The sequence below is a fragment of the Bos grunniens genome, chromosome 28 (genome assembly GCF_055505025.1).
Source record: "Bos grunniens cultivar Pamir isolate PY7600 chromosome 28, Bosgru_T2T1.0, whole genome shotgun sequence".
Taxonomy (NCBI): domain Eukaryota; kingdom Metazoa; phylum Chordata; class Mammalia; order Artiodactyla; family Bovidae; genus Bos; species Bos grunniens.
The window spans coordinates 30,636,739-30,773,600 of record NC_141192.1 but is presented as its reverse complement, the minus strand read 5'-3'; the positions used below and the strand labels follow the sequence as shown (position 1 = coordinate 30,773,600).

Sequence of the window (136,862 nt, the reverse complement as noted above, 5' to 3'; positions counted from 1 at the left end):
TCCATCCATGGGATTTTCCAGGCAAGAGTACTGGAGTGGGGTGCCATCGCCTTCTCTGAAACCTGTCGGAGACCCTTGCAAATCTCTGGCTCCAAGCACTCTATTACAACAGTGCCCCTGCCCCCCATTGCCATAGTCTTTTCAAATAAAATATCTCCATATCTTCCTCTAGAATTTTTTTTTTACTGTAGGAAAGTGCTGAGAGGTGTACCCCGTGTTATAAATATTGAGGACTATGGAAAGTGAAAGTGAAAGTCGCTCAGTCATATCCAACTTTTTGCAACTCCATGGACTATAAAGTCCATGGCATTCTCTAGGCCAGAATCCTGGTGTGGGTAGCCTTTTCCTTCTCCAGGGGATCTTCCCAACCCAGGGATTGAACCCAGGTCTCCAGCATTACAGGTGGATTCTTTACCAGCTGAGTTACAAGGGAAGCCCAAGAATACTGGAGTGGGTAGCCTATCCCTTCTCCAGCAGATCTTCCCAACCCAGGAATAGAACCAGTTGTCTCTTGCATTGCAGGCAGATTCTGTACCAACTAAGCTATCAGGGAAGGCCAGAGGACTATGGGGTATGGTCCAAATACTTAACCAGACAATCATGTCTTAGTCCTATTTTACAGGTAAGGAGATGGAGGTAGCAGAAGTCTAAGAGACTTGCTGACTCACAGCACCGAGCGCAGATTTGGGAATCCAGGTGTTATTTCTTATCTCCTAGGAAACAGTGCTCTTTCCAGCACGTGCTTGCAGGCTAAGTCGCTTCGGTCCTGTCGGACTCTTTGTGACCCTGTGGACAGTAGCCTGCCAGGCTCCTCTGTCCACGGGATTCTCCAGGTAAGAATACTGGAGTAGGTTGCCATGTTCTCCTCCAGGGGATCTTCCTGACCCAGGGGTCGAACTCATGTCTCCTATGTCTCCTACATTGAAGGTGGGTTCTTTACCACTAGCACCACACAGCACAAACATGCTCAGTTCTGGTCAATGTTTAGAGTAGGTTTGGGGAAATTATTGAAAAGCGTTGGTTAAAAACAATCTTGTGTTTAAAGAAAGGGAAGTTGTATCCAAGAGTGAAAAAAATCAATGGAATACCCCGAGCTTCAGGAAACTTCTGATCCGTGGAAGTGAATGAAGACCACCCATATGAGAACAAGCAAAGGCTATTGATTTAGAGCTTGCTCTAGCAAGGGAGTTGACCATCATCACTTGCACGTGACAGAAACTCAGAAGCAGGCAGAAGGGCTTCCCCGGTGGCTCAGTGGTAAAGAATCTGCCTGCTAATGCAGGAGACGTGAGTGCAATCCCTGGTCCGGGAAGATCCCACCTGCCATGGAGCAACTAAGCCGGTGTGCCACAACTACTGAGCCTGTGCTCTAGAGCCCGGGCACTGAGACTACTGAACCCAGTGCTGCAACTACTATGTGCCCAGAGCCCCTGCTCTGCAACAAGAGAAGCCACCACAGTGAGAAGCCCACACACCTCAACGAGGAAGAGCCCCCGCTCACCGAAACTAGAGGAAAGCCTATGCAGCGACACAGGCACAAATAATAAAAATAATTAAAAAAAAAAACAGAGCAGAGGTTAGAGTGTGACAGTTTTCTGGTGGATAAAAAGGGTAGGAAGCCCTGATTGGAGGCTGTTAGCGTGGAGAAGCAGTAGATAGGCCAGTGAGACATGGAGCTTTCCTGTGTAATTGGTTACGGGTGCGTTCTGGCTTTCTCCTGTCTGTCCTATAGCGGAAGTAGGGACAAAAATTAGGGAGGCTGTCAGTTATTAATCAAGTCCTGGCTGTTTGGGATCAATTGCCACAGGGATTAAGATTTGGCTTTCTGGACTGGCTACTGTTGTTAGGAGGATGGCTTCCTGGGCAGATTGCAGCAAGCTGTGGGCCAGGGTTCTATTTTTATTTATAGTCTGGCCAATGTATGTTCAGTCTCTCAGGGCTCTACAGGGACCTTGCATTTAGAAGAGGCTTTCAGATATCTGACCAATCCTGCAGAGGAGTCTATATGCAGGCCAGGGATATTGGCAAGAGGTTTTCCACTTCCAGTCTGGAGAAGGGAAAGTATTGTCGACTTGAAAAGTAGTTACAATTTCCTACCTGACAGAAGGGGGCAAAGGTGGTCACTTGCAACCCAGCCAATCCACCTGCTGGGCATACACAGTGAGGAAACCAGAATTGAAAGAGACACGTGTACCCCAATGTTCATCACAGCACTGTTTACAATAGCCAGGACATAGAAGCAACCTAGATGTCCATCAGCAGATGAATGGATAAGGAAGTTGTGGTACATATACACAATGGAATATTACTCAGCTATTAAAAAGAATGCATTTGAATCAGTTCTAGTGAGGTGGGTGAAACTGGAGCCTATTATACAGAGTGAAGTAAGCCAGAAAGAAAAATACCAATACAGTATACTAACGCATATATATGAAATTTAGAAAGATGGTAACGATGACCCTATATGCAAGACAGCAAAAGAGACACAGATACAAAGAACAGACTTTTGGACTCTGTGGGAGAAGGCAAGGGTGAGATGATTTGAGAGAATAGCTTTGAAACATGTATATTATCATATGTGAAATAGATCACCAGTCCAAGTTTGATGCATGAAACAGGGCACTCAAAGCTGGTGCACTGGGAGAACCCAGAGGGTTGGGATGGGGAGGGAGGTGAGAGGGGGGCTCGGGATGGGGGACACATGTACACCCGTGGCTGATTCATGTCAATGTATGGCAAAAATCACCACAATATTGTAAAGTTATTAGCCTCCAATTAAAATAAATAAATAAATTTTTTTTAAAAAGTAGTTACAACCTTGAAGTTGAGAGTTATATTTTATTTGGTGGGAATTTTTAGGACGTCAAGCCCAGGAGACAGCATCTCAGGGGACTCTGAGAGAACTGTTCCAAGGAGGTGGGGAGAGGGGTCAGGTTATATATAAGTTTGCAGCAAGGGGCAGGTCCACTGAGATCTCTGTGAGTCATGCAGAAGGGACTTGATATCCTCAAGGAGCTCAGCCAACTGGGGGAAACAAGCAAATAGATGAATGCACTCAATTATTTCCCAAGGCCTACTACGAGCTGTCTTGGCTCTGAGCTTGCAAATGGCCATTCCTTCTGTCTAGATGGCCTTTCCTTGCCCCAGTTCTTCACTGTGAATTTCTTTCTAGTTTCCCCAAGCCCCAGGCTAGAGACCTCTGAGTGACCTGTGCTCACCTTTCCAGGATTGCTTATGCTATTCTCCTCCGGGGTTTTTGCCTCTTTTCCCTAAATGATTCTGAAATCCCGAAGACCACCTCCCAATCTGGGTTTCCATCATCTGTCTCATTCCTAATACAAGGCAGCCCCTCAGATATTTGAAGGTGTGCACAGAGCACAAGGGCGACCCAGATGGGAAGACTGAATGATGGGGGAGGTGATGCCAGGGTCAAGTCTGAAAGTGATGCCAAAAGCTCAGCTTCTCTGTATACTGGTGCTGAATAAAATCTCAGAGATAGAGTGTTTGGGGGCGAAGTAGAAAAGGATAGCTTTATTGCTTTGCCAGGCAAAGGGGAACCCAGCAGGCTCATGTCCTCAAAGGCATATGTCCCCACTTGGGAAAGACTGTGAGAAGTTTCAGAGTAATTGTTCAAAGAGGGAGTGATTGATTCTCATGGACATTCTTCTGATGGGGTGGTGGTGAGGTAAGAAGGAGTCTGCATCACCAATCTTCAGGTCCAACTGGTCTGGGGTCTACATCCCTGTGGGCAGCATACCATTGTTAATTGTTAACTTCTCCCACCTGGAGGAGTTTCAATATCTGCAACATAGCTCAAAGATACTGTGTGTATCACTTGATGGGGAAACAGGACCCTGTTTCAAGGCTGCTCTTAGCTGTTTGTTTCTCTTTGGTCTCGCCTCCTTTCCCTTCCCTAATTAACAACTGCTTGAATCTGCCCATGGGAACTCAGGGAAGGTCATGGAGGCTGAATGAAGGCTATTTCCTATAATCAAAGAAACTTTGAGAGACTCTGTGCCCAGGAACCCTACAGGACCCTGCTCAGTATCAAAAGGATAAGTAGGAACTTGCCAAGGAGTTAACAGGAAAAGCATTCCAAGCAGAGCTATTAACGGAAGCAATAATATGGGAAGAGTGGAATGGATATGGGTGGGATGAGAACATCATGGGGCTTACACACCTGAAGGCTTAGCAGGGACAAGGCAGGGACTTCCCTGGTGGTCCAGTGGTTAAGAATCTGCCTGCCAATGCAGGGGACACAGGCTCAATCCCTGGTCCGGGAAAATACCACATGCTTTGGAGCAACTATGCCCATGTACATCTACTGATGAGTCCACGTGCTGCAACTGCTGAAGCCCACGTGCCCTAGAGCCTGTGCTCCGCAACGAGAGGCTATCGCAATGAGAAGCCCATGCACCTTAACAAAGAGTAGCCCTTGCTTGCCACAACTAGAAAAAACCTGTGCACAGACGCAACGTGGCAAAAAAAAACAAAAAAAAACAAAAAAAAAGAGAACAAGGCAGAAGTGGCCAGAGACAAGACAGACTGAGAAGAGACATATAAAATTTTAATATTCTGCTTCCTCACTTCCTAGCAGTTTAACTCCAACCAAGTTATTCAACCTCTCTACACCTCAGTTTTTTAATCTGTCGACTAAAAATCAGAACAGTCATCCTCACATAAAAATATTGCAAGGATTGAGTTAACATACACGAAACCTTTATCAATAGAAGAGCACAGAGTAAGAATGAAAAGATTGCTTGCTATTTTTATTCTTTTATAGGCAAGATCTGGTTAATTCTCCTATTCTTAGCAGGAGTGAGAGATGGTTATCGGAGCGGGACCTGTGGCCAGCACAGAGGAATGATTTCCTACAAGAGTCCAGTGAACAATAAGGGCTGAACTGACCTGGGGCAGGGGTGGGGAGGATAAGCAGGATTCAGCAGCATTTAGCAGGTAAAACTGGTCAGACTTTCTGCCTGGCTGGAACTGGGTGGGAAGGACTATAAGAAGCCCAGGAGGCATCAGATGTGCGGTTTAGGCAATTTGAGTGGGTAAGATATAGAAAGATAAGGAGCTTGTAAGTGCTTCCTATGTGCTAGGCACACAGCTAGATGCTTGATGCCAAGAGATGCTGAGGAACTGATCCAGGGCCAGAGCAAGCAAGTGGCCAAAGAAGACCCAAAACTCTGTCTCCTGAAACCCAGTTTATGCTCTTTCCAACACACCCCACTCTAGTCAGAGAATTGGGTCCTTCCCAGGGATAAGATTTCTGCCTTGCATATCACCGCTCTTAACCCTTAGGAACCAACAAGGAAAATTCAACACTGGGGGAGATGAGAAGGGGTATTTTTGAATTGTCAGGGCTTTCTATACCAAAATAAATATATAACAGAAGTGTACCTCAAGCCACCTTCCCTTCACAAATTCCTTTATTTTATTTATTTTAGCGTAACCCAAGTCATATAAACTTAAATACCTCTAACACCCATTTCTTATTTCTGGTTCAGTTCTCCACATCAGGTGGCCAAAGTATTGCAATTTCAGCTTCATATCAGTCCTTTCAATGAATATGCAAGACTGATTTCTTTAGGATTGACTGGTTTGATCCCCTTGCCATCCAAGGGACTCTCAAGAATCTTCTCCAACACCACAGTTCAAAAGCATCAGTTCTTCGGTGCTCAGCTTTCTTTATGGTCCAACTCTCACATCCATATATGACTACTGGAAAACTATAGCTTTGACTAAGCTAAGCTAAGCTAAGCTAAGCTAAGTCACTTTAGTCGTGTCCGACTCTGTGAGACCCCATAGACGGCAGCCCACCAGGCTCCCCCGCCCCTGGGATTCTCCAGGCAAGAACACTGGAGTGGGTTGCCATTTCCTTCTCCAATGCATGAAAGTGAAAAGTCAAAGTGAAGTCGCTCAGTCGTGTCCCACTCTTAGCGACCCCATGGACTGCAACCTACCAGGCTCCTCCATCCATGGGATTTTCCAGGCAAGAGTACTGGAGTGGGGTGCCATTGCCTTCTCCGATAGCTTTGACTAGATGGGCCTTTGTTGGCAAAGTAGTGTCTCTGCTTTTTAACATGCTGTCTAGGTTGGTCATAACTTTTCTTTCAAAGAGCAAGTGTCTTTTAATTTCATGGCTGCAGTCACCATCTGCAGTGATTTTGGAGCCCAGAAAAATAAAGGCAGCCACTGTTTCCCCATCTATTTGCCATGAAGTGATGGGACCAGATGCCATAATCTTAGTTTTCTGAATGCTGAGTTTTAAGCCAGCTTTTTCAGTCTCCTCTCTCACTTTCACCAAGAAGATCTTGAGTTCTTCGCTTTCTGCCATAAGGGTGGTGTCATCTGCATATCTGAGGTTATTGATATTTCTCCCGGCAATCTTGATTCCAGCTTGTGCTTCATCCAGTCCAGCATTTCTTATGATGTACACTGCATATAAGTTAAATAAGCAGGGTGACAATATACAGCCTTGGCGTACTCCTTTCCCAATTTGGAACCAGTCTGTTGTTCCATGTCCAGTTCAAACTGTTGCTTCTTGACCTGCATACAGATTTCTCAGGAGGCAGGTCAGGTGGTCTGGTATTCCCATCTCTTTCAGAATTTTCCACAGTTTATTGTGATCCACACAGTCAAAGCCTTTGGCATAGTCAATAAAGCAGTAGTAGATGTTTTTCTGGAACTCTCTTGCTTTCTTGATGATCCGATGGATGTTGGCAATTTGATCTCTGGTTCCTCTGCCTTTTTTAAATCCAACTTGAACATCTGGAAGTTCTCAGTTCACGTACTGTTGATGCCTCACTTGAAGAATTTTGAGCATTACTTTGCTAGTGTGTGAGATGAGTGCAATTGTGCAGTAGTTTGAACATTCTTTGGCATTGCCTATCTTTGGGATTGGGAATGAAAACTGACCTTTTCCAGTCCTGAGGCCACTGCTGAGTTTTCCGGATTTGCTGGCTTATTGAGTGCAGCACTTTTACAGCAGCATCATTTAGGATGAAACAGCTCAGCTGGAATTCCATCACCTCCACTAGCTTTGTTCATAGTGATGCTTCCTAAGGCCCACTGACTTCACCTTCCAGGATGTCTGGCTCTAGGTGAGTGATCCCACCATCGTGGTTATCTGGGTCATGAAGATCTTTTTTGTATAGCTCTTCTGTGTATTCTTGCCACCTCTTCTTAATATCTTCTGCTTCTGTTAGGTCCATACCATTTCTGTCCTTTATTGTACCCATCTTTGCATGAAATGTTCCCTTGGTATCTCTGATTTTCTTGAAGAGATCTCTAGTCTTTCCCATTCTATTGCTTTCCTCTATTTTTTTTGCCTTGATCACCGAGGAAGGCTTTCTCAGAGGAAGGCTTTCTTATCTCTCTTTGTTGTTCTTTGGAACTCTGCATTCTGATGGGTATATCTTTCCTTTTCTCCTTTGCCTTTAGCTTCTCTTCTTTTTTCAGCTATTTGTAAGGCCTTCTCAGACAACCATTTTGCCTTTTTGCATTCCTTTTTCTTGGGGATGGTCTTGATCACTGCCTCCTGTACAATGTCACGAACCTCCATCCATAGTTCTTCAGGCACTCTATCAGATCTAATCCCTTGAATCTATTTGTCACTTCCACTGTAGAATCGTAAGGGATTTGATTTATGTCATACCTAAATGGTCTAATGGTCTTCCCTATTTTCTTCAATTTAAGTCTGAATTTGGCAATAAGGAGTTCATGATCTGAGCCACAGTCAGCTCCTGATCTTGATTTTTGCTGATTGTAAAGAGCTTTAAATTGCATTTTCAGAAAGTAAACATTAAAAAAGAAAAACTTGGAGCTATGAGAAGTTAAGTTGATGTCTATCATTAGAATTTAATATGATTGACAATATTAGAGTGGTAAAGTCATGGAATGCAGAAATGTTTAATACCCGTTCTCACATACTGAGGGTTTAACTGGTCCTAAGTTCTAAGTTCCTGACCTAAGAGTTTCATCTACAGTAAGATATTTTTTCCACCCAGCTCTATGTAGATGAGAAAATGGCCTCTGGTTGATTATGCAAACTGTCCAAGGATCTAAATATCAGATCCAATATCTAATCAGGCACTCAGGTACGAATGCCTAATCTCTCACCTTTGCTTCCAAAATATACAAGGGTAGCTACAACAGTGGGCTTTCCTTGTGGCTCAGCTGGTAAAGAATTCACCTGCAATGCGGTAGATCTGGGTTCGATCCCTGGGTTGGGAAGATCCCCTGGAGAAGGGAGTAGTCTGGCCTAGAGAATTCCACGAACTGTATATAGTCCATGGGGTCTCAAAGAGTCAGACACAACTGAGAGGTTTTTTAAAATTTGGCTACGCCATGCCAATTGTGGTACCTTAGTTCCCAACCAGAGATTGAACCCACGCCCTCTGTGGTGAAAGTATGGAGTCCTGATCACTGGACTGCTAGGGAATTCCCACAAAGCATATGTTTTGATGCAAAGAAAAAAGGAGAGAAAAGAGCCATACCTCACACCAGCTGATCAGAGAGATCAATCAGATGAGCACCAGCTGCCGCCACTGCTGCTGCTGCTGAGTCGCTTCAGTCGTGTCCGACTCTGTGCGACCCCATAGACGGCAGCCCACCAGGCTCCCCCGTCCCTGGGATTTTCCAGGCAAGAACACTGGAGTGGGTTGCCATTTCCTTCTCCAATGCATGAAAGTGAAAAGGGAAAGTGAGCACCCTTTTTAAATACCGACTGAACTTTCCGTCAGCGACATAAATAGGCTGATCCGAGCTTATAGATGACCTGGGGCTCAGGTTTGAAGGGCATTTCACACCTAACCTTTGAAGAGACTCTGAATGCAGTTTTAAAAAGCCAATAGCATGAATAATGTGCAGTTCATCTAAACGGTAATAAAGCTTGTTTAACAGCTGAGGATCTTAATGACAATTTAAGGCACTTGTTTTCCTAACACAGAGAGAGTAATTAACATTAAAGAGCACTTGGTTTTTAATTGCTTTACAAATAAAACCATTCCTTTTCCCTTTTAAGCTATTACTATTGCCATCTGGTAAATCAACTCTGGAGATGCGCTAATGTTAAAATACTTTCTTTAGGATCAAGGAAACCAAGGATCTGAAGCCAAATATTTCAGATGAGGGAATGGAATTTGAAGACAGGGTTCCTGAGAAGAGGAAAGTAAAAATGATGGTCACTCAGTCATATACGACTCTTTGTAACCCCCTAGAGTGAAGCCCACCAGGCTCCTCTGTCCATGGAATTCTCCAAGCAAGAATACTGGCGTGGGTAGCCATTCCCTTCTCCAGGGGATCTTCTCAATCCAGGGATCAAACCCAGGTCTCCCGCATTGCAAGCAGATTTTTTTTTACTGTCTGAGCCACTAGGGAGGAAGGTGGCTAGAAATCTGGGGATGTAGAGTCTAACCAAACTTTTGCTGATTCCATGGCTCAGTGTCACTGTCCCAAACTCTCACCCAATCACACGAACAAAATGTACCCTGGGGGAAACTAGGAGCAGAGTAGAGAATTTAAGAGCTTTCTTCCCACCCTAAAATTCTTTACATTTAGTTTTATTAAACCATTTAACAGCCAACACTAAATCTGTGATGATCCCTTCAGAGAAGGAGCTCAGAATATCAGAAATGTGCTATCCACACCCAAGTGGCCATTTAGATTTTTTAAATGATTATTCTTAAGTACTGACCTGGGGCTAGTGGGACAAGACAGAAGCTGCTCCCAAGGTATGAAGCTGGTCAGACTTGATATTAAGATACTTCAGAGCTGGACTCTCAGAGGACTAACCCTTTATTCTGCATCTCACCTGAATTTATGCCCAGCTGTGCCACCCAACCTGGGGTCATATGTTATATAACCTGAAAGGCTTATACAATGAGTCATGAATACCCACCACAGGGAAAGTTTAGCAGCTTAAAAAGCACCTACAGGGGCTTCCCTGGAAGTCCAGGGGTTAAGAGTATGTGCTTCCAATGCAGGGGGCCCAGGTTCAATCCCTGGTCTGGGAACTAAGATCCCACATGCCGCATGGCTCAGTCAAAAAATAAATTAATTAAATAAAAGCAACCAGAAGTTGACACTCACAGTCCCACAAAGAGATTGAAAAGCCAAAGTAAAATGAAGCCCAGTGATTTCCTTCCCCTAATCCAGTCATAAGCTCAGGGGTTCTAATGGGAGTCTCACTCGATACTCAGGTACAGATTGTCCCTTTAGAAACCTTATTACAAATGTGCTTTCTTCAGGACTCCCAAACTACATGAATTTATCCCAACCCTCTTATGGTCCCAAAGTTCCATAAGGCCAACCCCAAATGTAATGACAGCAACCTTACATCTCGACCGAAAAAATGAGAACTCCCCAGGACACCTGCAAGCAGTGGCTTTTCTCAAGCAAAACAGAAGCCCCAGCACACCAGCCAGCCCTGCTTCCTGTGGAAATACAGATACGAGAACAAAATGGGAAAAAAGAAGAGGACATCCTTGTGCGATGAATTTCACTAGGTTATCAGTCACTCCAAGCCAGTTGCCCAGAGTCCACAAGTCCCAAACCCAGAAACTCACACTCAGTTCAGAGCAACTTCCCCCCAGGTTTCTCACATTGGAGGGTGGGGTACAGAATACTCCTGCCTTCCTGCAAAAATTAGAATTTTCTACGGTGGTATCTCTAGCACCGTCTTTCCTGAGATGCCTGCCCTTCCCCCTTTCTATCCTTAAAATCTCTTGATCCCCTCCCTTGTATTTCTGAAAAATTTGCTAAGAAAATCTCAAACATACAAGAGTATAGTGTAACAAACTCTCAGGTGCCCATCACCTAATTCAGTATCCTCCCCATCCTGTTTTCTCTATACACACATCAACCTGCCTAACCCCCGTGAACTGTTTTAAAGAGAACCCCAAATGTCATATCATTGCATCAGTAAGTATTTATAAAACTTCTAAAAGACACAGATCTTTTAGAAATGTTTACAGATAAGAAATATGATGAATGCATCTTATATATAAATAAGAAATAGAAAACAAAAAAAGAAAATTATAGAGAGATTTAGGAACTTCCATGAAGTCATGAGTCAGGCAAGAGTTAGTCTATCTCTAAACTGCATCTTCTGTTGCTTGAAATTCTGTCCTTTTGCAGTTATACTTCGTGACCTCTCAGGCAACCCTATCTCTGATGGCTCTGCTGAGTAAGGCTCTGAACTTAATGTTTAAGGGCAAAACTCCCCCAAGTAATTAACCCACCCAAAACCCCGAGAAAGGTCTCCTGGTGAATCTGGAATCTTTCCTGAATGGAGTTCTGTTTCTGTGGCCCTCTCCAGCACCTTCATTCTAGGGTCCTGATATTTCTCATGGATCTGGGACCCAGGTTCTATGGGAAATAGTCATCGGCTAAAATAAAAAACTTAAAAAAAAAAAGCGGGGGGGGGGGGCGGAAATAGCTATATAATACCATTATCACAGCTGGAAAAGAAATCAACAATATAGGAAGAAAATCCAAAAAAGAGAGGATATATATATATATATATATATATATATACACATGTGGCTGATTCACTTTGCTGATCAGCAGAAACTAATACAACACTGTAAAGCAACTGTACTCTAATAAAAAAATTTTTAAAGGAAAACAAAATTAACAATAATCCTTTAACATCAACTATCCAGGAGGTGTTCGATCCACTTCTGCTTTGATCTAGGCGGCCTTGGTCTCTTGGGTGCTCTCCTGGAAGTGGAGAGAGGAGGCCTCTTTGTTTCTGAGAGCCCAGTTCCCTCTACCCACCCCAGCCCTAAACACAGAGATGAATGGTGTACCAATGTTCACAGGCTTCCCTTCACTCCAATCTGAACCAGCACTCCCAACCCCAACCCCACTTCTCTGCTCTATATTCCCAACATCTCCCCAAGCATTTTTAGCAGCTGCAAACGACCACTGCTCTGGAATTTCTTGTCATTAGGAATGATACACCCACTCAATTGCCACATTTCTTTTCCATCAAGTTGTGAAGATTGCATGCTCTGGAGCCAGACCGTCTGGTCTTGCCACTTACTGTGTGATTCTGGGCAAAAAATTTTATTTATTTTTGGCTGTGCTGAGTCTTCACTGCTTGTCTCTAGTTGCCGTGAGTGGGGGCTACTCTTTGTTGCAATGCTTGGTCTTCTCATGGCGGTGCTTTCTCTTGTTGCAGAGCATGGATCGAACCCAAGTCTCCTGCATTGGCAGGAAGATTCTTTACCACGGAGCCATCAGGGAAGCCCTGGGCAAGTTATTTAAATTTTACGTGTGGTGCTCAGTTTATAGTCTGACCCAGACAGAGAGGAACAAGACAAGGGGAGGCCAGTCTCAAGTACAGCCGACGGACAACCCGTACCCCCTACAGAGCTCCTCAGCCCCTCTGGTAACATCCCTGCTTCTGCAGAATAAAGTTCCAACCTCCTGTCTCTGCTGAAACTTAGGATGGTGGGGAGGGAAGGCAAAGGCAGAACACGGGGACAACTGACTGCAGAGACTGGGCCACCTGAGTGTGACTGAGGCCAGTGTGCCTGGGTCTAATCTTGGGATCTTTCCCACAAGGGCAGCTGCCGCAGCTGCCTTAAGATTCCAAAGGGAATCTCACCCTCAACCTTTTGTCCTCTGCCAAGTCCAGATCCAGCCTTGCTCGGTGCTTGCACCTGTGCTTGGGGTTTGAACGCCCCCAAATAAATCACTTCCTGTCCCATTACTCCTTGCAGTGGGACTTGTAAACACGAGAGGCCTCTGATACAGGAGCCTGCTTCGACCTTTGGCCCAGAGGTATCATAGAGCTAGCTCAAAAGTCTCAAGAGAGTTGACTGTTCAACTGCCAGGAATTTTGTGAGCTGGTTGTTAAACACAGACACTATTAGAATACAATTATTTAAGATAAAAGATTGTATTAAAAACACAGGTTAAGGGCCTTCCCTGTGGTCCAGTAGTTAGGACTCCATGCTTCCACTGCGGGGGCATGGATTCGATCCCTGGTGGGGCAACTAAGGTGCCCTGCTGCTGCTGCTAAGTCGCTTCAGTCGTGTCTGACTCTGTGTGACCCCGGAGATGGCAGCCCACCAGGTTCCCCCGTCCCTGGGATTCTCCAGGCAAGAACACTGGAGTGGGTTGCCATTTCCTTCTCCAACTAAGGTGCCCTATGGCCCCCCAAACCACAAAACTCATAGGTTAAAAAAAAAACACATAGGTAACAAATACTTAAACCATTCCACTTCCTAATTATTTTACTCTATTTCACTATTTGTTGTTGTTCAGTCACTAAGTCATGTCCAACTCTGTAACCCCATGGACTGCAGCATGCCAGGCTTCTGGGTCCTCCATTCTCTCCCAGAGTTTGCTCAAACTCATGTCCCTTGACCTGGTAATGTCATTCAACCCTCTCAGCCTCTGTCGCCCCTTCTCCTCCTCCTGTCCTCAACCTTTCCCAGCATCAGGGTCTTTTCCAAGGAGTCGGCTCTTTGCATCAGGTGGCCAAAGTATTAGAGCTTCAGCTTCAGCATAATTTTACTATTATTATGTATTTAAGGTTAGTTAAAGAATGGATGCTTTTGAACTGTGGTGTTGGAGAAGACTCGGGAGTCCCTTGGACTGCAAGGAGATCCAACCAGTCCATTCTAAAGGAGATCAGCCCTGGGATTTCTTTGGAAGGAATGATGCTAAAGCTGAAATTCCAGTACTTTGGCCACCTCATGAGAAGAGTTGACTCATTGGAAAAGACTCTGATGTTGGGAGGGATTGGGGGCAGGAGGAAAAGGGGACCACAGAGAATGAGATGGCTGGATGACATCACCGACTCAATGGACGTGAGTTTGAGTGAACTCGGGAGATGGTGATGGACAGGGAGGCCTGGCGTGCTGTGATTCATGGGGTCGCAAAGAGTCGGACACGACTGAGCGACTGAACTGAACTGAAATGAACTGAACCCCTAATATATCTGTACAGTAGAAATACCATATAATGGTGTTACTATTATACCTCTCTCTCCAAGTTTAGTGACTTCATGTTGCTGACGTGAAATCAGCCACGGTGGGGAGAATTTACACGGTGACCATTGGTAAGCAATACAAACCAAGGCTTATTCTCCCAGAAGGTAGACAGCTACACTTCTCAACATCCCTTTCTGCCTCTCCTCTACAGCTCTCCATCCATGGGCACATCCTCGTCCTCAGCCTGCTGAAACCATGCTGTCTGTTGTATTTGGAGAGAGCAAGGGGCAAATTAGATGGCAGCACAGCTAAGAGAATCCAGGAATACTTTCATATCTTCTCAAATCCTGTCCAATCTTCCCCATGAGGCTCGCAAGACTGATTTCCTGAGACTTTCTTGTTGGCCCAGTGGTAGAGAATCCACTTTCCAATGCAGGGAACATGGATTTGATCCCTGGTCAGGGAACTAAGATGCCACATATTACAGGGTAACATGCCTGCCTGCTGCAACTACTGAGCCCATGCACTGCAACTAGGGAGCTCGCACACCACAACAAAGATCCAGTGCAGCCAAAATTACACACATACATAAATAAAAGACTAATTTCCCAAAGCCCACTGTGCGTCTACAAACCACCTTATTAGCTGGACTTCTGCTGGGAGCTTCTGGTGTAAGCCTCTCTCCAAACAGGGCTTCAATTTTCACTTCTCATTCACTCTTCTACTCTTCCCCCTCCTTTCTTTCTCATGCACACACAAGCTCTAGCCTTCATTCCTTGAGGACCCTATGCCAGGTGTTCAGAAACTCAAAGCCTGCAGGGCCCACCTGAAAGGGCAGATGTTCTCTGCACCTTGGGCATAGCTTCTGCTCAGCCTGGCTGACTGAGCAATGGAGGGGTGATGCCCTGCTGAGCTCTTATTTTTTTGAGTAATCAGAAATCTGGATTTTTTTAAAAAGAAAAATCTCCCTTATTGTAAATTCAAAGGTATTCCAAATTTCATAAACTGCAAATAACTATGTGAGGTGACAGATGTGTTCACCAACCTTATTGTGGTCATCATTACGCAATATATATTAAACTTACACCATGTGATGGGTCAGTTATTTTTCAATGAAGCTGGGGAAAAAGAGGAAAAAGGAAAATAAAACATATTACTGTTGGCCCAGTGGCTAAGACTCCATGCTCCCAATGCAGGGGTCCTGGGTTTGATGTCTGGTCAGGGCAATGGCACCCCACTCCAGTACTCTTGCCTGGAAAATCCCACGGATGGAGAAGCCTGGTGGGCTGAAGTCCATGGGGTCTCAAAGAGTCATACACGACTGAGTGAGTGACTTCACTTTCACTTTCCACTTTCATGCATTGGAGAAGGAAATGACAACCCACTCCAGTGTTCTTGCCTGGAGAATCCCAGGGATGGGGAGCCTGGTGGGCTGTTGTCTATGGGGTTGCATAGAGTCGGACACGACTGAAGCAACTTAGTAGCAGCAGCAGCAGGGAACTAGATCCCACATGCTGCAACTAAAGATCCTGCTTGCCACAACTAAAACCTGGGGCAACCCAATAAATTAAAAAAAAAAAAAACAAAACACATTACATCTCTCCACTTTGGGGGGAAAATGTTTTTCATGCATACTTGGGCCAAATCAAATGATTTTGGTTGTTCATTCTCTAAGTCATGTCCAACTAACTCTTTGTGGCCCCATGAACTGCAGCACACCAGACTCCTCTGTTCTGTCCTTCATTATCTCCTGGAATTTCCTCAAACTTATGTTTGAGTCAGTGATGCCATCCAACCATATCAGTGGCTACAGTCACTGTCCACAGTGATTTTGGAGCCCAAGAAAATAAAATTGGTCACTGTTTTCACTTTTCCCCCATCTATTTGCCATTGAGTGGTGGGACCAGGTGGTTAGAGGTATTTAGCCCCCAGGCCACCTGTAGCAGACCGGATGCAATACATCACATTCCCTGGCCCACCTCATTTTACTGAGATCCCTCACACACCTTTCCAGCACCCCTCATCAAACACGGGGTGGCCATCATAGGGACACAAAACAGATTAGTAGCTGCCCAGTGGCGGTGGAAGGAGGTGACTAGGGAAGAAGCAAACTTCCAGGTAGATCATGAAAATGATCTGCTGATTAAAGAGAAGACTGCTGCTGGGTCTTGGGAGACGGTGTGAAAAGGGACAAAGGACATTCTAGGAAGGCTATTTCAACACAGATTACAGTTTTGTTGTCTTGAGAAACAGGATCTTCTGCGGAGGCTTCGGCACACGGCACAAATTTCATTCCTATGTTCTTTAGAACATCAGTGAGGAGCTGGAAACATAAGACTCTGTGGAAGACTGAAAGTACCCTATCAGCTGAACCCTAGTTTTATCTTCAAAAGGCCTTAAATGGATTAAATTATGGTTCAACTTTTTTTTTTCCCCTTTGACTGCACCATGCGGCATGCAGGATCTTAGTTTCCAGACCAGGGATTGAAACCCAGGCCCCTCTGCTGTGGAAGTGCAGAGCCCTAACCACTGGACCACCAGAGGACAGGGACGCCTGGCATGCTACAGTCCCTGGGGTTGCAAAGAGTCAGACACCACTGAGCGACCAAACAACTACAAGAATGAATGAAATACTAGAGACAGTTAAGAAGTGACAACATGAAGACTTACATTCTCCCAAGTTTTAACAATGTTCACTGGATCCCAACAATCCCATTTGTAACAGAGAACAAATCTGACTCCACATTGAGTCTATTCCTTTAGCTCGAACCCTTGGGCTCTGTTGCCTATGCTTACTCATGCTGGTTCTCCATCTCCTGTAAAAATAATGTCATCTACAGCCTGAAATATATAGGAAAGCCCATTCTCAAGGCTTTGACCGTTAAAGGTATAACACTTTTCTCATCACATAGAGATGAAAAGTTGCAGAATAGAGAATATTTGTGTTGTCGGAGGTTTACAGGAACAGAGTGACCTGACCTACATGGACAGCTGCAAGAACAAAGGATTCTTGACACCAAATAGTTTGCAACAACCAACCAACCCCCTCTCCCCACAACCATCCCTTTCTATCTCGGGTAACATGGTTGTTTGGGACATGAGTCCACCATCTTCTCAGTTTGTTGGCTTTCCAGATAAAGGTGCTGTTCCTTGCCACAACACCTTGTCTCTTGATTCACTGGCCTGTCATTTGGTAAGAAGTATGAGCTTGGACTTGGTAATACAGTCTCCTTCTTATTTTACAGGTGAAGAAGCCAAAACCCAGAAAACTGAATTGAGACCAGACTGAAATCACAAGACACTTTTTCCTCCACCTAGCTACGGTAAATCTGAGGCTTCGTGCCCAGCATTAAAGTGATGAACAGCAGTAGTCAGGCAGTTCCCAGGGTTAATAATTTCCCAAAAGCATTTAACCAGCACCCAGACAAAGCCATCTCAGGGGAGAGGGGTGGAAGAAAAGTAGGTTAACTGGACTTGAATTTCAGCAGTTGCCTTTCAAAGGAACATTTAAAGAGCACAAATACAACCCCACAAAAGAGTGAAGACAAGTTTTTGTTGCTTTACATTGTTTCAGATATGGTATTTTTTTTCCTCTAGAAGTTCAATTGGGATCTTTTTTATATGTTCCATTTTCTTCATCACGCTCATGTAGTCTGCCTTCCAGAACATGTGAAGAATGATTATAATGGCAGTTTTCACATCCTTGTCTATTAATTCTATCATCTGTTTCACTTCTGAGTCTTGTTTTTTCTTTCTTGATTTTTAATATGAAAAATCTTCAGATTAATGACTCAGACCTCTTTTTGGGATAATTGAAAGTGAAAGTCAATCAGTCATGTTTGACTCTTTGCAACTCCATGGCATTCTCCAGGCCAGAATACTGGAGTGGATAGCCATTTCCTTTTCCAGGGGATCTTCCCAACCCAGGGATAGAACCCAGGTCTCCCGCTTCGTAGCCAGATTCTTTACCAGCTGAGCCACTAGGGAAGCCCAAGAACACTGGAATGGGTAGCCTATCCCTTCTCCAGTGGATCTTCTGGACCCAGGAATTGAACTGGGGTCTCATGCATTGCAGGCAGATTCTTTACCAGCTGAGCTACCAGGGAATCCCTTAGCATAATTAGTAGTTTCTAAAAGTTACACTCAATCATTAGTAGGGTATCAGAAAATAAGATCTTTAGAAAAAGAGCTAATACATTTAGTTCAAAAGAATTCAATGTAATATGGAATTAGAGGAGATATGAAAGACAGAAAAGTTCTAAAGGACAGAAACTCAGTGTCTATGTTGACATAAACATTTGACACAAACCATACCTTCAGAGTCCCTTGGACAGCAAATTAGTCAATCGTAAAGGAAATCAGTCCTGAATATTCACTGGAAGGACTGATGCTGAAGCTGATGATCCAATACTTTGGCCACCTGATGTGAAGAGCTGACTTATTGGAAAAGACCCTGATGCTGGGAAACACTGAGGGCAGGAGGAGAAGGGAGTGGCAGAGGATGAGATGGTTGGATGGCATCACTGATTCAATGGACATGAGTTTGAGCAAATTCCAGGAGAGAGTGAAGGACAGGGAAGCCTGGTATGCTGCAGTCCACGGGGTCATGAAGAGTTGAACACGACTTAGCCACTGAACAATAAATATTTACCAAGTACTGACTTCTCCCTCTATTTCTAGGAAAATGTTTAAAAGTTTGGGTCTGAATTGTATCAATACATTAGTCACTGAAAACAACTGTATTTTCCCCAAGTATTTTTTTTAATTCAAATAGCTTATACATTAAAGCAAGGGCCCAGATTTACCTATAGTTTTACATAAACACCAAAAAAGTTTCTAAACCATTTCGATTTTAGAAGCACCATGTGAAAAAAAAGAAGTGCACATATAGCTTAAACTTTGTAACTTACGTGTTGTTAAAGTACTCTGCTTGAAATCCCATTTTCTTCAAATTCTACCTGAAATAAGAATGGCTATCTCCAACATGCAGATTAGAAAACTGAAGCTGGCAAATGAAGCCAAGTCCTGAACTCAGAGGTCCTGGGTAATTTCTTGGTCAATATTTTCAAGTTACAACTAAAACTTCGCTGCCATGAAAAGATTTTGGTCAACTCATCAAATAACCAATCAAATTGAAAACTCTTATCATTTTTGCTTAGTCACTCAGTCATGTCCGGCTCTTTGCAACCCCATGGACTGTAGGCCCCCAGGCTCCTCTGCCAATGGGATTCCCCAGGCAAGAATACTGGAGTGGGTAGCCATTTCCTTCTTTAGTGGATCTTCCCAACCCAGGATTGCATTTGGGTCTCCTGTATTGCAGGCAGATTCTTTCTCATCTGAGCCAGTGAAGGAACTGGTACTTAAACCTAGAACTGATCCTAAAGCTCTGCTTCCTACAACTAGGAAGCAGAAACCCTACAGATGGATTTAAGAATATATACCAAATGTATTTTCCCAAGCCTGACTATGTATGTGTGTGTACATGTATATGGGATTCCCAGGTGGTGCTAGTGGTAAAGAACCTGCCTGCCAACCTTATATGCAGGAGATGTAAGAGACAGGGGTTCAATCCCTGGACTGGGCATGGCAACTCACTGCAGTATTCTTGCCAGGAAAATACTATGGACAGAGGAGCCTGGAGGGCTATAGTCCATGGGGTTGTATGGGGAGGGAGGTGGGAGGGGGGTGGTTCAGGATTGGGAACACGTGTACACCTGTGGCGGATGCATGTGGATGTATGGCAAAACCAATACAATATTGTAAAGTAAAAAAAAAAAAAAAAAAAATTATAATAATTAAAAAAAAATTTTTTTTACAAAAAAAAAAGTCAGGCACAACTGAAGCGACAGAGTACATATATTTTGTGTGTGTGTGTGTGTGTGTGTGTGTGTGTAATGAAATTACACAACCAGGTTGTGTGCTCACAGTGCTGCAAAGGTTCCCTAACAGAGTAGACTGCTTGGACTCAGGACACCCATCCCTCCACTTACAATGCAGGGAGCCCCACAATGAGGTTCCTCATTCCTCACTCTTGCTGAGACCAGAAATTTTATCTTCTTGAGGAAGAGAAAGGCACTACAGAGCCACACCCACTCAAACCCTTGCTCTCAAGTATACTGATCACCTTTGTAGGCTACAGTCCATAGGGTCGAAAAGAGTCGGACACAACTGAAGCTACTTAGCACGTGTGTGTATATACATGTATCTATTGTTTATAGGTAACATTTTGAGAATGAGTGTGGTTTTTCTTTCCTTTTCATAATCTCCCAGGTTTATGGTTTTCAAGTGAAATGCAAGACATATATATATGGTACACTGCACAGATCATAAACTCACAGTTCAATGTAGTTTCAAAACCTCAGTACATCCAGATAACCAGCATCCTGATTAAGAAACAGAGCAGTACCAGTCTCTTTTGTTTCCTCTTCTTAAGCTCACCTTCTAAGGCAGCCTTCAGTATTCAGAATCCGAGACGAATATCTATCAGGAGCCACAGGGAAACAATATTCATTTTCTGACTCAAAGACCAGAAAGAAAGAGATAGGGTAGAAGGCTCAAGAGGTTCATTTTAAAAAATTATCTTTATTTAGGTTCTGATTCAGCACATGTATCAAAGGCTAATCAACATAAAGAAGTAAATAAGACATTAATTGGAAGTCTTACATCTCTCTAAATTCTGACCAAGAAATGTCAAGATTGCCACTATTAGCAGAACTCCAACCTAGTCAAGTTGTAGACAAGCTATTATGAACGACATACAGTGTGCACAGATACGCAGAGGCCGAAGACATGCTAGCACTTGGCTCTCTCCTCTTCCTCGCTGATGTCTTTCCTCGGGACGGCCCACTTTTGCTTTCCATGCCTAGTTCCCAATAAAGTCCAAAGAAGGCTCAGGGTCAACCTGATCCAACACTCTGCTGGAGGAATGCATTCGCAAACTGTTGTGCCTGCAACTTTGTTTTTGCCAGGATGAAGTTCAGATCGAGATGTACAATACAATCTAGACGACAGTGCAGACTAGGTCAAGAACTAAAGTTGAGCAGTAACCCCAGTTAAGGCATGAATGCACACACACACGCTTGCACACACACATCACCCACACTATCATGAACAGAAGATTCCTTCCATTGCCTAGCAAGAGGCAACCAGGGCTTGGCAGTTAACCGCAACTGCTGAGCACTCTGGAACATGCTCCCTAAAATTTTATCCTAACAGCTGTGTGTGTTTTATCCAAAAAAGAAAAAAAGAGAGAGAGAAAGAAAAAGGAAAGAAACTAAAAAAAAAAACAAAACACCCCTAACAACAAAAAAAGCAAAACCAAAACAAAACCCCAAAACCTAAAAACCCCTTAATCTCTTACAATGGCTCTTGAGCATGGAACTCACGTAGCAGCGTCAATGGCTGGCTCTTTAGTAATTTGGAAATAAAAGGTTGTTTTACTATGCATTTCTTTGGTAGTCATCGCTACAAAGTTATCAGTGTTGGTTACCTATAATACAAGTACTAGATAGAAGAATCAAGTTATGCAGAAATTATTTCTTCTGTATCGATAAGATAAAAATAGTGAGCTCTCCAAGCACAAGTTACTATGCTTTTTCTTGCCTTATTGTAAGGGCATCCTCTATAAGCAAGGCTTCGTGCAGGAAAAGTTCATGTCTACCTAACAAAGGGCGATAACATATTCTATCTTTCTACAATTGGAACAGTTAACAAAAATTCACATTATCCATTATTTCTGGTCAAATCAGTGAGAAGCCAATTACAAAGGGGCGGCAGCAGCACTTGGTGTCAAAGCCACATTCTGGTCACACATTCATTCCATGGTTGTGGTCAGGCTCTCAGGAGCTCAAAATTTCAAACTCCTTTCAAAGAACAAAGGAGTGAGTTAAATCAAATCTTAAATACTTCCACCATCTGCCACATCACTAGAAGTCTGTCTAGAAAGCCAGCATGCTGAATGACAGAGAGCAGTTCAGAGCCCAGAGAGGCATCAGGTGTCAGGGAAAGTAATTTGGTTTTGAATAAAAGGCATGGTCATCTGGCGACAAGTACTTACTCTATTAGCAGCACAGTGATAGCCAAGGGTCTCTGTCAGTGAGACAGGAAAACGAAGCTATTGAACCTGCTGTGCCTCCCACCTGCCTTCCAAGGCCTCTGGGAGTCAGTCCAGGGTTGTGGGTGGGCAACAGGAACAGCAGAAACTGCATTCAGCCCCCCAAAGACATGCTCCAGGTATGTCAGCTTCCTGTGGGCGAGGGGGCTTTTGCCTCTGTGCTCTTGACGTGGAAATCTCTGGGGTCCTTGGGGGCTAAACAACTGCCAAGGAGCTGCCCTAGCAGGTACTCCCCAAGTGTGACAGGCTCCCCATGGGGATACAAAACACTCCAACAGGACCCGGAATGGCATCAGTTCAGAAGAGTAGTGTTTGTTCTATCAATCCAGAATGTCCACTGGGAGAGGCAACAGATTCATAGTGAAAAAGTGTTATTTGAAGGAGCTGTGTATCATTTTGCAATGAAATGACTAGTCTAGGGAAACTGGCGTCACCTTCCTGTAGAAATCTGAATGTTAAGGACTGTCTCTAGAAGGCATTTATCAGAACTGTTTGCTCCTCCAAGTGCTTTTTCAGTCACCATAGGACAATGTGTTAACTTTTGTGCTTTCCGGAGATCGCTAAATTGCTAGCAAGCAGAGGGAAGATCATTACATTTTAGACTCTCTTGTTTGAATGCAAGACCCTCTATCCAACAGCACTGAAACCTACAGTCTTGTAGAAAATTCTTGTAAACATAGATCATATTTCTCCTCTAAGAAAAACTGAGAACTGTACCATGCAGGCAACACATGTTTGCCTGCTCTCAGAATTCCTCAAAATGGCCAGATACCAGGAGGGACAGTGAGCCATTGGTGAAATACTCAGGTTAGACAGGACCCCATCTGATTGAATTAAAAACCTCAAGCCTCAATAATCAAATGCCAAACTTCTTCCCCGTATTTGAGAACTGTACTATGATTATGTATATTACACATTATAAATAAAATTTATATAGACTTATGATTTCTTTCAAACAATTGAGGAGCAATGCTCTCAGTTTGGGGGTGGAAACTGAAAGAGCTAGAAAAAAAAAAATCCTATTGTTGCTTTTACTTTCAAGTTCTTAAGATGCTCGTCAAACACTATTAGCCAACAAGACTTTTTCTCATTCTGTAACTCTTAAATATGCATTTGAAGGCAAAAATGGAGGTTTCTCTACTGTACAATATTAAGTATCTACAATGTTATGGTTCCTTATACTTAGGAGTGTGTTCAGTAAAGAGCTAGCTATGAGAGGTGGTAGTCACAAAACATGGACTCTTAAAAATTATGGATAAATTAATTTTCAGTTCTCCGATTATATCCAACAGATACACATTCTCATCATAAAATATACATTCTCTAGTAAGTTATTTCCGTTCACAGCATATATAAATATGCAAACACAGGTGGTAAAAATCACTTTACTACCAAAGTACAAAACAGTAACTGCTGAAAAGCCAAAATAAAGGTGTTCCAAGTGTTAAGAAAAGAGTGACTCAGTGTTCCACTTTAAAGTGAAACCAAACAATTTATTTGTGCTGAATGAATGAAAATAACGCATTCAGGATATATTTCTTTGAACACTGCACTTGTTTTTACTGGGCAAAATAAGCAGTCCTCAAGGCTAATGTGCTACTTGCCTCTACAGCTCTTTCCTGCTAAGAGATAAAGTATTTTGTGGCCATTATACCAAGGTATTCCTATAATGTTCATTGCAAAGTCTTTTCTAATAGTATTTTTGCACCTTTAAAATATCTGTTCGAAGTCTATTTTAGGGGAACACAAGTAAAGAATGGAAAGGGAAAATAGCTGTTTTTGTTACAATCACACTGCCTTTGGCAGCAGAAATCACACAGCACGTTCTTATCAGCCATCGCAACCACCGGTGGGTAGTTAGCAACTCACAGGAGAGGGGGCTAGTGTGGGTAGGTTAACATCAAGGGTAAAGACAGAATCACACCTAGATATACAATAATTATCCATCCCACGTATATGGAAAAGATACAGCCATGTGAGCCAATACTTTAGGTGACCTCTTTTACAAGAGATGTGGGTGTTGAGATATACTGAACATACCCCATACAAAGTGTATCTGTTAGAAAGCTCTGTTAAACATGATCTTGGGCACTGATCCAGCTAACTTTCTGTTCTATACTGAGAGCTAGATTTTCAAAGGTCTGAACTGTAGTGCTGAATTATTGGTTTGCTTGGTAAACACCATTATAATGGGGGTGGGGGGTAGTCATAACAGCTCAGTAATTTCCTGCAAATTCATGGAAAAAAATATAAAAAAGAGATCCCTTTTTATTTTACAAACCTAAAAGCCAGGAAAATGAAGCTCTGGGGGCCAAGCGAAAAATTGCACACTGCTGCTTAACTACCAAAGAGTCGAAAAGCCGAGGTCCCAGCCAGGGAATGGACGCACATGTAGATTCAAGTAGAACACCGATGGAAAAAAGTCGTCTGTTTAGTGTTGTAGACCCACAACACTGGCTGCGTTTCCGACACACATTTACAACACAATGAATAGTGAAGCCTAGATAACCTCAGTGCAAATAAGTCAGATCCGAATATGCCAGGGAAGGAAGCCTTTGGCGTCGAGTCGACGGCTCCACTGTATGAACGAGTCCCCAGGTGGGGTCTGGACTAAGCACATGCGTTAAGGCTGGGAGGAAGGGTGCACCGAATGTTGCGAGGGGGCAGGCTGCGAGGTGGCTGCCGAGGGGACCGCGGGCTGCATGGGTGGCGGAGGTGGAGGCGGCGGCGGCTGGACGGGGGTCTGTGTGTTGGGAGACGGAGGCGGCGTGGGCCGTTTGAATTTGTCAGGACTGTTGCTTCTCCGCGGTGAAGGCCTCTGTAGAGAGGACAGGAACAGCAGGTCAGACCAGGCATACAGGCTCACCCCTAACCCAGCTTGACTCGGGGCTAAGGCTGCCCAGAAGCGGACCCACGGAGACAAAACACCAGCCATGTCCTTGTCCCTCCCCAGTGGTTTTCAAACTCGTCATGAAAACTTCAACAAGGTAGAGTGTGCACTGACACCTATGAAAAGGCTACACAAAATCACCATGACATGTGATCAAACGACTGGACTTGGGGCCTTCAATGAGACTGTCCAAAAATGAAAAAACAGCTGTCACATCCTCCCCTTAAACTTCTTCTCTCTGTTGTATGCCTCTAGTTCCTTCAATCCCTCAAATAAGTTTTCAATATCCTGAAAGCTATGGCTCAACCAAAAATGCCTGCTTTTATGTAAAGCTCATCAAACCAGCAAAACAGCTTCAGAAATATCTTACACACTCTTTTTTTTGTAGAATAGGGTTCTTCTTTTCAAGATTCCCTCACTGGGAACACCCTCCATTCTACCCTGTTCTCAAATCTCTATTAGAGACATTTCCAACAAGCCTCTTATTCAACTACATAGCCAGCTCTAAAGAAAACACTCCACTGAGTAGGGTCCGAACCAGATACACATAAGGTTCCTTCTAATTTCAGGAAAGAAAATTCTGGATGAAACTAGAAATGAATCTAATTTCAGGAAGAATATTGAGGGTCAGCGAACTGTGAAGATGCAGACAATAAATACTTTTAGATGTGATGGCAACCAACAATAATTCACTATGGCAAGGAGCATAGAATTCAATCACGGCATTGGCCAGAGTTCAAAGTACATTTCATGAAGGGCAATTTTTCAAAGAAAGTGAAGGTCAAGTTTTTGCCTCCTGAGAAGGATTTCAGTTTCAACACCACAATGCGGCATCGGATTGCTGGGAGATATCTAGAAGTTTAGGATGAACTGAAGGAATAAGAAAGGTAAAGTTCCAAGGGCATCAACACCAGCTCCCACGTCGCTATAACAGTCGCTACCACCATCAGGCGTAAAGTGCTGCTTCCTGCATGGATACTTACTGTGATACCATGGGATGCTCCCATATGCTGCACATGAAGACCTGGAGAATTGTAATAAGACATTCCGGCTCGAGTCAGTGAAGTTGGTGGCGTGAAACCAACTGTGTGACTTGCATATGAGAGACCTGAAATATAACAACAACTTGTGAGTACTACTCTGGACTCAACTCTCTGGTGTCTTAAGCATCTAGGAGGCTTAAAAATAGGGAAGTTCTGGAACTTCCCTGGTGGTCTAGTGGTCAAGACTCCAAGCTGCCAATGCAGGGGGCACAGGTTCGATCCCTGGTTAGGGAACTAAGATCCCACATGCCTTGAGGCCAAAAAAAAAATGTAGAAGTTCTTATTCATCCACAAAAATGCAAACGGGTAAGAGGAGTGATGGGCTTACCAAATGGCCTGATGGATGGATAACAAAGGATATAAAAGTCAAGCCCTAGAACAGACTAGACAGTCCAGATATAAGTCCACGCATAAATGGTCAGATGATTTCAATGAAGGTGCCAGGAATATGTGATGGTAAAAGGGTGGTCTCTTCAACAAATGGTGCTGGGAAAACTTGACATTCACATCCATAAAGAATGAAACTGGAGCCCTAACTTACACCACACACAAAAATCAACTCAAAATGAATTAAAGACTTACACATAAAACCTGAAACCATAAAACTCCTATAAGGAAACACAGGGGAAAGCTTTATAACGTTGGTCTTGGCAATGATTTCTTACATATGACACCAAACACACAGCCACAAAAGCAAAGATAGCCAAATGGGACTACAGCATACTGAAAAGTTTCTGCTCAGCAAAGGAAATAATCGACACAAAGGTAACCTATGGAATGGGAGAAAATATTTATAAATCATGTATCAGATAAGGGAATAATATGGAATAATATCCAAAATATGTAAGGAACTCATCCAATGCAAAAGCAAATAAATAACCTGATAAAAAATGGGCAGAGAACCTCAGCAGACACTTTTCCAAAGAAGGCAAACCGATGGCCAATAGATACATGAAAAGATGCTCAACATCATTAATCATCAGTGAAAAGCAAATCCAAACCGCAACAGGATATGATCTTACATCTGTCAGCATAGCTATTAAAAAAAATAAAAATAAACATTTCTAAAGGTCGGCAAGGATGTGGAGAAAAGGGAACCCCGTGCACTGCTGATGGGAATGTAAATGGGTGCGAATGCTACAGAAAGCATTATGGAGCTTCCTCAAAAATTAAAAATAGAACTACCATAAACAATCCAGCAATCCCACTTCAGGGTATTTATCCAAAAGAACTGGAAACAGGATCTTGAAAAGAAATTTGCACCCACAGGTTCATAGCAACACTCTTCACAGTAGCCAAGACATAGACACGACCCAGAAGTTCCATCAACAGATGAATGGATAGGGAAAACATGATGTAAACATGCAGTGGAATATTATTCAGCCTTTAAAAAGAAGAAAACTCTGTTTTGTTTTTTTTTAAAGAACATGATGAACCTGGAGGACATTATGTTAACTAATAGAAGCCAGTCACAGAAGGATGGATACTGCATGACAACAGATACACAAAGGATCTAGGTCAAATTCATAGAAGCAGAGAGCAGGACGGTGGGTGACCGGGGGTGGGGGTAGAGGGAATGGGGGAGTTATTATTTGATGGGTATAACGTTTCAATTTTATAAGAAGAATAAGTTACAGAGATATGCTGCACAACACTGTATCTATTTAACAGTACTGTACAGAACAGTTAAAAAGGTGGTAAGAGGGTGGATCTCATGTGAAGTGCTCTTACCTCCACTAAAAAAAAAAAAAGTCCAGGCTTGAGAGGAGTACAACTGAGACATTACAAAAGTAGAAGACAGACGAAGTAAGAGTAGAGTGGAAAAAACAGAGTGAAGGGGTAAAGACCAGATGCAAGAAAAGGGAAGGTGTCAAAAGATACACCAATAATAACAAGACAAAACTGCCGTGTTTGTTGTAGCCACAAACGCAAACAAAAAGCCACCACGGAAAACTTGGCGACTTCAGGATATTAAACGAAGAAAACGAGAAGCTCTATAGATCCCAATGTTCCTCCCCAAAGAAACAGGTATTTAACCACTTCCCAAATTGATGTTCTCAAATTATGGCGCTGGGCAAGGCTTTTGAGAATCCCCAGGACAGCAAGGAGTTCAGACTAGTCAATCCTAAAGGGAATCAACCCTGAATATTCATTGGAAGGACGGATGCTGAAGCTGAAGCTCCAATACTTTGGCTACCTGCTCTAAAGAGCCGACTCACTGGCAAAATTCTGATGCTGGAAAAGATTGAAGGCAGGAGAAGGGGACGACAGAGGACAAGATGGTTAGAGGGCATCACCGACTCAATGGACATGAGTCTGAGCAAACTCCGGGACATAGTGAAGGACAGGGAAGCCTGGGCTGCATGCAGTCCACAGGGTTACGAAGAGTTGGACACAACTTAGCAACTGAGCAACAACAACCTCTCCTTCAAGGCTCGTCTCAAAAGCTCTCTAAGCTGGTAGCTCTTTCTCCTTTGAATTTTTCTTGAAATTAGTTTTTTTTAATTATACCTTCTAATTTTATCATAAATTTTTATTTAGAAATAGTTCATGATTCATAAGAAGTTGCAAAAATACTCCAGGATCTCTGTCTACCCTTCATCCAGCTTCCCTCAATGATGTCTTACATAACCGCAGCACATTGTCAAAACCAAAACAACTGACTAAGAGACAAACTCATTGTGTGTGTGTGTGTGTGTGTGTGTGTGTGTACACGTACAGGTGTAACTTTATCACCTGTGCTGATCCAAGTAATTGTCACCACAATCAGCACACACAATCATTACAAAACCACAAGCAAACTTCTTTGTGTTGTCCCTTTAACTGTTACGCCCTCTCTCTAATCCTAACCCCTGGCAAGGACTGATCTGTTTTCCATCACTGTAATTTTCTCACTTTGAGCATGCTATATTAATAGATATGAAATTATACAGTATACAATCCTTTGAGATTAGTTTTTCATTCATCACAATGCCCCTATGATCCTTCCAAGTTATTGTATATATCAAGTTAATTCCTTTTTAGTGCTGGGTAATATGTCATTGAGTATGGATGCACCACAACTTAACATTTTAGGGGACATAAAATACATGAAACTCATTATATTTGGCCTTGCATTAACAGTATTTTATTTCTTATGTTTCCTTAGGCCCTGTTGTTGATCATAAGCATTAGAGGCCAGAGACCATGTCTTAAAATTTTCTTTTTCTCCTAAGTTATAATCATCATATATCTGACCCTCAGGCCCAGGAATATAATAAAGGATAAAAATCCCCCCAAAAATCTAAATAGAAAATGCCTCCTAAACAGAATACTGTGGCTTTATGAAGTTATTGTTGGAATAAATTGCTCTTGCTCTACTACAGAAATGCATTGCCTAGAGCAAAAATTTTAAGATTTATACTTCATTGTCCACTAGCTCAAGATTGTGAATTAAAAAAAATGATTCATTAAAAGCAATTCATGACAAAATACCACTAAGCAAAATGAAGATACCAATGTATACATAAACAATAGAAAATCAACTACCGAAAGGGAAGTTGCAAGACATGTGGGAGGGGAGACATGGGGAGAGAAGACACCTGAAAACACTAAAATCTTAACACTTTGGATATAAGGATTCTGGATGGTTTTATGATTATTTCTGCTTCTTCTGACTGCCCCCAAATTCCCTCTAATGCACCTCTGCTAAAGGAAAAAAGATGGGATGGATGTGAGAGTTGGACTGTGAAGAAAGCTGAGTGCCAAAGAATTGATGCTTTTGAACTGTGGTGTTGGAGAACTCTTGAGAGTCCCTTGGACTGCAAGGAGATCCAACCAGTCCATTCTAAAGGAGATCAGTCCTGGGTGTTCATTGGAAGGACTGATGCTGAGGCTGAAACTCGAATACTTTGGCCACCTCATGCGAAGAGTTGACTCATTGGAAAAGACCCTGATGCTGAGAGGGATTGGGGGCAGGAGGAGAAGGGGATGACAGCGGGTGAGATGGCTGGATGGCATCACTGACTCGATGCACATGAGTTTGAGTGAACTCCGGGAGTTGGTGATGGACAGGGAGGCCTGGCGTGCTGCGATTCATGGGGTCACAAAGAACAGGACACGACTGAGCGACTGAACTGAACTGAACTGAAAGGAAAAAAAAAAAAAAAAAAACCAACCACCATACAACCAAACAAAAGGCAGAAGTTTGAAGATTCTGTTCCTTTGGATATTATTTTAGTTCTACAAGTCATTCATGAAAACACTGTCTCTGTGAACATTGACGCACTAGAGATAAGATTTCTCCTTTAGCCCTCCCTGATCTGGCTCTGTCCTCATCACTCCATCAAGGCTGCTCTTGCCAAGGCAGGCAGCGTTCCTGCGCTGCCAGCTGCATTGCTATTCTCCGTTCTTTATTGCAATTGGCCTTTATTGCAATTGGCCTTTATTGCAATTGACCTTGGGGCAATGAGGACAGAGCTGACCCCTCCCTTCTTGCTGAAAGGCTGGTCTTCACCTCAGTGATATCGGATACTGGTTTCCTTCCCCTTCCCTGGGAGCAACTTCCCAATCTCCTTTGCCAGGTTTCCTCCTGTACATGACCTCTAAATATTACAGTCACTTCTGGATCAGACGGAAGGGCTTTTCTCTTCTCCCTGTACCTTCCATGACTAGGTGATCTTCTCTATTTTAGTAGCTTTAAAATAGAGTTTTTATTTTAGAATAGTTTTTGGTTTACAGAAAAGTGGTGAAAATAAGTATAGGGAGAGCTCCTGCACTTCACACACTCAGATTCCGTATTATCATTATTTGATCACACCACATGCTTTGGAGGATCTTAGCTCCCCACCCACTCCAGTACTCTTGCCTGGAAAATCCCATGGACGGAGGAGCCTGGTAGGCTGCAGTCCATGGGGTCGCTAAGAGTCAGACACGACTAAGCAACTTCACTTTCACTTTTCACTTTCATGCATTGGAGAAGGAAATGGCACCCCACTCCAGTACTCTTGCCTGGAAAATCCCACGGACGGAGGAGCCTGGTGGGCTGCAGTCCATGGGGTCTCTATGAGTCGGGCACGACTGAGTGACTTCACTTTCACTTTCATGCACTGGAGAAGGAAATGGCAACCCACTCCAGTGTTCTTGCCTGGAGAATCCCAGGGACAGGGGAGCCTGGTGGGCTGCCGTCTATGGGGTCACACAGAGTCGGACACGACTGAAGCGACTTAGCAGCAGCAGCAGTTCCTCAACCAGGGAGTGAACCCATGACCTTGGAATTGAAAGCGTGCAGTCCTAACCACTGGATTGCTGGGGAATTCCAACAGATTCCCTATTACTAACTTTTTATGCCACTGTGGTACTTCTGTCACAACTAACAAACCAACGTTGATACATTACTACTAACTCAGGTTCATACATTATCTGGATTTCCTGAGGTTTTCCCTATTGTCCTCTTCCTGTTTCAGGAATCCATGTTCTACGCATAGTTGTCATGTCTCATTAGGCACCTCTTGGTTGAGATAGTTCCTCAAACTTCCTTGTTTTTTTATGACCTCGTCAGTTTTCAGGTGTACTGATCAGGTATTTTACAGACAGAGTGTCCGTCTACTGTCTGACATTTTCCACGTGGGGTGATGAGCTTTGGGGAGGAAGACCGCAGAGGTAAAGGGCTCTTCTCATCACGTCATATCAAGGCTGTGTGTGTGCTAAGTCGCTTCAGTTGTGTCTGATTCTCTGTGACCCTATGGACTGTAGCCCACCAGGCTCCTTTGTCCATGGGATTCTCTAGGCAGGAATACTGGAGTGGGTTGCCATGCTCTCCTCCAGGGGATCTTCCTGATCCAACGACCGAACCTGCATCTCTTATGTCTCCTGCATTGGCAGGCGGGTTCTTTACCACTGGTGCCAAATGGGAAGCCCTCATATCAAGGGTACATACTACCAACATGACTGACCACTGTCTATGTTGACCTTGATCTCCTGGCTGAGGCAGTACCTGTGACGTTTCTCCATTATAAAGGTACTCTTTCCCCTTCCTTCTCACACGACATTCTCTGCAAGTCCTCATCTGCAGTCCATATTTAGAGATCAGGGAGCTAGTTCCATTTCCATGAGGACAGACTATCTGCATCAATTATTTGGCATTCTTCTGTAATGAGAGATTTATCTCTTCTCCCTGTCTATTCACTTAGCCATTTATTTAGATCAGTGTGAACTGATGGATATTTGTTTTCTGTTTGGGTTACAACCTACCATTACACTGCTTATCGTTCAAATGTTCCAGCTTTGGCCTCTGGGAGCCCTTTCGGCTAGCTCCTGTGTCTCTTGGAACTATCCTTATCTTTGTGTTTTTTGCGCTTCTCCTTACTATGTTGGCAGAACTGGAATGTCCACATTCATCTCATATATTCCCTGCCCCAGGCCCCAGAAACATACATTTCTCCAAAGAGCCTCAGTTCTTTTACCTGGAGACAGGAATTAGAAACCAAGGCAGGGGCAGCAGCTATGCTTGTTGCTAGTGCAGTATAGATCCTTTTAACAACTTCATTATCCCCCATGCCTACTGTAGGCACATGAAAACATGCTAAGTGGGAATGGCTTTTTCTTAGGCTATATAAAATAGTGAACAACTTCAAAAAAATTGCTGGAAAAAATAATACTCTGTATAATCCACATGTACAAGTCCACATATAAGCGAGAACTTTTCGTCAGTTCTGGGAAACGTTCCTTTCAATCAAGTTGTGAGATAGCCCTCAAAATATTCCAACAAGTTAATGAAAATACAAGACTGCCAATGTTAACCAGAAATGGTAAGGGAAGAAGAGCCAAAATACTTAAAATGGAAATGAAAACTACAAACAGCACAGTTCCACTGAAGCAGTGATTAGATATTCATAATATTGAGAACCACAAATTCTTTCAATAAAAAATAAAGTGAAAAGAAAACTTGAAAATTCAGATGTTGCTCATATATTATGCGTGCAACGGACTAGAGAGAATAGGAGTAATTCCACTGCCAAAAGGAGTTTATAATCTACTTTGATGATATTCTAGAATTTCAAAGATGGTACAAATGTTCTCACTAAAGCTGGCTGAAATTTAAAAAGAAAAAATCTAGTTGTTACTTACTATGATGTAGTATTAATGGATAACCAACTAGCTTGTCTATACAAGGAAGCCTCACATTACAGCAACAGGGACAGCAAAAGCCAAAATTCTGTGCAGGCAATACGTCTTCCTGCAGAGTATTTGTTACCATAGAAGTTAATACTCCCAACCAAGGTCTCACTTTCGTTTCTGGTTTCTTCAGTGACCACAACCCTACATTTAATGAATTAGAAATCACATGCATTTAGGTTTAAATAAAACAAAGAGAACACTAAATTATACTTAATATGAATCAGTATCAGTATGAGCTATAAAAGCCTTCCTCTTTCTTGCTTCTTCCTAACTCACGACTTTCTTCCCCATCAATAAATCAGAAAGCAAAGAAGACCTTTATCTTCCTGGTAGTGAAACCCAAATGCTCTTTGGGGAAACCTGAGAGGCAGCTCAGGAGAGAAGCTTCTGGAGAGATCTCAAGGCCACTGCAGAGCAGAAGAAACAGATTCAGGAACATCCTTTGGGGCAAGAACAAGTGATGATTGTGCTGAAGATCCACAACAGAAAGTCCTTTGGATTTGCAAACAGCCCCTCTTCACCCTGTCAGATGCCCGAGACCGTGCTGGCCCCAAGTGGACAAAAGCTGCCACACTTTGTGTTGGGCTTTTAAAAATAACCCTTCTAGAGATGTCCTTGGTGGGCCAGTGGTTAAGACTCTGCACTTCCACTGCAGGCAGCATGAGTTTGATCTCTAGTCAGGAACTAAGATTCTGCACGCCACATGGCTTGGGCAAAAATAGACAGGCCAACAAAACCAAAAAGTGTGTGACCCCTCTTACAAAAAGTCATAACAGCACAGTGCTGGGCTGGATCCTAAACTCACCAAGCCATTTCTGCCTCCTGCTATCCTCAGCCACCTGCCCGGCTGCGGCACTTCCCCTCTGTCAACCTGAAGGGCATCCATGCTTGGTGTCCCATTATTACAACAGATGAAATGAGATGACACCCTAATGTGAAGCTGTTTCACTGTCCCAGACCACAAAACCTTTATTGCTGCTACCCTTTTGAGCCATCACCTCACTTTATTCTGCTGTGAAACTGTCCCTCCAGCTCCCTTCCCCCACCCCCAACATTTCCCCCCCAACTCTGTTGAAAATCTGTTTACCAGCGAGCACAAGAAGAGCAGCCTGGACACTTCAGTCACAAGACACAAGCCCTTGGCCAGCTACCTTTTCCTTCCTCCCTCCACTCACTGCCCTCCCTCCCCTGCCTTCCTCTTTCTTCCCTGCTGGATCATTAATTTGCCCTCCTGGCCCGAGAATCCCATGCTGTGCGGGTATGGAGCCAGGGACCCCGGGGAGAGAGTTTTTCGGGGTCAGATGAAGACAAGCCTGCCTTTGAGGGGAAGGCTTCTGAGGAGCAAAGCCAGAGACAGAAGCAAAGCCAGTTCCTTCTCGCCCGGTCTGTGTCCCAGGGCCGAGGCCCACTCACCATCACTGCAGAGAGCAGGAGGCAGCCTGTGATTGGAAGGACACAGGCCTTGGAAATACGACACGCCCTGCCTCGCCACTTCCTGGCCATCTGACCAGTAGCTGCGGAACCTCCACATCACTGCTCCCTCAATTTTAATACAACACCTGCATTAATTATTCTGAGGGTAAAACAGAGATGGTGAACCCATAAGAAGAAGAGAGAACCCATAATAAGCTTTGATGCATCTCAGAAAAATCTACCCAAGGTTCTTGTCAATTCATTGGCACCTAAAATTATAGTCAAAGATAGTCTTTTCACAAAGGTTTTGTAGCCTTAAATTACATTTTTTGGTTCCAGAAAAACTGAAGAAAACCACCAGCTGGCATTACAGTATTTGTGCTTAAAAATTTGAAGCAAAGACTCTGTTGTGATGGTATTGATCATTTTTTTTTTTGATGTTTCTGGACAACACATGACCCCTCTCTGTTTACAAGACTTTTATATGCTGGGAGGGAACGTATTCCGGGGTAGCTAATAAATACAGCAGAAATGAGTCGCAGAGGCAGCCGAGAACACATACTCACCAGGTGATATTGGCCGGCTTGAACTGGGAGAAGGTGTGTAAGGGATCGGGCTGGACACAGTGCGAGGTCTTAATCCTTGTGCAGACATCTCGTTAAAATACCTAAGAGGCAGGATGACATGGTTAGCACCCCCTGCATCCCAGCAGTTCCTCAGAACGCTTCCCCGAGAAAATGTCAGACGTTTGCATCATGAGGTAGAACTCATGAGCGTTCAGAAAGTGCCGCTGCAGCGAGGACACGTGTATAATGCAGGCGCCAGAGCCACGCTGCTGCACTGCCTGGCACAGCACTCTCTGCAGGGGTGCGGGCGAGGGAATCCAGGCTGTCTTTACTCAGGATGGAGGCCTGGTGACAGCAGGGTCACAGACAGGACCAGGCTTTTCTCCATCACGGAACAGTTACGTAGGAATTCACTGCCCTGTCCCAAGAATGAGACACAACCATGTAAGTGTGTGTGGTGTCTGTGTATGTTAGTTGCTCAGTCGTGTTGGACTCTTTGTGACTCCATGGACTTACAACACTCCATATGTGAGTGTGTGTTGTGTGTGTGTACGTTAGCTGCTCAGTCGTGTTGGACTCTTTGTGACTCCTGCCAGGCCCCTCTGTCCATGGGATTCTCCAGGCAAGAATACTAGAGTGAGTTGCCATTTCCTTCTCCAGGGGGACCTTCCCGACCCAGGGATCAAATCCAGGTCTCCCACATTGTAGGCAGATTCTTTATGGTCTGAGCTACCAATGGGGCTCAGTGGCTACATGTAAATGCTATAATGGCTACATGTAAATTGTTCCTTGAAAAGCCAACCCAAACAAGCCCTCTGAGATGTATGTCATCAAATTAAAGGTATGTGGTTCCCTGAAGTGGATGTCAATTGTTTACAAGGCAGGCCTTGCTTAACGAACAGTCACATGTTTGAATGGGGGATGTAATAAAAGACACTCGGGTGAGTATCTCAGTAGGTCACACCGTGTGCATCAGACTTCTTCCTGGATTCAGAAATCATATTAGACCTCACTTGGTAAACAAGCACAAAGAGCTGACGAAGGCGAATTTCTGCTTGAGAGACTCTCTAAGAAGTGATCCTTCCCAGGCTTTCCAGCCAAAGGAAGGAACACGTGCAGACATATCTACCCTAGAGGCAATCTCAGCCCTGATGTTTAATCAGCTCACGTGAGGAACTTGAACACAGTTATTTCTATGCCGGTTTAGTCAACTCGAAGAAAACAAGGCTCCCACATTTGGCACGCACCTGTTAGTGAGCTCTCACCACCAGTTCTCCCTGCTCTCCTTAGTGTAGCCCACCATGCTGCTGCTAGACCAGACGCCTTGTAATTCTGCAGCCAGCAAGGCTACTAAGACGACTTCTTGGTCTTTAAGGACTTAAAGATATACAAGTCTCAAGTGCCTATTTTCTTTCTCCCAAATGTGATATTATCCCCAGTAGGGACAGCAGGTGTCTTTATTGGGCAGCTGTACTTGACTCCTGATAATCCAACCTAAAAAAGCTAACGAGGAGCTACGGCACAGCACAGGGAACTACATTCAATATTCCGTATTGACCTACAGGGAAAAGAAGAGACAGATGAATAGGTGTTAGCTGCTCAGTCATGTCTGACTCTCTGCAATCCCATGGACTGTAGCCCACCAGGCTCTGCTGTCCATGAAATTCTCCAGGCAAGAGGACTGGAGTGAATAGCCATTCCCTTCTCCAGGGAAACCTTCCTAATCCAGGGACTGAACCCTGGTCTCCTGCATTGCAGGCAGATCCTTTACATCTGAGGCACCAGGGAAGCCCAGGTATCTGGATTTGTATAACTGAATCACCGTGCTGTATGCCCGAAACAAACGCAATGCTGTAAATCAACTATACTCCAACATTAAAGAAAAAGTGGGAGAGCGGGGCTGGGAGTCAAACCTTGTTTCTGATGCTACCATGCACACTGGACAAGTCAAAAAAAAAGAAAGCAAGAAAGCAAGGCAAAGCTTCTGCAGTAAATACCAATTCTGGGGAAAAAACGATTTTTGTCCAGAAGCCTGAAGTAGCCTTAGTGTTGTCACTGTAGTCAGAGAACTTGTCCCTCAGAATGTGTCATATTCAAAATTCAAAAAGAGGAGATATGTGTATACAAACAGCTGATTCACTTAGCTGTACAGTAGAAACTAACAACAGTATAAAGCAACTATATCCCAATTAAAAAAAAAATCAAGCATAGGGTGCTGTGTATATTAACACATCCTCTGCTCCATGTCTTCAGGTAGTTGCTAAAGTAGTAAGTTAATTAATATTCTAGCTGATGTTTTTAGTCAAAATGGTTTTAAGAGGATAAGAATTTCAGGAAGAATGAGACACTGTCAGAAACAGATCAGTGACATTCAGAGTTAAGGATGAGAGTTTTAGAATATAAACTTCTGAGAAAAAAAGACTCACTTTTATTCTTTTCAAACAAGGAAGATAGTTTTAAAAACAGATTTAAGTCTGTTTTTATTAAACTATTTTAGATGATAAAAGTAGATCTTCATTATAAAAAAATCATACATTTTTTGTGAAATGATAATACTATCACTGCCCACAGTGAATTAATCAGAACGCCTGTTAGCCCCCTGGATCTGTTCAATAAGAGAAATGGAGTGCTGATCTGCTAGAACTGCCCACATGTGTTCAAACAACACACTCTGGTGTCAACAGCAAGTATGAGTCATCACAGCCATTGGCAGACCCTGGTCGGAGACTGGCTGCCCTATCCTGTCGGATGGTGGTTGTCTTAACAATCACCTCTCTTCAAAGTACAGAGCAGGAGGGCGGGTAGGGAAGGAAAGGAAAATCTGACTAGCTGACCAAAGGATGACTCTCTTATTCCAACCCATTTCTCAGTGGGACAATGAGGGGTCTTGATATTGAGGCCTGGTCAGATAAATGTATTTGTTTCCTTTTCAGCAAAAAGGCTGAAAAGTCTCCAAGTGTGTAAAAGCAAAACCTCTGGCTTTCAACAACTTTCGCCCATCTCTGGCAGATTCTTTCACCCCCTGGACACGTCTGCTTTCTCAGGCTGAACCATGCATGGCCTGCTCATTTTTTCTGTGAACTAAGATGCTCCCACCCATATTCTAAGGGCTTCCCCAGTGGCTCAGTGTAGCAAAAGAAGGAGACGTGGGTGCAATTCCTGGGTCAGGAAGGTTCCCTGGAGAAGGAAATGGCAACCCACTCCAGTATCCTTGCCTGGGAAATCCCATGAACAGAGAATCCTGGCAGGCTACAGTCCATGGGGTCGCTAAAGAGTCGGTCGTGACTTAGCAACTAAATAACAATTACCCATGCTCTAAAGAGACATGACATAGGATCAGATGAATTCAACAACACGTTGATGCTGCCTCTCTACCCATGACCTGCCCCATGTCTCTCCTATCAGTAATTTGGGAAAGGCCACTTTCTTGATCTTTCTGTGTTTAAGGAGGATGGTCAATCGTCTTCATTTATCCCATTCTCGGCAATCACTTTGAGGTGACAGTATTCATCATGACAATAAATAAACGTTCCAGCCATCTCCTACCACATCTCACAGGAGGTGAAGCGGGGCTGGAGGCTGGTTTTTGTTGCTGTTGTTCTCACGAGGTCTGCGGGACACACACGTACCTTTCATCATCCATCTCTAAGCTGGACTCGCTCTCAGAGAGCTGTCGACAGAGGGCCTCTCTTCTCTCCATCTCCCTCTGCAGCTTCCTCTGCAGCCTCAGGTTCTCCTCTCTCATGTGACGTTCCTCCTCCAAATACTGCGCCATTTTCTCGGAATCTGAAAAGCCAGAGTTCTCGATTAAACCAAGGTCCGTGCAGTCATAGTTCACTCTTAAAAAGACAAGGCTGTGCCACAGACCAAGAATAAGACAGCCGTTCTCACTCCCCACACACAGACACCTGGATTTCAAGTTTATCCCAAGTACCAAGGTTGACCAATGATCTGCACTTAGGGAAAAAAATGTGAAAAGCAGTGCTAAAGGGTTAGGCAGCATCAATCCCGCTTCCTTGCCTTCTAAAGTGCTCTATGTCGAGAAAGACATGCTGGAGCTATGTGTGGCCTGAGTGGTTACCAGAGCTCTCACTACTTTGCTGGAGTGGAGAGGGGAAGGGGTTTAGATAGGGAAATAAATTCAGCCCATGGGCTCCCCTCAGGGCACCAATTCTGCTGCCTGTCAACACCAGACACGGTGGGGCACGTCATCTATGGGAGCACACCCAGAGATCACACTTGTTAGCACACCCCCAGTGCAAGCGGTGGGGGCGGGGTTGCACATGGAAAACCTGCTAACAGTTAATAAATCTTTTTATAAAACCAGAAACCGACGTAGTAAGCACTATGTGATCAACATTTCCAACATTAGATCAACATTTCCCATCAGTCTAATTTTTGGTGTATGTGTTACTGTCTCCTCACTGATGCACAGTGTTTTGGAGGCAGACAGCAAATCAAGACCTACGTGCAGCCAGGTTCTGGGGATGGCTCTTGCTTATGACAAGTACCCCTTCCGCAGGAGCTGCTCCATATGTGGTGCAGTCAGAACTAATCGGCCCCAGGGCTAGACGCTATAGACTCAGGCTGAACCAACCAGATTATCTCTTGGAGGAATCTGAAATGTGCAACCAACATCTTCCTGGGGCTTTGGAATCCCCTTCTGCTGAGCTGTCTGCCCTCCGGAGTGACTCTGCAGGATTCTGTGGCATCCTTGCCACCAAAGGTAAAACATGACCCTCTAGCCCTTTCCCGGTTTACCCTAGGCAGACCTCCCTCCTTTCCTGGTTTACCCCAGACAGAATGTGTTGCTACTAAGTAACGAAACTTCATACAAAACTCAGTGTCTACCCATCTTCTTGGCTCCTTCATTTTCCCGTCTCAGCCAAGGAACTTGGGAAAAGTACAATCTCCATTTACTTCTCTTTTCTGAAAAGTACTTACAAGTTTAGATTGGCCGTGACCACGTCTAACAGATAGTCCTACAGGATACTACCCCATATTATCAGTCTGGTTCAAATTTAAGAAGGAAGCAAGGTGGTGACTGCTACACTGACAATTTCTCTCCCATAAACTGAACCTATCTTGACTCCCAAGTCTACCAAATTAGTTCCAGTTTTACATAACTCAATGGAGGTCTGGCATTTTTAGCAAATAATGACTTTTGATAAGTACTCAATGATTTCCAAGAAACCATCATGACAGAATACATCCAAGTTTTTGAAAATCCTTATTTTAGAAATTCAAATGAAAACACCCAAATTATCAAACACTATTATGTGCGCTAAACACTAAATCTCTCAGCTGTTTTCAATCTAACCAGAAACCCTGCTGTCTAATCCAGATGCAAAAATCTCCTTAATTGAAGGCATGCTGGGAAAATATTTACAAAGTACACTTTTAATATAAATGATTAAAGGTATTTCATCCCAAATATGGGGATGCAGAATTTTTCACTTGCTCTACAGGAAGTGCTCTATCAGCCTCTTGGAATATTTATTGTTTCTAGAACTAGAGGGGCAGCTGTCAGAGAAAGTTGCCTTTCTTTTCTATAAATAGGAGAGAACTGAGGATTCGTGAGGCTTTGAGAATAATTGTTTAAGAGGAAACCCTGTCTTTCAAAGAAAAATGGCAATCCTTTAGCATCTGGGGAAACCAGCAGGGGAGAATCCTTGAACAATAAGCTATAGACAAGAACATCAGTCACCAGGAGCGATGGCTGAAAAGACTGCCTGGCAGTTTGGCAATTAACCCAGAAACCAGAGGCACAGAGAAGGCACCAGGCCCACAGCCTCTGGGTGTGAGAGACCCAGGCACAGATGGCTGAGACCGTGGCATTCCTTGGCTGCCCTCTACCGGCAGGTCGCCACACCTGATTTCACGGGGCTGGATTTACTCTCAGGGCTTCCCCGGTGGCTCAGATGGTAAAGAATCTACCTGCAATGTAGGAGACCTGGGTTCAGTCCCTGGGTCAGGAAGATCCCTTGGAGAAGGAAATGGCAACCCATTCCAGTATTCTCACCTGGGAAATCCCACGGACAGAGGAGCCTGGTGGACTACAGTCCATGGGGTTGCAAAGAGTTGGACATGACTGAGCAACACTTCAGTTACTCTCAGGAGTCATTCTCTTTCTCCCACACTGAGCTCCCTAAAGCTTTGAAGTCACAGCTTATACCTCTACCATCTTCAGCCACCTCACAAATTCAGTCAAAAATAGTGTTAACTGAAGGTGATTTCTAGTCTCCCAAAAGATGATCCTAAGGTGGCCTGTACCTGGCTTTTTTTTTGGCTGGTATGTGGGATCTTAATTCCTGGACGAGGGATTGAGCCCATGTCCTCAGCATCCTCAACACTGGACCACCTGGGAAGTCCCAAGGCCTGTACCTTCTGCATTCCCTTTCAAGTTTATGGTAAGAAAAGACTCCTGCCCAGATCCCATCCAAACCACTGAAATTAAAACCCACAAGGATGAAGCCTCTCCACTGGTCTACAAAAACTCCCCTGAGGCTTCTAACGTTCATCCAGAGTTGAGAGCCATCTGGAGAGAGGTTCAAGCTCAGACTCAGCCTGAATTAATGGGAAAAGGCCCTAGTGCCCTAGGAGCTTTCAAAGGGGACTAGATTATACGACCCAAGGAGACAGATGCAGGTATGAGGAAAGTCTCATGAACTCATCCTCTAAACCCAACCTAAACAACTGTGAGCAGCTAGGAGCCACACGCAGCTGCTTCAGGTCAGCTTTCCCTGTCCTCACAAAATCCAAACAGCATTTATAGATGCCTCTGCTGATATCCACAGTCTCTCCGGGGACCAAACATTGCAGTAGGAAGGAAGTAGAAGAAATAAGATACCCTTCCCAAATTTCTTCCAAAAATGTTGTCTGGGGAACAACAAGGCAAGTATACACAGGAAAGAAAAACAGCACTTGAAAGATTTCAGAAAGGGGCTAAAAGACCTTTGCCTGTGCAACACAGCAAAAACTCAAAAAACACCCAAACCTAAAACAACCAATACTTGAGAACCCTCTCTGACTTGTTTTCATGGAATACACATCCATGGTGATTCTCAAACTGGGTACATGATCAGAATTGCCTTTATTTAAAAAAAATACAGATGACAAGGCTCCACCCCTAGAGTAAGCCCAGAAGCCTGTATAGGGTTAGACAGGATGGTGGCCTCCTACAGATGCCCACATCCTACTCTCTGAAGCCTGTGGCCATGCTGCCTGACGTGGGAAGAGAGACCTGTCGTCATGGTGAGGTTAAGGACCCTGAAATGGGAACTCATCCTGGATTATCTGGGTGGGTCTGATGCAGCCCCAGGGTCTTTAAGGGGAAGGCAGGAGGGTCAGAGTGAAAAGATGTGACAAGGGTGGCAGAGGTGGGAGCGGTACCCATGCAAAGGAGGAGTCATGAGCCAAAGAATGCAGACGCCTTAGAAGCTGAAGCAAGCAAGCAGTTTCTCCTTTCGAGCCTCTTACAAGGAAACGAGCCCTGCTGACACCTTGATTTTAGCCCAGTGGACCTGTTTTGAACCCAGACCTCCAAAAACTAAAACATAATAAATTAGTGTTGTTTTAAATCAGTGAGTCTGTCTCTTTTTTCTTCTTCACCATCCTACGTGTGGTTGAATTTGTTCCTCGCCATGTCTTTCTTCTCATGAGACTTTCGGGGTCAAGCGACTCCTGGCCGAGAAACAAAAGCAGAATTGTCCCACTTCCCAAAGGATTTGAATGAAAAGTGGTAATAAAATCAGGTACAATTCCGAGGGAAGACATGGGAGAAGAACGAAGCTGGGTCTAAGGAGCCTCACACACGAATGGCACACATTTATGCTGTGTCAAGGTCACTTCCATCCTACCATATCACTTGCATCTTAACCACACAACTGCTGTCTCAACAGCCCGCACGTGTTCTATAGAAGAGATGGAATGGCTGGTTCTCCTGTTGTGTCTCTCAGCTAGTACTCTATCTTACTAATAAATATGTGAGATCTTTTGTTGGAAATAAAATAAATGACTAAGTTTGTGCTCATTTGTTAACAATAGGACACATAACACGCTATTTCTTAAAGGTTCCCAAGATGACCTTGATGTCCCCTCCCAGACACAGCGCTGGACGAGAGCTTGCAATACACTTCAGAGAAGAAAACATAAAGATAAGAATCGCTGAAATTTTAAATGTGCATTTCATCTGACTCAGCAAATCCATGCCCTGGAGTTTACCCTGAAGGTATTCTTACACAGGTATCGAAATATGTGTACAGAGATGTTCTCTGTGGTTGTGCATGGCAGCTCAAAGGGGTCTGTTGATAAGGGATGAGTTAAATAAACTACAGCATATCCATACAACCAAATACTGCACAGCCTTTAAAAGGGGGAGTAAGGCAGTTCTGTATGTATCGGCAGGGGAAAAATTGCAAGAGATAGTAAGTGAAAAGAGAAAACTTAAAAAAAAAAAGTATGTTCATTGTGCTACTATTTATATAAAAGAAGTCTACACACACACACATCTGAGGACTATATTAAAAATGTGTTAATTGTGAAAATTGGGGGGCTGGGGGTCAGGGGTGAAAGAGACTTATTTTTTCCCTGCATATTTTGTACTGTATTATCTATTCAAATACATCTGAACAGTCTAAAAGCTGAAATAGGAGAAATGCAAGCAAATACACAGTGACCGATCATGCATCCAGAAATTAGTTCCTTTGCTTTCCAAAAATAAAAAGAATATACTTCAAAAGCATTGATTCGGCAAGTACCATGAACAACTGTTAGCTGGGGCCCAATTCTGGTAGTAAAGAAGATAAATACTCTTCTCTGCATTAATGCTCCCGAAGTGCACTGAGGCCTACAGCATCGCTTGTGTTAGCACCATCTAAGGGATGAACACCAGGGAGCTGGGGAGGAGTACTACCTCTCATATAAAATAGATAACTAATGGGGACCTACTGTATAGCACAGGACACTCTCTATTCAATATTCTGTAATGACCAATATGGGAAAAGAATCCCCAAAAGAGTGGATGTATGTAAATGGACAACTGACTCACTCTGCTTGCTGTATAACAGAAACTAACACACACTGTTAATCAACTATATTCCAATTAAAATTAATTAAAAGAAAAGAAATACTGCCTCTGATCCTGGACCCTCCTGAAATTATGTGATTTTCTAGTATTCTTAACTATTTGCCCTGCCCCACTGTAATTTTTTTAAAAATAAACTATTCCAGGATGACAGACATATAATTATGTACTGGCAATGAAACACAATATGAATTTAATTTATACAAATTCAATGGGAAATACACGTATTTTATAGAACTCTCTCCTTGGGGAGTGGATTACTCCTGGGGACAGATGACCAGTGACAGCAAGCCCACGTACGCTGTAACTGGGCAGCTCTCAGTTGCTTCTTCAGCCTCTCCACTTCATTCTTTAAAAACCTGATGTGTCGCATCATGTTTTCGGGAGAGTCGATCTCCATGGAGATGTCTCTAGGCGATGGGGGAGCAGACACCGGCTGATCCAATTTCTCCTGCAGGATTCTTCATTGAAAAGAAAAATCCAACAATGAAAAACAGTTTGTCTTTAAAATATAAAACACTGATCTGATGCTCACCATCATCTATTTTTAAAATACATAAAATAAAATAAAATACATAAATAAATTCTTAGTAATTGAAAAATAAAGACAAAACAACACATTCTAGCTGGGAGGTTTGTTTTAATAGCATGCTCATATTAATCACCAAAATTCACTAAATTAACTCCTCTGCCTATCTTCCAGTATTTTTAATCACCCTTACTTGACAGTCAAGTCAAAGGACAGAGCTGAAGAATCCACCTTCCCTTTCTTCCTGTTAAATGGCCGCTGGTAATTAAGCCTTACATAAAAAATCTCTAACACTGGCTTCTGATTATCATGCCGGGCATACCCTGGGCAGTCAGGATGATTTGCTGACTAAATGGTCCACATGTTGGGCTTGAGGGAATGGAGACCCTGGAGGAATTTCCTCTCAGTGCTTTTAGTTGAAACTTAAGAACTATAGATCATGAATCTTTTTGGAGGGTTGTGTCAAATAGACAGATACACTTCTCAACTTCCCTCCTGAAAAACCAATTCTAAGATTTCCCTGGTCCAGTGGCTAACACTCTGTACTCTCAATGCAGGGGGCCCAGGTTCGATCCCTGGTCAGGGAAGTAGATCCCACACGCAACTAAAGACCCTGCTTGCTGCAACTAAGACTTGGCACAGTCAAATAAATTAAAAAATAAATATTTTCAAAAAGAAAAAACAAGGGCAAGGCCAACTGGATGGAAGGCCCTTTGCTTCTCGCCACAGCAAAAGGAAAAACAGTTAAAGACAAAACAAAACCAAAAATGTACTGGGTTAATAAGTGGGTGGTGCCACCTTCTCTATCAATTATTTTTAGTCTGAAGTACATAAAGCTCTAATATTTGACAAAATGACAATTTCATAAAGTTCCATGCAACAATCTGGTATTTATATATATATATATAACCTTCTACTGCTTTCTTCAAAGAAAGATTGACTGGCAGCAGACCTCTCTGCCTCCTTTTTATAAACTGCTGGGAAGTTTTTGGTTTAGTTTGGTTTTTACCTTTGAGTTTATCCCTTGCTGAGAAACCTAGGTGGTTAAATATTGTAATGGTCTCTCCATCTATTAGATGAAATAACTTTCCATGATTCAATTAGTACAACTATAATAAGGCAAAACAAAACTGATTCAACTACTGCTTCAATAATTCCATATAGGTACACCTTGGATCTTCACTTTTTTTAAAGCCTGTGGAAGATTCCCTGGAGAAGGCCATGGCAACTCACTCCAGTATTCTTGGCTAGAGAACTGGATAAACAAAGGAGCCTGACGGGCTACAGTCCACGGGCCGCAGAGTCAGACACATCTGAGCAACTAACGCACAACCCACACCTGAATCTGTTTTGCAGATCTTGAGATGAACTCAATCTATGGTTATTCATCCAAACCAAATATTTATGGCAAATATTTCTGGTCAGTAAACTAAAGTTCCTGGTGAAGTAGGTGAATGAATATTTTCAAGAAGTTTCCTTTCTACACCCAAACACACATCCCATCTACAGAACTTCCCTGCCATTAGCCCTGTTCCACCCACCCCAAAGCACACAGTGCTTAAATCTAAGGGCCCCACCACATCTTTTTTTGGTGGGGGACTGTGTGGCACAACATGTAGGATCTTGGTTCCCCAAACAGGGATTGAACCCATGCTCCTTGCATTGAGAGCTCAGTCTTAACCACAGGACCACCAGGGAAGCACTCCCACCCCAGTTCTTGCACAAAGGGATTCAAGATTACACGTGTTGCTGAGTTTTTCATATCCATGTACATATATTTAACAGTAAAAACACTAACCTTAAATATATACAAGTAAGTCTATAAAAAACAAAGTTTTATAGACTTTAGTAAGTCTTAAAACACAAAGATGATCATTTTGCTATTAAAATCTCAGCCTTCCTAATGAAGTACGCTCTAGAGATATGTGATCAGTCATGGTACACAGCACACATCCTAAGCACTTCAGAAAATAATGGGGGAAGCAAGTTCAATAAGAAATTCTACCAGGACAGTAAGAGGGGAGTATAAAGATGGACCAACAGAAGGATAGTTCAGTTTAGCTGCTCGGACTCTTTGCGACCCCATGGACTGCGGCACGCCAGGCTTCCCTGTTCATCACCACTCCCAGAGCTTGCTCAAACTCATGTCCATCGAGTCAGTGATGCCATCCAACCATCTCATCCCCTGTCATCCCCTTCTCCTCCAACCTTCAATCTTTCCCAGCATCAGGGTCTTTTCCAATCAGTCAGTTCTTCCCATCAGGTGGCCAAAGTATTGGAGTTTCAGCTTCAGCATCAGTCCTTCCAGTGAATATTCAGGACTGACTTCCTTTATGATTGACTGGTTGGATGTCCTTGCGGTCCAAGGGACTCTTAAGGATCTTCTCCAACACCACAGTTCAAAAGCATCAATTCTTTGGTGCTCAGCTTTCTTCACAGTCCAACTCTCACATCCATACATGACTACTGGAAAAACCATAGCTTTGACTAGACGGACCTTTGTTGGCAAAGTAATGTCTCTGCTTTTTAATATGCTGTCTAGGTTGGTCATAGCTTTTCTTCCAATTCCAAGCAGTAAGTGTCTTTTAATTTCATGGCTGCAGTCACCATCTGCAGTGATTTTGGAGCCCCAAAAAATAAAGCCTCTCAGTGTTCCCATTGTTTTCCCATCTATTTGCCATGAAGTGATGGGACTGGATGCCATGATCTTAGTTTTTTGAATGTTGACTTTTAAGCCAACTTTTCCACTGTCCTGTTTCAACAAGAGACTCTTTAGTTCTTCACTTTCTGCCATAAGTGTAGTGTCATCTGCATATCTGAGGTTATTGATATTTCTCCCAGCAATCTTGATTCCAGCTTGTGCTTCTTTCAGCCTGGCATTTCGCATGATGGACTCTGCCCAGAAGTTAAATAAGCAGGGTGACAAAATACAGCCTTGACATATTCCTTTCCCGATTTGGAACCAGTCTGTTGTCCCATGTCCAGTTGTAACTGCTGCCTCTTGACCTGCACACAGATTTCTCAGGAGGCAGATCAGGTGGTCTGCTAGTCCCATCTCTTTAAGAATTTTCCACAGTTTGCTGTGATCCACACAGTCAAAGGCTTTGGCATAGTCAATAAAGCAGATGTTTTTCTGGAACTCTCTTGCTTTCTAATTTGATCTCTGGTTCCTCTGCCTTTTCCAAATCCAGCTTGAACATCTGGAAATTCATGGTTCACGTACTGTTGAAGCCTCACTTGGAGAATTTTGAGCATTACTTTGCTAGGGTGTGAGATGAATGCAACTGTGCAGTAGTTTGAGCATTCTTTGGCATTGCCTTTCTTTGGGATTGGAATGAAAACTGACATTTTCCAGTCCTGTGGTCTCTGCTGAGTTTCCCAAATTTGCTGGCGTATTAAGTACAGCACTTTAACAGTATCATCTTTTAGGATTTGAAAGAGCTCAGCTGGAATTCCATCACCTCCACTAGCTTTGTTCATAGTGATGCTTCCTAAGGCCTACTTGACTTCACACTCCAGGATGTCTGGCTCAAATGAGTGATCACACCATCATGGTTATCTGGGTCATGAAGATCTTTTTGTACAGTTCTTCTTTGTATTCTTGCCACCTCTTCTTAATATTTTCTGCTTCTGTTAGATCCATACCATTTGTGTTCTTTATTGTACCCATCTTTGCATGAAATGTTCCCTTGGTATCTCTAATTTTCTTGAAGAGGTCTCTAGTCTTTCCCAATCTATTGTTTCCCTCTATTCTTTGCACTGATCACTGAGGAAGGCTTTCTTATCTCTCCTTGCTATTTTTTGGAACTCTGCATTCAGATGTGTATATCTTTCCTTTTCTCCTTTGCCTTTCGCTTCTCTTCTTGTCTCAGCTATTTGTAAGGCCTCCTCAGACAACCGTTTTGCCCTTTTGCATTCCTTTTTCTTGGGGACGGTCTTGATCACTGCCTCCTGTACAATGTCATAAACCTCCGTCTATAGTTCTTCAGGCACTCTGTCTGTGAGATCTAATCCCCTGAATCTATTTGTCACTTCTACTGTATACTTGTCGGAGAAGGCAATGGCAAGCCACTCCAGTGCTCTTGCCTGAAGAATCCCATGGATGGAAGAGCCTGGTGGGTTGCAGTCCATGGGGTCGCTACAAGTTGGACGCGGCTGAGCGACTTCACTTTCACTTTTCACTTTCACACAGTGGAGAAGGCAATGGCAACCCACTCCAGTGTTCTTGCCTGGAGAATCCCGGGGACGGCGGAGCCTGGTGGGCTGCTGTCTGTGGGACTGCACAGAGTCAGACACGACTGAAGCGACTTAGCAGCAGCAACTGTGTAATTGTAAGGGATTTTATTTAGGTCATACCTGAATGGTCTAGTGGTTTCCCCTACTTTAGGAGGACAGGCTATCAACATTTTCCCCATTTGTCAAATTAAAACAGCGTGTGTCCACCAAGGCATTAAAATGTCCCATTGTTACTCCTTGGTCACATTCAGCATGGTCCCCCGACCCCACATCCAACACACACACATTTACAGACACTACACAGAACAGCAAGACTCAACACACCGCTTTTCAGCTTCAAGTTTATCCATCCTCTTCCAGAGACGGTTCACTAGTGCTTCTTGTTCTTGTTCCAAAGTATTTTCAAGGTCAATCTTCTCCCGTCTCAACTGGAGAAAAAGAAAGAAGTTTTACTGAGAATTGTAGGCCACTTAAACTTTGTTAATTAGATTTTTTGATTGGAACACTAGGATCCCTTTCCATGGAGAAAACTGCAAAGAAACGGTCAATTTTCTGGCACAGACACATTAAGTGCATTTAGTTCTTAAACTTTAATTGAGAAAACTGAGATACGTTCATTCTTTGATGTTAACACTTAATTGCTCTCTGGTAGGTCAATCACAGTGGTTGCTTCAGCAGTTACTCAAGACACATGGAAAGTCTTCCTTAAAGAGAGTTTGAGGAGCTTTGCTTGCCAGTTGTCTCAGGACATAAGCGGATTTGTCTCCCTAGTCCTGCATGCATTTCAACATTAAACCAGAAAGGTTATACTTCCATTTACAGAAATAACTCCAGCACTGAAGACAATTCTACCAAGTGGTTAATGGGTACATAGAAATGTGTCCTAAGATATAAAAACATGTGCGAAAAGGATAAACACCACATTCACAATACTGGTTACTTCTGGGGAGGTGGGGAAGAAGGAAAATGTGATTTAGGGGAAGGCAAACGGTTGTAGAGGGAACCCTACACTGCATTCTACTTCATAAAAAGAAGCAATTTGGGGAAGCAATTAATTTAATCTATTAACATAGAAAGTGAAAGTGTTAAGTCGCTCAGTCCTGACTCTTTGCGACCCCATGGACTATAGTCCTCTAGGCTCCTCTGTCCATGGGACTCTCCAAGCAAGAATATTGGAGTGTGTTGCCATTCCCTTCTCCAGGGGATCTTCCCAACCCAGGGATCGAACCCGGGTCTCCCGCATTGCAGGCAGATTCTTTACTGTCTGAGCCAACACAGAGCAACATGCAAACACTGAGACCAACAGCAGACACAGGTTAATAGGGATGTAGCGGAGAACGCGATGGCACCCCACTCCAGTACTCTTGCCTGGAAAATCCAATGGACGGAGGAGCCTGGTGGGCTGCAGTCCATGGGGTCGCCAAGAGTCAGACACGACTGAGCGACCTCACTTTCACTTTTCACTTTCATGCATTGGAGAAGGAAATGGCAACCTGCTCCAGTGTTCTTGCCTGGAGAATCCCAGGGACGGGGAAATCTGGTGGGCTCCCGTCTATGGAGTAGCACAGAGTCGGACATGACTGAAGCGACTTAGCAGAGAACTGGTTGGTGATGGACAGGGAGGCCTGGTGTGCTGTGATTCATGGGGTCTCGAAGAGTCGGACACGACTGAGCGACTGAACTGAATTGAACTGAGGAATCAGAAAGGTCTGCCCTCTGGGGACTCTTTTGGTTGGCCAAAAAGTTCATTCAGGTTTTTCCATTACAGCTTGTGAGAAACCCAAATGAACTTATTGGCCAGCCCAATATATTTTAGTAGTGGTGAAGACATTAAAAGAAACCATTTATATGTTTTAGTAGACAGTGAGAGAGATATGAAGAAAAAGAGGGCTGGTGATGGGGACAGAAAGTGCCATGATCAACAGAGTTCACAGCATCAAGAAGAAGGAAATGTGTGGTATCACTTTTGTATACTTGTCTATCTGCTTGGGATATTAAGTAATTTTAACAGAAATCATTTTTTAAAAAGGGGGCAATGTTATATTACCGCCCCCATGCTGTCTCTTCAACCAACTGGAATTTATCTTTTCAACTACTGACTTAACAGATTATTTTTGATTGCACAGCTACACACAGCTGTCCAGGTATTAATAGCAGACTTCACACTTCTTTAGCAGGTGAGAGGCAAGCTCCTCACTGAGCCTATGTAGACATAAAGTGAGACCCATTCCATGGACAAAATGCAGCCTTTTACAGCAACCAAAGCAGACATACCTTACTCTACCAGTCAATGAGCCAAGATCACACAGTCAACAGAAAACACAGCTTCACTGTATTTTCTTTGCATGGGCAAAGGGAGAGGAATCAGCCTAAGCTGGAAGCATCCTGTGTAGTGAAGCTGGGAGCTGGCTAATGCACAAAAGCTCCTCAAGATATTAAACAGCTCCTTTTCCCCACAAGGAGGAAAAACCCAGGAACACCTCACAGAACTCCTATGAATCTTTGTGACCCTCTGACCACATTTTGGGCCAAGGTTTGAAGTACTGATACAATTCACAGTCGTTTATTTAAAGAAACAAAATGCCAAGTCATTTACCCTTTAAGGACCCTATTGCCATGTTTAACTAAAACATGACAAGGGGTACTTGGTAGGTGAGAAAAAATTCAAGCAAGGCATCGTTTTGTAGTATAGATGCCTAGTAGAGAAACTAATGCCCAATGGCTTATTTTTAATTATGCACCATGCAAATCTATAACTCCAAAAAACAAAATCAAGACAAAGCTGTCTTTACCCACATATGACTGACTCGGCATGTGGTTTTGAGGGTGTCGCAAAGAGTCGGACACGACTGAGCAACTGAACTGAACTGAACTGAACCTGCCCTCAGGCTTCCTAGATGGCGCTAGTGGTAAAGAACCCACTTGCCAATGCAGGAGATGTTAAGAGATGCAGGTTTGATCCCTGGGTGGGGAAGATCCCCTGCAGGAGAGCATGGCAACCCACTCCACGTATTCTTGCCTGGAGAATCCCATGGACAGAGGAGCCTGGCGGGCTATGGTCTATAAGATCAGAGAGTTGGACATAACTGCAGCAACTTAGGATGCACGCACGCAACCTGCCCTCATCTATGAAATGAGAAGGCTGGCCTCAATGACATCTGAGGTCCCTTCCAGGGCCACCCATTCTATCATTCTCTGTCAATCTCAAGATGGCACTTGTCTCAGTCTGCGCTAGTTCCGTTGAGATTTTTAGAAACAAAAGCAGCAAAAGAAATCATCTAAATCCACTCTTTCATTTGAGAGTTGAGGAACCACTGATTCAGGGAAAGGAATGGGGATCAGTCACCATGGTGACCAGAGAAGCTGGGTCCCCTCTAACCAGCAAGTTCAGAGCATCTGGAGGGGCAAATAGGATTTGGGGTAAATTATCCAGTAATTCTTGGAAGTAGTGGAGCAGGGGGTACCTTAGTGAGTCCAAGAGTATGCAGGAGCAGATAAGAAAGCAGGAAAAACAGAAGTTGAACATGAATCTCAGCTCCTTTTTGGTACCAGTTAGTAGAGCTATGTGTGAGAGAGTGTGTGTGTCTGTTAAGTCACTTCAGTTGTGTCCCACTCTTTGCAAACCTATGGACTGCAGCCTGCCAGGCCCCTCTGTCCACGGGATTCTCCAGGCAAGAATACCGGAGTGGGTTGCTGCGTCCTCCTGCAGGGGATCTTCCCGACCGAGACTGAACCCACGTCTCTCATGTCTCCTGCACTGGCAGGCAGGTTCCTTACCACTAGTGCCGCCTGGGAGCCTGTTAGTAGAAACCAAGTTTCACCCTCTGGAGGCCTGGGTTCACGTGGGCAGTAGACTGATAGCTGGTTGCCACCTGAAGAACTTCAGAACCTCCCGAAGTTCTTTATCAGCGCTGCCCTTCCATCTCCTGTCCATCTAATCCACAGCCTATTTATTTATAGCCAAAGAGTACAAACCAGTACTGCTGTTTCAGACCTAAGTAGATTTTCAGTGCTTGCATTGCCGTGATATCAAACAACCCTCAAATCTGACAGTGTGTGTTAAACTGACAGGGTACTGAGTCAGAAATTCTTGCTGGAATGGAAACATCAGCTCAGTGCTGCATTCACTGCTTTTGCAATGCTGATCTCCATCTGTAACAGTCTTCCCTGTCTCCTTTTAAATTCAGTGTTCATGTCACAGGTACCCACTCTTCCATTACCAAACATCAAATTCTCAGGCAAACCCAAGCCCCTGCTGACTACACTGTCTATGAGCACGCAGCACCAGTGGATACAGCCGATTTGTAGAATATTCATTTGGAGGGCGGCTTTGTAATTAAGTCAGGTCAATGGACTGTCAGCCGAACTCCTTACTTGTCTTCAGTAGCTCTTCCTCCCATTGCAAGTTAATTAACATTGCACCAAGAGTTATTATGCTTCCCAAATAAATAACTTCTTTAATGGATAAACTTAGTGTATAAAAGTAGAGCTGGCTCATTTGAATTCACAGTCCTTCTCAGTGGACTGACACTCACCACCCAAAAAGCAAAAAAAGCAGGGGGCAGCCAAAAGACAGCTCCAACATTACCACACTTCTCTCTCAGGAGAGCATTTTCCCACTTAGAGAGAACCAGGATGCTCGCAGAGGTCAGGGAAGGAATACTTGGCAAAAAAGCCTGATGAGAATTGTAGCATGACCATGTGCTCAACTACAGAATTTTGAAAGGTTTTAGTGGATCATCTCAATCTACTTTGAAAAGTTTTAGTCTGACCACCAAATTACCATCATTCCTATGTGAAAATATATTTTGAACTCCAAACATTTGACTTAAAAACCCAATTTTGGAAGGCAGCCCATGACAACTGCCTGTTCTGTGTACACCAGAAATACACAGAGAAGGGAATTCCCTTGCGGTCTGGTGGTTAGGACTCCACTGTGTTGCTGAGGGCCCAGGTATGGTCCCTGGTCAGGGAACCGTGATCCTACATGCTGTGTAGTGTGGCCAAAAAAAAAAAAAAAGAACAGAAAAAATATATATACTGATAAAAAGACACAAAAAAATCACAAAGAATAGCAAGATAAATAGGGTTAGCCCTTGGGTTAAAGTATTAATAATATTGGTGGTAATTTATCATCCCATCTTTTCCTGCTCCCACACAATTTTTAAAAATATTTATGTGTTTTGGCTGTTTTGGGCTTCCTAGTTGCAGCTCACAGGCGTGGTTGCCTTATGGCACATTCCTTAGTTCCCCACCCAGGGATCGAATCCGCATCCCCTGTATTGGCAGGTAGATTCTTAACCACTGGACCCAGGGAAGTCCGCCCCACACAATTTTTTAATGAACATTTACTATGCTTATAACAAAAAATGGGAAGACAATATTACAAATTAACAATTTCCTAATTTAGGATATTAATTCACATACATAAAACACAGAATGAATTCATACACTCTGTTGCTGCTGCTGCTGCTGCTGCTGTGAAGTTGCTTCAGTCGTGTCTGACTCTATGCGACCCCATAGACGGCAGCCCACCAGGCTCCCCCGTCCCTGGGATTCTCCAGGCAAGAACACTGGAGTGGGTTGCCATTTCCTTCTCCAATGCATGAAAGTGAAAAGTGAAAGTGAAGTCGCTCAGTCGTGTCCGACTCTTAGTGATCCCATGGACTGCAGCCCACCAGGCTCCTCCATTCATGGGATTTTCCAGGCAAGAGTACTGGAGTGGGGCGCCATTGCCTTCTCCGTCATACACTCTAAGAGGAGAAATTATATTGAAGGCTCAGCTACTTATCTGGAAGACTGAGAATCTTCCAGACAGCCTTGAGTTACTAACCTTCTTTACCACAGCTTGTGCATCTGTATAAAAACTAGATTTGTTCTTTGAAATGGGTAGAACTTTAGGACAATAGTAATACCTTATTAATATTTAATATATGAAAAGTGACACTTTCATAGTTTACCAGCTCAATAAATTTTGCTTTTGTTCAGTGATAATGAAAAATCAAGGTCTTTTATGAAACAGATACACATATAATTAGTCATATTTATATGGTTTCCAGGCTTAAGTTTCCATCACTTTGACATCAGTGCAATATTATACAAATTTGCATAGTGGGTTCATAATTCTAGGGGACTCTTTTACCAAATAATCACCATCAGTGGAAAGCAAGCAGGTTTCAAAGTCTTGGGTATACAGGGTTTTTTTGCTACATCAAGAACACAGTGGAGAAATCCTCGGGAAAGAACACATACCACAGTGCATGCTGCAAATACACTGTCACATCAAGGGCTACCTTCAGCTCATCATCTAAAATAAGCCTCTATGAGAGACAAATATCATGTATCATGCGGAATTCAAAAAGGATACAAATCAACTTATTTACAAAAACAGACTCACAGACAGAGTAAACTTATCATTACTAAAGAGGGAAGGTTGGGGGAGGGATAAATTAGGAACTGGTGGGTAACACATAGATGCAGGATTTAGCCATTTGCCACACATGTTTAGCTAAGGAGAATACCTTTTCTAAGTTGCCCACCAAATTCTTGTACTTTTTTTTTTTTTTTTTAATGGACTTCGTGAAATGAACTTATGGTTGCCGGAGGGAAGGAACAGTTAGGGACTTTGGGAAGGTCATGCACACACTGCTATATTGAAGATGGATAACCAACAAAGACCCATTGTACAGCAATGGAACTCTGCTCAATGTCATGTGCCATCCTGGATGGGAGGAGGGCTTGGGGGAGAATGGACACATGTATATACATGGGTGACTCCCAAGTACCACAACAGTATTAATGGGCTATACCCAATCAAAATAAAAAGTTTAAAGTTATAAAGAACTGACTTCATCCATTCTAATTCCAAGCAACTAGAAAGTCTCAGTACAGTATCTCTGCATTCTATTACCCTTACAGTACGTAGCACACCCATGCCCTACAAGTTCACAGGCAACGGCTTTTCCACCAGTGCGTGACCAGGGACATACATGCTTGGATCATGGTGAGGTGCCTCTTTCTTTATAAAGAAAACTCATTTTTAATTTTGTCCCTGCCATCATCTGTTCAAACTGATGCACAAGGCAAATGTTATCTGGGTGCTTCAAAATAATACCTGACAAGATGGAACACAGTCTTGGTACTGAATTGAAACAAGGCCTAAGGAAGGACTTCTTTCATTTCATATCCTGCAGAGGGACTTAATCTGTGTCCCTGACAGAGCTCAACGTCTGCTCTCACAGGTGTGGAGGGGAGGCCCCTCAGCTGGCTTCATCACACTCTGACAGCTCCTCAATTACACATCAGCTGAAAAGAGAGCCTGCTGAAGCTCCTTGAGTACCACCTACCACTGCCCCTGGTTTGTTTACTACCAAGCCACAAACTCTCACTTATATTCCAGTATGCTCTGAGGCTTTTCTCCACCTCTCCCTGATAAGCAGTAGGTAGGGCTTTCCTGGTGGCTCAGACAGTAAAGAATCCACCTGCAATGTGGGAGACCTGGCTTCAATCCCTGGGTGGGGAAGATCCCCTGGAGGAGGGCATGGCAATCTATTCTAGTATACTTACCTGGAGAATCCCATGGACAGAAGAGCCTGGCAGGCTACAGTCCATAGGGTCACAAGATTCAGACATGACTGAATGACTAAGCAAAAACAGCACAGGATGTCTGTACTTGACCTTCAGGTGACCCACCCATCTTCAAAGATTTGCTACAAATCCCCATCAAGTTGACTTCAGGGTCTACTGTGACTATGTCTGGCTGTGTACCTTGTCTAAAATGTGAAGACACAGGTTGTAATATTTTACTTTACAAAATTAAAAGCAGGGCAGCAAATTATAATACACTATTATTCAGTTCAGTTGCTCAGTCACGTCGGACTCTTTGTCACGCCATGGACTACAGCATGCCAGGCCTCCATGTCCATCACCAACTCCCGGAGCTTGCTCAAATTCATGTTCATTGAGTTGGTGATGCCATCCAACCATCTCATCCTCTGTTGTCCCCTTCTCCTCCTGCCTTCAATCATTCCCAGCATCAGGTCTTTTCCAATCAGTCAGTTCTTTCCATCAAGTGGCCAAAGTTTCAGCTTCAGCATCAGTCTTTTCAATGAATATTCAGGACTGACTTCCTTTACGATTGACTGGATTGATCTCCTTGCAGTCCAAGGGACTCTCAAGGATCTTCTCCAACACCATAGTTCAAAAGCATCAATCCTTTGGAGCTTCGCTTTCTTTATAGTTCAACTCTCACATCCATATGTGGCTACTGGAAAAACCATAGCTTTGACTAGATGGACCTTTGTTAACAAAGTAATGTCTCTGCTTTTTAATATGCTGTCTAGGTTGGTCATAGCTTTTCTTCCAAGGAGCAAGCATCTTTTAATTTCATGGCTGCAGTCACTATCTGCAATGATTTTGGAGCCCCATAAATAAAGTCTCTTACTGTTTCCATTGTTTTCACATCTATTTGCCATGAAGTGATGGGACCGGATGCCATGATCTTGAATGTTGACTTTTAAGCCAACTTTTTCACTCTCCTCTTTCACTTTCATCAAGAGGCTCTTCAGTTCCTCTTCGCTTTCTGCCATAAGGGTGGTGTCATCTGCATATCCAAGGTTATTGATATTTCTCCCGGCAATCTTGATTCCAGCTTGTGCTTCATCCAGTCCAGCATTTCACTTGATGTACTCTGCACAGAAGTTAAATAAGCAGGGTGACAATATATAGCTTTGACGTACTCCTCTCCCAATTTGGAACCAGTCTGTTATTCCATCTCCAGTTCTAACTGTTGCTTCTTGACCTGCATACAGATTTCTCAGGAGGCAGATCAGGTGGTCTGGTATTCCCATCTCTTTAAGAACTTTCCAGTTTGCTGTGATCCACACAGTCAAAGCCTTTGGTGTAGTCAATAAAGCAGAAGCAGATGTTTTTCTGGAACACTCTTGCTGTTTTAATGATCCAATGGATGTTGACCATTTGATCTCTGGTTCCTCTGCCTTTTCTAAAACTAGCTTGAACATCTGGAAGTTCATGGTTCACATACTGTTGAAGCCTCACTTGGAGAATTTTGAGCATTATTGTGCTAGTGCATGAGATGAGTGCAACTATGTGGTAGTTTGAGCATTCTTTGGCATTGCCTTTCTTTGGAATTGAAATGAAAACTGACCTTTTCCAGTCCTGTGGCCACTGCTGAGCTTTCCAAATTTGCTGGCATGTTGAAAGCAGCACTTTAACAGCATCATCTTCCAGGATTTGAAAGAGCTCCGCTGGAATTCCATCAGCTCCACTAGCTTTGTTCATAGTGATGCTTCCTAAGGCCCACTTGACTTCACATTCCAGGATGTCTGGCTCTAGGTGAGTGATCACAGCATCATGATTATCTGGGTCATAAAGATCTTTTTTGTACAGTTCTTCTGTGTATTCTTGCCACCTCTTCTTAATATCTTCTGCTTCTGTTAGGTCCATACCATTTCTGTCCATTATTGTTCCCATCTTTGCATGAAATGTTCCCTTGGTATCTCTAATTTTACTATTGTTAGATGACACTTATTAGTGTTATTGCTAGTGTTAGACAACACTATATATTGTTAACAACACTATCCCTTGGTATTTCTAATTTTCTCTACTATTGTTAGACACATTATTATTAGTGTTATTACTAGTGTTAGACAACAGTGTGCATTGTTCACAACATTATTGTTGGAGGAAAAAGAAGACAAAGGTAAGGAAGATGATGATGAATATGAACAGCAGCTGTTGGGGGGGGACTATCGTCGAGGTGATGTTTTTCATGTTTCTACTTCCATGTTTAGGTTTTCCACATTTTCTGGAAAGCGCAATGGATTAGTCTTATAATTTAGAAAGTTTAAGACTTCCATAATTTGAGATGAGTCTGTGAAATCAAACTTCAAACATGCACAGGGGTCATTAAGTTTCCTCTGTGCACGCGTGTGCGCTAAGTAGCTTCAGTCGTGTCCGACTCTGCGACGCTATGGCCCACCAGGTTTCTGTGTTCATGGGACTCTCCAGGCAAGAATACTGGAGTGGTTTGCCATTCCCTTCTCCAAGGGATCTTCCCCACCCAGGGGTCGAACCTGCGTCTCCTGTATTGGCAGGCAGGTTCTTCACCCGGAAGGCCCCAAGTTTCCTCTCCTTAATGCAAATGAAGGCTCGTGCAACATGGTTGTTCTCTGAAGAGCTCCTGCAACACAGCCTGCCAGGGCAGCCGCCAGCATGAATGGAATTCTAACTAAACCCACTATGCCCAAATTACCCATGAACTGAGGAAATATCTTATTCCAACTTAAAAAAAAAAAAATCCACCAATCAAAGAAGCAGACCTGAACACAAGCCACTAGCCACTCAATTAGCTGCTAAGTCACAAGGACAACAGATGATCTGTGCAACTCACTAGAATTAGTCACTGCAGCCATTAAAAATAAGCAGCACCAGAATTGTATGTGGACTGCTTGTGACATCAGCTGGCTTGTATTACCCGCTGGACAAGTAAGGCAGAGAGGCAGTCTTATATTCTTAACTCAGAACCACTGTACTAGGAGCTAGAAAGCGACACTGTTCCTTTCTTATTTGTGAAACTTAAAATATGCTAAATGTTTCCTTATTACCTTTTTAAAAAGTGAACAAAAAAATAATGGACTTTGCTGATAGTCCAGTAGTTAAGAATCCACTTGCCAATGCAGGGGACGCAGGTTCAACCCATGGTTCGGGAAGATTCTACATGCCGTGGAGCAACTGATCCTGTGCACCACAACGACTGAGCCCAAATGCTGCAACGAGAAGAGCCACTGCGATGAGAAGCCTGCATACTGCGACTGCGCAGCCCCTGCTCCCCTCGACTAGAGAGCGCCTACGCAGCAAGAAGACCCAGTGCAGCCACAAACAGATACATAAAGAGAGCAAGAGCAACAAGAAATTTCGTGCTGAGGATTGAAATTCATTCTAAAGCCTTGCTTCTAGGATAAAGTTATATATGGTGATGGACACTGGGAGAAGTGGGTGTTGCCCCTGGAAGCTGGGGTCTTCTCAAACCTCTGCAGTCACCTGACGTTGGCTAGTGGCTGAAGGGAACCACTTGGGCACCTTCCAACTCTGAGGCCTGCAGGAGTCGTAGTACGGCTCCGTGGCTGCCTCTGCAAGACACGCACTTTAAAGGCAAGGGTATGCCCTCAAAGACACCACACGTGCAGACTGTCGAAACCCCGTCTCTTCCCCTGCCCAGTAACAAAGAAGAGGGATTCAACTTTACGTCTTCGCCATCTTCTCTGTGTTCTCAGCACCTCTATGCAGAACCTCTATCCACTGTTCACTGCGTAGCGTTCCCATTTCCGTCTCCTCACACTTCCTTGCTCCTGCAGCAAGGCTGGGCTTGGGTCTATCCAAGTCCATTACCCATGCCCTGAACCCACCCGACCCTACACTGCCTTCTGAAGTACAAATGACAGCTCTCCAGTAACCTGTCCAAATCCACACTTTATTTAAACTCTTCAACAAAGCCGTGCTAAGGCACCGGACCCAAAGGATAAATGCCTTCAAATAGCTTTTAGTTCTAAAAATGTGTTGTCAGAGAGAAGAGCAAAGGCATGACCACATATATATCCTCATATTGAGTAATATAACACCTGTCTTGGCTCTTCTTATAGTAACTTTAATATAGGATATATTATATTATACAGACTATGACATATATAGTAAATATTATAATACAGATGACAATCCCAAAAGATGGCCACAAGAGAGGGTCAGAGCATACCCATGGAAACACAGACGAGATTTGTTTCTACTGTAGAACAGAAACGTTCTCTCCAAACACAGACTAAAATTACTTGTAGCTAAACAAAATAGAGTGAAATCCCCAACATTTAATCATCCTTGACACACCCAAAAGAAAGGGGGCAATGTTTTATGATGATGTTACATTTCTCCATCTTAATTAAAACAAGGACTTGATGTAATGACCTCTAATGGGAAAACACTCTAAAAAAGAGTGGAGGTATGTGTAACTGATTCACTGTGCTGTATACCTGAAACACGACACTGTAAATCAACTATACTCCAATAAAAAAAATTTTAATTAAAAAAAAACACAGACTTGATATCCCACAAACACTTTCACTTTTTTTTCACTTCATCCCACATCTGAAGTTAAGTTTCCAGTTAAGGACTTTACAGTGTACACGCTCCATTGTGGAAATCCATTTCTTTAGTGTTGAGTCTTACAATGGACTAAATCATTAACTGGGAAGAAGGTATAACTTGTGCCTAGTTTTCAAAGCATTTAGTTACTGAAGTTTCCAATGAGCCTTAACACGGGGAAGCCATCCATCCTTTCTCCCTTCTCTTTCGGACTAGGCCACTACTCCACCTTGTGGCCACAGCTAAACTTTGGGGGTCAGGGTTCCAAAGTCTCCTCTGGGACCTAGGAGCAAATAAAAGGCAGAAGCTGCTTCCGTTACTGACAGCCATCACAGAGAAGGTGCCGACCAAGTAAAGTTCTCACAATGCCAACCAGGGTGAGGATTCCACTTGGCCACTTGGTTACATCTTGATTAACAATTACCAGTAACAAGTTTGTGGGACGTCAGGGGCTTACACAAGAATTTTCAAAACTAACGTGAATGGAACTGGCTACCATCTATCCTGGAAATTAAACGGAGAACTTCGGAACAAGATGTTTTTAAGCTGTGAGAGGTGGAGGAGTCTTCTAAATTTGGAAACTGCATCTGAATTCCAAAGAGGAATAGTAGGACTAGATTACTCTGGATTTTTGCAAAATAGCCAGCCCATGGAAATGGAACTTTTTTGTTCTTTAACCTAGAAGGAATGGAAAAAAAATTTCAAGAGCATTATCCAAAGTCTTGGAAATCACTGTAACGCATCCTTTGATATAGGTAGATAGAAGAATAATACAAAAACATAAAAGTCAGTTCAATTAGTATAAAACAAACTCACTTTCTCTTACACCTGATAATCCCACAAAGATTCAGTCTCATGTACAGTGATGAAATGAGAATGGTCCTGAGGGTGATTCAAAAACCAGTTAGCATGGACTAAGCTCCATGTATGAAAGATGCTAAAGTTGCGATAAATCAGACAACTTTGCACAGAAGCCTTGGCCAAATCATCAAAATGATAATTGGGATCCAAATCATGAAGAGCTAGAAAATGTCAATACACTGAATTTTACATGGAAGCCAGGTAGCAAGCAGTACATTATGCTTGATCTCTTCCAACTTCAGGAAAATAAATTAGTGTGGGAATACTAAATAAATTATGCTAATAAATGCTAAATAAATTAGCATTAGGGGAACTTGGGCCAGAGACAACAGGAACCTCTGCCTGGCACACCAGCCAGCAGGACGGATAATGGTGGGCCACGATTCTGGGTTGGCAGATAAGGACCAGCCTGGCCTCCTAAGGCAAATGTCTACCAAGGGCGACACACAGACGGACCGTTGCTTTCTACCTTTCACACCTTTCTAAGCTCGCCACTCCTGACTGGAGCTTGTGCTTCTCTTGTTTACACATGGAAATCTTGGACCCCCGCGAAGTTGATGAAGTTAATGCAAGGTCACAAAACGAATTAGTGGCTGAACCAGGATGAGTGACTGAATCTAGGACTCTATACCTGTATCAATAAATCTAGGTGGGAAAAGACAAGGTTCATACAAGGCTGCTAATAATTCAAAGACAAAAATGCTAATTGTTCTGAAGAACCCTTGAAAGAGAACTTTTTGCTCCACAGTCTCACTGTCTCAAGAACTTTCACAGAAGGGATCCTGTGGTTCAAAACATATTCTTCCCTCTTTTGCAAAAGGAACCTAACATTTCCGGCCTATAAATCAGTACATCACAACATATCTCTCGAAACCTTATTAGTTGTGGTTGAAAAGAACAAAAGAGCACGAGGGAGTAAGGATGTGCTCTGCAGAACTGTCAAGGCATGCTTCAGATAGAAGTCCCCACTGTGTGAAGACAAAGGTGAAAAATGTTTTTCACTGATATTCCACAGGACCTTTTAAAGTTTGAAAGAACAGTCAATATGAGAAAAAAAAAAAAAAGAACTATCCTAATTAAGGATACAGAGAGAGAACCATACATTTTTACCTGTTCTAAGGTAAGCTGTTTAGAAATGGTATCATTCTCCAGTTTTTTAATTTTCTTCATCAGTTTGTTGACCTGGAATTCCTGCTCCTGCTCAAGATGCTGTTCTAGTTCAGCTTTCTCATGCTGCAACTGGAAAATGAAAAAAAAAACACAGATGTGGAAATCAAGACACTCAAAAGCCATGATAATGCTGGTTCTAAAAGCTGGTTAAACCAAGTATAGGAGGTCATCATAAAACTTACCTTACTCATTTCTGCTCGTATATCCAAATGTACACCTAACAACCTGCTCCTGATTCTTCTAACTTATAACCAAAAATTATAGTGCATAATCAGAGGCACTTGTCTGTATGCATGTACACACATATGTGTGTGTGTGTATATATACACATATACATATGTGTGTATGTATATATATGTATATCAGAACATCAAACCATGATTAAATGCCTATTTAAATTCTGAAGAACATGTAAGTGGTTATCTCTGTAGGGAAGAACTGGGGATGAGGAAAGGAAGGAAACGTACTTTTCAGCACATATATAACCCTTGGAGACTTGAAAATTTTTATACCTTGGCCATAAAAATTATTTAAAAAATAGAAAATTTGCAACTGTCAGTTTTTATTAAATGAATTACAGTTTACCTGCATTCACGCAATTTACTTGCATTCATACAATGTATGTAGAGAGGGAAGAGAAGTTACAATCACCAAAAATACCTGGTAAAGTATTCTGAATGCTATTTACGAGTGTACTAGTAAGCATACTTGGCAAAAATCAGTACGAATAATTAACTTCTTGTAATGACACCAACCTCACACCTTCTACATTTTTTCTGAAAACCAAGAGGGAAAGCCTCTTATTTATGCAATTAAAAGATAAGGTTATGGTGCTATTACAAAAGAAATCTTAAAAAAAAATGTACTCCAAACTTCAAAAGAGAATAAAAGAAATTCAATGACACACAACTGGGGTTCTTATGAATCACTGTGCCTTATTTACAATGTTCTCAGTTGGGAGGGGCTGTTGATTCATAGTAGGGGTTAATAGGAATGAGCCACAGGGCCTGATTTTTCAGAACCATAGGCAAATTAAGCAAAAGCTATTAAAAACAATGAAGCACACAGTTTGATTTTGAGGTCTAAGATGACCACTGCTCCCTAATTCTACCTCCAAAACCATTTCTTCAGGCAGGTGCTGCATACCATGCTTGTGTTAGGCAAGCATGACAACCCCCATATCTACTGTGATAAAACAGGTTACCAGACCAAGGTAGTTCAGCTGGAACGTGGCAGAGCCTGGGGCCCAAACCATGCTCTAAACTCTAAACCAGAGTCCTCCTACCAGATCCTGAGCAAACCTGAGGGGCTGGCTGAACACTCTTCCGTCCGCAAGTGCCTAGTGCGGCCCTGGCGTTCGGAAGGTTAAATGGCTAAATACAGACGTGGATGTGCGCCCAGGGAAAGCTATGTCTCTTTGTGAACCCATAGAGGGTGCACTGGACAAAAGAGAGAGCTCAGTGGGCCTAAATACCCCAAAGGTTATACTTAATCATCTCCTCATTTGAAACAATTTCCATTGCTCTGAAAGTACCATGCTGCTGCTGCTGCTAAGTCGCTTCAGTCGTGTCTGACTCTGTGCGACCCCCTAGATGGCAGACCACCAGGCTCCCCCGTCCCTGGGATTCTCCAGGCAAGAACACTGGAGTGGGTTGCCATTTCCTTCCCCAATGCATGAAAGTGAAAAGTGAAAGTGAAGTCGCTCAGTCTTGTCCGACTCTTAGCGACCCCATGGACTGCAGCCCACCAGGCTCCTCCGTCCATGGGATTTTCCAGGCAAAAGTACTGGAGTGGGGTGCCATTGCCTTCTCCAGAAAGTACCATACTTGGTGTTTAAAAAGAAAACAAAATGTTCAAAATCTGACATTGTCTTTCAACATGGGAAACCTTGACTAAACAGATGCTGGGTTTCCTCCAACTGTTTTTTATATGCAACTCCAAAAGAGCTGGTCAACCTTGCAGGGACTCAGAAAGCAAGCAGATGTGAAGAGGTGCTTACAGTGACAAGTCTATTTTTAGCTAGCTCATTAAAATTCAGGTTCTGGAAGATCAAGCAGTAATTAAAAGAACTAAGAGGAATGGTCAGAGACTGAGAACAGTTCTCAGCATTTCAGACACAAAGACTCCCAATGGGACAGGCATCAGTTATGAGGGGAAAAAAGCAGAACAAGTACATCTTCATCTGACTCTTGCATTCTATAAAAATCACCTGTGTGGTGTGTCTTCCACCTGCACAGTAGAGGCAGAAGGGAGTGAAATCTATAGTTAAGACCTTATCTTTGCCCTAAAATAGTTTATGAATGCTAAGCTTAAATGATATCTACTGGTTTTAGAAAAATGAATTTCTGTCTTAAAACTTTTAAACTTTTTGCATAGTTTTCTTTAAATATTAGATGTGTTTTCCTCCAATATGTTTTTTTTTAAATATTGGCTGCACCATTCTCAGTTGTGGCATGCAGGATCTTTGCTGCATCATGCGTGACTTTTCACTGCACAAGGATTCTCTAGTTGTGGTGCACGGGCTCCATAGTTGTGGTACACGGGCTCCGGAGTTGTGGTACACGGGCTCCGGAGTTGTGGTACACGGGCTCAGGAGTTGTGGTACACGGGCTCCATAGTTGTGGTACACGGGCTTAGTTGCTCCACGGCATGTGGGATCTTAGTTCCCCGACCACGGATCAAACCTGCGTCCCCTGCATTGCAGGGTGGATTTTTAACCACTGGACTACCAGGGAAGTCTCTCCAATATGTTTTCAACTGCTGCCACTTTTATTTCAAAGAGCCTCCTTCTTCCCTTTTTTTTAGTGTTATTCTTGTGCTCTTAAGTAAATTAAAATAATAAAGAGAAATCGCTCAGTTGTGTCCATCTGTTTGCGACCCCATGGACCATAGCCTGCCAGTCTCCTCTGTCCATGGAATTCTCCAGGCAAGAATACTGGATGGAGTGGGTAGCCATTTCCTTCTCCAGGGGATCTTCCCAACCCAGGGATCAAACCTGAGTTTCCTGCATTGCAGGTGGATTCTTTACCATCTGAGCTGCCAGGGAAGCCCAAAACAATAAAGGATGCAATCTAATGTCAAAAAATCTCTCCCCCAACCCAGGCAGCAATTTGTCACAGAATATTAATCTGAGCAAAGGTAAGATTCTCATTGTCCTAGAGGAAAAGACTCATATACAGACAGATGGGCTGATACCGTCAGTAACTGATAAGGTATTTCCTTTAAGAACACTGATTCAGCTAGTAATGAAATCTATAAAAGCTCTCAATTTTAAAAGGCTTTTTCCTTTCAAGAGCTGTACCCAAAGGAAAATGTGATGGTGAAGCTGTTGTTACCAGAACTCAAGCGAGGTCCCTGGGTTATATGAACCGTTTGGAAAATATCAAGCCATCCTCAGATATAACTCAGCCAAACACTCACAGTTTTCAACATCCCCCAAAGACAGACCTGGAGCAAGCAGCTGTGCTGCCTGTTTTGCTCTGCCATCTCTCGGGTGACTGGCCATCTAGGGGCAGGGCACAGAGTTAGTGTTCCAAACAGAACACTGGACACAGAAAGTCTGGTTCTTCCCTGGAACCAAGAAACCACCAAGAAAAAGAGAAACACAGCAAGAAATACAAAACAACCCCCCAGAACAATCACGAGAAGAGAGTTAAGATGGGCAAGAAGAGAAGGCAGAGAAAGAGATAGAGAGGAATTAACAGCCACAGAGTTTTCCTCGTGACAATGAACCTGAGAAAATTTCAGAAATTATTTGTTTCAAACAGATACCATGTAAATTCAAGCTATTTGGCCCCAACAGGACTTGAACCAACACCCTGAATCCATCTATTTTATTTTAGTTTTTTTATTTGGCTGCGCCTCACGGCATACAGGATTTTAGTTCCCCAACCAAGGACAGAACCCACGCCCCATGGAGTGGAAGCATGAAGCCCTAACTACTGGACTGCCAGGGAATTCCCTCCACCTGCCTGTGTTAAAGCTGTAGTCCATGACACCATAAACAAAAACCATAAAAGGAAGACTGGTTTAGGTGACCCAGGACATATCAGAGATGATTTCCTGGTGGCTCAGTGGTAAAGAATCTGCCTTCAGTGGAGGAGACCCAGGTTGGATCCTTTGGTTGGGAAGATTCCCTGGAAAAGGGAGTGGCTACCCACTCCAGTATTCTTGCCTGAAGAATCCCATGGACAGAGGAGCCTGGTGGGCTATGGTCCATGGGGTCACAAAGAGTCAGACACAACTGAGTGACTAACACTTTCACTTTTACTTTTCAGGACCTATCAGAAAAACTAAACTCCAGGTTCATTTCTGAGTAGCATCTTCAAGATGGGTATAAAATTTAAGACATGATTTTAAATTTTTAATCAAAGGTCTAAACGTCGTAAGCAATTCTTAATCTTACTAATCAGGTCAGAGATCCTAAACTGGAACAAAAATCAAACTGAGAAGTAAACAGGCAAGTAAATTCTATTAATGTGCTTGGAAAAAAAAAAAACTCACTTGCTTGCCTTTAATATATCTAAAGTAAAATGCTTAGGTAGATTAAAATTTGTTGTCAGAATCAGCATTTCCTGTAAATATACTTACAAAGTCAATCTCACAGATTATGGAAGAGCTTTAGAACTCTTAACTGTGCAATATATTGTACCATTAACAACAAAAAAACCTTGTAGAATGGAAATTACGTAACTGACGATCCACAGCAGCACATTTACAATGGAATTAGGGTTATATAAATAAAGATCTGCTCCTTGGGATTCAGCATGAAATATATATTAAAATAAGTGAAAAAGCCATAAGCAAAAACACAACTACAAACCTGGAAAATTCTAAGCACTCAAATGTGAGCATTTTCTCATTGTATCTACTCACATATGAAATCCCAAAGCCAATTTCCAGCCCATTAAAAAACATGAGTATAGCATTAAGTTGATCTAACGACAGACTAGCCTTAAGCATCACGGAATTACCAATAATTGTTGTCTTTCTCATAATTTCCAAAGTTTTCTGGAGCCACTTTCAGTGAACCAGGCTTCTTATATCAGAGATTCCAAAACTCTTCACTGAATGGCTTTTATTCTGGGCAAAACCTTCTCCAGCAGGTACAGGCACCACTGCAGGCACACGTGAAGGTTGGCTGCTACGCCAGCCCACCCACCCAGCATGCAGCAGGTTTGCCAAATCCCAGGCTTGGCGAAGCGTGTTTGCAAGTCTGGGCCTGTTGTTAGTCCACCCAGAGCCAAGGGAGGCACGCCTTCTTGCCACCAGCCCCGGACTCAGCTTTTTCGATTCAACTCGAGGATAAACGCAAGATGCCCCCAGTTCTATTTACACCAGTCAATGCTAACCATTCTCTGTACAACCTGCAGTTTTGCAACCAACATCCCTCATTTATTGACAACTACCAAGAATTAGAGCCATCTGCACTAAGCCAAGTAAAGCCCACCATAGAACAGTGACTACATTAAATCACTGGATTGCCAAAAATAATTGTCATGTAGTTAACACAGTAAGCCCCCTACATGTGAACAAGTTTTGTTCCAAGGGTGTGTTCTTAAGTCCAATTTGACCAAGTAAGCCTAGGTACCTAACACAATCAGCTATATAGTGCTGCTTTTATCCTTGCTTCCAGACATCTTTGGCTTGAAATAAAGATACTGTACTCTATACAGAACTGTACAGCAAGTACACAAAAGCACGACCACTTGTAGAGGAAGCATGTGTGTGACAATGTACCCTAGACAAGAGAACTAACTCACGTGAATGGACAAGTGAACAAACATTCGCATCTTTTAAAGTCTGCAGCTTAAAGGTTCATGTGTAGGGGACTTACTGTTCCAAGTAGTTAACACAGGTTTTGAAAAAAAGAACTGTCTCTCACAATATTGAGTCTCTAAACCAATCTGAACAGCTCTGCTGAGCAGAAAGTCAACCTCCCACCTTCAATTCAGCGCATCACCACTAAACGCCTCCTGGGCCCAGACTTAAGCCCACCTCCTTCCCCCTTCTGTTACTGGCACTGTTATTCTCAGTCAATATCTCACATCTCATCAGTTACCAAGTGGCATTAAGTCAGCCCCCAGAACAGCTGTCCAACACGTCCTGCGCTTTCTGTGCTCCGGCTCAAGTCTTTTACTCCTCTTCACTGGGCCACCGCCAAAGCTCCTAATCGATACCCCAGGTCCAGTGTGTAGATCACGCTGAACTAAACTAGTAGGGTTTTCTCTTCATTCAACACCCTGCTCAAAACCTTATAATGGCTCCCTCATTCCTGCAGAGTAAGCCCAAACTCATCGCTACGATGTTCAAGTCCACCTTCAATCCAGTCCCCATGCAAGTTCCCCATACTTTCACACTCAGCCCCAGGGACAGCCTAAGGTTTGCACACACAAATGCCTTCAGGGTCCAGGCATCTGACAATGATGAATCTCAGCACAGAGAGTGGTGCTGGCAACTATGATTAAAGGCCAACCTTATGTCTTTTTCTAAAGACTCTTTTCCTAGAGGAAAAAACAACAACCCACATTTTAAAACCTGAAGGGACTGCCCTGGCAGTCCAGTGGTTAAGGCTGCACCTTCCAACGCAGGGGGTGTAGCTTTGGTCCCTAGTCAGGGAGCTAAAGACCACATGCCTCACGACCAAAAAACCAAAGCATAAACCAGAAGCAATATCGTAACAAACTTTTAAAACATCGTCCACATCAAAAAAATAAAAAAGAAACCCATCATCCTGGGCAAACATGTCCAGAGATCACTCTGGTCCAGGGGCTTCCAGACCCCATGTCCTGCTGGTCACCCACTAACAAGAGCCACTGCACCCCAAGCTCAGTCCTAATCATTCTGTATCCTCTGCCTAGAGTACCTGAAGCCGTTTCCTCCAAATTTCTGGAACTTTGGGACAGCTCCAAAGACGCCTCCCACAGCGCCTTCCCACACACGCTAAGCATCATGTACACTCCCCCTCCTTCAGGCTGGGATGAGCACGGTCTGCCTTAATTCAAAACCAAAGTTTTGTGTTCTCTGATTCATCCAAATGAAGCAAAAAAAAAAAAGGTTCACTCTTTTCCGACGGTATAGCTCTTCATGATTCCAGATTAAAGCGGGGGTGATTTATCTTTGTCCCCACCTTTAGCCAGCCCTGAGCTCTGACTTCTGAAACCCCAGCTCTACACAACTGCCAAAAGCACAATTCAGCTTCTTAGCTGTTCTGTTACAAATAAATAGCAAATGTGCTCACGAAAAAGGAAGCCTTGGGTGCTGGGCCTCCTCTCGATTTCCACCTTCCCCAGATCTCCCCCCAGCAGTTCTTCATGATCTTGTTAATCCTTCCACTTATCTTCAGTGAAGCTTGCCTGAATTAACTAATTGTGATTTTCAAAAAGGGAAAAAGTATACCTAACTTTTGCAAGGAAAAAAAATTGGTAGGCCCTTCCAGAATTTTTTGGATGTTATTTTCTTGTCAGCCTCCTCAAAACTGAGGACAAGCTCTCACCTGAGTGGAGGGCTCCAGTACATGAGGCTTCCTGCCCACTTAGAACACCTCAGGGGCTAAGTCTGACCTTCCTAGATTTGATTCCTAATAGCATCATGCTGCAGTACTCTTGCCTGGAAAATCCCATGGACAGATGAGCCTGGTAGGCTGCAGTCCATAGGGTCACACAGAGTCGGACACGACTGAAGCGACTTCAGCAGCAGCAGCAGCATGCTGCTTAAAATATTAACACCTTTGAAAAAAATCTAGTTAGGAGGAAGGTTTGAAAAAAAGATGCTCCATGAATAAGATAAAGGAATTCTTGAGGCTCTGGACTCAACCTGCAAAAAAAAAAAATCCATTTTGTAAAAATTAACCCTTTCTTCTTTGAGGAGTAGAGAATATTTAACCCAAAGAAAGAATGTACTCAAAGCTGAGACCTTATCATAAATTAAAAGGAAAAAAGAAAAAGGAAAGTAAAGATAATTAGTGTTAGGATATCTCTCTGTATTTTAAGGTAATTAATAACTGGGCTGACTGTAAACTTTTAAAAAAAAAAAATTACCCAAGAAATGCAGAACACTGCAACATTTCTAACTGCAAAGCTTTAAAATAATTTGCACAGCATTTCCAGCAATGGTTCAAGTCCATCTACAGTGCAGACAAGTCTTTCAATCTCCAAGATTCACCTTCACCTTTTCAACTAGAAATAACAATGCTTACTTACCCCTACCCTAGTGAGTAAAGCAACTTCTCACTCCAGCTTCATCTCAGTATTTTTCATTTCCTTCTCCTACTTTTACTTTCTACCTGCATTTCTCCATATTTTGTCAAAGAAGTCAACCTGAAAAGCTGCTAAGCCCTGACCCTTGCTCTTGTACTTTGGGGAATCCAGGCTGGCACATTAACTCCAGCCATAATGGTAACATACTACACACATTTTGGAAAAAAAAAAAACAAACCCTCAGTGATTTGTGAAGACTAAAAGAATTGCCTCAAGTTTATTGTATTTTCTAATCATAATGCAAATTACGTTGGACTGAGAGATTTCTGGCATGCTGCTACCAGGAAAATTCTGCCTTATAATTTGGCCTCTGGTGGTTGTGGCATTTAAAATGCAATAAACACATCCCAGAAGCCCTCTGCAGATGTATCGTGAACACAATGTATAAGCCCCCTGTTCCATGAAAAGAAACAAAGAACACACACAGCTGAGAGTCAGATAATGTGGAATGAAAAACAACAACGAGAACGACAAAAAAAAAAAAAAAAACCCACAACTCAACTTTGCCCCAAATGTTCTGTTAGCTATTAGGTGATAGCCAATTTTTCTGCTCAGCATTAATAGCCCTGAAAAACTAAAAGCCAAGAGGGCCACTGGTCGAGCCAGCTTAATGAAGAACATATTTCAAGGTCTCCCTGCCACAGGAGAACAAGTCTTCACCTGAATGGATTCGACAGCAGCATTCGCCTCGGTGCCTTTAAAATGAACTAAACAGGGTTTCATACATATTTATCACCCTGACATGTGATTCTGCTGCCTGAACAAACAAGATCACTGCACTGCCATCTTAGTGACTTGGAGAACTTGGAGTAAAAGAAGGCAGCCTCAGATTCTGGCGTACAGGCTTGAGAAGGGAATTAGGCATCTACGCTCACTCCTAGAGCCTGTAGACAAGCCTGCCCTCCACAGACACAGCCTTGAAGGGACTAAAGAAGAAAACCTGCCTCTGTTCAGATGCGAATGGAAGGAGAAACTACTACTCCAGGTTGAGGGGAGGGGAGAGAAGAGGTACAGGAAAGTAAGCCTTTGTCTAGCTCAATGGGCAGATTCAGGGACTTCTCGCAAGCCTTACTCTGTTTCATTCCTGTGTGAACACAGATGGGAGAATAATGCTATTACAGATCAGCCTTCTGAACGACTCAGCTCTGTATCACTTGGCAATGGCGGCTTCAGCAGCGGTTTTTGCCCACAACTTCCTTCCTTCCCTCCATATATCATCTTTCCACAGATGCTAGGAAACTGCAACTGCTGTAATTCCCGGAGGCGTTCTCACCTCAGGGACCAAGTCAATAATAGTAACAATAAGTCGTGCCACTTAACAAGAGATCCAGAAAACTTGTGTTCTTAAGTGCCTTCCGCCATCAATAAGAAAGATGTGTCTCCTCAGTAAGAGAATGAGTACAATCATTTCTATTATATTAATAGCTACAGTGGCATTGTTTTCTGAAGACTAGATCCAATTTCAAATATGACTCTACAGTACAAGACTACAAACTTATTTGTTATTTTAAGGTCTAAAATTTGAAAATTGGATTAGAGTGAAAACATTCAGAGCGATATATAATATTCAGTACTCCTATCTCAGTCCTGTTCCAGGCTTTTAAATAAAGAAAAAAAAAATATTCATTAACTTTTGGCAGCAGTATTGGTGGAGAAAAGTGTAGGCAACAATTGAACAGAGCTTCCCAAGAGCAGGAAGTGAACCTGATGCCTTGGGCTTACATAAAAGCAAGTGAGAAAATCCACAGGGGCTAAAATCACTATCCATCTCAGCAACAATAGGTCTTCCAGTTGGTATTGGTGACTGGTGCTTAACTGTTAGCCAGAGGAATTAGGGGGCTTTGTGTTTTTTTTTTTTTAAAGAGCGGCCATTGGAATGAATCGTATCACAGCTGACAAGACAGTTAAGCCAATCATAAGAGCATTTTGTTTATGCTAGCTCTAAATGAACAATCTGGGTAGTCCAGAATCTTCCTGACTTTGCAAGGGGCTCCACTGCACTGCAGTCTATGCGGTCCATGATAAACAGATGCAATTACGATAGTGAAACCGAGTAAGACCCTGCAGGACCACCCCGGGATAGACCTCCATCTTATCCCCGCCCCTGCCCCTCGTTTGTAGAAAAGCTTTAAATTTGCTCTTTGGTTACAAAGCAGATTTAATTAGAGAAGTGAGAAAATAGTCAAGCAAGACAAATAGCTAAGTCATACAACAAAGACAAAGACCTTTATTTTATTTCCTCCTCAGGGCTGTAAATAATATCCTGAGCCATGTCCTTGAGTTGTTGTGCAGATATTAAAACCCCCACTAGGTGGAAGAAGTTAGCTGCATGCTGACCACCAGTACACATAAATCCCAGACTGGTCGGAACCAGAAGACTGATGGCTGAGATTCCTGAAACATCACTATTTGCTCACCATCAACCCACCAGAGAACTGGGCATGAGCTGAACATGCACCCTGTGTCTCTCTCCCCTCAATGTCTTTCAAAACCCTTCCTGAAAAGCCATCGAGGAGCTCATGTCTTTTGAGCGCAAGCTGCCCATTCTCCTTGTTTGGTGCCCTGCAGTAAACACTGTACTTTCTTTCACCACAGCCCCGTCAGTGGGTCAGCTTTGCTGCACATCGGGCAAGCAGACCCCAGTCTACTTTGGTAACAACTGCAAGACTGTGAGCTCTCAAGCTCAGTGATACAGCTGGAGGTTTCAAAACATAAGGACAAAACAGGTATTTTTAACATTTTCTTCTTAGGAAGTAAGATATTTTTTAATTACAAAAGTAATGCGTGTTGCTTCTACAAACTGAGAAGGACAGGAGCACAAGAAAACTAACATCCCTAAGCTCAGCACCCAATTACAGCCAGCATTCCAGAGAATAGTCTTTTAGACTTTTTTTCCCCCTAGCATAGATATTAAGAATCAAATTCTGATGAAGAATTTGATCACAAAACATTCCTTATACATTTTAATTACAAATTATGATTAAGCAACAAACATCTCTTCAAGGCATTCAGGAGCTGAATTTAGTCCTAGTGTAGGCTTGGCATTAGACTAGAAGGCTCCTTTTTAGGACAGTTCTTACCAGTCAAGTCATCGATCCCATGGTCCAGGCTCAGAAAGAAGCAGATTTTTCAGACAAGAGTCTTTGCAAAACCAAGGTATCTATCTAGCAGATGTATACAAAAATAAAGGAGAAAAACTGCATGCTGTTTTGTGCATATTTCTTTGTTTGCTTTAGACAGGATTAACATATTTGGAGGTGTTGAACCTATCTTCCAAACATGATCTTTTAACAGGAAAAAGAGATTTCTATTCATCTACTTAAATACATTTGATTCAGTTTTTAAAGGTATTTGACACCATCTGTATCACAGCAGATGGAAAAGGAGGTATCTCCTTTATAGTAATAATCTCATTTTGTTCTTAAGACCAAAGAATTCCTTTGAAATGCACATAAAAGCCACACTCACTATCAAAGACAACAGCCATAGCACAAGCAACAAAACCAAAATTGCTCCATAAATAGCCTCTAAGCGGCCTCTGGTGAAAAATGTTAAACACCTCCCTGGTGAACAGGTCAATTTACTCCTCTGTCCGTCAGTGTCTCCGGCAGCACAGTTTCTCTTAGTAGGCTATCATAACAAGTTCTTATCCAGAAGCAAGCATCCTAGAGAGTCATATTAAAGTAATTACACAGTTGGAAAAGTCTATTGGTACCAATTACTCCAAAAATCTTCCAGATGGAGATTAGTTCTACCACACTGGGTGGCAGAAAATGTGAGACTGCAACAAAGGACTGGCGGAAATCCTTCAGGAAAGCCTGGGGGATGGGTACAGTAGGCCTACAGCCCTTCTTTCCAGCGGTTATACAAGAGCCTTCCAGCTGCCCAAAGGTACAGGGACTTACCACAAAATGGCGTGCAGTTGATCCCTGGTGTCAAGTGCGGGATCACTATTCATGTCACAGTAGGCACAGCTCTGGAACTTGCCAGAGACTGCAACCTCACACTATCTGCCGTCCGTGTCTTTTCAAAAGTCTTAGAAAGAACCAGGAACATGGAATAAGGGGTTATTTCTTATGGATTCAGTTTCAGTTTGAAAAAGTTCTTGGGGATGGGTGGTGGGAATGGTCGTACAACAATGTGAGTGTATTTAATGCCATTGGATTATATACTAAAAAATGGCTGCAATGGCGAGTTTTACATCTATGTTATATATTCTCTTGTGAAAGTTGTCAGACGTGTCCCACTCTTTGTGACCCCATGGACTGTACAGTCTACGGAATTCTCCAGGCTAGAATACTGGAGTGGGGAGCCATTTCCTTCTCCAGGGGATCTTCCTAACCCAGGGATCAAACCCAGGTCTCCCACATTACAGGTGGATTCTTTACCAGCTGAGCTATGAAGGAAGCCCAAGGGTACCGGAGTGGATAGCCTATTCCTTCTCGAGTGGATCTTCCCGACCCAGAACTCAAACCAGAGGCTCCTGTATTTTATTACTATATGCTATGCTATGCTATGCTAAGTCACTTCAGTCATGTCCGACTCTGTGTGACCCCAGAGACAGCAGCACACCAGGCTCCCCCGTCCCTGGGATTCTCCAGGCAAGAACAGGGGAGTGGGTTGCCATTTCCTTCTCCAATGCATGAAAGTGAAAAGAGAAAGTGAAGTCGCTCAGTCGTGTCCGACTCCTAGCGACCCCATGGACTGCAGCCCACCAGGCTCCTCCATCCATGGGATTTTCCAGGCAGGTGTACTGGAGTGGGGTGCCATTGCCTTCTCCGTTATTACTATATACACATACGGAATTCCCTGATATAGGGCTTCCCTGATGACTCTGGGTAAAGAATCTGCCTGCAATGCAGGAGACACAGGAGACATGGGTTCAATCCCTGGGTTGGGAAGATCCCCTGGAGGAGGAAATGGCAACCTGCTCCAGCATTCTTGCCTGAAAACTCCCATGGACAGAGGAGCCTGGTGGGCTACAGTTCAAAGGGTCACAAAGAGTCAGACATGACTGAGAGACTAAGCACGCACACACACACACACACACACATTCTCTCTCTCTCTCTCTCTCTAGATATATATATGCATATATAATATATGAAAATAAAACCTAGGAACCAAGCGGGGATTTATGTCTCCCTGCTTGGTTCCCCGCATGGTCAACAGACACATGTTGACCATCCATTTGCCCAGGTTCTGCAAGTGGGATTACTAATAAGCTACAGATCACCTAGAACTCCCCAAACAACAGACTTACATCCTCATATTGAACACTTTGTTTTGACTGAGGGTGAACATAAGACCCAGCCATGTGAAGACCAGGGCTCCACATTACAAACTACTTTGGGAACATTTTTTCACACTGTCCAGTTTGTATTAATGTATTACCCAGTCTCTTTAGAAAGATCCATGCCCCTCAAAAAATTTAAGTTTTTAATATATGAAAATTTTTCTCCTGACCAAGTAAAACTATTTATTTTAATATAAGAATTCTGAAAAAATAATCTGAAAAAAAATTCTGAAAAAAAAAACAAAAAAACTACATTTCTCCAAGTTATAGCTTTATTTATTAAATTTTAAGTTCAAACCTTCTTATGCCAAATATATTACTATAATTAACCTCTTTCTGTTGCACATGGCTCTTAGGTGTTCACTCTATCCAGTAGCTTGCTTCAAGGGACATCAGTGTCCTTGGAAAGTAGGTGGGTCATGATAAGAAGCTAATGAGATGCTAAATTACACATTACAGAACAACTCATAATGAAAATGAGTCTTTCTAGAGAAAAAGAAAGCATGATCTGGCTAGGATATTGACTGCTTTATAATGTACTTTAATCAAAGGTTCCAAATACCAATGACTATGCAAAGTGAAAACAAAAAAATGTTTCTCGAAGTGTTAAAAATTAGGGCATCTGATTACACACAAAACACAGAAAAGGAAGCCATAATCATATCCTTACAGTTCTGGAAGCAACATGCAGAATAATTAGTCTAATGCTGCCAAGGTACGATAAGAGTCAAAAGTCAAACTAATCTTCTGCCTCATTTTTCCTCTAAATCAGAATGCACAGGAATAAAGAAAACATTTCAACACAGAAATTCCACCATAAATCTCCACTAGATAATACTGACCGAGGATCTCTATCCTTCACATTCCAACAGCTACCATATAAATCAATTTTTGTACAAGATTATAGTGGTATCTTTATTCAATAATTAGGTAGGAAAATAAGAATAAAAAGATGGGGTAAAAGGTACCTGGACCATTGCATGGTCTTAACACTAAAGTTTCTGGAATCTTCTTCCAACATTTGATATGTCAGAAGGTAAGAGAATTTAGGCTCCAAATATCCTTTTGTTATAATCTCATTAGAATACATATTTCGATCAAATTAATGAGTGAAATTGTTAGTAATGCCAGTGAATAGAAAATACAAGGAAAGATTTCTACCTTTTACAGCCATCTGAAAAAAATACCAATAATATTTGTCTTTGGATAATTTTATACCTATTCACTATTTTGGACATGTTGCGTTAAATAGTGAAAACTCAATGTCCCACTTGTTCTCAAGTTCATACTAAATAACCTGCATGATATTTGCCCTAAACAAATCTTACTTTTATAATTTACTAGTAAGCTTCAAGGAGAGGAAAACAAAACAAACAGGAGGGGAAGGTAGAAAAATCTAACTAGAAAAATAAAAATTTCTGTATGTTTTGTGTGTTGTCTTCTATACACTGTTAGTGATTGATGTTAAGTTTCAACATTTGTTATTTGTTCAGTAACGTATTACTCACCCATCTGAACACAACTGACTATCACAGATACATATATTTTTCTCTCCTCAAAGTGGCATTTCCCTTTGTATCTTCACATATTGGTACAAAAGACCTACTTCTGGTTGCCAAAAATGTCCATATATTCATTACAGATTCAATATAAAAGGAGAAAGAAATCTCACATTTGGTGTTAACTCTCATAATCCCAAAATACTGCATACATCATTGACTCCTGTGCTAAGGCCTCAGGCTCATCAGCAATTTCTTAAAATGGTCAGAGTATAAAATACCTTACCTCACCTAAGCAGATGAGCTGGGAACCACAGTCTTGAGTATTACACTGCTGCCATCTTCACTTAGGTATTTTAATCTCTAAAGAATTTTAGCTACAACCTCATCAGGAAATGTTTCAAGCAAAGTGCTAGATCAAAGTCATTTTTTTTCCCCTAGAGAAGAAAACAGGCAGGGAAGATAAGAGGGCAGAAAAGGTAATTTACCTGCATCAATTTTCTGGAGAGCTCATTAGTGAGGAACTCTTCTTCCTTCTCGTAATTTACAGCAAGGGTTTCTTTCTCCTTCTGCAAAGCTTGAATTTTCTTGAATAAAGTGTTACTTATGAATTCTTCTTCCTGCTCAGCCCGGGCTTGCTGTTAAAATTTTCAAAAAAAGAAAAAAAACAAAACAAAAATACGTTAAGCAAATAGGAATTTACTAATTGAAATATAGTTCTTATTTTCAGAGAGGGCGCCCATTTTAATTAGAGCTCTATTTTTAACTGAACCAATATACCCCAAGATGACAAAACAGAGGAATTGAGTAGCAACCATAAAAGTAAATCTGTTACCCCAAAGGGAATCCCTGTACTATCATCTTAAATGGATAGTGTCTCAGTCGCTCAGTTGTGTCTGACTCTTTGCGACCCCTTGGACTGTAGCCTGCTTGCTAGGCTCCTCTGTCCATGGGATTCTCCAGGCAAAAATACTGGAGTGGGTAGCCATTCCCTTTTCCAGGGGATCTTCCCAACCCACGGGTCGAACCTGGGTCTCCTGAATTGCAGGCAGACTGTTTACTGTCTAAGCCACCAGCAAGCCCTATTAAGGAGATATTTCAAAGAAATTAACAAAGATGGTTTGCAGTTTTTAGAAGCTATCCCAAATCAATCACCAGAATACAGAAAGCTCCTTCTCCTATGGCAGACGGGTCCAATGCTGTGGTATGTGTATCAATTCATGACAACTCTCCATAGTCTTCTCATTTGAAGGGTTCAGAGTTAAAACACCTAGGTAACATCTTTTACTGAAGCAAAGAAGTACCGTTTACCAAAAGTAAAATTGTGTCACCTCTTCAAGATGTTACTGAAAGGGTTTGGATATGCAATTTGAAAAGCAATACAGATAGATATAGATGAATTTACATGTTCATTAAATACTTATTGGAAGGAAATATAGCAAACAGCTAAAGAGTAGCTGTTGCAAAGAGTCCAGGGGATGAAAACAAGGATGGATGAGAGGAGCATCATTTTTCACTTATTTATTTCCCTACTGGGAATATTTTGGAGGTGAGGGCAAGGACAGGCATTACTAAATGTTAAAAACAGAAGAAAAGGGAGTCAGGCATCATTCAATGGAGATGAAAATATTCTCCCATAGATTCCCCCCTCCACTTGTGTTTTAACAGAATAAACAGAAAAACCTAGTCATCCTTGCAGGAAACTAATTTTTATAGAAAACTGGGGCTTGTTCCAAATGGACTCAACTCTCTTCAAAGTATCTTTTAAGCTGCAACATTTTGATGCATGAGTCCCCAGTAACTCAGTCCTATTTCATCTGCCAAGTCCGGGAAGGAAGGAACTGCAGCAATTCCAAGCCTCCAACACCTGTCACTTGTACAAGACAGCCAGAGGGCAAGAGAAGAAAGGGGACCTACCTGAAACAATCGCCACCTTTTATTGTAAAAGGTCCGACAGCCACTCCTAACTCGCCTGGCTGGGCTGGCTGGGATTGTCACCCCCACCTGGAGAGCCCTGGTTTCTGAGGAGTTCATCCTCCCTGCTCCCCATCATAGGCAGGAAGGACGCCAGTGCCTGGGACTGCCTGCCAAGCAAATCTATCGAAGAAAGTCACGTGTATGTAGTACTAAGACTGAAAAAAGAGCTACATAGAAAATGGAAGCTTGGGGAGGAAGTCTGGCTCTCCAGTTCTTTAAGACACCAACTGGCATAGGCCGGGAGAGGTAAGCAACAAAGAACACATCACTCAGCTAATAAGGTTTTATGACCAGCCAAGCGCACCCGGGGAGCAGGCCGGAGGTTCTCAGGGTTCCCTTACACGCTCTGTAACTCATCAGTGCTTCTCAAGGTCATGCTCTTTACCCAATGGTCAAGGGAGCACAGCCCAGGACCAGCGCACTTCTTCTCCCCTTTAAATTGACCCCCAACTTGGCTTCAAAACTCTCAGACTTTAAGATCTCATACTAGTGCACTGGGCAGGAATCCAAAGCATTTCTTTCGGGCATATATGACACACACATCCAAGCCCGCAATCTGTTCAAGTTACCTGTTTTTCTGGTTTTGACTGACAAAGTTCTATATGATTTGAATCTTGATTATTCTAAAAGGAACAGGACGAAAAGGTAGAGAGGGGAACTGTAATGCCTTTAGCAGGTGATTCTGCACTTAAATTTCAAAAGGATGTTTACCATAAACTCACTTCATTATCAGATCAGACTCAACTTCTTGTGTGTTACCTGGCATTCTCTATTTAGATGACTGGTAAATTTACCCACAGTCCAGCAACAGAGAACCAGGCTCCACGGCCCAGCAGACTACCACTCCCTTTGCACAGGGACCTAGAAGTGAGAAGCTGAAAATAAGAGGCCAGGCCCTAAAAGTTTAAAAATAAAAAGGATTGGGGGCAAGCTAAGTCTGTTCTGTCAGTGCTTTCCAAAGTAAGTGATGGTTGTGAGAGACCCAGGCTTTAGCCAACTAAACTTGTCACCATTTTAGAACAGCCACTTATTTCTAGGCAATAGAAATAGGAAAAGCCCTCCAAGGACCCACCAACAACACGAGGAACTGTTGTATAGAGGCTGGCTAAAGTCTGTCTAATTTAACAAGGGATTAACCAGGCCTGACACAGAGCTCCTTTCACTAAGTTTTTGTACTGGGGACTGTTACTGTGCTTCCCATAGCATCTAAACACACAGAGAAAAAACATCTATCTGGGAGATAAGACTCAGGTCCCCAAACAGAAAACTAGTTCACCCTTTCTCCAACTGGTCACAGAGCATTTTTAGGAATTAACTCACAAATGAGGGAAAAAGACAGGCTGTTATATCCAATACGGCTCCAGAGAAAATTGTTTAAAGACTCAGCTCTAGTGTACTGACGACCATGGGCAAACATGATCATCGCAGTAGGTGCCAGGCATCACAGACAAGCAAGAAGCATCCATTTGGATTCCCCTGCAGCTCTCCCCCTACTCTTTAGGCATTAATCTCAATCTTCATCTCAAATCCTGGCTTTTTCTTCCCCTTAAGTCCAAAACAGGCTTCCCAGGTGGTGTTACTGGTAAAGAAACTGCTTGCCAATGCAGGAGACGCCGAGAGAGAGAGAGAGGTTCGATCTCTGGGTGAGGAAGATCCCCTGGAGTAGGGAATGGCAACCCTCTCCAGTATTCTTGCCTGGAGAATCCCATGGAAAGAAGAGCCTGGCAGGCTACCGTCCACAGGGTCGCAAAGAGCTGAACATGCCTGAAGTGACTTAGCACATATGCACACACACACATTCCAAAACAGGCCTTTTTGTTTAGGCTGTAAAAGCAATCACTTTTCCAATTTATCTCCCCCAAAGAAGCCAAGAGCTAGGTAGACCACAGCCTAGGAGCAAAACAGGCCAAGTGTTATTTGCAAGGAGCTTGGGGTTGGACAGGTGGACAGGACAGATATAAAAACAGGCTGACACGAAATCTAAGTTTTATCAATCTATTTCCCTTTTATCTGAAATGCTTGAAAATCTCAGCATACCTAAACACATTCAAATTCAAAAATCAAACTCTCTTCTCAAAACTTAAAAAAAAAAAAAAATCAATCAAGGTTAGCTTATAACTCCCTAAACTCTCAAAAGAAAATATGAGCCAACAATTACAAACTCTTTGTTTTGCATATGTTTGCAGAGTTGAAGACTGCAAAAATCTGGGGGAAATCAAAAAATCTGTGATTACAGATATAAAGAACAAACCAGTGGTTACCAGTGGGGAGAGTGACTACAGAAGGAAGGAAGGAAGAGATACAAACAATCAGGCATAAAATAAGCTACAAGGAAATATTGTACAACATGGAGAATATAGCCAGTACTTCATAATAACTATAAATAAACTTTTAAAAATCATTAATCATAATATTGTACACTTTGTAATTTACATAATATTGTGCAGCAACTATACTAATATTTTTAAAATGTGATTATATTTTCATGTTCGATAAGGTTCTAACTGCTATGTTCAGAAGTTGAGTGAATGCTAGCATTACCTTATTCATTTATCGGTGTCTGCTACTTTGCCCCCCACCCAGCAGGGTTCACTTGACTTCTGCTGATGTGAGGAGTACAAAGCAATTCTCAGTCTCCATCACTCTTTACTCATTCTACAAAAGTCTGATTAAAAAAAAGAAAAGAAAACGAAACAAAGAAAGGGACGGGTCGGGGAGACACAGGAGCAATTTACCAAGGTCTTTGGAAAAAGTGGCAACCCATTCCAGTATTCTTGCCTGGAGAATCCCATGGACAGAGGAGCCCGGTAAGCTACAGTCCATGGGGCTGCAAAGAGTCAGACACGACTTAGCTAGTAAACAACAAACTGGGAAAAGTAAACATCCATCAAAAAATTCTTAGAAAACAATTATTTCCTCCTGAGTCACCACATATTTATTTAGGCAACCATACTCAAATGAGCACAATTTTGTGCTGATAAGGAAATCATTCTGACCCACTGCTATTATGAGCAGGGCACAGATTTGACAGGAGATTCCCCCGTGATTGTTTAGTGCTTCTATTCTCTATCAGTGATATTCTGCAGATCAAGGGTTAGTACAGAAAGGAGAATTTGAAAACTCTCAACAAGAGCACTCACTGCTGGCAAGAAACTCCAAGTACCAAGACCAAAATTATGTAAGATGATGCAACTCATAATCTGTTAAGAGTAAGAAAAGGATGGTTTCCAAAGCAAAAAAAAAAAAATACAGGCATTTATCTATCTGACAGCTGCTGCTGCTGCTAAGTCGCTTCAGTCGTGTCTGACTCTATGCGACCCCATGGACAGCAGCCCACCAGGCGCCCCCGTCCCTGGGATTCTCCAGGCAAGAACACTGGAGTGGGTTGCCATTTCCTTCTCCAACTATCTGACAGCAGGCGCAGGTAAAGGATATAATGAAGACAAAGCTCAAGTGCCTACCAAGATTTTGCAACTGTTTTACAAAATTACCTTTAATTTGAATGCTGTTTGCTTTAATTACAAAAAATCATAATACTAAGATACCTTGGGGGTTGGGAGGGAGGCTCAAGAAGGAAGGGGAATATACACACATATACACACTTAATGGCTGATTCAGGTTGTTGTACTGCAGAAAACAATACAACATTGTAAAGCAGTTATCCTCTGATTTAAAAAAACACCTTGGAGCTCTAATTTTTAAAAATTCAGGCAGGCTGGTATTTATTATTTTAATTATTTAAATTCCTTAAATTTAGGAACCTATTTACATACATTATTCTAATTATTTAAATTTATTGTTCTGTTGCTTAGTAACTTACAACTCAAATTTTAACGATCTTAACACCTCAGTTTGATAAAGCATCTGAAACCAAATTGTCAGGATGGCAGAAACCAATACCAAGCCAGGAAACTGAGTAACACTGTGCTCTCTCTCTGCTCTCGTTTATGAGGTACACCACTGCCTGTATCGATTGTTCTGGGAGATGCTTGGCATTCGGTGGAGCTCATGACTGAGGGCTGGCACCTCTTACAAGATTAACCTGGACATCGGTCATACCCATGGGTTTATCAGAACAAACTACTATCCTGCCATGGTCCTGCACGGGCTAACGTTTTAAGTGCCAGTAGATCCCCTGGAGAAGGGGATGGCAACCCATTACAGTATTCTTGCCTGGAGAATTCATGGACAGAGGGCCTGGCAGGCTACAGTCCATGGGTCACAAAGAGTCAGATAAGACTGAGCGACTAATACACACTGCAGTGGTGGGTGACAGGGAGGACATGCGACAAACCCAAGGCCCACACCTGTGGTTCTTCTATTAGAAGAACTAAGGAAGTGATGTCAATTACATGCCTGAGAATTATAATCCTCTATTTAGGCCATGGAAGCACCAGGTTATCTCATGCTTCCTCCACACACTGTGTACCAGCCCACAGTAAAAGCAATTAATAACTGATAGATGAAAGCATTTATATTATTTATTTCCTCCCAGTATCGTCAGCAGATCACTAAGTACACAAGGGCCAGAAAGGAGTCATTATTAGCCCTCACAAGTGTGCTAAGCTGCCCCAGACACTGTGCTCAGGCCATTGTTCCAGGACTGCAGGGCAAGGGCGGAAACCACAACAAAGGGGACTTTCAGGACAAGAACTCGGAGAATCTTGATGTTAAAAAGGACCTTAATGGTTAGCCAGTTTCATCAAGCTGCAAGGCCTCTCAAACCAGCTTAGTGAAAGACCAGCCCTCACCACCAGTCCGCAGGGGGCAACACATCCCTCCATGCGTGTCCTACTGGACACGAGCAGAAACAGCTCTACAGACATGCTTCGCCCCATGAATTCAACAACACCCAAACCGGTCCTTGCCCAGTTCAGGAAGATAAGTGCCCTGGTCATTTGCTTGGATACAGAGCAATGAGAAATTGCTAGGGAAGTTACTAAATGTTTACAGTGGATTATGGGTTAAGAATTTGTCTCCCCTTGGGCCAGTGACAAACAGAACAAGTCCATAGGCCAAACTTTGAACAGCATGGCTTGGGGTGGGCGAGGGGGACAGTGCATACATGCCGTCAGACTCTGGAGTCAGGCTGCCTAGTTTATAGGGTGCCTATGCCCACCTCCAGCTGTGAAACCCCAGCTGAGTCACGGGACCTCTCTGGGCCATGACATTCTCCTCTAGAAAGTGAAAATAATGGCACCTCCCGCCAGGTTGGTTATGAAGATAAATTCACACAATTCACATCAAGAGCTTACCATGCTCATACCTTGCATGAGTAAGCACTCGAGAGACATTTAGCAGAAGAGCTTGAAGAGGGGGTATGTACAGGATGATTCATGAGACAACAGTGAAGTCTTAGGGAATCTCACTTCATTTAGCTAAAAGGGGCGATGAACCTATTTGCAAAAGCACAAATAAAGACACAGACGTGGAGAACACACACACACGGACACCAAGGGGGAGTGAAGGAGTAGGATGAACTGGCGGATTGGGATTGACATAGATACACACTATAAAACAGATAACTAATGAGAACCTAATGTACAGCTCAGAGAACTCAACTCAGTGCTCTGTGAGGACCTAAATGGGAAGGCAATTCAAAAAAGACAGACTGTATGTATACGTATAGCTGATTCACTTTGGTGTACAGCAGAAATTGGCAAAATATTGTAAAGCAACTATACCTCAATCAAATTTTTAAAAAGAAAAAAGGAGAAATGGACACAGTTGTGGCACAGAAAAATAATATACAGTGGAAGAATTAAGGGAAAAAAATGGTTTGTATGTACTGTCATAAGAAGATGTCCAGGGACTTCCCTGCTGGTCCACCAGTTAAGACTCCACGCTCCTGATGCAGGGGGCCAGGATTTGATCCCTGGTCAGGGAACTAGATCCCACATAACCACAACTAAAGATCCCGTGGGCTGTAACTAAGACCCAGTGCAGACCAGTAAAGAAATAAAATGTTAAAAAAGCAAAAAATGGTTAAGTGAAACAGAGAAAGTAAAGGTGGAAGGGCTCTACATTGAGCTCCGAAACAAAAACCACATGCCAAGGACACAAAACACTGGAAGTCGGTTAACAGAAACTGTTGACAATCCACACAGACACTAACTGCCCTACTCTCATGATAAGCAATGGCTTCAGACCTCCAAATTCTCATCAACCGTACAATAATTTTACCTAAAACATGTACAAACAAGAAGACCAAAAATATGGAAGATATCAATAGATACAGGAAGGAAAATGAAAAGATTTCAAGCACAACTAATTATAAGACTAGGAAGAAAAACAGGAAAGAGAAAAAGAGAGTGAGAATATCTAAAAAGATGATGGCTTCTATACAATCTGAGAATATCCCATAACTAATCCAATGAACGGAGAAGGCAATGGCACCCCATTCCGGTACTCTTGCCTGGAAAATCCCATGGATGGAGGACCCTGGTAGGCTGCAGTCCATGGGGTCACTAAGAGTCAGACACGACCGAACGATTTCACTTTAACTTTTCACTTTCATGCATTGGAGAAAGAAATGGCAACCCACTCCAGTGTTCTTGCCTGGAGAATCCCAGGGATGGAGGAGCCTGGTGGGCTGCCGTCTATGGGGTCACACAGAGTCGGACATGACTGAAATGACTTAGCAGCTGCAGTAATCCAATGAAAGACGTGAGGGAACTCCTTGACTGTCCAATGGTTAGGACTCTGCACTTTCACTCCAGGGACCTGGGTTCAATCCCTCATCTGGGAACTAAGATCCTGCAAGCCGAGGGGTGTGACCAAAAATAAAAAAATAAACACAGCTCCTCATGCTGTGTTTGTTTTGGCCGAATCTGGCCACCCTATCTGGTTTCCAAGTGGCTCTCTCTTAAAGTTCAGGTTTGGGGGTACAGCACCATACTCACATCCCTGCCCCTTCTTTGGCAAAAGACTGCTGTTCAAGATAGTTTTCAAAAAGTTTCTTTGGTATTATTTTCTCATTTTTCCCTCTCAAAATTTTTTATTTCCTACTGTAACATTTCCCAGATCCTGTAGAATACAGGAACCCTGAGTTTCGAACCGTGTCCCCACTGTTGTGACACAAGCAGTGCTCAGCCTCAATGCTACTTCTAGAAGCTTCTCTTCCCCCAATAATAAACTCCCTTGTCAGAACCGCTGACAAGTAAAAGCAAACTACAGTCATTAGATTCTTAAATTGCAATCCAACACTCATGACACAGCATCTCCTACACAGTAAGCTCTATGTGGACAGGGCAGCGAATACCACAGACATTGCCCCTGCCCTGGAGAGATATATAATCCTTCCAGCAATTAAAGAAAAGTAACATAGTTAATCCAAACATTTAGCAGTTGGCTTTGGAATACTCTTAGCTCTATAAAATAGCCTAGAGAACCAAGGGATTTAAAATAAGATTGAGCGGGTCAGATGGTAAAGAGTTTGCATACAATACATGAGACCTGGGTTCAATCCCTGGGTTGGCAAGTTCCCCTGCAGAAGGGAATGGCTGCCCACTCCAGTATTCTCGCCTGGAGAATTTAACAGACAGAGGAATTTAACCCATACATTTAGCAACTGGCCTCAGAATGATCTTGGCCATATAAAATAGCCTGCAAGAACCAAGGGATTTAAAATGAGATTGAGATGCACAGAAACTGTGGAAAATTCTGAAAGAGATGGGAATACCAGACCACCTGACCTGCCTCTTGAGAAACCTATATGCAGGTCAGGAAGCAACAGTTAGAACTGGACATGGAACAACAGACTGGTTCCAAACAGGAAAAGGAGTACGTGAAGGCTGTATAATGTCACCCTGCTTATTTAACTTATATGCAGAGTACATCATGAGAAACGCTGGGCTGGAGGAAGCATAAGCTGGAATCAAGATTTTCGGGAGAAATATCAATAACCTCAGATATGCAGATGACACCACCCTTATGGCAGAAAGTGAAGAGGAACTCAAAAGCCTCTTGATGAAAGTGAAAGTGGAGAGTGAAAAAGTTGGCTTAAAGCTCAACATTCAGAAAACGAAGATCATGGCAACCGGTTCCATCACTTCATGGCAAATAGATGGGCAAACAGTGGAAACAGTGACAGACTTTATTTTTTGGGGCTCCAAAATCATTGCAGATGGTGATTGCAGCCATGAAATTAAAAGATGCTTACTCCTTGGAAGGAAAGTTATGATCAACCTAGATAGCATATTCAAAAGCAGAGACATTACTTTGACACCAAAGGTTCGTCTAGTCAAGGTTATAGGTTTTTCCAGTGGTCATGTATGGATGTGAGAGTTGGACTGTAAAGAAAGCTGAGCGCCAAAGAATTGATGCTTTTGAACTGTGGTGTTGGAGAAGACTCTCAATTGAGAGTCCCTTGGACTGCAAGGAGATCCAACCAGTCCATCCTAAAGGAGATCAGTCCTGGGTGTTCAATGGGAGGACTGATGTTGAAGCTGAAACTCCAATACTTTGGCCACCTGATACGAAGAGCTGACTCATTGGAGAAGACCCTGATGCTGGGAAAGATTGAGGGCAGGAGGAGAAGGGGACGACAGAGGATGAGATGGTTGGGTGGCATCACTGACTCCATGGACATGGGTTTGGGTGACTCTGGGAACTGGTGATGGACAGGAAGGCCTGGCGTGCTGCGGTTCATGGAGTCAGACATGACTGAGTGACTGAACTGAACTGAACTGAGACGCACAGAAGAAAAAGCTAAGTATTTTATGCACTATGGTAACAGAAGAAGTGGCCTGGTACATGAGCGCCCATACACCTGTTGCATAACGAGGAGCGTAATCATATATGATGATACAAATTTTATATTGTATACATATATAAGTGTGTTTGTATATATATTTATAAATGAATGCTTAACTCTATGGACTCTCTTTCAATAATAAATGATAACAGCACTCAATGGTGAAGCATTGATTACATTTCTGGCACTGCAGCAGGCTCCTTCATACAGTCTCTCATTTCATCCACACCTTGGCTCCACCATTTCAGCCTTACATCATACAAGGGGAGAGAGGAGCTGAGAATGGTGAAACAACTTGCCCAATGATCCAAACTACTAAATATCAGGGTTACAATTCAATCCTCAATCCTGGACTAGCTCCCAAGCGCCTAGTCATTCCATGGATCCAAGAACAATGTCTTTCACTGGTTCAAGAGATGTAGAACCAACCAAGCTCCAGAAGCTATACCCACTAATTACTAAAACCAACATCATCTGCACTGTCACAGTGCCTGAGCATCACAAAGCAGTTCACCTTTGGGAGGAGACACCCTGTAATTTCCTTGCCTGAACAAGGTAACAAAATGTTAGGTGAGTGACAGGTGATCTTTAAGAACTGCAGAAGAGCCACTTTTTGCTACTGCTGCCATTGCTGCTACAAGGAGACCACATGTATCCTGGTGGTACACGCGCCATGTGTGTACGTGTATGTATCGCTTCTGGGTGTTGACAGGAAGCTCTTCTCCCCTCCTCCTTCAGACAGTGAATAAAGGGGTAGTTTTCAGGGCTACAGAAAGACATGTCAAGGAGACAAGGGGGACAGGTCTGCCTTAAGCTGGTCAACGAGGACATGGATTCAAGTCTACAAGGAAGAACTGCAGGATAAGAAAAGTCACATGCTGTGCAGAAGAGAGTTAATGCGGCAGGCCAAACTTCTATCTTCTGGAAGACTGTTTGCAAAGGTAGCTCTGGGCTGGTGACTGAGAACTTGGATTTGGGGTGGGTTCCCATCAAGTTGATGAAAGTGGCTCTACTGTGTCAAAAAGTTTCAAACAAAATGGTCTGTGGGACTTGCCTGGTGTTTCGGTGGTTAAGAATCTGCCTGCTAATGCACAGGACACAGATGCCATCCCTGGTCCAGAAAGATTCCACATGGAGGGGAACAACTAAGCCTGTGCATCACAACTCCTGAGACCACACGCTCTAGAGCCTGTGCCCCACAACAGGAGAAGCCACGACAGTGAGAAACCTGTGTGCTGCAACCAGAGAGCAGCCTCTGCGTGCTGAAACCAGAGAAAGCCCATGCACAGCAACGAAGACTCAGTGTAGCCATAAGTCAACTTAAAAAAAACTGAAAAGAATTGGTTTGTGATGAACACCTGCTTTCCTGAAGGAGTCTCAAATGTTGGTGTATGTTAAGCAGAGGGTGCCTACAGGCCCAGTCCCCAGTAAGAAGCATCCGTGCTGCGTCTCTTGGTGAGCTTCCCTGGGAGACAGCATTTCACAGGTGCTGTCACAGCTTGCTGCTGGGGCATTAAGCACATCCTGATTAGCTCTCCCAGGAGAAAACTCCCAGAAGCTCATGCCTGGTTTCCCCTGGACTTCACTCCGTGTACTTTTCTCCTCTGCTAATTTTGCTTTAAGGCCTTTCACTGTAATAAATCTTAGCCACAAGTATGACTACATTCTGAATACTATGAGTTCTCCCATCAAACCAGAGGGTGGTGTTAGGGACTCTTGATAACCCTATATCTAAAAAAATCCCCTGCTCTGTAGTGACCTAAATGGGAAGCAAATCCAAAAAAGAGGGCTTATATGTATACATGCAGCTGATTCATTTTGTTATATGGTAGAAACTAACAGTCAGTTCAGTTCAGTTGCTCAGTTGTGTCCAACTCTTTGAGACCCCATGAATCACAGCACGCCAGGCCTCCCTGTCTATCACCAACTCCCGGAGTTCACTCAGACTCACGTCCATCCAGTCAGTGATGCCATCCAGCCATCTCATCCTCTGTCATCCCCTTCTCCTCCTGCCCCCAATCCCTCCCAGCATCAGAGTCTTTTCCAATGAGTCAACTCTTGGCATGAGGTGGCCAAAGTACTGGAGTTTCAGCTTTAGCATCATTCCTTCCAAAGAAATCCCAGGGCTGATCTCCTTCAGAATGGACTGGTTGGATCTCCTTGCAGTCCAAGGGACTCTCAAGAGTCTTCTCCAACACCACAGTTTAAAAGCATCAATTCTTCAGCACTCAGCTTTCTTCACAGTCCAACTCTCACATCTATACATGACCACAGGAAAAACCATAGCCTTGACTAGACGGACCTTTGTTGGCAAAGTAATGTCTCTGCTTTTGAATATGATATCTAGGTTGGTCATAACTTTTCTTCCAAGGAGTAAGCATCTTTTCATCTCATGGCTGCAGTCACCATCTGCAGTGATTTTGGAGCCCAAAAAAATAAAGTCTGACACTGTTTCCCCATCTATTTCCCATGAAGTGATGGGACCAGATGCCATGATCTTCGTTTTCTGAATGTTGAGCTTTAAGCCAACTATTTTAACTCTTCACTTTCACTTTCATCAAGAGGCTTTTTAGTTCCTCTTCACTTTCTGCCATAACGGTGGTGTCATCTGCATATCTGAGGTGATTGATATTTCTCCCCTATACGCCAATAAAAATTAATTAAAAAAATTTTTAATATAAAAATAAAAAGAATGCCCTTTCATCTTTCTAAGGCCACAGGGAGCCATAGAACAGAGCACACCTCACACCTACTGTGCCCTAATGATCTCAGTGCAATGGTATAAGCTATAACCCAAAGACCTAAATTTAAGTGCAACCTAAGATGGACCTGAGACCACTTAGCCAGAAAAATCTCCCCCTACCTCCAGACTCTGGAGCTCATTCAGGCACCTCAAACAAACCAAACACGTCTCTTGAGTGGACCTTGGTTTTCCTTTTCTTCCCTGCTATGTGCCCATGCAATCTATCAGAAAGCCCCATTTCTAACTGAAACAGATCCAGAATATCCCTTTCCCTTCTTCTTATTACCTAAGGGGCAGCCACCACCACCAGTTCTCTTCATGTTTACAACAGCCACCTTGCTGGCCCTGCTGATTCTTCTACTCTTGTTCTCATACAATCTACACTCCAGCTGGCATCCATAGTGGTATCAGAGGCAGAAAACTGATCACTTCACTGCCCTACTTCAAGCTCTCCACAGACTTCTCACCATCCTCAGAAATAGAGATTTCCTCCCATAATCCACCAGTCCTCCCATCTGTGATGGAGCCTCTGCCTGCCTCTTCTGCCCAAGCTCACAGTACATGGGCCACACCAGCAAACCTATCCACACCCAGGCCATGGTCACAATTCCTGTGGTGGGAGTTACACTAGACCCTCTGACCCACGGCGGGTTGGCCACCTGTCATTTCCCATCTCCCAAAGAGGCTGGCTCTGTACCAAACTTAGAGGCAGCCCTAAGTCATCTGCCGCCCCATAACCTTGCTTTCTTTTCATCAGAGGATCCACTGGGATTTCTTTTTCTCTTCCCTCTCTTGTTTGCCCCCCTGTCACTCCTCACTAGAGTATGGGCTTATGAGGCAGGGCTGGGTCTGCTGGGGCCTAACGTGGGCTCAGAGCCTAGACCCGCACCTGGCAGAGGACAACCGCTCGGACGCTGGATCAACAGGTGCACACACTTACAGGCAGGAAAAACCTCCTCTTCATCTTCGGGCCTTTTCTCCCTCCCCTCCTCGGTTGGCTACCTCATAGTCAAAGCATTAGGAAAGGTTCTCAGGACAGAACAAATGATGGAAGGTACTATCTCTGCTCTTGGAGGATCTCACAGTCCAGTGTCTCCAGACCCTTCCCAGCCTTTCACGACCCAACGTCAGCTCTCACAGACGCTGTCACTGCCAAATTGTAGCCTGTGCTTGGCAGCTTGGACTTCCATCCCGTTCCCCATCATCGGCGCTGACCACGCTCACGCTGCACCCGACGGTAAAGTGATGGACTCTCTCCTTCCTCCTCGTGCCACCAGTTATCTCCCACGTAAGAGCTGAACTCATGTCCCCCCAGCTGGACTACACCTCCCAGCCTCTCCGCCAGCTAGGTGCTGCCATGAGACTCATTTCTGGCCAACGGGAGGCAAATGGAAGTGGCAGGCAGTAACTCTGGAGGCACATCTTTAAAAAGGGAAGAGGTTTCATCCAGGCTCACGTCTGCTTCCCACAGGCTGGAAGCAGACCTGGCAAGCAGGAGCCGGCTCCCACCCCAGAGGCCAGGTTTACCAACCCTCACGGTGCCCCACTGGCAAGTGAACAACCTCATGGAGCCCTGGGCTGTTAAGTGGGAGCAAAAGACACTCGGAGCCACCGAAGTTGGGAAGGGGGTCTCCCTTTCAGCAGTTTAGCATCTACTGTAACTAACACAATTTCTGAAATGAAAACTCATCAGTATGAGAGGAGAGGCAGGTCTAAGAAAATCTCCCCCAAATTAAAAAGACAGAAAGCTACAGCATAAGCGTTATGATCCCATGAACAAAGGTATATGTAACAAGGATATGTAAAATGCACTCATTTAATAAAAAGTATAAATTATAAAAGTGTATTATACAAATGTATGTAAATATCACACATCCAAATCACTGTAAATATTTTAAAAATTAATAAAAGTGCACCCCAGCAATGTTAAAAGTGCCTTCAGAATTGTTAGGTGACTAATTTGTCATACAACATCCACTAGTCTAAGAGCATCGCCTTGTACATACTAAGCACTCAAGTACTATAAAAATAAATACTCATCTTGCATTTGTATGTGTGCACGTACATATACACACACACACCCCTGGTAGGGACTGCCTTGCAGTCCTTTCGGGAATTTAGGGATTCCCAAAATCCAGTACTAAGACTGCATTGTGTTTAGTTGCTCAGTCGTGTCCAACTCTTTGCAACCCCATGGACTGTACCCTGCCAGGCTCCTCTGTCCATGGGGATTCTTCAGGCAAGAATACCAGAGCGGGTTGCCATGTGCTCCTCCAGGGGATCTTCCCAACCCAGGAATTGAACCCAGGTCTCCCACATTGCAGGCGGATTCTTTATCATCTGAGTCACCAGGGAAGCCCAAGATGGCATTAGCATCACCAAATAATCATTTTTTTAAAAAGGGGCGGGGGAGGTGGTGGTAGTCAAAACTATTGATGCCTAGCCCCTTTCCCAGCACTCTGGGCCAGCTCTGAGAAGGGGGGCCAGAGGTTCTGGCCAGCAGTCCAGTTGGCAAACCCGGAGCAGAAGAATGGACACTGCAGCAGCCCTTGGAAGACCTCAGAACTGGTCCTGGCTTTGCTGTTAACGTCTAATGAACCTCAGCAAGCTTCCTTCTCCCCTATGCCGACACTCCCCCTCTGTAAAATTGGGAGATAATCCTTTATGACACAGCAGCTGAGAAAAATCAGTCACTTACTCAAGAGGGACTCTAGGGAAAACCTGTTGTCATGGAAGGAACAGAGGCCATGCAATCGGGCTGTCCAGTAGGGAAGCAAAAACCAGAGCCAAATATCTCTCTTCCCCATCAGGTTCTCTTTCTCCATCACCATCCTGCCCTGGGGGTACAAGGCATCCTGCTTGGAACAGTAATTCCTATGACATCACCCAAACTCAGCTGATACCTGGCTGCAATGAGGATAGTGCTGTGATTGAATATAAGAGAATACAATTTTCCCCGCAAAGATAGCAGGCCCCTGGACCAAGGGACTTAGTTGGGAGGAGGGGAAAGAAAAAAGAAAGAACAGATCTATTACAGAGAAGCAGAAAAGACTCTGAAGTAAATAAGCAGTCTGTTACACAAAGCATTGTTATCCATCCCTGTTAGACCTTATGCTTATGTATTTGATTAAAACTGGTTCATGTCATAGGGCTTCCTGATAGCTCAGTTGGTAAAGAATCCACCTGCAATGCAGGAGACTCTGGTTCAATTCCTGGGTTGGGAAGATCCCCTGGAGAAGGGAAAGGCTACCCACTCCAGTATTCTGGCCTGGAGAATTCCATGGACTGTATAGTCCATGGGGTCGCAAAGAGCTGGACACGACTGAGCAACTTTTACTTCACCACATAGGGATACTGCGTCCCTTCCCCACACTTATATTGTAAGTTTTCTTTGTGACTAAATGTTCCTCTGAAGATTTCTGATATCACGAATGTCCCATCTCACTGATAAGCATCTCCCTGACATTCCAGATGTTTTCAATACTTCTGCCCTAAGGACTGTTACAATGAACATGCTTCAGCAATGTCTAATACTGTTCTGGATGTTCCTTCTAGCAGCTTTCAGTAAGCAGTTACGATGTGGGGATGTAAGCAAACTGCTTCCTACTTTCGCAGCTACAAAGCTGTGTCTGTTTCCTCTGCTGTTGCTGGCGGGGAGGTGGTAGCCAGTTGACTTCCCACTCATGCTCTGCTTGCTTCTTCTAAGGTAGCTAGGGGTTTGGCTTCTGTGCTGACGTTCTGTGGACGCCAACCCCTCTGGAGAGGGGAGAGGCACGATGCTTTGGTTCAACAGAAGCCTGCCTGGCTTTGTGACTTGGGGGTTGTTGGTATCTGGAGAGTATCTGCTTTGCTGTGAGGGAGACAGAAGGTTTAACATCAAGCAAGGGATTAATTTTCAGAATAAAGTTTCTATTCTGGTTGGACATGAAGATGTGGTGGTCAAACTAAGTCAGCTTCTTGATACCTCGGGTTGAGTCACTTTCCAGATAGGAGGAGGGAAAAAAAAAAAAATTAGTCCATGTGTAGTAACTCTCCCTTGACAGAAGTGCCCAGAAAGCTCACTAACCCACTGTTAGGAATCAAGGATTGATTAAGTTGTCAATCCAAATCCAGGAGATTTTGAAAACCAAAAGCTGCACCCATTGGGCACGAAGCCAACCAGCTTGACCTGAGTTCATTTGGTGGCGAGGCCTGACCCAGCAGCACATGAGGCTGCTTGCAGCTTTATTATGAGCCCTCGAGCGGGCTGCGCGTGCCTGCTTGTGCGTTTGATGATGGACCACTGTTCCAACCCAATGGACATGTTGTGCTGTATGTGGCAGATGCTCAGCGTGACCTTTCCACAGCCCACCCAGTTATGGGTTGAAAAGTGTGCCCCCCCCCCCCGCCCCCACCACAAAAAGATACACTTAAGGCCTAACCCCATGGTACCTGTGAGTGTGGCCTTATTTGGAAATAGAGGGTTTGCAGATGTAATGAAATTAAGATGAGGTCATTAGAATGGGCCCTCATCCAACATGACTGGTGTCCTTACAAGAAGGGGAAACAGACGCACAGGGACAATGCCATGTGACTGCGGAGGCAGAGACTGCAATGCTGCAGCTGCAAGCCCAGGAACGCCTGGAACCACCGGAAGCTGGCAGAGGCAGGAAGGATCCTCCCTCAAGGCTGCCGGGGGAGCACAGCCCTGCCAATGCTTTGATTTCAGACTGTCAGCCTCCAGAACAGTGAGAGAATACACTTCGGTCATTTTGTGTGTGTGTGTGTGTGTGTTTTTTCATTTTGGCTGCACTGGGTCTTCCCTGCATGCAGGCTTATACCCTGTAACATATGGTAGTTCCCTGACCAGGGTTTGAACCTGTGTCCTCTGCATTGGAAGGGAGATTCTTAACCACTGGACCACCAGAGAAGTCCCAAATTTCTGCAGTTTTAGGCTACCAAGCTTGTGGTACTTTGTTATGGCAGCCCTGGGAAATGAAGACACGTTCATTCCTCCCACCCAAAAGCCTTAATTCTCAAAGACATCTGGTCCCAAGGAAAAAGGGCTGTAAGGGTCATTTCAAGCGTTTTATTCTGACCATATCAAAGTAACGCTTGGTATCATTCGTTCTGACAACTGGTATTTAAATAAATTTGTGGAGTTCTTGTAATAAACTTTTTGTATTAAAAAAAGAAGAAGAAAGAAGGAGGGAATGAGAACACAGGACACATGTTTAGCCTTTAAAATGAGCAAAACAGGGGAACTGCCTGGCGGTCCACTGGTTAGGACTCAGTGCTTCCACTACAAGGGGCACAGGTTTGATCCCTGGTCGGGGAACTAACATTCTGGATTCTTCACAGTGTGGCAAAAAAAAAATAAAAAATTGCAAAACAGAACAACTAAAATCATCCAAGTACATGCTTGGTATGAGAACCAACGTCCCCCATTTCCATGATGTTGACAGTACTACATTTAAACACAAAACAGCTGGCAGTGTCCAAAACACTAAAGAATTAACCACGGTAAATCTACTAAGATTTAATATTAGAAAAGAATGGAGTGAAAAAAAGGTGTTTAATGGTGGTGTGTGTGTATGTGTGTGCACGTGTGTGTAACTTCCTTGTTTATTTAGCAAATAGATACCAAATATACGTGTCTAACACGCGTCAGAAGCCACAGGGAATACAAAAAAGCTATAATGAGAAACAGAACCATACACTCTAAGTGAGATGCAACAGAGGGACAAAATGATCTCCTCCCAGCTCTGAAAATTTCTCTTTAGCACTAAACTTGCCTCCTGTTCTCCTACCCAATCAAGACTGGAATTTTAATACCTTGATTTTTTTTTTTTTTTTTTTGGTCAAGCATATGAAAATGATCAGTTTGAAATATTCCATTTACAGGAAGGTGGTCCATGGGATTAACCAGAGATACACAGAGATGGACATATGAAAGTGTTCACTGAGTTGTCATCCACACTAACGCAAACAACCACAGGAGACAAGCAAGGGCAGAAGTGCCTCCCGCCCCGCCCCACAGGCACAGACATCCTAAATCCCAGAGCCTGTGAATATGTAACTTACATGACAAAGGGGAATTAAGGGAAGAGATGGAATCCAGGTTGCTAATCATCTGACCTTAAAATAAGGAGGTTATCCTAGGTTATCTGAGTGAGATCAGTGTAATCACAAGGGTCCTTTAAAATGGTAAATAGAGGCAGAGAAGAGGTTAAAGTGAGGCCAAATGAGAGGGACTTATCTTGCCATTGCTGGCTTGGAACACGGAGGAGGAACCACCAGCCAAAGAACAGAGACAGCCTCTACAAGTGGGACCAGGCAGAAATGGATTCTCTTGAACTTCCAGAAATGAAGGCAGCCCTGCCACACCTTGGTTTTAGCTCAGGGAGACCTGTGCTGTACTTCTACGGAACTGTAAGAAAATGCATTTATATTGTCCAAAACCACAAACATGGTGGGCTACAGTTCATGGGGTTGCAAAGAGTTGGACACAACTTTGCAAATAACCACCACCAAACCGCTACATACACTGTATGTGTAATCTGTTATTGCAAACAGATTGTTCTTCTAATAAAGGAATAATTACACAACCATAATTAAGAACAAGCAATGACTGTCACAGGCACTCAACAGCAGAAGAATAGGGTGGGATGAACAACACGATCCCCATTTTGCTTGCTGAAAAGATCCACATCAATCCTTGGAGGCACTAGAAATGATAGAAGCACATAAACCACAGCAGTAAAGGGGGTTCTGGGGGGTGGCACTGATGACACAGTCTTTGTACAATGGATCTGTTTTTCACAGTTTCTACAATAAGTAGTTGTTTATCCTCCAGAAAAAAAATACTGAAAATATGAAAATACTGAAAATAGGCAGAGGTCTGCTCATCCAGGGTGACTGTAACAGGCCCCTTCACGCCTGAACCAGGGAAGGCCTGAGACAGACAAATTCTAAGGGGTGACGAAGAACATGCAGAGGGACTAAGAGGTCAGAAGACCACAGAAGTTCAAAGACTCTTGTCCAGGTGAACTTCAAGGACAAAGACCTTTTTTATCTTTCTATCTCCAAAGGCTGAGTCCTGGGCACACAGCGGGCACTCCTAGCACTGGCAGTTCACTTGAAAGTTGCTGATCTATTGAAAACTACTCCACAAGTCCAAGTTACATCTCCCAAGTTACCAAAACTGTCTGGTTAGTTCTCAGGTTACATGACATAGCAGCTGGCCTGCCTTAACACTATTGTCCCCGTAAGCCCTGATACCTTTAGTGTGTGATTTTGCAGAATCCAGTATTTTTAAGGAACACATAGATCATGTAGTATGTTAGAAAAGAAATCCTGTACTCATTTGGATGTTTTGAGACCTGCACAGGCACAGAACTGGCCAAAACTAACCAAGCTGAAAGCTCTGACCAGCCCAAGTCTGCCAAATGGTATTCTGAATATGGCTGATGATAATTACGCAAAGAATATTGATACGTGGACATAAATCTGGTACTATTTACTCCGACCAAAATACTAAGGTAAATTCTGCAATCCTGAAAAAACAGTGGTTACTAAAAAGCCCTGAGGAGCATTTTCATGACCCCAACCATGTGTGAGCAACACACACACATTCTTGTCTCAATACAGACAAGAATGTGTGGCCACACCTGTCATTTTTTAAAAAGCATCATTACTGACGTGTGACAGGCCCACCTGCATCCCGGATAGGTTACTTGCCAGGACTATTTTCCCACCATGAAATCGCCTGATGTTTCTCAAAGTCTCTCCTATCTACAAAAGATACCATGCCAGATTTTTTTTTTTTTTTTACATAAAGTTCCACCAAATATTTACGATAAAGACAACTGCCATGTTATACAAACCGGAAAAAAAAAAAAAAAATCAAGGAAAGCTACCCAAAATGACCCCGCTTCCAAAACTGTACAACAAAGAAGCCAAAGGCCATTTCTATATAATACATGTAAGGAAACCTTGACTAAAATATTAGCAGAATGAATATGAATACAGCAATGTATTAAAATGAAAAATCTTACCTAGTAAAGTTTATCTCAAGAACAAGTGGATAGTTCAACGTGAGGTGTTATATTACTGTACTTCATTATATTATATTAAGATTTTTAAGATATTAACAGATGCAAAACATTCACCAAAAATTCAGCTCACACGAGATACCAAACAAAGCAAAATCCTGTGTCCAGGCTTCTACCCAAACGCTCTTGTCAGACAATGTATTCATCAATACAGCACTAGAAGCACTCCCAGTTGAAGCACTGAAGGTGGGAACAAGAGAAGGACACCGGCCCTCATCAGTATTATTCAACTCTGTACAGAACATCTTAACACAATTAAACCGGAAATACGGTGCGGAGTGGGGGCGGGGTGGGGGCTCTTACACTTAGGTTAGCTTCCAAAGTAGGCTTGTGAGTGGGAAATGACAAAGTCAGTTTTCCTTTGACTATGATATGGTTGGGATATGTTTGTTTCAAACAAGCAAAAAAACACATGTACCTGTGGAAAGGTACAAGGAAATATCAGTAACCAACCAAGGGAAGGAGAGACCAACCCAGGGCCTAGAAATGTTCATGCAGTAAGAAAGAGGAGCCAGTACTGTTGAAATCTATACTCTCTTCTGTTTACTAGGTGTAAATAGCTGAACGTGCTAAGTCACTTCATTCGTGTCCAACTCTTTGCAACACTATAGACCGTAGCCTGCCAGGCTTCTCTGTCCATGGGATTCTTTAGGCAAGAATACTCGAGTGGGTTGCCATGCCCTCCTCCTGGATCTTCCTGACCCAGGGATCAAACCCATGTCTCTTACGTCTCCTGCATCAGCAGGTGGGCTCTTTATCACTAGTGCCACCTAGGAAGCCCCAAATAGCCAACATGTTCAGTTAAATGTATGGACTGATTCTACAGTAAAAGATTAGAAGTTGCTAGAAAGGAGTCTGTCATTTTCAGATGTCATCCAGCTAGAAACCAAGAGAACCAACCAATAATTGTTGAAAAACACACTAAAAACATACATACACAAAAATCCTTCCTGACTATGACAAAGTAAAATAGCAAGTTCTTCATAATGGCAGGAACAAGGTACCTAAGAAAAAGATGATGAATTTGCAAAATCTACGTGAAGGAAAACACTTCTGAAAGCCTCACTAGAGGGTTAAAGAAATAAGAACTGTGTGTGTGTGTGTGTGTGCAAGCTGTGTCCAACTCTTGGCAACCCCATGTAGCCCTTTGTAGCCCTCCAGGCTCCTCTCTCCATGGGATTTCCCAAGCAAGAATGCTGGAGTGGGTTGCCATTTCCTCCTCCAGGGGACCTTCCCGAAAAGGAAAATGATGGAGAGTCTGCAAAACCTAAATGAAGGAAAACAGTTTCAAAAACCTCACTAGCAGATTAAAGAAATATGAACCTTCATCAATGGACAAACGGGAGATTTTTTAAGATGTTAATTCTCCTCAAACTAAAACTCTCACAGGATTTAAGGGCTGTGATACGGAGGGGGGAAGTCATAACAGCCATAACAGTACTGAAAATGATGTCAGGACTTGCTATAGGGCACAGTAAAACCTACTATAAAAGTATAGTAATCAGTAATTATTAATACAGGAATACAGAGATTGAAATATCAGAAAAGTACACACAACTAAACTGGGTATTTATGAATTTAGATGCCATTTCAAGGCATTTCAATGGGATAAACAGCCATGTATTTAGACAAAAATAAAATTAAAACGTAAATCAAAACATGCACACAAAGTACCACACAACTCCCAAAATATCTACTTTCTAGCTCCCCTCTTGTTTCTTTCACCTCCTTGCATTGGTTTGAGGCTCTTATTCAATTGCTCCAAGTCCTCCTCTCTTTTCCCCTCCCTTTTCTTGAATATGGGCATGCTGGATGATGCAAGGTAAAACTCGCCACTCGCAAAGCTGGTTTCCCATGCTGGTCCACGAAACACACAGCTGCAGCTCACAGATAAGGCTACATTTACAAGCACTGAAGCAGCAAAGGAGGGGCCAGGGATCAGCAAGTAAAATGCTCTGTTAGACAAGAAAATTAGAAAAGCACATGCTCATCAAGCCCCGTCCCTTGCCCCTGTGAAAGGGCAGGAGTCTAAGAGGATCCCACGTGACATACAAGCCCCTAACGCTTCGTGAACCACCAGAATGCAGGGTTCATCCAAGTAAGATACTTCTGCTCACTCCCGACTTGAAAAGCCCTCAGGGACTTCCCTGGCAGTCCAATGGCTAAGACTCCATGCTCCCAATGCAAGGGGCCTGGGTTTGATCCCTAGTCAGAGAACTAAGGTCCCACATGCCACAACCAAGAAATCCTTCGAGCTGCAACTAAGACCCGGTACAGCCAAATAAAAATAAGTATTAAAAAAAAGGAAAGCAAACAAGCAATCAGAACACATATGGAGAACTAGTGGCTACCAGTGGGAAGAAGGAAGAGGTAAGGCCAAGTTAGGGATAGCAAAGAGACATAAACTACTATGTATAAAAATAAATAAGCTACAAGGATACACTATACAGCACAGAGAACACAGCCAATACTTCATAATAGCTAAAAATGGAGTATAACCTTTAAAAGTTGTGAACCTCTATGCTGTACACCTGAAACATGATATTGTACATCAACTGCACTTCAATTTTTTAAGCTAAAAAATTATTAAAAAATTTTTAAAACATTTTAAAGCAAAGACAATGAATTTTTTCAGTACTTCCATGGGATATCCTTAGATGTAGTTTTCTTAGATGAAGAACCACCCCCACTTCCAAAAATTTTTTTTCTTTGCAGGCAAAGAGCTGTCTCATAATCATGACTGTTCATTTAGGCCAGGCCATAAGGGAAAGGAAAGAAAAAAGCGGGGGAAAGATGTGGCTGGAATGCTCAGAGGGAAGGAATATCACTTTGGCCACCTCAAATTCTTTTTGGAGGCAAGTACAGTATAAATTCCCTGGTGGCTCGGACCGTAAAGCGTCTGTCTGCAATGCAGGAGACCTGGGTTCAATCCCTGGATCAGGAAGATCCCCTGGAGAAAGAAATGGCAACCCACTCCAGTACTCTTGCCTGGAAAATCCCATGGATGGAGGAGCCTGGTAGGCTACAGTCCATGGGGTCGCAAAAAGTCGGACACGACTGAGCGACTTTACTTACTTACTGTATAAATTAGCAGGTATCATACAATCATGAGACTAGAACATGACATCACAGAGAGCCATTAAGAAATTTGGGTCACTGTTATAACTGCCCTCACTCAACAGGTAAGGAGAGAAGGGTCTGGTGTGAAAGAGCAACTGCCAAAGGCTCATGTGACTTCACGTGGATTACCTAAAACCCCTAAAAACCAGTCCACATAGGGCAACCCAGTCACTTAAGAAGCCTGGAAACAAGAATCCAAAGGGCAGTGTTCTAAATATACTTTCTGTTTAGAATTCTTATCCAGCATCTTAAGGCATCAGTATCTACCAAAGGTCAATCCTATGTTAAGAACACCCACAAAGTGCAGATTTATGGCAAACAAAAGCCTAGAAGTTTTCCTTGAGAAAAACAAAACAAAACAAAACAGAGGCCCCAGTATCCATGAGGTGATCTGAGGCTCACAGCCAAAGCTCAACATTACAAACCCATGTGACACAGCCAGGGCATCATGTTCTCCCGTAGGACGTGAACAATTTCATAGAACATCCCCATCAAACAAGGTCACTCTGAGACCATGACAGAATGAGACGAAACAAGATCACCGTGAAACCCACAAAATACCTAACATCCCCTCTCTCGGCTGAAGTCAATGACTGCTGCTGCTTTTCCAATTACAGCTTTCAACTGACTCTACTCTGCTCTCATTGGAAATGGTGGGTTCAATCCCTGGTCAAGGAATCAAGATCCCACAAGCAAGTGGAGCATCTAAAGCCCCCCAGCCACAACAGCTGAGCCAGTGTGCTCTGCAGCCTGTATGCCACAACCAGACGAAGACCGCACGTGACAACCAAGACCCAGTGCAGTCAAAAGCAGTTATACAAGTGCCTTCAATCAATACAAGCACCTTGTGAAAATTCGTCAAGCTGTACATTTAGCATATGTGTAAATTATTTAAGTTATACTTCAAAGGAAGTTTTTTGTTTTTTTTTTAAGGGAAAGATGAAGCAGCATGTCACAGAGCAGCCTCCACTTAACTAAGACTCTGGAGGCAGCACAGGTCCACGTTTTAAGGCCAGTTTCTGAGCCTCTCTAAGCGTAAACTTTCCCATCCGTAAATGAGGAAAGCTCCTTATACTTCACAGGGTTCCAGTGGGGGCTACTACACGAGATGACGCTTGCATACAGCCTGGTGAACAGAACACGGTGGATTCCAACTGGATGTCCCACCATCCAGTCTCTGCCCAGGGTCCCCTCCCTACACTCAGGGAGGGTGGTCACTTCTGGCATGATCCGAGCAGATCAACCCCACAATCTGACCAACCCCATCTGCAATCCCTTTATCTCCCCTTCCCCTGACCTGGGACTCTTGTCCTGCTCAGCAGGTCTCAGCAAGCTCCTCTAGCTGCTTGTACCTTCTGACCATCTCTACTCATTCTGGCGATACCCATCCCCATTCTCAAAACTGCACAGCACCGTCTGTACCATACAGTCAAGACCCTTCCTATTATCTTCACTTCTCACAGATGCAACCCTCAAAGGATGCTCACTCCAGGCCCCAGAGCTCTCTCAAATAGACCATGAGGCCTGGGGATTTCTCTGAGAGGTGGGTGTGGGTGCGTTGCAGTGTGACACGTCCTGTGACACTTAAGATGAGAATGCCTTTAAGATGAGCATCGAGGCGGTATATTCAAAAGAAAAAAAGAAAGTAGTGGGACTTTAGGTGGGGGAAATTCCACCCCCTTTGCCCTGAGGACCCAGAAGCGGCATGAGGAGGCTGGATAATGAGGTTCCTCTGGGAGGGACCGGCTGAGGGCACACCGCCATTTCAGATTCACTCCGAGTTAAGCTTTGCAGGGGTGGGGTAGGGGTGGGGGCCCATGCTGCGCAACTCACAGGATCTTAAGTTTTCCAGCCAGGGATTGAACCTGGGTCTTCAGCAGAGAAAGTGCTGAGTCCTAACCACTGGACTGCCAGGGAAGTCCCAAGTTAATTTTTATTCACCAATTCATTCTCAGGTTCATGGGGGTTCTCTGCATAAACATGTAAGATTTTTAAAACGAAGAGATATGAATGGTCATGGGCGGGGAAAGAGGCTTAAGAGTCAAACAAAGTTAAAAGTTGTACAGATGCTAATCGACAGGTCGCATGCATTTTGAAACTCTAGTCCTGACTATCCTAGCAGCCCAGCGGTTGGTATGGCCTGAAAGCTGAAGAGCTTTACTTGGTATTAAGACCGAAGAAAACAGTGTCATCTTTGAGTCCCCAGAAAGGGGACACAGTGCGACAGGGTGGATAGCAGCCTCAAAAATATTCTCGCTCGCATGTCCTTGCTCCTGGGAGATGCACGCTGACTCCTTAGGAATGAAGTGGCCTGATATTTGAAACCTCCTTTCAGATGGCTGGGCAAAAGGAAACAGACAGAGACAGGAAGGGAGGAATGGAGCGGCTTGTGTGATAGAATCCTACGTTAAAAATCGCTGAGCTCAGGCGAGCAGTATAAAGGTGTCCATTGCCCTGATCTACATTTTTTGTTTGGACGCGCAGCTTGTGGGACCAACCAGGGATCGAACCTGGGCCCACAGCAGTGAAAGCACAGAGTCTTAACCACTGGACAGCCAGGGAATTCCCCGATCTGTCTACATTTTAATTAAAAAAAAAAAAAAAAAATGTAACTCAGTAGGAAAAAGGAAAAAAGGGATATATTGTTACCCCCAGAGTACAGTGAGTAACAGGGATTCTAAAGGGTCATGTCAAGTCAGTAATTGGCGGGGTTCACTACGCATGGCGCTCTCTCTCCATTTCTCTGTTCCAGCAATGCCCTCAGCATCCTAGGCTTTGAGTTCAGACACTATGAGTCTTTGCAATATACATCAGTTCTGCAAAAGACTGAAGTTTAGCCATGAATGTAAATGCGATAGCGAAGCTGGGGGACTGGGAAGGGAGATAAACGCACCACTTTACGATCACCAAGTGAGCGGACAGCACTGACATCTTACAAAGGGTCAAAAACAGACACACTCGGACGTAGCTGATGACTCGACTTGTCACGAGCGATACTAGAAGCGGTGCGAGCACTTTCGTGGGAGCCACCACCTCACGTGGCTCTGTTTTTATAAATCCAGGCTTCCCTTCTCCCTCTCTTTGCATGTTCCTTTTCTGTCAACTGAACACATGTAAGCACAAGTTAATGATAGGAACTATTATTAACTAACTAGAAAGTTTTACTGAGACGTTGCTCAAATTATAAGTCCTGTCTGACCAAACCGTAACATTAAGAGTGTTCCTTTTACTGGTTCAATTTATATACTTTGGAGTGAATTCAATTGATTATGTATTTAATGAGGAAATCCACTTTAAAACGCCCTAAAATATATTTGAGAACATAGAGCTAAGACTCCTATCATGACACTGACCTGATGGAGATGGGAGTACAGCTCGTTTTGTGAAACTGAACCTATCATGTAGATCAATTATACGCCGATACAAATTTAAAAAATGAGCCTGAACCCTGACTCTGTACATGCTACACACCGGATGAAGTTTAATGTGTCAATGTCAGAGTTCAAAACCTTCAAACTTCTGGAGAGAGCCTCAAACTCTGAACAAACTTCCTAATGTTTCCTGGCATTTTACAAAACCATCACCTCTTTCTGTCACTTGAAGCAGGAGGTCACACTAGTGACAAGCCTTGCGTGGTATTCCAAAAACAGTTTTGAACTTTCAATATCTAGCAATTCACAGGTTCTTAGTAAAAGGAGAGTTTGGTCATAAAAGTCAGGTGTTCAATTTATCTCTGTTCTCTCACTGACTTCTACGCTGTTGAGAATTTCAGTGCTAAGTTTGGGGGTGAGGTAGGTAAGTAACATGGCAGTTATTTTGAAGGAAAACCAATCCCTTCAAAACTTGATAAAGAATAAAGGAAAGAGATAAAGAAAAGGCCAAAACACACAAGAGAGTGAAAAGAAGAAAGGATGACAAGTGCAGAGAGATGACAATCAGCAAAACGTGACTTAAAACTGCCCAAGAGAATACACGAGAGCATTTAAGAACACACACTCGAACTCAGGCTTCCCTGGTGCTTCCGTGGTAAAGAATTTGCCTGCCAACGCAGAAGACGCAGGTTTGACCCCTGATCCAGGAAGATCCCACATACTGTGAAGCCACTGCGCCTGTGCGCCGCAACTACTGAGCCTGTGCTCCGTAACAGGACAAACCACCAAAATGAGAAGCCCACATGTTGCAACTATGGTAGCTTCTGCTCACCGCAATGAAAGAAAAGTCTGCGCAACAATGAAGACCCAGCACTGTCAAAAATAAATATATGAAATCACATATATATATATATATAAAGAACACATACTCTTTCAGATTCCCTTGGTGGTCCAGTGGTGTAGAATTTGCCTTGATGTGCAGGGAAAGCGGGTTCAGTCCCTGGTCAAGGAACTAAGATTCCACATGTCACCGAGCAACTAGGCCTGCGTGCCACAAATACTGAGCCTGCACGCTCTGGAGCCCATGTGCCACAACCAGACAGCTTGTGTGCTGCATCTACTGAGGCCTTGCCACAACTAGAGAGCACGTGAGCCACAACAGAAGGTTCCCCATGCTGCAACTTAAGATCCCACGTGCCGAAACTAAGACCCAACACAGCCAAATAAACATTAAAAAAAAAAAAAAAATCAAACCTACTCAAAAAAAAGAACCCATACTGCTTGAATCTATAATTCCAACCCCTAGATATTTATTCCATAAATACTCACCAACTATTGCTAAGATTTATGCAAATATATTTTAAAAAGAATGTTTACTGTAGGGAATTTCCTTGGCAGTCCAGTGGGTAAAACTCGGGCTTTCACTGATATGGATCCAGGCTCAATCCCTGGTAGAGGAACTAAGATCCCATAAGCTGAGCGTGCTAAAGCTGCCTCAGTCATGTCCGACTCTTTGCAACCCCATGGACTGTAGCCCTGCAGGCTCCTCTGTCCATGGGATTCTCCAGGCAAGAATACTGGAGTGGGGTGCCACGCCCTCCTCCAGGGGATCGTCCCAACCCAGGGATTGAACCCATGTCTCTTACATCTCCTGCACTGGCAGGCAGGTTCTTTACCACTAGGGCTACCTAGGAAGCCCCATAAGCAGTGCAGTGTCGCTAAATAAACAAATATTATTACAGGTGCCAAAAAAAAAAAAATCAAAGAAAAGAATGTTTACTGTGGTTTTGTTTGTAAAAAAGCAAATGCCTGGAAACAATCGAAAGAGGAAGAGTTGCAGAAATACAGAGCTCCCATTTCATGGAACCCTTATGAATGAGTGTGTGCTCGGTCATTCAGTCGTGTTCGACTCTGCAACCCCCATGGACTGGAACCCTTTATAGAGAGCCCTTTCTAAGAATGAGGCAGCTCTATGGCCAACAGGGATGAATTCATGAGACATGCTGCTAAGTGAAAAAAAGCTGTCTCTGTTGTCTCTCTGTTCCCAGAGACAGCACAGCACGTACAGTGCGCTCCCACTCCTGTGTATGGTTTAAGGGGGACCACAGAGGCCCACAAGTGCATCTGTATAAAACATCCAGAAAATACCTTAAGAAACTGCCTAAGAAACCAGTGTCAGCATTTACGTCTATGAGAACAAACTAGGGTCCACAACAGGGGGGACCTATCTTTGATTTTGATGTGGCTTGCTTTCTAAAAGCACCAACTATGTAACTTTTTAAACCCATCTTTCTTAAAAAAATAATAAAACCATGTATGTTTTTTCAGTGTGAACATGGAGCCTGTGCATTTTCGATCAGTGAAAGAGGGGCCTCAGATGACCTCCACAAGGCGAACAGCAGTAGAGAGCTCAGCCCTGGGGACAAAGCATGAGCAGTTAGTACGAGTTAATGACGCAGGACTTTTCCCAGTGGTCCCGGGGCTAAGACTCTGCACTCCCAAAGCAGGGGGCCCAGGTTCGATCCCTGGTCAGGGCACTAGATTCCACATGCCACAACTGAAGATCCTGCATGCCGCAGTGAAGATCAAGGATCCCAAGTGACAGGTCCCAGTTGCGACGACTGGGATCCTCAATCGTCTCTGAGGCATGAGGGATCCAGTTTTCTGACCAGGGATCGAACCTGGGGCTCCTGCGTTGGGAGCATAGTCTTAGTTGCAACTAAGACCCAGCACACCCAAAATGGACAATAATATTTAAAATAATAATATTTAATGGTGGAAGGGAGAAAAGAAAGAACACAGAATACAAAATGGAAAAACGCCAGGAGGACACTGCTGGTTGTCTTCATCTATAGACTTAAGCAGAGATTTGACAACCTTGGGCAGAAATACAAAAACCAGCTTCCTACATTCCCACCTTGATAAGCAAGTCCTGTCCAGGCTCCTTGTGCCCTCTGCTGACCAGACCACTTCCTAAATAACCTGACTCTTTTCCACCCACTCCCCCAGGCAGCTGATCCCAACAGGAAGGAACTTCCCTATGTCTGACCCCTGCCTATCTAAGACCCTAAAATTAATTGTTCTTCCCCACTCACCTTAACCTCCCCCACTGGTGCCAGCCTCTGGCCTACCTCATTGCTAACACCACTGAATCCACCTTTTCTTCCAGACTTCCTTTCCATTCCCCACGTAAGCAGCCAAGACCTGAAACATGCACACGAGACACTTTAGAGGTAAATACAGCACAAAAATGTGTGTGCTAAGTCACTAAGTCGTGTCTGACTCTGCAATCCCATGGACTCAGCCCACCAGGCTCCTCTGTCCATGGGATTCTCCAGGCAAGAAGACTGGAATGGGTTGCCATTTCCTCCTCCAGGGGATCTTCCCAACCCAGGGATCAAACCTATGTCTCCTGCGACTCCTGCATTACAGGAGGATAAATGTACAGGGTCCAATAAGGGAAGGTCTTGAGGCTTTGACTCACTCAAGGGGCAGGTTACAGAACTCAACACATCAATAAGATGTCAAGGAATCCCACTGAGGACAGGCAAGAGCCCTCCACCACCTAAGGACCTAAGACTCTTATAGATGTAGGAAGAACAGACCCTTGACTATCTCCCCTTTTTCCTTCCCTTGTACAAAAAAAGCACAGAGCAGGCTTACCCATCCTTTAATTTCAAAGGGGGACATAATCAAGTGTGAACCAGGGGGAGGAAGGACAAAACCCGTTTTTGGACACATTTGCTACATACTGATGGTCCTCCCATCTTTATTCCTTCTTTAGTCCTTCAGTGAAGTGGAGGTTTGCTTGATTAGCAGTAAATCTTTTGGCTACATATGGTCTTTGAAACATGAAGATGATTGACAAAAACATGTCCTGAAGAAAAACTAAAAAAGGATGGATTAAAATGCCATTTTTGCAGGCCAAATTCATTCATCCAAAGAATGTTCTAGATTGGCACAGACCCTAGAATAGACACCTATTCCTGATTGAAAAGACACATATGCCTGCACTGCTACTTGAATTAGACGCTCTAGATAATAAAGCATATACAGAAGCTGTAAGATTAGAGGCATGTACATAGTCTCAGTAGATCTCTCCATCTAGAAGGCAGTCTCCCCTTTTGCATGGTGTTTTTTTAATAAATGTCATTCAATGAACTTCTTAAAGGATTTACTTTTCATACCTTCATAAGTGTTCTCATGAAAATCAGAAAAAACTACACATCAAAACACATTTCCATTTTTAGACAGAACACATGTTCTCTAAGGGAAGAGGAAGTGCAGAGTACAAAGAGCACCGTCTACAAACCAGGAGACCAAAGTTCAAGTTCTGACACTGGCTACCAGCATGGACTCCTACCAGTCACCGGCTTTCCCTGGACTGTCATCTGTAAAAGTGAGCATCAGATTAGCAATAAGCAACATTGAAGGTATTCTCCAACTCAGAAATTTGAAGACAAAGCTAACGAGTAGGTCTGTTCTCTTCAAATGGACATCTTACAGATTTCACTAAGTGGTCAAGGTTTATTCAAAGGAAAACTCGGTAGCGTAGGAGGCAGACTGTCAACCTCATCAACATGGCCCCACCTACTTCCAGATCCTTCCTCAGCCCACATCCAGATCGTGCTCTGATCACACATCTTTCAGTTCCTCAAACTCACCCTGCTGCTGTTGCTTTCAGGATTTTTGCATGGCCTGTTATCTTGGCCCAGAACATGTTTTACCAATCCTCTGTGTAGCTAACTTTTACTCATCTTTCAGAGGACGGCAGCCCACACGCCGTCTCTGGGGAACTCTGCCGGGCTGCCCCACACTTATTCAGTTCCCCTATCATATCCTCTGAGAACCACAGGCGTATCTTTTAAAGCATCTCTCACAATTTTAGTTCTATAACTTAAAGTTAGATGTCTGATGTCTATTCCCCCTAGAATATGAGCTCCAAGACTCAAAGACTGTCTCCTAAAACCCAGTACAGTAGCTGGCACAAGGCCTATCCTCAAAAATATTTGTGAGACGAACAAAGATGACTTGCTAATTGGTCAATATGGAAGATGATTAAATTTAAGGTCCAGAGCTTCTAACCTCTCTTTAAAGCAGGGGAAATGGAAAATACAGCAGAGTAAAATAAAACCACCAGATAAACAGTCTGAAACTGAGCAGGAGAGAGAAATAATGCCAATTAGATGGCAAGTCATTTAAGAAGGTTCTGGAGAGAGGAAATGGCTACAGTAAGAATATCCAAAATGCACATAATTCAGGAATTGACCAGTCCCTCATAGAAGAGGATTTCTCCTAATACAAGATCTTACATGAAATATAAAGTGATACTGTAGAGGAAGATGTGGAGAACATTGTTAAATCAACCACACTCCAATAAAAACTTTTTTAAAAAAGATGAGGCACACCAGTAGCTGTACCTCTATTATTCAGCTATGAATTCAAGTTTAATGGAACTCAAGAGTATCTAGCATGTTTTCTTCTTTGATGTCTTCTGAATCCCTTTTAAATGTACTGTTTACTATTGAAACAAAATCGCAATCATCTGTCCTACTTTTTTTTCCCAAAAGCATAAATATACAGTAGTTTTACCATAATATCATAACAGTAATTCCTGTAAATTAAAAATGGCATTAAGAAAGCATAAACATGTTTCACTGTGGCTTAAAAAAAAACCCACCAAAGCCAAGTCAAAAGATAAATGACAAGTGGGAAATTTTTTTGCAACTGGAAATTAGAAAAAAATAAAGGGGGGAAGCAATTCTCTGTAATAAACAAAGTATTGAGAAAAATGGGTTAAGAGGAAGACCAACGTCCCCGAAGAGAGATGAGAAAGACTATAACTAGGCATTTACAGGAAAGAAGTCCAAATATTCTTCCACACATATGAAAAGACGCTGACCTGTTTTTCCTTGAGAGAAATACAGAGAGACTATGTCAACATCACATTTTTGATCTACCAGACTGGCAAAAATTCAAGTCTGATAAAAATGAGGTTCGGGCCACACACACCCTCTCTCATACCCTGCACATGGAAGTGTAAATAAATTAGTATAAGACCTGTTGAAGGCAATTTGGGAACATCTATTCAAATTACACATGCATAGTGCATCTGACCCCACAATGTCATGTCTGGGAATTTACCCAGAAAGGCAGTATCTCAGAGTGAAGGAGCTCCTCTGCAATTAACTTGCCTAAGTATGAATTTTGACTCTGCCACTCTCTGGGCTGTGACTTTGAGCAAATCACCCAACCTACTCTAAGACTCAGTTTCCTCATCTGTAAAATAGAGGTAAGAATACTGGTTACCTCACAGACTAATGTGAGGACTGAACCAATACAAGAAAATGGTCTAAGAGAGTGGCCAGTGTATAATATGTGGTTGGTAAGCATTAACAAATGCAATATATCCCCTTAGAAATACTTACGCATGTAGAAAATGATCCAAGTTCAAGGTTATCGTAACACTGTTTCTGAGACCAAAGACTGAAAACAAGTGAGGTACCCAAGAGTAAGAGCCAGTCATACAATGGATTACTATGCAACTGTAAAGAAGAATGAGGAAGCAGTCAGTGGATCCTTACGAAAAATCTCCAAAATATAATTAAGTGCGAGAGGCACTGAACAAAGACTCAGTTAACCACCTTTTGTGTAAAAAAGGAGAAAGCATATAATGGGCTGCCTCTGCTATTCAAAAAACACAATGAAAAAAATCAAAGAACATTTTAGGTAATTACATGACTGACGCCATGCAGGTAGTTAACGGATGCTATAGCAGTTAATCATTTTGCAATTTAAAGTCTCTCAGATCAACACCTTCAACCTACACAATGTTTTATATCCACTCCATCTTCAATAAAGCTGAGAAAAAATAACCAATAGGGAAAAACACACAAAAGAACTGTTTAAAGGGGCAGTATTTTTTTCTCAGGGCTTCCCAGGTGGTAGCACTAGCAGTGGTAAAGAATCTGTCTGCCAATGCCAGACACAAGAGATGCAGGTTCGATCCCTGGATTAGGAAGATCCCCTGAAGTAGGAGGTGGCAACCCACTCCAGTATTCTTGCCTGGAGAATTCCATGGACTGAAGAGCCTGGAGGGCCATAGTCCACAGGGCCAAGAAGAGTTGGACAAAACTGAGCACACAGACACATTTTTTTTTTCCTCAAGACTCAGATGAGATTGATATATATTCACAAATGTATACTTTTAGATTTTATTGCTGAGTCCAAAGCAACTTTGAACTTACCTAGGAACCTTAAACAACAACAACAACAACAAAAATAACGCCTGGCTCTGATCCCCAGACTTTGAAGGATGTGACACCAGGTATCAGGATGTGTGAAGTTCTCCAGGTGACTTATCTGGAGAGCAAAGTCTGGGAATCACACACTGAAAGGTGAAAGGCTATTGCCTGCAGAGGTCAAATGATTCCTACAAAGGGCAGTGGCTCTGAAAGTAACCAGAGGCCCAAGCCCCCCAAGTCAGTGGCCCACTTTAAACACGAGCTGACATAAGAGCAGAGTCAAATAATGCGGATCATCCCTTGGATGTCAACAGCTGGGACCACCCACCCTTTCTTTTCCTAGACTCACATAAGTGAAGGGCCTGGCCATCCTGCCCCAACCCCCACTGAGGCTTCATTACCCACGTGGACTGGTCCTAGCTGGCAAGAGATCTGGCAAGTATTTGGGTAATTTTTGGTAAAAGAACACTTCCTACTGGTCACCTCACTCTCCTTCACGAATTACTGTCAAAGCTCCCTTAAGTTCCCCTTGTTTCTAAGTGCTGAATGAACAGATCCCTTTTTTCCCCTTTTCTGATGAAGAGCTGACCAAATGGAAAGCACCTCTGCCTGGGAGTCAGGCGGCTACCTTGCAATCCCACTGCTCCACTTACCAGCACTCCTCCCTGGCCAGGAATTTCAGTTTCCCCTGAGCCTCAGGTCCTTTATTTTTCAGGTGAGATTCCCACTGAAGAGACTTTGCTGTGAGAGTCCAGAGAAATAACTGAGTTGGAACCACTCTGTGGATGCTGCACGAGCTGCAGATTTCTAGCTGGAGATTCTGCACCGGGACGCTCATTTTCTACCTGTCCAGAAGCCATCTGCCTGCACACGCTGCCCACGGCTTCCTGTCTGGTGCTCTCGAATCCTGAATGGCCTCACACCCGACACTGTGCCAGACTTTTTAGAAGCCCTCAATGCCGGCCCACCTTGCTATGTACAGCATGATTCCTCCCAGGATGCTCGGCAGACGCTTCCCAGCTCAAAGCTTCCAGGGGAAGACTAAGATTTTCCTGCAGCAGAGCTGCAAATGCATGCCAAGATTCTCACCCTACATATACAAGGATGGTGGGTGACCTGAGACTCACACCCCTGTGTGGGAAGCCAGTCCACATACCTTCCTGAGGAGAGGCAGCGGCAGCATGACTGAGATGCTTATACCGAGAAAAACAGGGCAGCAGGTAAAAGGTCCCAGAGCCTGCCGGCAGCACACTAAGGAGAAAGACATTTCCATCTAGGGCGAACAGCCTCGGGTCACACAGGTAAAGCTTCAAAGCAGAGGGGAAGCAAGGATAACACATATGATTCCAGAAAATTCTCTGCTGTTGACTTTCCAAACATAAATGTACTAGTGGAAATACTACTTTTTTATATAAGTGAGATAATGGTGTGGTGGTTATAAAACCCTTATCAGAGATGTGAATGAAACTTTCCCAGTGAAACCACTTGAAGACTGACTGTGATGGTCACCGGTAAAGCCGGGTGGTTTGTATGTTCACTCTACTTTTGTGCTTGCTGGAAATTTTTCATAATAAAGAAAGTTTCAACAATATCCTCTATCATCATAAAAAACGAATTTCACAGCAGGGGGATGTGAGAAACGTATTCTAACAGCATGACTGAGTGCCAGCCATTCAGGGCTTGGAGACAAGTCGCTGAAAGTCACTAACACGAACAGCTCTGTTTCCTCCCAAGCATCTGCATCTTCATCAGAGCCCTGGGGGTGTGACAGGTCCCAGGTATCAGAGGTAACTCGCCTCGGCCCTGAATTGCTGCTGTCTGGAACTTGTGAAACGCCCGAGGTGTGAGCACTGTGGAACACTTGTGTTCTGTGAAGGAGGCAGTGGGTCTTGAGGATATTTGGGGTGCAGAGCTGCCCACCCAGGCTTTCCCTGTGTCACCACAGACAGGAGAAAGCACTCTGGGAAAGTGGCTTCTGAGGCAGAAGAAAGCGGGACGGGAACAAGACCACAGGCACCCCTGCAGCCACTCGGAGCCGCCTGCGATGCTACAAGTGCAGCCTGCGATTCCGGCTGCCGGGCCTTGGTCCATGCAATGCCTGGAATGCCCTTCGCACCCTCCTCCAGAGGGAACAAAAACCTCCGAGTGCTCCAACATCCTGCCATCTGTGAAGCGTTCAGCAACCACCCCGATCGACCGTCATCACTGCACTTTCATTTCTGCTGAGCCAGTCCTCGTTGGTCTGGCCCAAGCGTTCTGCACTGCCCTTGTCCTGCTCGGCAAGGGAGAGGGGGAAACCTCTGCAGGCTTCCTCTCCCTGCTCCCTCAAGTCAGAGACTTCCAGGCTTCCAGCCAAATTCAGCCAATGAAAAGTACAGGCAAGAGGCTGGAGGCTGGAAGGAGGGAGGGTGGGGGAATTTCTCCCTTCTCCGCCCCACCTTGGGCAGCATTCTGGTCTCAAGGCCCTCGTGCTTCCAGCTCTCTGAGTGACCCCTGCCCTGGGCTCTGATAACACTACCTCCACCCTTTGTCCTCCAGAGGAGTGGTGTCCTGCTGCTCCAATCCCCTGGGCTGTCTCACTGCACCTCCTGGTGAGTTCTATTCTCAGCAACTCTACCAGTAGGATAACCAACTCCCCAGATTGAATTCTCTCCCTCCTACTCTACAGGGTCTACTTTCCTGTGTGAACCCTAAACAGGTTCCATCTTTCTTCAACCATGCTATGGTCATCACTTTCTCACCAGTTTCCTAGCAGCCTCTGAGCTCCTTCACAAAGTCTTCTTTGGCTTTAGATGTCCTCCACCCAGGGCAGGGCACTCGCTCACTACTTATACCCTGCCTTGCTCCTCAAAGGACACCTCAAGCATATAGCTGGCACTTAGTAGGTGCCCCCAAACTAAACTTACTTAAATGAATGCCAAGGATACCTAATCATTTATAAAGATGCCAGGCACAGGAAGAGAAAACTCTTCGAAACATCTTTACAGTGTATGCAGATAAGAGTAGGGGGTTCCTGGAGAAAGAGAACCAGCCACGGCTCTCTTGACATGAGAAGCCATTTTTGGCTTAAGCCACTCTGTGATCTAAGCCTGGCCATACATAGTACCTTACTTGAACAGGTCTCAGTAATTAAAGATCTTAAGGGAAGTGAGGGAAGCAGGAACAAAGGAAAAGCAGTCAAGAGACAACAATCCAGCGACATATAGAATCCCAGTTCCTCCTCGAGGGGTATTCATTACAATCTGATACTGATCTTTGAGTTCTGCAAGAACAAAGGCCTCAACCCAGTGGAAGATGGAATGATGAAGTTGACCTTTTCTGACCCTCACAACTTCAATGAACTAAAGCTTAGACTTTTGTTAAACCATGCCCCAATTCTACACTGAATCCTCTGCCCCAGCCCCTTCACAAGTATAAATGTTGCTGTTGTTTAGTCGCTAAGTTGTGTCTGGTTCTTTGCGGCCCCATGGACCATAGCCCACCAGGCTGCACTGTCCATAGGATTTTTCAGGCAAGAATACTAGAGTGGGTTGCCATTTCCTCCTTCAGGGGATCTTCCTGACCCAGGGATCGAACCTGGGTCTCCTACATTGGCAGGCAGATAAGATTCTTTACCTTCTGAGCCACCTGGGAAGCCCTGAATATGCATGTACCCTTAGCTTAAAACCTCCCCAGTTTTGCTACTGGGGAGTCGCTGCTTTGGGGAAGATCCCAGGTGTTCTCCTTACTTGCTGCAAATAAATCCTTCCTTTTGTGGATCACTGGCTTGGCTTTGTCTTGTGGCTCAACACCCACTAAGATGTGAAGCCGGTTTTCAGGATACGAAGAAAAAGAAGAATGATCCTTGAGAGGAAACAGAATCTAAGGATTCACTACCCAAGAATACAGACTCTAAGGCAAGGACTGGAGATTATGAATCTAAAAGACAAGCAAACTGTGCTCTAGTCTGAACTCCTGCAAGGAATTTCATAGACCCTCACAGCTGCACCTGGTCACAGAAATACAGCACAGTGGTTCAGAACAAGGGCTGCCAATCCAATGACTCTGGCAAGGTACCTCCCTCTACCTCTGCTCTCCCAATCTGTAAATTTGCACCAACTGTGCCCTGTGGCTTTGTTCCAAGAGCTCAACTCGTGAAGGACTGCACGCTGGCTGCATCAGTCATTATCTGCAGCAGAGCTCAGCAGTCTCAAACCCAAGTGCCATCAGGGCACAAAATGAATCAGCCTGAGAAGCTGACAGGGAGGTTTGCCCAAGGCAGGCGAGAGCATCCGAGCCGTTCCTTCCTTAAGACGTCTCTTTTCAAGGGCTTTCCAAACTACTCACCTGTGGGCCAAAGGCAGCCCGCCAGCCTGCAACCCCTGAATTCTCAACAAGCCTTCTCAGCAAACCGAGACAAAAACCAAGGCCCTGAAAGGATGTGTGTGTGCTGCCTAGCCCCCCAGTAAGGCCAAAGGGTCCCATTCTCCCTGAGTCACTATAGGCTCAGAAGGAAAGGAGAAACTGAACAAGAGGGTCGGTAACATGCAGCCAAATAAAGGGAGCTACTTGAGACATACGGTCAAAGACGGCTTCCAGGGAAAAAGAAAAAAGGAAGCTGGTAGAGGAAGGGCAGAAAAAGTGAAAGTGAATTCAGAGCAGCTTGAGGAAGGAGAGGAGGTGACACCCTGAGAAGACCCAAAAAGCTACACCAGGTAGTCCAGTGGTTCAGACCCTGTGTTTCCACTGCAGGGGGCATGGGTTTCATGCCTGGTCAGAGAACTAGGATCCTGCATGCCGGCGGCACAGCCAAAAAAAAACCAAAACAAAATAGCCACACTAAAGGAGAGGACAGTGGGCTGGCTTCACAGGGGAGGAGAGGAGGAAAAGGAAGACAGGCAAGAAGCAAACCCACCATCACTGCATAAAGGCAGAAAAGGAAGATACTGAACACGTCCTGAGGGCTTCCATGAGCCTCATCAGGTATCCCTCAAACCTGAGTTCTGAGAGACCATGAACCCTTCTGAGAGAAGATACGGTGGCTTACGGGTCACATAAGATGCCATGTGATCACAGAGGGAGGCCGGAGCAGAACTGAGATTTTTTTTTTTCTAAATCTTAGGGTTTCAGGATTTCCAGGTGAAATACAAGATGCCCGGGGACTTCCCTGGCAGTCCAGTGGTTAACACTGTATACTTCCAATGCAGGAGGGTCAGGCTCCACCCCTGGTTGGGAAACTAACATCTCCCATGCCAAGAGGCAGGGCAAAAGAAAACAAAACAAAAAACCAAGAACCCAGTTAAGTTTGCATTTCAGACAAATACTACAAATAATTTTTTTAGTACATATATATTCCATTTAGTACATATATGTTCCACAGTGGGAACACATATACCCTAAGAAACTACTCATCATTTACCTGAAATTTAAACATGGCTCCTCATCTTGTATTTTTGCTGAATGTGGCAACCCTATCTGGTTTCCGAGTCTTCATTATACCAAGCTGTCTCCAAGAACCCCGGTGTGGAAAAATAGAAAACAGTTAATGAATAAAAGGAAAACAGGGATGATTCACACAGACAGCCTTATGGAGGATGCTAATCTGCAACACATCAACTTAAAGCTAAAGAACAAAGAAGGGGGAGCAGTGGAACCCATGGGAATTTGAGAACAGAATGCACCGGACTTATGAGAAGCAGCGCAGCCTACTGGCTTTTAAGTGTGGGCTGGCAGGTGGACCCCAGGTGCCTCTTCACATCCCCATCAGGTTCCAAGTACCCAGAGCTGCAAGGCACGGGGCCAAGAAAGAAGCACACAAATCAGGGATTCAAAGTCATCAACGCTGATCTCCTTCAACCTGAAAGAATCTGACAGGCAGGCCCCCCAAGTGGTCTAGGAAGAAGGCAGGGAGAAACCAAGAGACCCCAGCAGCCTTGGCTGAAGCAGACAGGTGAGAAAGACAGAAGGGCACTCCTGGCTCCCAGAAGGCTTACTTCAACTTGTTTATGACTTCCTGAAATACACCGACTGTCTTCTTGCCCCCTCTCATGACAACAAAAGCCTTCATACCAGGCCACTAAAAGCCCAACAGTGCCCTGGTGAAAAGCACGTTCCTTCAACCTTCACGAAACCCCTAGGCTGCCACTGCTACCGCTACAGAGACAGCCAGAGGTGACAGACAGAAAACCAGTCCCACCGCAGACCTCCACAGACCCGCCCTGGGCTCCCAGGCCACGCAGTCCCTCCAGCACAGGGGCACTGCAAGCCTGCAAAGGCGGGCAGCTTCAAAGAGTCCTGTTGTGCTTTCTGTGCTTCAGAGCAGCCGCTAAGCAGGAGTGGAACGCATGTCTCGCCATCAAAGTCCACCCTCTGGAACCCACACCCCCGTGGAAAAGGGTCAAAAGTCACACAACAGAGAAGCAGGCTGTCTGCCTGCTGCCCACGGCGCTAAAGGCAGAAAACCGGGCAAAGGTGCACATTGGGTCTTTTTTCATGAAATAATGGAAAGAGCCCGACAACCAGCCTAAAGAAAAAATGGGTCTTTTAGGAAACTTGATTGCCTCTCATTACTTACGCACAGCCACACAGGTCAGTTTTATCCTGACTCATCAAACCCTAGGAAATCAGCCCAGCTCCCAGGCATCCCCAAGCACCAGAAAAACACAGGCCCTGAGAAGTCAGACTGCACAGCTCCCCAGCCTGAGGTTTCCAGAGAGATCGCCCCCTCTCAGCAATTCAGACGTTTTTTTGCACCATCATATTACATATAAACAGGGTTATCAAGAACACTTTTGATTCTGAAGCACATTTTGGAGAACAAGAGAAAGTATGTATGTACATTTGTGGGGTGGGTGTTTACGAATCATCTTTAATATTATTTTCTACAAGAATAACTCACAAATTATCAAAACACTTTGACGTGCACTGTTTCATCTGATCCTCGTAATGACAGTGGGTGGAAGCAAGACTAGTATTAACCCTAGAGACTATGGTTTTACCAGGTGAGTCCATGGAGGCTCAAAGGCTCTGAGGGCAGCATAACGAACTAGCAATGTAGCTAGAACCTCAACTGGAAGCCACATTCCGTAGGGCCCGTGCTGCCTCCCAATGTCCAGTGATCAACACTAGGGAAGGAGGCGGGGCTACGCAAGGGGCAAAGCTAAGCCAAAGGCAATTCCACAGCGGAATACTGCACAGCTGCTGCAAAGAACCACTGCCACAGGTAACACGGACGCTGTTTAACGTTAGTCAATGTAGGAACTAGGATGTGAAACCAGAGAATCTGCACGCATACAAAATACATTCTGTATAAAGCTACTTACAGTATAAAGTTCAAAAAGAAGCACAAAATTAATCCACAGAGTTAGAAGTAAGAACAAGTCACTCTGGGGGTGTGGTGTGAGTGGAACAGAGTACAAGGGAACTTTGGGGGGGTGTTTGGGGTGCTGATACTAGATGCATCTTAAGTGGGGTAGTGATTTACACTGGTGAATTTACGGGTAAATTCACTGAGCACTTTTGCATCAGTTTGTGCATTCAAAGCTTGGAGACTTCATTGCAGTGGTCCCCAACGTTTTTGACACCAGGGACTCGTTTCGAGGAAGACAATTTTCCCACAGGGCCGGGGTGGGGTGGGGTGGGGGGTTGGTCTGGGGTGATTCAAGCGCATCACATTTACTGAGCACTGTGTTTCTAATCTAACGCTGCTGCTGTGAGTCCATGGCTGGGAAGCTGGGGGCCCCTGCTTTACTGTATGCTATACTCCATTAGCGAGTTTAACCAAAGTAAACCTGGACAGCCCCCAAATACATTCCATGAACTTTACTGAGCAGTGGCTGTGCTGAGACTGTGGAAAAAGGCAAATGATGCTTCAAATGGCAAGGTTTTATATGCTGGTCAAGCTACCGTCACAGACTACCTGGCTCAAATCACTGTCCCGCCGCTCCCGGCACCACCACCAGGACTCCGAGGCTGTTCCACCTTGTTTCTTCATCCAGGACACAGAGGAAGCAAAGGGGTTGCAGTGAGCATCAAGTGAGGCCCTGAACGTAAGGTGTTTTAGAACCGCGCCAGGCACAGAGCGAGACCAAAATACCGAGCTGTTATTACCATGGGATAAGACAGATCATCTTATAGATGACAACACAGTTTAGAAGGAAAACACAAATGTCTCCACTAAGCAGCCAGAGCAGATTTTGAACATCCAGAAACGTTCCAACTGTTTCCCCGTCCCTGCCCATTTCTGTCATCAGCCCCCAGAAGGGACCCAAGAACAGAGGCAGCCAGGCCCTGCTCACCACCCCCCACTTTCCTTTCTTTCCCCACATTGATGAAAGGCCTCCTCCTTCCACCACTCCCGCCTGCGCCTAGATGAACTTCATCTTTCAGGTTCTCATTTCTACACCACCTCCTGAGAGAGAGCCCTCGGTGACTGCCGCCCCTCTCCCGGCCTGAGTCAGGGGCCTTCCACCAGCTCTCCTCGCAGCTGCTATCCGTGGCGCACTGCCTGGCATACAGCGGGTGATCAATACAGTGGCTGAAAAAAATCCACTCCTCTTGTGCTCGTCAGACTATTTTTAAGTAGAGGTTATACCTTAAGTATAAAGAGACTGGTTCCAGCCTTGGATGAGGCGGGAGAGCGGAGGAGGGGGGCCCCCATGGCACAGCTATCAGCAGAGGTGGCACAGTCTGCAGTAACACGAGACAGGGTAAGGGGTGCAACAGACCCAGACCCAACACTGGAGGCCAGTCAGTCAGAAAGTCTGCACACCCCACGTACTGAAGGCACCCTCTTTATCGTTGTTTCTTTTCCAAAGCAGAGAGTTTGCAACCCTGGAAACACTCCCTGAGGCCTGGGCTGGCATCCTGGGAATGTGCGGCGGGAACGGGGCAGCCCTGACTACTCTAAATGAAGGAACACGATAGTGTGGGAACACAGCTAAGAGAAAAACGCCCCCAACAGGATCAAGACACAACTGTTCATAACTTTGTTTATGGGTAGCCTTGTGCTTAAACTCTGAGGTCAGAGTTCCCATTCTAGCCACAGGTCCTCAGGCAAGTTGTAGAAGGTCTCTGGGTGTAAATTTGCAAATCTGTAAGGCTACACATCAGAGGTGCGGATTAAATCAGGATATAAGTAAACCCCTCCCAACAGTACCCACGCCACAATAAGCACCGGGTAAACATGGGTGGTTGTCATAGCAACTACTTGCAAGTAGTTCAATGCTGATAAGGAAGAATTTCAAGCATCTTTTTTCTTTTTCAGACTTTCTTAAAGGATGGTTTATCTGCAATGCTATCAAGGAAATTAAACATTAGATTTTTTTTTTCTTAATGGCAAACATCATCTACAAGGTGCTAGGGCTAAATCCTTTTTCTTTCCCAGAAGACAACCTTTCCCTGTGCATTAGTCCCTCCCCAGTTCTCCACATCTGGGTGCCCCCTCTGAGAGCAGATTCAGACCTATGGCGTGGAGCCTAGAGCTAGGGTACCATATGTTTGCTGAATGACCAAAAAGAACCAGATACGGATTAGCCAGGAGGCAATAACACTTGAAGTTGGAGCAAGATATCAACCAGCATTTTAATTAAAGCTTTAGGTCCTAATTCACAACTTCAACACTAAAACAAGAAAAAGCAGCTAGCTGCTTTTGCACACCAGACTCCATTTTTCCTTTAAAAATTTAAAAAAAAAAATTTTTTTTCAAGTAACTAGAAATAGAGGTTACCAGGGGCTGGAGGTAGGAGGGAAATGAAGAGTTACTGTTTAATGTAAACAGTTTCTGCTTGGGATGTTGAAAAAGTTCTGGAAATGCATAGTAGTGATGGTGGCCTAACACTGTAAATCTAACTAACGTCACTGAATTGTACACTGAAAAATGGTTCAAGGGGCAACACTTATATTGTGTATATTTTACCACCAAAAAACGTCATTGTATCTTCAGTACTTCAAAATGATAAGCTACATGCACTCAAGGTTTAAAATGATGTGAAACAGTTAATAACGTTTTTCAAAAGACATGGTACCTCACCAGGTAGTCACCTGGACCGAAAGAAGTCCAAACTGCTACTTTATAGCATATACACTTAAAATTGTACTCTGGTTAACAAAGACGTTAAAATCATCTAGCCGGTTTTTTTTCTCTCTCAAATTTTTGTGTTTCTATAATCAGAGGTTACTAAACGAAGCAGAGGCACAATGCTTTGACTCTAAGCAAATGTCTTTGTTTAGATAAATTAAGGCCTGCCTAGTGAAGAACCAAAAAAAAACCCAAACAAAAAAATCTCAATAGAATAAGTTATTACTTGAGTTAGTGTATTAAGATAACTGGGAAAAAAAAAACATTGTTTATATGCAAATAATTTCATACGTTGAGAAGCTCTTTCTATAATTAAAACACCAAGTAATTTTTCTCTCAGGACTATTTTTTTTTTCTAATTTTATTTTATTTTTAAACTTTACATAATTGTATTAGTTTTGCCAAATATCAAAATGAATCCACCACAGGTATACATGTGTTCCCCATCCTCTCAGGACTATTTTAGCCCTTCTAATTCATTCTCAAAATCCTTGACTGCCCAAGACTCAGCTCACTAGTGAAATAAACATGGGAAGGGTTTAATGCAGGTAGTAGATTTCTAAGAACTTTCCTCAGCCTCACCCTTAGCCCATGCTGTTTTCCTTCTCTCACTTTCCTCTTTCCTTCTATGGAAAACTTTTTTGAATTATGAGCTACATCTGTCTGGCTAAATATCCCAGCTCTGCTACTCAGTACCGAATGGCCTCATCTGATCCCAAGTGGCCCGAGATGCCCCGGAGGGTGTTAACCCGCTCACTCGGGACACACACCTGGCACCCATGGAGGCTGGTCTGATCTGGAGCAGATGCGTGTGCAAGATTATCCCATCCATCAACACTGCTTTTTTACAAAACCGGAGTTTGCAACTGCCCATAAACTAGTATCTCTAATCCATTTTAACCTTAAGAAGTCTTTGTTTTCACAGTTTCCATTAAAGATTTAAGAAATTTGGTCTATCCAATAATGTCTGTGTAAGGAAAGTGGGTGGGCCCCGGAGTGTAATAGGAATAGATGAAAAAACCACCCAGATAATTTCTGTCTATGGGCAGATGTAAATTATGAAATTAAAAACATCACTGACATTTCTTTTCAATCATCACCACATTAAAAGAAAATTAAAAACAAACAAAAAGCCTTTCGGTGCCACCTGGATACAGACAAATTGAGCCACAGTTCTCTCCATCGCTGCCTTACAAAATAAACTCTAAGCTAATTAAACTGTGAGTGAATACGACACATTGTTTCCCTTAAAGGTATTCACCATAAGAGATGAACTTTATTTTGGAAGGTGGAAGGTAAGCCAGCCCTCCCTGGAACCTTGGCACCTGTCAGCCTGGACCGCCTTTCTGGCTTCCACTTGTATGTTGGTTATTTCCGCACCTCACAACTCTCTGGGCTGCAAAGTGCTGGAGAGGGAAGGCCAGTTCTCTCTGCTCTGAATTCCCTGCCGCAACCAGCCAAGGCCAAGCTGAACACCAGTCAAGTGCAATCCTGCTGGAGAAGCCCTTACATTCCTTCTGGGTATTTTGGAGCATCTGACACCCGGTAGGCAGTTCCCAAGTACTTGTAGGTTGAATCCTGCCTATTGTAGGCTGTATTTATGACTCGTCATTCTGTGCCTTACTGAAGAGGTGAAAATTTCCCAGCGTTAAACAAGTGAGTATCAAAATGAATTTTAAGCACTAATCTGCACCCCATGCCTCAGATCTAGGGATGAATAATAATAAGGGGGTGAATTCATTCTAAACAACCATCAAACTATTAATCCTTTGTTAGTTCTCCCTAAAAAAGAACACCTACACAAAGCGATATTTGCAATTTATGAGTTGGAGCACTGGGATAAAATCCATAGCTGTGGGCTTGACAAGCATAAAAGGTAAGAAAATCTGATAGCCTTGGGGAGGTAGGAAGAGTCTGCAAGTTAATACCTCTCCAAGATCCTGACTATTAGAAATACTTTTCAGAGCATTCGTTTCACTGTCAGGAAAATTTCAACCACCACTGAGCAGGAACACCCTGAACCTGTGATCGCCAGTTCTGACGATCATTCAATCCATCTATTAATAAAAGCAACTAACTGCCTATGATTGAAAACAAAAAGCAACACCTAACCACTGAGGGACAAAGTACATGAGGGAACAAAGAAGGTGACCTTACTCCTTCCTCAACCTGGCTGTATGAATCCAAAGGCTCAGATCAGCATTTCTAGGAGTAAATGCTGCAACGCAGGATTTGAGGAAGAAGAAAACAAGAATGCAAGTATACATTGTGTGACACTATCAACCCCCCCAAAATCCACTCTGCAAACCACACACGGAAATCCACCAGGATTCAACAAATCTCGCCGTCCTGTTTGCAGGTACCGCCCCAATTGGAGCTTCAGGTGCCCGCTATTTGCACTGATACCTCCTCGCTGTGATGGCCCACAGGCTGTTTTCCAGAAGCAACCATGGGGCATTTCAACATCAAATAAGGCTATGAGGAATGCCTGGAGTGACCTGTCACCATCAACCAAACGGAAGTGGCAAATGTGAACCCCTCCAACAGAGCCCTTTCTCCTCTAAGCCTTGTTCAAACAACCCTTGGAAAAGTGAACCCAAAGACACTGTGTCCCCTTTTAGAGGTGAAAACGTTATCACAAATGCCTAGGTATGAGCTCCAAGGTTGCCCACAATATCACCCATAACCAGAAGGCAAAGGTTTGGGGCACACACTAATTGAGGTGGCCCCCCAAAGTATACAGTGTATCCATTCATCCATAGAAGGATGGTGAAGATGGTGTTTGCTGTTGTTGCTGACACAGTTAGGAGAGCAGCTCTAGGAGCACAAGGATTGGAGACAGTCTTGGCTCCCTCGCCCAAGAGAAAACAAAACAAAACTTCATAACTTAATGCCTCTGAGGTCAGCCCAACATACTCTTGTGTCTACTGCATGCCAGGCACTGAAGAATGGACGTGAACAAGGCAAATTCTGCTCCCAAAGGAGAGACCTACATGCTGGGGGTCTGGAGAGGAAGCGGTCTCATGAATGGGCAACTAACCCAGCGTGTGGCTGGCAAAGAGGCGGTACTAGTGCACACAGAGGTCAGAAGGAAGTACAGTCTGTTTGGATTTACAGGTTGAAGGGTAGGGAAGGACATTTAAGGGCAAGGAGGTACATCTTAGAGAAGCCAGAGAAACCTACTGAGATTCAGGAGCCGGCAGTTCAGTAGAGTGAGAGCTTTGAGAATGTGAGGGGTGTGTCTCTGAAGCAGGCAGGGGCCAGATCACAGAGAGCCTGGTAAACCACAGAAAGTTCACGGAGCCAGAGGGCAATGGAAGCCATTGACAGTCTGAGCAATCAACAGTCCCTTCAGATTTCGGCTCCAGCCCAGTGTCTCTGGTCTTGAACAAGAGTCAGCACAAACCAGATACTGGTGATTCTCTGAACTATTTCCCATCCTCAGCAAAATAAATAAAAGCCCTAGAAAAGACTGTCTTGACCTCCTCTACACTTTTGTAGGGCTTTGTAAAAAATCAAATACAAAGAGATTATATGAAACACACAGAAGAAATCTAAGAATAGCCTCTGTAAGAAGACTGGATTTGTGTATAATCAGACCTAACTGTGAGGTCATACTTTTCTCAAAGTTGCACCTAAAGTTGGGTGCTTTCACTAGAATCTAAGGGGGAAAAAAAAAATTAAGGCAAGGGGAAAAAAAAGTCACACACTACCCCTTTTTATAAGGGCAACGTTGATCTGACAGCTTCATAATCTGCCAAAACAAAGTCTTAAGAAATGGAAAATAGTGTATTGGGCTTCCAGAGTAAATAATCCAAAATCCACAACGTTAACTATATGGTGGCTTTTATTGGTTAATGAAATTGTTACACTGTTGGTATTTAAAATAGCCAAGTTTTCTAATCTAAATGCCATACCAACACATTTTTCTTCTATAACTTCAAAAGATCTTTGTATGCCTTTATTTCCCTCAACTTCTATAATGAAAGACGAATTTTATAGATAGAGAAAGACACTTAAATTCTAGTAATTTGTCATGGGCCTTTACTTCCAAACCAAACACATGGCAAAGGTCTGAACTGGTCCAGAAAACACACCTTGGTGAACTAGCATCCCAGGAATAAGACCCTGCTTATACTTGGAGAAACTAGTCCAGAACTTAGAAGCCATTCAATTACTGCCCACAATTACATTTCATCTTCCCAGAGACCGCGACCCCTGGATTCCTCTATGTTGACTCAGATAATCTCCTATTACATTTTAACCCACAGGACAAGTCAGAAAGATCAAGCCTAACATCTGAAAGCTACTCAACAGTGTAACTGAGCATTTTTTGTTTTGTTTTGTTTATTTTCTCCACTCCAAAGAAGTAGTTATGATTGATAATCACCAGTCTGGCTCCACTGCTGATTTACTGGGAGAAATTGGATAATCACTCAAAACATTCCATTCCACCCCTAACCCAAATAAAACACACCGGGGAAAGCTGTGGCAGTGGACACTTGTAGACAAGGATGAAGGGCCTTGTACAGTTGATTCTTCCCTACAGACGTGGAGAATACAGACCATGAAACCGATCCTTTATTAAAAGGGTAGCTTGACTAGAAGAAGCACCTACATACCAAAAGAGATAGAAATGACTGCTGGTTAAGAACTTCTATTAGCCTTTGGACTTGGCTTAAAAAATGAGGGCCCAATAATGAGATATCACTACGCACCTACTAGGATGGACAAAATCCAAGACAGATAACACCCAAAACCAGCAAGGACGTGGAGCAACAGGAACTCTCATCACTGCTGGTGGGCATGCAAAATGGTACATTTTGGCATGTTAAGTTTGTTAAGTTTGGCAGTTTCTTAACAAAATGAAAATATTTTCACCATACTACCAGCAATTAGCTCCTCCCTACTTACCCAAATGAGCAGAAACCTTCTGTCTACCCCAAAATGTGCACACAGAAGTTTACTGCAGGTTTCCTCATAGCTGCCAAACTTGGAAGCCACCAAGTCAAGTCCTTCAGTAGTTACATGGATAAGTAAGCTGGGGTACAGCCAAACAAATCTCACTGGATGTTAAAAAGAAAAGAGGGACTTCCCTGGTGGTCCAGTGGTTAAGAATCCGCCTTCCAATGCATAGGACATGCGTTCAATCCTTGGTCAGGGAACCAAGATCCCACACGCTGCAGGGCAGCTAAGCCTGAACCTCAACTAGAGAAGCCTGCGTGCTGCAACAAAGACTCAGCGTAGCCAAAACAGAAAAAAGAAATGAGCTACCAAGCCATGAAAAAGCAGGGAGGCAACTTAGATGTATCTTACTAAGTGAAAGAAAACCATCTGAAAAGCCTACAGATTGTATGATTCCAACTATATGACTTTCTGGAAAAGGCAAAACTATGCTTTTGGCCATCTGATGTGAAGAACTAACTCACTGGAAAAGACCCTGATGCTGGGAAAGACTGAAGGCAGGAGGAGAAGGGGACGACAGAGGACGAGATGGTTGGATGGCATCACCGACTCCGCGGACATGAGCTTAAGCAAGCTTAAGGAGTTGGTGATGGACAGGGAAGCCTGGCATGCTGCAGTCCATGGGGTTGCAGAGAGTCTGTTACGACTGAGCAACTGAACTGATGGAAGACAGAAAAAAGACTGGTGGTGGCCAGGGGTTAGTGAGGGATGAAAAGGCTGAGCACGGGGGATTTTTATGGCACTGGACCTGCTTTGTACACTATCATGGTGCTACAAGTCATTGTACACTTGCCCAAACCCATAGAATGTACAACACCAAGAGTGAACTGTGTAGACTTTAGGTGATTATGTTGCTTCAAAGTTGGTTCATCGGTTTAACAAATGTACCATTCAGGTGGGGGATGTTGATAATGGAGGAGGGGAAGAAGGGCAGGGAGTATTTGGGAAATCCTGGTACCTTCTGCTTAAGTTCGTTGCTAACCTAAAACTACTCCCCCTCACCCAAAAAAAAGCAACACCTCTCTCTTCCCAGGGTGTAGCTGATCAGCAAGGTACCTTGCTGAATACATTCAAGGAAAAGACATCCACAATCACCTTCTGTGCTCAAAAATATTAAAGTTAATATCATAATTAGAGAAACTAGTAAGAGCCATGAAGACAAATATAAGATTCTGGTACCATCTTCTCTTCAAATAAAATTAGTGAGAAATCTACCAAGGCCTTCACTTAACTGAATATTTAAGTCTTTTCACAAACTTCCTGGATTGCTAGCAGCAAATTTCATGCAGCTTAACTTTGACACAGACTATGGCAGTGTTGCACATAGACGGAATCCTTACATCCACAGACTTACTTCATGTAGTCACACACATTTTTCCTCCCAAATTACAAACCCTAAAGGTCAAACCCACTCACCACAATCTGTGTCCTAAGTCAGTCAACTCCAACAGAACCCTCAAAGGAATCTCTACTCTGCATTTGCCTGAGTAACACCTGCCAGGTATCAGGGAACTCAATAAACCACAAGCACTTTTTATTTATCTCCCTGAATATATTCATCAGAGATTAAAGAATGGAGAGGTTTCTGGTACCTATAGGCTGTCATCCAAAGCAATTTTAAAATTTGACTCAGTGAGGCCTCAGAAGTTTTCACAAAGCATATTTGGTGAGATGTCAGTTTTAGTTGAGGGAAGTTAGTTCCAAGGAAGCCACCACCTCGCACAACTCTTCATGCCAAGTGTTCAGTGGCCTGTGATCTTACACACCAGGAATGAATGTGACTGTGTACAATTTACAGACCTACTTTTAATATGGTCAAGTGTCAAACAGCTAACCCTTTCACAGTCTCTCCACCCCGCCATCCTCCTTCCCAAACAAAAACAGCCTGAATTGCTCACAGTATGCAAGAAGCCAGAGGTTCCATTTTATGCAAGTTTTACAACTTTCCGTGGTTCACATTCTCCAAGAGACCAGACTCACCCTCTCATTTACTAACTCCAATCTTAAATAAACTGCTTCCACCAACTTCCCCCTCTTCTCAAACCTCCACTCACCAAAGACATCTCTCTCAGCCAAGAAAGCTTCAGAAAAGGCTTGGAAGTGGCTGCCTCTGCAAATTCCTCCCCATCCTACCAAAAGGGCACTTCAAGAACTTTACAGTCTGAATATTGCTCCAATGCCATTCACCAGAGCTGGATCGGAGCATGCGGGGTGTCTTTCAGCAATCGATTTCTATTTAGGCTGCCCATCCCAATGAAACTTTGGTGAAAACCTGCTTTCTAAGCAAATTCAGAATGCCATCCAGTCCCCAAGTGCAAGCCAGCAGAGGGCGGGGGGTTGGGTGGGGTGGGGGGAGGGGGGGGTGGTTGGTGGATACACACAGTCCATCCTCCACTGAAGACTTTTTTCTGGTACAGGGACATCCTAAACTTGCCGCATTTCCTTTGCAGAGTTGTGATCTTCCATCCATCCCCAAATGCACGATTTTTTCTCCATCTGAAGGTTCAACCTAATCAGCTATTGTGGAGTAACTATGGCAATTCATCCCCTTGCTTTCTTGACATTTTCCTCTCTCCTCCTGGCTGGGAAACTGTTTTGATCTCAACAGGGTTGCCAGTATGGGGATTCTGCATGTCAATGATGTGGCTAGCCGGCAGGGATAGTAGGTGAGAGCACACGTTGTACTTTTCCCAGTTATGTTTCGCCTCATCACAGCTAATAGTGGCCTTTCCAAAGGCCTGCTACACGAGAAGGACCTACACACCTAATCTTATCCTCTTTGGGGGAGCCTCCGGGGACCAGGTGGAAAGAGAACAGACAGCCCGTTCTCCCGTCAAGTATCTAGACGCCGAACCAAAATATCCCCCAGACAGACACTCCACCGCCAAGGAAGCAAACACACGCAAAAAAAAAAAAACAAAAAACAAAAAACACACCAAAAAACAACTCCCTCTTGCTCGGCGAAGGAGTCAGTCGATTCCCTTCACCCTGGTTTCAGCCGGTCCAGGCTTCATACCCTTCGCTCCGTCCAAGCCGGTGTAAGATGCTGCATTCTCCCAGCAGTACACGGCCGCCGCCACCCCCCACCCAGGGAAAGGACTTCCAACGGAGGTGGGAGCATCAGCTCCGGTACCCGCCCTTCCCTCTCGATCCTGGCCAGAAAAACTGCACTTCCCGGATTCCCGGCCACTCTCTCCCGCCCCCTCCCCGGGCGATCCAGCTAGCGCCGTTCTGATGCCAACCAAGTGCCCAGCCCAGCTGCACACCCCCCGCACCCCCGGCCAGGCCCCCGGAACAGGCCCCGGCTTCCTGCCTCTCCCTCAGCGTAGGACTCCCCGATTCTGGACGCACCCCTCAAGCAAACTAGGACTGAAAAAAGTCCCACCCCGCCCCCCCTCCCCCAGCCACGCCGCCAGCTTCCAGCTCCTCCCGGAGGAGCCTCCTCCCCCAGGGGCGACAAGGGGACGTGGGGGGTGGGGGTGGGGTGGGGGTGGTCCCAGCAGCCTCCTCCAGCACCCCGCGAGGGGCCTGGACCCCGGGGAGGGCAGACCCGCGCGGCTCCGAAGGGACACCTCCCACTCCCTCCACCCTCTGGGGCCGGCGGGTCTTAGCAGCGAGTGTGCTCGCTGCAGGTCATCGGAAGCCTCGAAGAGCCCGGGGGCTGCCCCGGGTCGGGAGGCAGCATCTCCCAGGGGCGGGCGGAGGTCAGCACCGCGGCGCACCCCGGGGGGGCACTCACGATGGTCACGCTGGCTTTGCGCAGGTCGCGGTTCTCCTCCTGCAGCGCCTTGCACTTGAGTTTGTAGGTCTCCAGCTCGATCTTGAGCACCTTGTTCTCCTGCTGCAGCGAGGCCAGGCGGTTGGTGAGCTCCTCCAGGCGGAACGGCGAGATGACAATGCCCCCCGACTTCCCACCGCCGCCGCCTCCCCCGCCGCCGCCACCGCCGCCGCCGCCGCCCGAGGTCGACGAGCAAGACGACTGCATGGCGGCCGAGCTACCGCTGTTGCCCCCCGCCCCGTCCGTGTCGCTCTCGCTGGCGCTGTCCGCCATGGCCGCGGCGGGCTGAGGAGACGCGGAGGAGGAGGAGCAGGGAGGCGGCGGCGGCGAGGGCTGGGCTGCGAATGAGTGGGCGCCGGGGCGAGCACAGGGGAGCGCCGAGCTGGGCGCCTGGCACCAGGGCGCAGACTCGGAGCGGCGGCGAGAGAAAGAGAGGGAGCTTCCCGCTGCCAAGGGACCTCCTCTGCCAGAGAACAGAGACCCCGCCCGGGCTCGGGCAGTATTGCACTGGGGCTCGCTCCAGCCGGGCCTGGCGCGCTCGCTAGGCCGCTCGGCTAAGCCGGCGGAAAGCTCCGAGACTCGCCCGCCGCCGCCCTCCTGGCGTCCGCCGGCTGGCTGGGGACGCGCTGGCCGGACCCGGGCGGGAAAGCCAGGCCAGCCTCCGCACCAGCCGCTCGCCAACCGCACGTGTTCTGAGGGAGGGCCTCCCAGCCCCCTGACCTAAGCCCGCGGCCGCCCAGCCTCTTCCGGGCTCGCGCCCGCTCCTGGGAAAAAGAAACCTAATGCCCCACTAGCCTCGCAGGTGCTGGGGACACGTGGAAAGGTCAGCCCGGCTCGGGGATCCAGCCCCCGCCGACTCCGTGGCCCCATCTTCCGCTGACCGTGTGTGCTCCTGTCTCCCTCTATCTGTTTCAAACAGACACGCAGCCCTTTTAGTTTGATCTCTCAGTGAGCTTGCCTGGGAAGCTTCGGATAGCGCTCACGGAACAGAAAGTTCCCCTCCGAGGAGCGGAGGAGGGCGACGAGACAGGAGCCACAGGTTAACCTCGTTAAGAAAAGATCTGCAGAAGAGACACACCGCCCTCTTTACTCCTCCTAATAATCCCATAAACCACTCTGCGCTCAATTGTCTAAACGAGGTGCAAGTTTTTTCTTTTCTCTCTGCATTTTGCAGACAATGCCAGGACCTGTTGGGCAATAGGATTAAGACAGTAACATTTATCTAATCCAAAAAGAAAAAAAAGACAAACAATTTTTGTGGATTAAAACATCTCTTTGAAGTGCCAGTTTTCCAAAGCAACTGCAGGCAGAGCATTCTGCTATACGAATAGTGATGAATGCAAGTGGGAATGCAACATAACCATCATTTTCTTTCCCATCATCTTGCCCACTCCTAGAAGACTTAAGTAGGTCAAAACTAAACACAGATTAATTATGCTAGTGTGGTTTAATTCGGGGTTCTAGTTTTAAAGAATAAGTAATTCAAAATCAAAACTTGCATTTCCCTTTCTCCCCTCCCAAACAAAGGCTTACAGGAAATTGGCCCAGCAGGTGAGATAATTCTTAACACTTTACACTGTTGACACAAAACAACTTTCACTTATGTATGAAAATCAGAAAATGAAACCGACCAGACTAGTTTTATTACCCAAGCTTAGTCAACAGAAGAACAAACATATGGAAGCAAAATATAGAGGGAAAATGGAGTGAAGTTTTTTCTATTGCTTTGAACTTTGGGGAAAGTTTATAATGTGTTAGGAAGGATAAAGAAGTGGCTTTAATGATTTTTATTTCAGCTCCTCCATTATCTTTAAAACTAAATTTAGCCTAATGATTACAGTTATTCAATGGCTAATGAAAACTGGTACCCAGGAATAAAGTGAAACCTCCAAGTATTCCAAATGACATCATCCTTTACCAAGATGGCTGCTTTCTGGCAGCCAGCTCCAAAATGCCAACCGCAATCAAACCCCAAATTTCTAATTATTTTTTAGTTTAATACGAAACTTCTGAGTTAGTCGCTGTTGGTGTAGCAGGAACAACAACAACAAAAGAGTCGACTTTGCGCTTCAGAAACGTTCAGCCAATGTAAATAACTGTTAGAAGTGACCAGTTTAATAATTTTCGCTGAAACTTGCTCTTCTCTCTGACTTTTCCTTTTGGGAATCTGCTAGAGGAGACAAACAGCTCGTTAAACTGGAAACAGCTTCTGTAAAACTCACTTGCTGGGTGAAATGGAGGAGTAAAGCTATCAGGGAGCAGCTCCACAGGGGGAAACCCAGACTTAACATTCTTTCCACTTCACCCAGCACTGTGATAGAATCTTTTAAGAGCCAGTCTGGCTTCCATTCTTCACAAGTTTCCATTGTTCCCTATCCCATAGTATCTTAAAGCTTCCACCTCTAGAGCTTACTTAGAAACACTCAGGAGACAAGTTGCCTTTCTCTTAGCTTTATCACCAACTGCATTCAAAGAGAGGACTTAACTGCTACCAGTGGGCAGAGGGGTGGGGTTTAAAGTGCTTGACTTTCTTAAAGGGCCCACAGTTACTGTAATTTAAAATGGATTGGTTTTGAATTGGATTTGGAGGAACACTGCATTTTGACATGATACTCACAGGCAGTAACTGTGTTTAGAAGGCCTCAGGGAGAAAGTCATCTTCTAAAGCTTCCCTGCTGATACAGATGGGAATAAACTGGAGAATACTTTTTCACTGTGGTTTTTATTGTTATTGCAAAGCAGAAGCATGTCTAATTTTCTACTTCTTGTAAAAGTGGTTCCCCTTATAAACAGACCATTTATCACAACATTGGTTCAGTAATAGAATTACAATGAAAACACTAGTTACAAAACCAATAATATCATTATAAAATTTCTTCTCAGCTTTCCCGGGGAAATGAATCAAAAGAATAAATGGTAGTATGTGTTGCCTGGAGGAAGAAGAAACAAATACGGACCATCAGTTCCATTGGACAAATAACAAGATTTACCTTTGTCCAAAAAGCAAGCTGCAAAAATATAACAACAAAGAAAAAGAATACATATAGTCTAATTGCAAGGTACAACGTCTCTTTGTCTAATGCCATTTATTCAGCTGATTTACTCTGTGGCCTTGGAATGTTCAATAATAAAGTTAAGGGACTTCCCTGGTGGTCTAGCAGTTAAGAATCTACCTTCCAGTGCAGGGGCTGCGGGTTCCAGCCTTAGTCAGGGAACTAAGACCCCACATGCAACTGAGTCTGCGCACTGCAATGAAGAATCTGCATGCTGTAGCAAAGACCCAGTCCAGCCTAAATAAATAAATAAAATTTTAAATTTTTAAAAATAATAATAAAGTTAAAATATAGACATACATCACTGGTGATTTTTGTTTAACTTTTAATGGTTAACAATAAATTGCTGTACCTATTACATTAGCATTGGATACAAGTGATTTCACTCAAGCTCTGAATAGACGGTGGTTGCGGAACCTATCATTACAGTTGTTTGTTTGTTTGTTTCTAATTTATTTGGCTGCAGCAGAGAAGGCAATGGCACCACACTCCAGTACTTTTGCCTAGAAAATCCCATGGACGGAGGAGCCTGGTAGGCTCCAGTCCATGGGGTCTCTAGAGTCGGACACGACTGAGCGACTTCAGTTTCACTTTTCACTTTCATGCATTGGAGAAGGAAATGGCAACCCACTCCAGTGTTCTTGACTGGAGAATCCCAGGGACGGGGAAGCCTGGTGGGCTGCCATCCATGGGATCGCACAGAGTCGGACACAACTGAAGTGACTTAGTTTAGCTGAGCTTAGCTTAGCAGGTCTGGGCGGCCTTTGAGTTCTAGTTCCCCTACCAGGGATCAAACATGAAGTCCCAGCCACTGGACCACCAAAGAAGTCCCCAGAATCCATCAATACAGTTTTAAAAAGAACTGGAGTGGCCTATTGCCTTCTGAGATAGCTTACAATCTGACTGTAGAATGTGTTTCTCTCAAATCTACCTCTTATATATCAAAAAATAATAATAATTAGAGTGAGCCACATATGACCTGGCTTTCACAGAGTGCCTGAATTTGGATAGAATCATAGACTGTGCCACTGTAGTGCTGTTATTTCTTGAAAGGTAACTGATAGTAGAGATAACTGGAGTAACAGGCAAGTTTGGCCTTGGAGTACAAGATGAAGTAGGGCAAAGGCTAACAAAGTTTTGCCAAGAGAACACACTGTTCATAGCAAAGACCCTCTTCCAACAACACAAGAGACAACTCTAACATGGACATCACCAAATGGTCAATACTGAAATCAGATTGATTATATTCTTTGCAGCCAAACATGGAGAAGCTCTAAACAGTCAGGAAAAACAAGACTGGGAGCTGACTGTGGCTCAGATCATGAACTCCTTACTGGAAAATTCAGATTTAAATTGAAGAAAGTAGGGAAAACCATGAGGCCATCCAAGTATGACCTAAATCAAATCCCTTAAAATTATACAGTGGAAGTGACAAATAGATTTAAGGGATTAGATCTGATAGATAGAGTACCTGAAGAACTATGGAC

General features: G+C 43.9%; 1 protein-coding gene, 1 long non-coding RNA gene and 1 pseudogene across 2 annotated transcripts; 1 reads left to right on the top strand and 2 right to left on the bottom strand.

The window, feature by feature from the left end:
* Positions 1-2,818: 2,818 nt before the first annotated feature.
* Positions 2,819-9,337, bottom strand: LOC147343080 (uncharacterized). The gene is made up of 2 exons (XR_015156988.1): positions 8,502-9,337; positions 2,819-3,024 (listed from the first exon to the last, which is right to left on the bottom strand). It is a non-coding gene; the product is annotated as an uncharacterized LOC147343080 (long non-coding RNA).
* An 11,177-nt stretch (positions 9,338-20,514) lies between these two features.
* Positions 20,515-133,210, bottom strand: CCDC6 (coiled-coil domain containing 6). The gene is made up of 9 exons (XM_086382445.1): positions 132,284-133,210; positions 78,708-78,857; positions 63,110-63,238; positions 49,310-49,413; positions 44,521-44,681; positions 38,765-38,921; positions 35,136-35,236; positions 25,939-26,063; positions 20,515-24,883 (listed from the first exon to the last, which is right to left on the bottom strand). The coding sequence occupies exons 1-9, from the start codon at positions 132,593-132,595 to the stop codon at positions 24,689-24,691; spliced, it is 1,434 nt and encodes a 477-aa protein (XP_086238571.1). The 5' UTR covers positions 132,596-133,210; the 3' UTR covers positions 20,515-24,688.
* LOC147343079 (large ribosomal subunit protein eL39-like) lies at positions 42,387-43,152 on the top strand (annotated as a pseudogene).
* Positions 133,211-136,862: the final 3,652 nt, after the last annotated feature.

Excerpts from the sequence above, each read along its gene's own strand:
- CCDC6 (XM_086382445.1), bottom strand. The coding sequence starts at position 132,595 with ATGGCGGACAGCGCCAGCGAGAGCGACACGGACGGGGCGGGGGGCAAC. Across the intron at positions 63,239-78,707 it reads TCTCCAGAAAATTGATGCAG|TTGCAGCATGAGAAAGCTGA; the intron begins GTAAATTACCTT and ends TTCATTTTCCAG. Across the intron at positions 24,884-25,938 it reads GAGCATCCCATGGTATCACA|AGGCCTTCACCGCGGAGAAG; the intron begins GTAAGTATCCAT and ends TCCTCTCTACAG.